Below are 144,179 nucleotides of genomic sequence, written 5' to 3'. Positions count from 1 at the left end.
GACTTCAGTTTAGACATAAAAGGAAGAACAGTTTCTGACATTTTAGTGTGTCTTTGTGAGGTAATCGGAGGTGCTAACACACACACACACACACACACACACACACACACACACACACAAAAGCTCTTGAAGCTCCACCCTCTTTGCTGGGAGCAGCAGCTCATTTGCATTTAAAGGGACACACACAAAACAACGCGTTTTTACTGACCCTCAAAAAGGGACAATTTTAACATGCTGTAAAAAATTATCTGTGGGGTATTTGAGCTAAAACTTCACATACACACTCTGGGGATAATAGAGACTTATTTAACATATTGTAAAAAGGGGCATTATACCACCCCTTTAAGTTGCCAGCCACCGCCAGCGTTTTTGATCATTTTCACCAAATTTTCATGGCCCCCAGAATATTTTGCTGTATGAATATATGAACATGCAATATATCAAAAGAAAGAACAGACGCTCTGCTTTTAAACGAACCAAAAAAAAACAAAAAACATTTTATTCTAGCTTCATGCATTCTGTTTTTATCAACACTTGAATGTGGGTAAGTTTGCATGAATTTGAACAAATTAAAACACATTTTATGGAAAACACTCATATCAGAATAATTTATCTTAAGCTTGTGTATATTTTTAGTTAAAGCTGTCAAGTTAAGAAATGTCTCATGTAGGTGCCTTTGTGTTTTATATAATGACCACTAGGAGGTTCTCTAGGCCAGTGGTTCCCAACCTTTTTTCCAGGAGACCCCTATTTTAACATTCAAAATCCTTAACGACCTGCAGCAACTGCAGAAGGATTTTGATTTACAACATATCTAATAACATGTATTACATGTTCAGATAAAGTATTGACCAAAATGTTTTATTAAATGATAAACCTAACAATTTCCAGCCTTGAAACCATTTTTAAGAAACAGGATGAGCCAAAATGATTATTTTATCCGCTCAATTAAAAATTCTAGATGCCTTATCCGAATTGCGTACATTTTTAAAATGCACATTAGCTTATTTTCCATTAACTAAATTTACAATAGTACATTAAAATGTGGTCTGAGTTTTACAAACAAAAACCGCAGACAGACTGAGTGAAAGTGTAAATCCCCTCTCTGTTAGTAGGTGGCGCTTATAGAGACAGAGCGCATTTAGGCCACGCCCACACCGGGAAACAATCCAACCATCTCCATTGACTCGTGCTCTGCACTGCTGAGGATCTACAGCGATTTATCATATATAAGAGCGTTAAAACGATAATGTCATGTTTTCATAGTCCATTGATCTCTTTATTTAAAAGATCACTGAATATTTGTTGATAAAAATCTATTATATGAGCCTTTAATCCATTTCTTTATTTATGGTTCAGGTTCATTTTGTTTTTAAATACTAAACTCATGAAATCTTTTTTTTCTTTATAGATGATAACATGGGCTCCTCTATGCGCAAGAAGAAGCGTGTTCGTTTTGGGGCACCGCTCTCTCCAGAGTTCTTTGACAAAACCCTCCCTCCCAGTACCCCACTGCAAAAAGGAGGCACCCCAATGTGTCCTCCATCATCTACGGGACTTAAACGCTCTCTGCTGAAGACCCCTCAACGATCTGATGCCCCTCTTCCCCAACCTGACTTCAACAGTCCCCAGTTCAATGGAGCCTCTCCTGTCCTTGTCATTGACAGACGCAGTGCTGGACTGTTGTACAGTGATGAAGTTTTTGAAGAGATCGAAAAGGTTTGACACTTGCCAGCTTCTCCAAACTAACTTATCTGATTGTAGATTAATCATGTCAGTGGCTTGTGAGTTTATTCCGTCATTGCACACAGGCTCCTTCCTCTATAAAGTTATGTATTGATGGTGAGTTTTTGTGCCTTTCTCCAATTAATCTCCTCAGATAAGTTTTCCCAGTATGGAGGAAGAGTCTCCCTCACACAAGCCTTCAGAGAACTGCAAACGTGAGTTATGAAACGATTTTGAACAGAAGAAAAGTTTCTCTTCGGTCTGTATTCTAATTGTGTATGTAAAACTGTAGATGTACTCTCTGCTGAGGATCCACGGCAGCCTCAGGCTGAAGACTCTGAAGTTATGAATGCTGCTTTCCAAGAGGAAGATGATAAACCATTAAATTCACAGACAGAGGAAATACTGCCATGTCCCACTAGTGATCAGCCACTGGCTCTCTCCGTCTCCAGTGAGTTAAACTTTCTTCCACTTTTTTTTTTAGAATGCTCTCTTTCTCGCCCATAATAAATTCATACCAGTTTTTATTTCTCTTTGCTAAAAAAAAAAGAAGCAAAATAGGATAAAGATTATGAGAGCTCAGTGCAGAAATATAAGTCTACTGTTCTTCTAATACATTTACAACACATCTGTTTTTATGTTTGTCTATTTTTCTCCCATTTTTGTGTTAGCTTTAATATTTAATCATTATAAATTTCTTACAGATTCTGCAAGGAGAATGTAAACTTATTAGCAGAAATGCATTGTTTAAATACTTCTTAACTTTAGTTGTTAAGACTCTTATGTACTAATTAAATGTTTTTCAGAGAAGTGCATCAATATGTATTTAGTTAGTTTATAACATTTGACACTCATGTTTCTTGTCAGCAGTAGAGGTTGACCAGGAGTCTTCTGCCATCTCTGAAAAGACATGTTCATCTAACTCCAGCACTAAACCAACTCGCTCTCGCAGTAGAAAAAGGAAGGTGAGGACTCGTATCTACAAATCACTTATTTCAAACTGTCATTTTTGATGGATCAGTTCAAAGAAGAGATTAAGCTCTTTATCACTCAGAAGAGTTTGTAATGGACACTTTGTGACCAAATGTACTTTGTAATATCTATATATTTGTATATTGGTATAATTTTTCTTCCTTGTCTGTACTTTATTTTGATTTAGAGTTTTTTTACTGTGAGAGAGTTCTTTGAACCAGGCTTTTATTTATTCAGTTAGAGAAAGCATAATTTGAAACAGCCACTGTTGCCATTTTAATGTTGCATTTTTCTAAAAATAAAAATTCTTCCCAAATGGTATTATCAGCACAAAATTTGATCTTTTTGACTTTTATATTCTTTTTCATTTTAAACTCATTATAAAACTTTATTTCTAAGTTAGAAAATCCCAGATTTTCAATGTGCTTTTAGGCTTTATATTGAAGAACATCAGAAGGCTGAAAAATATATAATTTCACTCATCCAGCTCTGTTCTGTTCCTTTATTTCAGCAACCAGGGGAGATTGAGACTGAGAAAAGGAGAAGCTCGCGTACTGCAGCAGCTTCTGCTTCAGGAAAGATGAAGGTATGAAGCTTAAAAAGTGGATTTATAAGCTGACATGTGATGAGTCTTGGTGAACAGGGGCTTTTTAAGCTCTGATTATTAACACTGGCATCAAACTGACATTGAGCTTGAAATAATAACACTAATGTGACTTGGACTTAGCATTTGGTATATAAATAGCATGATGTGTGATTTCATACGTCTAGAGCCTTTGAGCACATTTGTGTGAACTCTGTCCATGTTCCTCACTACAGCTTTTTTTTTTCTTTCTTTTTTTTTCTTTTTTTTTTCTCAGAAGACGTCAGGAGTAAATAAACAATTTGGCAATAAGGTGGATCGTTCTCTGTACGGGAAAAGAGACTATGCTTCAAAAAACCCTCTGCTCAGCCCCATATTTGAGACAATGTCTACCAGTCTCAGCAACACACCAACACAAACCCAGTCAGGAAAACTAACAGGTACTCTTGTCCAAGTGTTTCATTTATGATTCAGCCCATTTTTTTTCATCCATGCTTAGTCTGAATGGACTGATTCATCTAAATTAGATTCATCTGCTGCAGATTAAGACTGATGAGTACATTGCACAAAAATATGTTCTGCTATCTATTCACCTTCATGTGTAAGTTTGGGGCCAGTAAGATTTTTTTATTATTATAGAATTATACTTTTATTCAGCAAGGATGCGTTAAATTGCGATTCTTTCTTTTGGGAGACAATAACTTTATTTATTGTGCACTTTCAACTTTACAACTTTGTAGAATGTTTACATTCACAAACAGCTATATTATACACTGCATGAAAGGGAATATTCAAAAAAACTAGGATTAAAAAAATTAATCTAATTAATTAGAGGCTTTGTAATTAATTGATCGAAATTAATCACATTTTAATTGCATATAAATTAGGGCTGTCAATCAATTACAAATTTTAATCTAATTAATTATACTCTGTGATTAATTAATCGAAATTAATCGCATACATAATTTTTGCTGTGAAAGTATTAAATATTTCAATTCAAATGAATCAATGAATAATCAGCATTAGTGACATTAAAGTTCAAAAACTCTTTTATTATTATTTTCACTGTTCAAATAATTGAACATTATTATTAATAATTGTGTTGAACATGTTATTGAAATAATGTTCAAATGTTCAAAGGGTGAGCATTGAAATAATTGTGCCTAGCAAATAATCAATACAATACAATACAATTGAACATTATTAAATTATTGAACATTATTAAATTATACATTTAATATTAAACATTAAATTATAAACATTATTTACACTTGCTTCTACAGGTTTTTAACATTACTTAGAAAATGCTGCAATTTAAAGTTTGAGATGTTTTTCATCTGTTTTAGAAAGTATTTTTAGACTTTTGTTTTTTCAGAATAAAACTTGTTTTACAATCTTGAGCATGTGTTGCAAAACCGAAGCATAATTCAACATTGGTTCAACGTCGACATACAGTGAGGAAAATAAGTATTTGAACACCCTGCTATTTTGCAAGTTCTCCCACTTGGAAATCATGGAGGGGTCTGAAATTGTCATTGTAGGTGCATGTCCACTGTGAGAGACATAATCTAAAAAAAAAAATCTAGAAATCACAATATATGATTTTTTAACTATTTATTTGTATGATACAGCTGCAAATAAGTATTTGAACACCTGTCTATCAGCTAGAATTCTGACCCTCAAAGACCTGTTAGTCTGCCTTTAAAATGTCCACCTCCACTCCATTTATTATCCTAAATTAGATGCACCTGTTTAAGCCGTTAGCTGCATAAAGACACCTGTCCACCCCATACAATCAGTAAGAATCCAACTACTAACATGGCCAAGATCAAAGAGCTGTCCAAAGACACTAGAGACGAAATTGTACACCTCCACAAGGCTGGAAAGCACTACTGGGAAATTGCCAAGCAGCTTGGTGAAAAAAGGTCCACTGTTGGAGCAATCATTAGAAAATGGAAGAAGCTAAACATGACTGTCAATCTCCCTCGGACTGGGGCTCCATGCAAGATCTCACCTCGTGGGGTCTCAATGATCCTAAGAAAGGTGAGAAATCAGCCCAGAACTACACGGGAGGAGCTGGTCAATGACCTGAAAAGAGCTGGGACCACCGTTTCCAAGGTTACTGTTGGTAATACACTAAGACGTCATGGTTTGAAATCATGCATGGCACGGAAGGTTCCCCTGCTTAAACCAGCACATGTCAAGGCCCGTCTTAAGTTTGCCAATGACCATTTGGATGATCCAGAGGAGTCATGGGAGAAAGTCATGTGGTCAGATGAGACCAAAATAGAACTTTTTGGTCATAATTCCACTAAACGTGTTTGGAGGAAGAAGAATGATGAGTACCATCCCAAGAACACAATCCCTACTGTGAAGCATGGGGGTGGTAGCATCATGCTTTGGGGGTGTTTTTCTGCACATGGGACAGGGCGACTGCACTGTATTAAGGAGAGGACCGGGGCCATGTATTGCGAGATTTTGGGGAACAACCTCCTTCCCTCAGTTAGAGCATTGAAGATGGGTCGAGGCTGGGTCTTCCAACATGACAATGACCCGAAGCACACAGCCAGGATAACCAAGGAGTGGCTCTGTAAGAAGCATATCAAGGTTCTGGCGTGGCCTAGCCAGTCTCCAGACCTAAACCCAATAGAGAATCTTTGGAGGGAGCTCAAACTCCGTGTTTCTCAGCAACAGCCCAGAAACCTGACTGATCTAGAGAAGATCTGTGTGGAGGAGTGGGCCAAAATCCCTCCTGCAGTGTGTGCAAACCTGGTGAAAAACTACAGGAAACGTTTGACCTCTGTAATTGCAAACAAAGGCTACTGTACCAAATATTAACATTGATTTTCTCAGGTGTTCAAATACTTATTTGCAGCTGTATCATAAAAATAAATAGTTAAAAAATCATACATTGTGATTTCTGGATTTTTTTTATACATTATGTCTCTCACAGTGGACATGCACCTACGATGACAATTTCAAACCCCTCCATGATTTCTAAGTGGGAGAACTTGCAAAATAGCAGGGTGTTCAAATACTTATTTTCCTCACTGTACAATCTTTATTCACCCATATTGAAAGAAGAGACGGTGAAACAACATCATGAAATCAACAATGAAACAACATCACAACATCAACAGTGAAACAACGTCACGATTTCAACGTTGATTCGTTTTGCACAATCGAAACATAATCCAACATTGATTCGACCTTGGTCCCTTACATTCACCGGTGAATCAACGTTGAAATGCTGGCTGTTTTTTTATAAGTAAATGTTCCAATCAATGATCCAGGCAGCGCCAGCGCGTTCTCGTCTCCCTCCTTCATTTTACAGTCGAATGGTGGCTAGAACGGCTCCAGGTTCAAAGGTCAATACGGAATGGATTAATCTGCGTTATTTTTTTTAACGCGTTATTTTTTCTCAGATTAATTAATCGAAATTAACGCATTATTTTCACAGCCCTAAAAAAAACATAATAGGCTAGTTGCACGTGGCCGCCATGTTGGATTTCCGATCAGCGAGTGTGGGGGTAGACACTTCCAGTTTTGCACGACGCCCGGTGCAGGGATCCGGAGAAAGCTGAAAATTATCTCTTATAGTTGTTTATAGAATCAATTAAAATACTACTAAGATCCACATTACTATCACACGAGCCAATGGCAATTAAATGCACGGATGCATAGTCAGATTAATGAATGAAATACAACTGTTCACGAACAGAAGATTGTATTGACTCATGCTGCATAAACATACGCAACGACAATTATGCCTACTGTAAATATAGAGTTACAACTACGATTAGAGTTGTTTGCATAAAATGCACCGTGAACATTCACACGTTTGCCCTGTGATAGGCTACAATTTATCTCCATAAATACTATTTTCTCAATTCTGCGCATATATTTTCACTTACTTGCATCAATTGCTCGATCAATATTATCATCACATATTTTACATTTACATTTTTAACTGTAGGTACCACAAACAATTTAATATAGATAAGTTTGTGTATATTTTACACGTAGCAAAATACTGTATGTGCTGCTTATAAACACCAGACAGATAATGATTTATGAAACAGATGGTCTTTACTCATCTCACTTGCACATAAATGCAGTAATAGAAAGCATAGAAACACACGGGTGAAATGCACTGAAAATTATATGCATTTAAAAATTTGGTCGGGTTGAAGTCATCCCTCCGGATCTTCTGCATCCACTCAGCCCGTACCGCAGCGTCAATGGGGAATGCATGAAACCTGACTTCTTTGTTGTAACGTGACGAAACGGTATATAACGGCACACAACAATGAAGTGCTGAGGCTGTCACCCTCTGAAAGGCAAGTCCTAAAATCCTAAAAACACTCATTGTGAAAAATTATCTCTCTGGTAATGGAATTCGGTCGCTGTTGTCTCTTGCTCTCACTGTCTCCCGCTCTCGCTGTCAGATCACCGGAAGTTTTCACCGGAAATACTGGCCCACACACTCAAGTTCGAATGTCAACGGTCGCCATATTGTGCATGGAGCGAATAGGGGCATTTTAAAATTTGTTGGATGAACTATCCATTTTAGCTCTCTCAACATATATTCTGAATTAACTTTACAATCCAGAGTAAGAGAACACAGCTTTGTTAACACAGAACTATATTATGTTGGCATTTTGAACACCTAATGTAAAGGTATTACTCTCTTCCCACACAGATGGAGAGCAAGACTGCATTCAGACACCCAACCTTGCCCATAGCAAGACAGTTTGCCCCATGGTAATTCTGGGTACTCCCTGTACACAGACCAATGACAACGAGCAAACGTTGAGCTCCTCTGTGACAGACACCACTGACAACCAACCGGATTTGAACGCGGCTTATTTGGAGCCCTCAGTCGGCACTCAGAGTCCCACAAGAAGAGTAAACACAGGGTCAAAGTCTTCCAAGGCCAAACGCGACTCGGGGAGGCCTGAGCGCCAACGTCGTAGCTCAGGTGCAGCCAAGAGAAAGGAGCTCTGCAATACAGCTATTAACTCCAATACTGAATCAGATTATGAAACTGGGAAACAAGATGCTGAGAGCCAAAACCCAAATGAATCTGCAGGTTTGAGCCCAATGTACCAAGACAGTTCTGATAGGCCAGTGCGTCATGAAGCTGAGGGCTCTGAGAACGAGGAAATTGAGGCTTTGAACATCTATGTGGTACCAAATGAAGACTCCAAAATTACTGAGAGGTTAGAGCAAAAAACACCACGTAATAAAAGACGTGGACGTGTCCAAACAGTGCTGAAAAGTCCTTGTGTAAAGGTCGATGTCGATGAGAGTGGTCAATCAGAGCGAATTACTGTTGGCATGTCAGAGAGCAACGCTGGACCTAAAGAGCCTAGTTTGGCCCCCTGGCAGCAGGATGACTTCAACATCGACGACATCTTGAAACCTGTGGCGAAGAGTCGAGGTTCAGTGCGACGCAGCCTGAGGAACCGGAGGAGCATGGACCTGCAGGCTGTGGGCCTGGCCTGGGTGGACCACACGTCCCCGGAGCTGAGTAAAGCAGGTCGGAGAAGGACGCGTGGAAGACTCAGCGGAGTGATGGAACCACTCTTCTTTCAGGCCTCTGAGGAACCAACACCAAACTTGGGAGAATAACTGATATCAATCGTTTGTGTCAGTAGCGGTTTACTGTCGAATAAACTTTTAATGAAAATTTTACTCTTTTCTCTTATATGTATTGTTTTAAATGAATTTTTTTTAGAGTTTATGGATGAAAATTGCCTCTTATTAAGAAGATTGTATAATTGTTAGATTACTTCTGCTCATTAAATCTTCATTTAGATGAAGGATCCTGTTTGAATGGGATTTTCCCGTGGCGATCATTTTGTTTTACATAAATGGCTATCCCAGGACAACGTTTTTTGTTTTCTTTTTCTGTATATTTGTCTGCTTCACAATTCAGTAGTTCAAAACAATATTTGCATCTGAACCTTCTTTTCCATTTGGCACTATTTGTCATTAGCATCACATTTGAAACAAGTCATGGGGCCTGCTTTAAATTTTACATGGATGAATGTTATGAAAACATTTCTGGATCATATTTCAACCCAAAATCAAGATTTTTTTTTGTGTGTGTGTTTTGTGACATTAATTTTCATAACAGGTAAGCACATTTCTCAATACCGTAATGCATTTCGTTATTCTAATTACTAATATACAGTAGTTAGTTATACAGTAATTAATACAAGAACTGTTTTAAAAAACACAACTTTGTGTGTGTATATTGTATTTTATATTTAATTTACAGAGCTATATATATATATATTTTTTACAGGCTTTGTGTTTATTTTGCATTAACAAAATGTTCAGAAATTGTAATGGTTCTAAAATATTTCTCGTTTCAGGTTTTTTTGGGGTGTGCAATATGGTCTAGAGTCCAGACATGTTCTTGACATTTGATTTAATGTATGAAGCAAATTGCAGTCAGTAATTTCTAAAAATTTGGAAAAAGAGTAACACAATCTTTTGAAGCGTAACATGTCTGATTCCCTCAGTGGGGTTTAAACTGACACTCTTCACAGTTGTGTACCAAACCTGTAATTGAGTCAACTTTGCTTAAAGCTAATGGACAATTTAGAGGGGAACTTATGAAAGAATAGAGCACAATAGGGCTTCCAATAGAATTATTTATTTACAACAGTTATATTTACGTTTTCAGTTTACCACAAAACTAAATACAACGTGGAAATAATTACGTTAGCCATTGATTCATAGCCTTGATTCAGCTGTGTTTGTTTACTAAGACTCACATTATGTTTTATGTGAAGCAATCCTCAGCAGTGCTGCTGTAGTCGAAATAGCACTGCAACAGCCTTTAAATATTTATGTTGTCAGTCTCCAGTTTCAGAGATCCAGAGGCATTATTTGAACATGGACTTACACCTTTGCTGTACGTGATCAATAGCTTATCACACATCGTTCTTCCAATGCAGCTTAAGATTTTTTTTTTACTTTTAGTTTAAGGTCTTAAAATGGCTATTCATGTTGGGTCTGGCCAGGCAGTTTTCTTGTAGTAATAGAACACTGCCATCTAGTGGAGGCGATAAGTAAGGCTATCACATGCTCGCACAGGCCATTCACACAAATTGTATTCGACGACACAGGATAAAAACGTTCTCTCTTTTTTTGAGAATGCATTTTTTAATCACAGAGTATTACTTTTCCCGAATTTTAGAATAACTACAATCACTTTACATGAGTTTACAATGTCCAAACCATGAGTTTTTTTTTTTATTATTATTTATTATTTCCTCGTAACCTGCCTTGCGACTAGACTACAACAAATAAGTTAATTGATAGTGATTAGACATTTCGGCCTGGTTTCACAGACTGGGCTTAGATTAAGCCAGGATTAGGCCTTAGTTTAATTAGGACATTAGGGTTATTGTATTTATTATGTGCTCTTTTTGACCTTCGGAGTTAACATGTTCCCTTGAACGTCTGACGTTAAGCACTCGTGGTAGTGGTAGTGGTGTTTGCGTGTGTGTGCTAGTGTTGGGGTTAAGATGATTGTGCTAAGTGTTTTTTTTTTACTCTGTGGCGTGTGAAGGAGGGAAACCCCTCTCCCCCATCCTGCAGGCCCAGTGCAGGCAGCTTAGCACCAGAACAATGGGGTCCTTTGACCAAATTGAGGCCCTTTAAGACATGTGGCCTCTTGTCACCGTGGCAACCCCCCGAGACAACGTACTAGCCGACAGCTGGAGAGAGAGACTAGAGAGAGTTCATCTCATTGAGCTTCAGAGCTCTCCACTTTGTTCTGCCCCATTATTTTCTCGCCTCCGCCCGCGCTAAGCGTTGAGCGCCTGTCTTCCTTTATTTGTTAATAATGCATACATTTCAGATCCCTTATCGCCTATCATCTATTCCATCCAGAGTGATGCTTTAACTAGATCCTTAACAGAAAGACTCATGCAAAATTGATTATGAGTGTCTCATACCACCACGATTAGATTAAAGTGGTCTGAGGTTAAACGTTTGAGCTGGTGGGCTGAGTGTTTACGTTTTCCAAGTGTCATCTGCTGCGTCGCTGAATTATTCACAACGTGTAAAGTCGGTTTCTAGTCTGTTCCTTCCATTGCACATAACCGTCACTTTCGATCTATGCTTTCTATTCAGCGTTCATGTTACTCAGTGTTGTCACAAGGGGCGCTATAGAGGGATTAGCGTATGTTTTACAATGTTCTCTTTCAGTTCTACTCACAGTCTATGGTTCTGCTGCTGTCGTGGTTGAGCAGCTTTAACACTTTAAAAACACAGTATCAAATGAGTAGCACACTATAACATTATAGTAACTACTATTAACTAACAAGAAACTCTGATTAACAAATTAGTTGGCCGAAGTTGAATGCGGTGTTCACTAAAGTATTTCACACATCCTAGAGAACTACTAAGAACTACTTTACACAAGTTCATAATTAACATGGATAATGTATAATAAATTATAGAGTGGTCATGGTAACCCACTAATGACGCAAGTGTAATCAAATCCTTCAGAAGGAATTACTACAAAAACCTCAAAAGCTTACAATGACTTCAGTCATATTAAGGAGTTTTAATGCTTTTAACTTTAGAATACTGTTCCAAATAATTAGTTCCTTCTGAAGGATGTAGTAGCCTAACACTTGAGTCATTACTATCAATACTTTACAAAAACCTAAAAAGTTTACAATGACATGGGTCATTACTCCACTCTCAGAAAATAAAGTACATAATTAGGGGTACAATGGCTTGTCACTGGGGTTGTACCCTCAAGGGTACAACATTGTACCTTAACCTTTAAAAGAAACGGTACATATATGTACCTTTTAATGCTTTTTGACCCTCAAAAAGGTACATATATGTACCTTGAGGTCCAATAATAAGCCCTATGGGCAACGTTAGTGTAGATTGTTCCTTGGGGGACAGAAATGGACTCCTACTGTACCCCTATTTCTGACAGTGTAGGAAGTTATCGTGTTTTTTACTTTAGAATACTGATTCAAATAATTAGTAATTCCTTCTGAAGGATTTTGTAATACTTGAGTCATCACAAGTAGGTTACCGTGATGACCTTCACTCTATAACTAACTATACATTATGCATTATTCATGTTAATTAAGAACCTGTATATTGTAGTTCTTAATATTTCAGGAGGTATGAAATAGATAGTATTGACTAGCAGTGAATACCACATTTGTTAGTTAATAGTAGTTACTACTATTGAGTGTTAATATCGCGTTACTTATTTGTTCCTGTGTAGTTATTCATTAATGACGGAACAGTGTTCTAAAGTGTTACCAGCAACAGTTGTTAAGCAAGTTAAAGTTAGTTAAACTGTCAGAATGTTTATAGCTTCTTAAATTATAACTAGGCATCCATATCAGTTTAATTTTTTCAGTATTTTATTTTTGGCAGCATCAGTCGACATTGGATATTAAATTATGCATGCCCAACCTGTTTTTACATTTAGATTAACTTTGCCATCTTCCAGTGCTCACAAGTTAAATAATATACTAACTCTGTTAAATGTGATATTTAAAATATCCCACATTAATATTATATCTCACTTTCATTTATTTGATGCCTAGTATTAAAAACTATTGATTTGATATAATTTATGCCTGTTAATTTTATTTTGAGTGCATTCTATTTAAATATCTTTTTCACAAATTTTGTGTAAAAAATATATAAATAGATTATCGCCACAGTAAAGCAAGAATACATGCTTATTAAATATGTACCACTTGGGATGCATTAGCAAAATATTACTGTTTGCGTACTTGTATGGAGTATTTCTTTCCTTATTTCACATTTACCTGATGCGTTTTTTAACCTTTGCACTGTTTTCAGGTCCACTCCTCTCTGTGCGTCAAAGGTTATTTTTTACAGCATGTTTTTACAAGCGGTGATAATTGAAGCCAATCACAATTATATCTGTTGAGCGCGTGAACGCAATAGCCTTTAAGAGGTGCTAGTCAGTTGCCATGTTTACACCTGGTATGCGCTTTGCTCGATCAGGTCACAAGTAGACGAGGGAAACACATTCACGTTTACAAGTTTAGTTTTTCATGCTGCTAAGTACACTGCAAAGTTTCTGTATGGCAACCGTATTTAAATGCACGATTTAATTGGAAATTGCGATGATTGACAGTGATAACCAACGGACGATACAAAACAGGACACATTTTTTAAAGTAGCTACTTAATTCAAGTTTTTGCTCTGGTACCGAAACTCCTCAGCGGGGTCAAATGTCTTCCTTGAAGCCACAGTGGTGCTGCATTACAAGAAGAGACAAACACCTGAGCAACTCTCTAGGTGATCGCGCACCTCTACTTTGGAAAGGAACCTATACAAAGTTAGTGTTTGCAGCCCAGATCACGGATCATTAGTTTCCCAGCAGCCCAAAGGATCCAAACAGCAGGGCTGCCAGTCGTTGCTGTTTATCTCTTTGAAATGTGCTCTCTTTACGTCAAGTCATATTCCTTGGCCTGTGAGCGAGTAGGCCTACGTGAGACGTGAGGAGGATGTGCTCGCCGCATCTCCATTGGGACGGACTTCAGTAGAGCGATGTGGAACCCATGCCTGCTTGCTCCATTATTAATGAACTGTTGAGTCCTCAGCACACTCTGTCTGCTGCTGAAAGATGACAATGTAAGAACTGTGCGGGCTCTGCTCTACAGCTGCTGCAAACGATGTCTCCGTATGAGTAGCTTTGTTTGCTGGTACAGTACCAGTGCCTGTTGCCTATACTTCATGGTTTTTGGGAGGGAATTTGGCATGGTAGAAAGCGGACAAGAAATTGTTGGGGCGAGACCTGGAAATGTTGTAGATGATTTTGCATTGCGGGTTTGCATTGCAAGCATTCCATGAGCAGATTCCATTCTTTTTTAAAGTAATGAGTAAACAAGTAAATTTTTAATTAGATTTGTTTTCAAATAAATAACATAATGACAGAATTATTCTGAGTTCCTCACAATTTAAAGGGTTAATTCTCCCAAAAATGAAAATTTTGTCATTCATTATTCACCATCATGTCCTTCCAAACCTATAAGACTTTTGTTTATCTTCGGAACACAAATGAAGATCTTTTTGATTAAATCTTCTGTCCCTCCATTGACAGCTACGCAACTACTACTTTCACGCTTCAAAAAGTTCAGAGACATTGTAAAACTAATCCATATGAATTGAGCAGTTTAGTCCAAATTTTCTGAAGAGACACAATCACTTTATATGATGAACAGATTACATTTAGGCTTTTATTCACATATAAACATTCATCAACTCACACATCAGTTATGATAAACGGAAGCTCAAGCATGTTCACTTGATGTGCGAGAACCAATCAGGTTCATTCTCGTGTTAAAGCGTAACTCTCGCCAAATTGCAACCTAGGGTCTTTTTGTTAATCTACTCGAGGCAAACTTTTGTTTAAAAGCATAATTAGAATGGAAACGCCACTTTTAAGTTTGACCGTATTTTCGTTTTTGGTCAAATTGCCTTTTGAATGGGAGTGCTTGGGGCACTTCTATGATAGCATCAAAAATCGCTATTTTTAAAACACTAAGAAGGCTTGGCACAACATGAAACTGTGCTCGAAGTATCACCAGGGGCTCTACACATGAGCTCGAGCATTGACAACATTGTTTGTGTACACAGAGTTTACTAAAAATAAAGATTTTGAACAACTCACTGTAGCTGTTGTTGTTTCCGTCCGCCGGCATTTTGTCAGTCAAAAATAGTCGATCTCCGAATGAATGCGAATGAACTGACTCTGAATTTTTGTATTGTTTCTTATATGAGGATCCTTTTTCAAATCCAAGGTCAATATTGATTTTCACTAACGACAAAACAACAAATTATCCGTGAATTTTTATGGAACTAAGCTTTAGGAGCTTTCCATCTTTACTTTCCTCCCTGTTACGTTGCATTGAGCTTCTGTTTATGTTCACTGATCAATGTTTAAATGTGAATAAAAGCATAAATTTAATCTGTTCATCAAATAAAGCAAATGAATCTCTTCAGAAAATGTGGACTAAACCGCTCAATTCATATGGATATTTTTACGATCTCTTTATTAACTGTTTGAAGTGGCAAATTGGTAGTTGCATAGCTGTCAATGGAGAGGCAGAAAGGGATGAAATAGTCCATGAGCCAGGGCCCCAAATTTGGTCCATCGGTATCATCTGGGGGGACAAAGTCTCATAGTGATTTTTGGCAAGGTATACACCCCTAGTACTAGAAGAATCACGATAGCAGTGCAGGGGTGGTAGCGAAATCACTTTTTTCAGCTCATGATGATGATTAGATAATAAAATAATGGACATCAACATACAAACCAGTCTTTGATTAAATATATTCACTTTACAACCTGTTTCTTTATTGACTTTTACAACTAATAGGTCTCCATCCTATTTGTCCATTCTATTGGCTCTATTCTATTTTGAAGACTTGTACTGGCTGCACAAGTCTAATTTAAGGCTCTCACAAATAAATAGTATGGGTATATTATACATTTTCTGAGTCATCAGAGTGCCTTGAGTATTGAAGTTGTTGAGTTTTGTGTCCGTGGTGTTCTTTCATGCCACAGGTATAAAAGAAAGCATACAGTTTAGGTGGAAATTGTGAAAAAATGTGTGTTATTTCTGGTTTAAAGAAGTCATGTGACCTCTGTGTTTGTCAGACAGATTCAGTACTGGGCTTAAATGAAAGCCTAAAAGGTCCCCTTTCCAACGATACCAAGCACCATATTATAGAATATGGACAATATCCCTAGCATGAGCCTAAACCAGATATACACCAGATTTCAAAAACGGAATTTATTTTAGGGGGTTAGTAACTTCATAAGCTGAAAAAAGTGATTTCGCTACCACCCCTGCACTGCTATCGTGATTTTTCTAATACTAGGGGTGTATACCTTGCAAAAAAACAATGATAGCATTTGTCCCCCCGATGATACCGATCAACCCCCCTGGCTCATGGACTAAAAGTCTTACGTGTTTGGAACGACATGAGGTTGAGTAATTAATGACAGAATTTTCATTTTTGGGTGAACTAACCCTTTAAGTTCAACTGACAGCATGGCATAATGTTGATTACCCAAAAAATAGAGTTCCACTTGTCCATCCTTTAAAAATAAAAATAAAAACCCTGGGTTACATTGAGTACTTCTGCCAATTAGTAAATATGTATTTAAAAAAAAAACTTTATAGAGCCACTATAGGGTTGTCAAACATACCGATACTACTGATATCAGTTGGTATACAAAAACAAGTTGACGGTACTAGCATTTCCGCAGTACCGGTAGCAGCTGATAGATGCTGCTTTCTGTGCGTTAAAGGTTTCTATTTACAGAATGTTTTTACAAGCGTTGATAATTGTAGCCAATCACAATCATATTTGTTGAGCACTTGGAACACAACAGCCTATCAGAGGTGCTTGTCAGTGACCATTTACACCTGATATGCATTTTGTTCGATCAGATCACAAGTAGACAAGGGAAACACATTCCCGTTTACAAGTTTAGTTTTCTAAACTTTTTGGTACACTGCAAAGTTTCTGTATTGACAACTGTATTTAAATGTGAGATTGAATCGGAAATTGCGATGATTGACTGTGATAACCAACGGACGAGACAAAATGGGACAAAATATACATTACACACACATAGAATAATTGATGCAAGTGCTTTTATAATGATAAGCTTCACATTCCTGTTTTTAAATCTTCCAAAAATATCCCCATTTATTTCCGTTGTAAGTTCCTCCCTGTAACCTTGATTTTTGCTACTTTCTTTTACTGTTTTTTTTTGGGGGGGACGAGTCAGAATTATTTTTGTGGAAATCAACACAAATGCTGTTCATTTAGATTAACTTAGATTAGATTCCTTTTAAGAAACCTTATGTATCTGGTTTATTGATTTAGGATAGATTATATTCCAGAAGCCTGGTTGTAATGAGGTCATTTAAAAGTATTTGTGTGTTTTTTTGTTGGTTTTGACAGAACTTTAAAAGTGTATCGGATTACAGTAGAATTAGTTGAGCACACACTGAGTAAATTAACAGGGTTAAGCAGTGATGTCATGAGTTGTTGACCAGCTTGCGATGGGCAGAGGCAGACTGATGTATTAGATTAGTGATCGTCAGAGGTCAGGGGTCACGCTGTCCCGGGCCAGAGGGTCTGTGCTGTGAGGAGATCTGAAGATTATCAAAACAAAAGCCAGAGCAGCCGCCCACAGACTGCATGTCAATTATGACAATGAAAATATTCCACTGTGACAAGAATGACGGCATTATTAGAGGGAGATATAGTTGTGTAAATTAAATATCTGTGTACAAATGAAAAAATGCAATGTTAAATGACAATTTATCAAGACAGTTCAGAGAGCAGGAAAGCTGTCTCTGTGTGTCCTGGAAACCGGACATAATCCAATAACAGTAATTCATTTTCCATGTACTGTCGAAGCTGATTTTATTTCATTTGAGACATTGCCCTTGTATTTTACAGCTTTTTTGTTTACTCACAGAGCATGAATGATAAATAACTACAATCAGCCAGCCGTAGTAATGCATTTCAGCTATTTCTGTCAGGATCTAATCATATTTGGATTTGTACTATTGAATTAAAGACACTTTTCACTGACTCTTAACTTCAATTTCATAGCGATTAGTCTCATTAGACTGACAGGCTCTTATATCAGAGTGCCAGAGCTGATATAATGAGCAGTATAAAGCAGTATTGGGGGTAACATGAATCTGACTGCTACACTTAAACTACATAAAATGCAGAATGATCTAAACAAATCAAGTTAAGTTTGTCCTAAAGGACAAACCCTTTCAAAATAGATCCAAAACACAAATCATAAAATCAGAATTTTAAATAAATAAATGTGAGTCATGCGTACCCTTGTAAGAGTCACAGACATGATTTTAGTTTGTGGATGGTTTCCAGTGTGTTGCTATGCCGTTGGATGTTCTTGATGGTGGCTAGTTGAATGCTTGCTGGCCCAAGTCATAAAATCGCACCGCAAAGACTCTGGCCTATGCTCCTTCGATGCAAATATATAGGACTTTTCCCCCTCCATTTTATTGTCCACCAGACAGAAAAAAAGTCTGAAATAGTATATTTATTAATTAATGTTGACTAACAATTGGAACTTATAATATATAAGCCTATTTATATTTTCAATTCAGGTGGCATTTGATTAAAAAAATTATAGGGGGTTAAAAAATAAAGTGTGAAATTTTCTTTTTTTTTTGGAACTTGTAATGTCTGTGCTGATGAATCATTCACAAACATCTGTTAACAAAATAAATATTCTGTTTTTAATTTTGACTTTCAACAAAATATTATGAAAGGTTAATTGAATAATCTTGACATGCATGACTAAATCAATAATGACATGAACTCATTTCATATTCAAGGTGAAGTGCATAAAGTTTTGACTTGTGTTTTGAGAATTAGTCTGGCATTACGTCACCTCAGAAGTCAGAATCACCATCAATTTTCACTGTAAAACTAAAGACAGATGAACGCTGATGAGCTCTTAAGGGAAACGTATAGTAAGAGCTCCAATTCTGGAGGCCTAAGGGGTGTGCGCTGCTGAGGTGAGAGTAGGAGAGGGAGTCCTCCACTCACTGCCAAAACAGGAGAGAGGGAGGAGGAAGAGTGAGAATGAGAGAGGCATACATTGTCTGCTAGGCTCAAAAGAAGAAATACCCGACAGCCCCTGCAGGAATTCAGGAAGGTCTTAGGTTGCATTGTTGTCTGCATTGTATCCTGCCCTGTAAATATACACGACACTCCAGCTATGGACTGTGTGTCACATGACCACGTGAAGAGCATGTAGTTTATGTCTCGGTCTCCATCCACCTCTTGAAATTATAATGCAAACTAACAAACTTTGAGTTTTTCTTTTTCAGACGGTGGGCTGCCAGGGGACCAAATGCTTCATGACTTTGTTTCCTTGCTCTGACTGCTCTTTGCAATTTGAGATATTGGCCCTTTGCGAATATAGGCTACTCCACAAATACTGGAGAAAAAAAGACTTGCTTTTATGATAAACTCATTTTATGATTTCGCCTATGATTTCTTTTGAAATTCCAGTTCCTAAATTTGAATTCCAATAGGAAACAGGATGAAGAATAACTGCAATGTGAAACTGAATGTATAAGTAGAAGACAGAATTTTCACATACAACCATCTCTAGAGTTTAAAGAAAATGGTCAGAAAAAGAGAGAATATCCAGTGGGCGGCAGTTCTGTGGGCAAAAATGCCTTGTTAATGCCAGAGGTCAGAGGAGAGTGGCCAGACTGGTTTGAGCAGATACAGTAGAAAGGGAACTGTAACTTAAAAACCAGTTGTTACAACTGAGGTTTGCAGAAGAGCATCTCTGAATGCACAATGGGACCTTGAAGCAGAAGAGCAGCAGAAGATACACCAGTGACACTCCTGTCAGCTAAGAACAGCAAACTGAGGCTATAATTCGCATAGGTTCACCAAAGAAGATTGGGAAAAAGAGTCTCGATTTCTGCTGCGACACTCAGATGGTCAGAATTTTGCAATTAACAACATTAAAGTATGGATCCAACCTGCCTTGTATCAACGGTTCAGGCTGCTGGTGGTGTGATGGTGTGATGGGAAATTGTCTTGGCCCCTTAGTACCAATAGAGAATTGTTTTAAAGCCACAGCCTACCTGAGTATTGTTGCTGATCATGTCCATCCCTTTATGACCACAGTGAACCCATCTTCTGATGGCTACTTCAAGCAGGATGCGATGTCACAAAGCTCAAATTATCTTAAACTGAACATGACAATGAGTTAATTTTGAGTTTCAAATGGCCTCCACGGTCAACAGATCTCAATCCAATAAAGCACCTTTGGGATGTGATGGAACGGGAGATTCACATCATGGATGTGCAGCCAAGAAATCTGCAGAAACTTGAGAAATGAACAAATAAACCTCAATAATCATCAAAAGCCTGATGTATCATATTTGTTACTCATATTTAAACATGACTTTTCACTTTATTTTAAGGTGTCCTTGTTAGAATGTAATTACTGAGTAATATTAATTAGCTTAATTTAGGCCTAAAATGCCTTTTTCTTAAAAAAGCATAAACTATCAAACAGATGACAGAAGGTCTGTAGAAGATTGTGTACGCAGGTTTTTCAGACATTTTTGACATATGTGACATATACTGTATAAAAAATATATAAGCTGTGAACACAATTTCATGTTGAATTTAAAACACAACACTGTAGCATACTTGCTTTTAAAAGGATAGTTCCCCTTAAAATGACAATTTTGTCATCATTTACTCACACTCAAGTTGTTCCTAGCTTGTATGAGTTTCTTTCTTCTGTTGAACACAAAATAAGATATTTTAAAGAATGTTGCCAGATAGTTGATGGTAGCCATTGACTTCCATAGTATTTTTTTTCCTACTATGGAAGCCAATGGTTACCCTCAGCTGTTTGATTACATACATTCTTTAAAATATCTTCTTTTATGTTCAAAATATGAAAGAAAGTTTGGAACAACTTGAGGATGAGTAAATGATTTTTGGGTGAACTATCTATTTAAAATCACTGTATATTTCACATTCAGATTTTCAATAGTTTCTTCACAAGCAGACACAAACGCCGGTCCTACAGACTGGCAGAACTCCTACTTGAATGAGGAGTGCACTTCTGTGCACTTGAGGGATCGAGAAGGAAAAACAGAACTAAAGTATAGTGTCAGAGAGATCTTGCTGAAGTTGCTCTCTGCTTAGAGGCTTTGGGATGAAAAACATCTATAGTGGATTGGAAGAGGTAGAGGTGTTTCAATTGAGTTGAAAGTGAGGTGGAGGAGGATTGGGCCTCTCAAACAGGCCAGACTTCAGTTTCAAGAGCACTATAGTTTTAAATGGACAGATTGGAGGTAAATGTCCACATTTAACCTTCATAATGTAACATATTTTTTACTGAAATGGAAAATTGAATAAAAAAACTTTTTCAAAATTTTTTCAAATTCTGACATTCTTTTTTTTGTCTTCAATTTTTTGTCCCAGTCATCAGGCCATATTTATGTTAGCTTCTGCCTTTTGGGAGCCAAGATGGTGTCTGAGACATGGATGCAAGTTCAACTTCAGCATCTCAACATTTCCAAATGGTAAATAATATTATTTATTATTATTGCTGTCATTCTGTTATTTAATTCATGATACAATCATGTTTAACTAATTGGAAGATTTGGAAGCTATTTAGCTGTTAGTTAAAATAATTTTGTCAGTGATGTCAGCCAAAATATAAAGGCATAGAAGATTACAAAAACAAACAAAGAATCAAACACACTGATGAATCATGCACAATGTGACCCCCATAAAGGAAGAAAAATATGGTCAGTTTTGAATTCCTTTTGACTTTAAAGTGAGAACCAACAGATAGATTAGTTAAAGTGGGTTGGGAGCCTGGTCTCTCAGTTATGCCTGGAAATTTCCGTTGTAGGCCTCAATCTGCTCCAGGATGGGAGGGGTTTGCGTGTGTTATGGAGAAATAAAGAGCAGTGGTTTGGGACTGGAGTTGGATTTTGAGAGTTGGCCATGAGCCAGCCTCAGCAGGAAGCCTGCTGGTTCACACGGACAAAAGCAGTAATGACTAGTTCCAAGGATGTCTGTGGTGGACATGACTGTCATCATCCACCCCAACCCCCTTCAAAAGTGTCTCTTTTTCTTTAAAGCCAATATCTGGCCCACTGTAAACGTGACTTAAGTTGTGACTTGAGGAAAAACACTTGAAATACCCAGAATTGTTAGTTACGATGGCTTCAAGAAGTACATGGACACTAAATGTCATTGGATTAAATCATCAAAGCAAGTGATTTTTATTTTGAAAAAGGCAAAAGGATATTTCTTAAGCAAAAAAAGAGGTCTGCAGAGTTTTATACAACAATAGCTACTGTCTATCAAATGTTGGTGGAACATGTTCATATAGTTAATGTGATGAACTACACCTGTTACACTGTGTGAGCTTGAGGTAAAATGACTTCATACACCCATTAGACCAAATGGTTAAAAGTAATTGCAAAAAAGGCTCAGATCGGTGAAGTTGATTCTGAGGTTCTAGTTCAAGTTCACAGGTGCCACTTATTGTGGTGTTTTGTTACTTACTGCGTTGCATTAAATTTAAATGTTGTTTAAGTGTCTAAATACTTTTTGCACTCTTAATAATAAATGTTCTTTATTGGTATTGATGGTTCCATTCATGGAACCTTTCCATTGCACAAAAGGTTCTATATAGTGGAAAAAAAAATCTTTATATCATTAACATGTTCTTCACACCAAGAAAACAATTAGTTATTTTAATAACTTTTCACTGAAGTGTTCTTTGGGGATGCAAAAAAATGGTTCATGGTGCATTTTTAGGATCACTGTGTTATTTATACTTAAAAAGTCTCAGTGTTGTTGTCCACTCCACATAATGAAAGTCAATGGAATTTAAATGTTATTTGGACCCCAACATTCTTCAAAGTATGTTATTTTGTGTTTCGTATACGAAAGAAAGTCATTCAGGTTTGGAATAACATGTGGGTGAGTAAATATGGCAGAATGCTCATTTTTTGGGTGAACTGTCCTTTTAAGCAATTTGCACAGTTAGCAAAAATGCTTTAGAATAGAATAGAATAGAATAGAATAGAATAGAATAGAATAGAATAGAATAGAATAGAATAGAATAGAATAGAATAGAATAGAATAGAATAGAATAGAATGTTTCTCGTGGAATTTATTTCCACAACTTACAGTACAATGGCACATATGCTCTGCATCTCATCTTAAATTACAGGGATATTCCCCCCAGGTTAAGAGTCTTGCTCAAGGGCACAATGATGATAGTACAAAGATTGCCCTTACAACCTACATTCACCAGTCCTGATCTTTGTCCACAACGCCACATCAGAGAAACCAATGTTTGATAGAAGAGTATGGGCCTTTTAAAAGCTCAAGTAAACACTGGCATAGGTCAGAGGAAGCTTTTCTAACCTGAATTATGCTTGCAGTTGGTCTGTGAATGGTTTGGAGCCTAACAATCAGATGACCCCAAAATGAAGATCTTCTTCTCTAAAAGTATATAGGAATTGCATTCGCTCACATGTAAGGTCAGCTCTTTTATTTCACTACAAATTTTGTGCTTGTTCTTCTTTACCAATTAAACATGCTTTGATCCTTGTTAACACTTTGTGTTTACCAAAGAGGGAATGACCCAACAGTTAAACTGAATGTTTTAATTAAACTGTGATGATTTTTATTTGATGAAGTCTGTGCTTCAGGGCAACTATAGCTCGCCCACATAGTGTAATGAAAGTCTATCAGATGCCATTGCTACCTCCTCATACTACGGCTTTTTTATTTTTATAAGTGTGTGTTTCTATAGTGACAGTGCTGGTAGCACTCAAAAACAGGAGAATCCCCTCATGCATTGAGAAGGTTGACATGATGCTGTTTTCACACTTTCACAAGCATAAATTCAAATATTAGGAGGACTTCACAAAAGAGAAGATTCGTTTCATTTGACATTCATCATGCAAAACGAATATCAGAATTTTTACTTTAAAGGTGCAAGGCATCTCTTTAATATGAACAACTGGAGAAATATTAGTTTGGTATTTTAATACTTCATATTATTAAGACAAATTTAAACATATAGCCCAGAAAGAAACCAACGTGTAAAAGTTAACAAATACTGAGGTAAAGTGTCAGCAATCAGCAATAATAGTGCTTTGGGTGAGTTATACTCTTGAGTCATGCTGGCACAAATGAATCATAAATTAAACAATTTAGATGTACTTTATTTCTTACCGCAAGTGTTTTGGATGAAAAAGCAGACATTGTGTGTACAGCATCATAGTGGTTTTAGTATGTGTGATTAGTTTATAACATCAGTGGCATCATATTATTCAAAACATTGAATACATTTATGAAGTCTCTTCATAACTGCAGTTCATTGAAATAACTGGTTCTATTTGAGAAGTATGTTGAAGACTTATCACACTCTCAACTTCCTTCACCTTCTTCCTCATGTATAGCAGATAATAAAATGAAAGTATCTATTTACTCCCATATGAGAACTGTTGAGGGGAAAAGCAGGAAAAGCTGACTTTACTTTGTGTCAATTAAATGCCAGACAATACTGAATTTAATTCTTTCGAAAGACTGCAGCTTTAAAAAATGGCCAGAAATGGTTTAAATGTGACCGCTTTTTTAATCAAGCTTAGTCCAACAGGTGAGCCATTACTTAACAAAAAAAGATTGATTTGTACACACAAAAAAAGACCAAATCCATGTTTGAAAATTCTGAATTTATTTCCCTTACAGTAGTTCCTGTTTTTAAAACAACACCTGCAGCTAGCTCGGCTATCTGACAGCCGTCGAAAAGAAAAGAACGACTACAACATTCTGCTGTATAAGGATATATAAAGTAGCCTATAGGCCTATACATTTAAAATGGGCTGTCTGGAGTCCTTGACACCAGTGAGTCACTATTGGGTGCTGTTCAGGAAATAATCCATGCAAAAATACATATTGTGTGAATATGTGGATTGATTTATAATGTATTTGATCCATATATTAGCTCATAGGCTTACTTTTTGGCTTTCAAGTATACTTTGATTTACCATAGCATATATTGGTTTCTGCAGTTAGCCACATAAAAGGCCATATTCACACAATGTAGTAACAGGTGATCTACTATGATGTATCAAAGTATGTCAACAATTATCTAATTTGACTTACACATTAAGAAAATTGAAAAAATTGAAAATTGATATCAGTTTTATATTTTAAAGAAGTGGCTTTGATGATCCATATTGTGTGATATTAAATACAGAGATATGGCGTATAAGAAAGACCCTACATAATTGCAATTATTCTGAAACAATTATGATAGTCTTAACTGTTACTAATGTTTCCTAACTTTCCTCTTTTGAATTTTAAAAATTATCTAGAGCATGCATATAGCCTAGTATCTAATTATAGGCTATTCATAATATTAATATATTCACGCAGCTCAAACATTACTGCAATTACAACGCAACTACATCATATCATACATATTCTATTAATGACTAGGGATGGCACTAAAGCAACAGATTCACATTTCCCGAGTGGGTGTTAAATTGAAACATCTCTCGCGTGGAGCACCGAAGGGAAAGGTGTGTGTAGGTCACCTGTCATCACTGGCTCATACAGCACTGCGGGAAATTTACATAATCATATCTAGTAGTGACTCTCACAGGCATTGTTTATATAGTGCATCCCCGTTCCCAAAATCAAAACATATGCTTTGTCAAAAGCGCTGTCGTTTGCGTTTATTTATTTATTATTTTATAGCATTATGATTTCTCTTGGAAACAGGGGACGAAAACAGCAGAATGGCTACGCAGAACCCCGATGGGAGGTGTCGAGGGGCCGTCTTTGATCTTTAAATACCCTCTAACATTAAAACCACACTCCATCGCTTTGATTTCTTTTGTCGCTACCAAGGCGCGACTGCAACATTCAGACGTTCCCTAAGCGTGCCACATCGCCTTTTCTTTTTTCCGCTCTACCATCTGTCCCTTTCTTCCATTTCACGCAGAATCAACGGACATTCGCCCTTCAGATGTGTGCAGCCGTATCCCCCCTCTCTCCTCCCGCTGCAGTCCCTTTCTTATCCCATGCCTCTCCCTCTCTCACTCGGATTCGCACGATGCAGACGCTCCCTAGCGCCGACTGTTTCCCCCCTCCCCCACCCGCAAAGCTCCTGTTTCACTCAAAGATGGCGTCAGCTCTGGAGCCACTGCTCTCTGGCTGCATTTTTCGGGCTTGTTGTTGTCTGTGTTTCGAACGCTTTCTGGCACATTCTCCTCGGCCACTCGAGCCGAAATTCTGGTGAGTAGCTCACAATTACACGCAGCGTTCAAAATGCTCTCGGCTCGAGAGCCCGAACTGGACTCGTGGTTCTGCCTTTCAGGGAAGGAGCGGGAGAAGGTAGAGGGAACGGGGGGTACGCGGAGATGAAGGGGGAGGGTGGGGGGGAGCTAGCCGAGGCCTAACTACTTCCCTCACGGGCCTCGTCTCCTCCGCTACCACCACCGCAGGCTCTCCTGTTGGGTAGGGAGGGTAGGTTACAGTAAGCGGGGAAGGAAGTGGAGGAGAAAATGGTGGAGGAAGCGCGGAGGAGCAGTTGAACATCTCGCGTGAGGATTTTTTTTGTCATGCGCTTATCCGAGGCAGAGATTGAGGCCGCGCGCGGCCGTGTCAAACGTTGGCGCGAGGGAAGGAAGGAAGGAAGGAATCTTGGCGTCCCTTTTTTGTAACGGCTGAGGCGCGCTAACCGCGGTAGCCACTGGTTACGGGCATTGTGTTTTCATTTAGGCCGCGATGTTTCTTAACGGAATATGAGGTTGGAAAGTTCTAGAAAAATGTCCTTTTTCAGATTGTTATGGTGTGAAATCTCAGGCGCTGAGAGGAATGGAGGAAACATTGTCCTTATTCTCAGCTGCACGTTGCTTGTGTTTTGGAGCTAACAACATCCGCTCAGTGCACTGGCTTCGTTACTTCAAAGTTTACATCGTTTGGGATGGGAAAATATGCCTTAATAATCTTTAGTAAAGTATATTTACTGGTGTTTAGCCACTATCAAACTGCTGTTTGTAATATTGTTTACATTTTTCAACGTTCAAGAACCGTTTCTGTTTTGTTTACTACTAGCCATGTGTTGACATTTATTACGTGCTTTCCTTTCTGCTGCAGTTTGACATGTGATTAGCACCTCATTACAGATGATTTCTAACTGACCATCTGTCATAGGTGTTGTGAAGTTGCTCAACTTATGTTTGAAGTTATAATAATAGAACAGTGCGCATTATTTTTTTCTTTCAGTCATATAACTTTAAAAAAAAGGATGTTTCAGGAACTCTGGTTGTGAGACATATTTTTTAATATAACCCTTGTGTCACTGATCTGCTGTCATTGAAAATAGTGTATTTTTAACTGTTTATTAGGCAGTACTCCTTTGCCAGTTGTTTTGTTTTTGTTTAGATTTTTGGGTTACACTTTATATTAGGGTGTCATTGTTATAGTGTAATTACACAAATAAGTACTAAGTAATATTTGGATTTACTATAGTATTAAGGTTTCGATTTGTTAAGGGTTAGTTGCTTGTAATTATCCATGATTTACTGTTATTACTATAGTCAGTGCATGTGTAGCAGGGATACTGTAAAATAAAGTGTTCTATTATTGTTGATAATATTGGCTTAAACTTGTTTAAACCAAAGCCTAACTTGGTTTAAAAATGTAAAGTGCACCCTTCAGATCCACTTTATATGAAGTGTTTTTAACTACTATGTGCTAACATTTCAATGCACTTATTGTGTACATGGATGTTTTGATGTTGTACTTGTATTTAAAATTACCTGTATGAGTGCATGTAATTACATCTGTAATTAATTTATATAGTTACATCTATAATTGCACTGTTGATCCACCCTTAAAACTAAACTAACCATACAACCTTTCAGTAGCCTTAACAGTATCCCACCTCAATAGCAGCAAAAGTATTTTGCAATAACACACAAAGACAATAAGTACATTGTACCAATATATATTTATTTTAGTAACATAAGTACATGGTAATAACACACCTAATATAAAGTGTGACCCAAACATTTCTGAAGTGTGATGTGGAGTTAGTTTGCTGTCATTGTGCATTTAATTCATAGAGATATTTTACCTGTTTCTGTTTTCGGCCCTTTTTATGTGCTGGATGATTAATATTGATGAGTGTTCAATAGTTTTGTTGGTTGTTTTGTGTGCTTTTCAGATACTGATCCTTTTCATGTTTTTTTTGTGTGTGCAGGTTGCAGGAATTTCTGAAGAATACCCAATAGGAAGATGGTCAGTCTACGTCGCTTCCTGGAGTGAGAGTTCTGCTCAGGACCGCTTGTTCCAACAGCGCTAGGAGGATCAACAAGGAAGGAACGAACTGCTGGACAGTATTTTCACACTTACGTTTCCCCAACGGAAGAAACCGAAACTCTCCGAAAGTGCTGCCACAATTCTCAACGATGATGCTCCATCTAAACGGATAACACTAACCGTCAGAATCGAGGATTCTACTTTACTGACTGCTTTTGAGACGGGCAAATAAGACGACACCCAAGGCTCTTGCAACTTTTTCTCTTGGAATAGCTGTTGTGTCCGCCTGTTGCATACCTCACCTCTTTGCTTTGGTGTGGCAGCCCTTCAGGAGGAAGGGTCACTGGGTTAGGGGAATCTTTTCGAGGTTGGGGGGGGGGATTTAGGGAGCCTATGCTATGGTGATCGGCTCCCTCACTAACAGCTCCTGCTCAGGCACAGAGAGACTTACTACACCTCCCCGGGACAAAGGATAGCCTCCTGGAAGAAGAGAGAGGAGGACAACGACGTTGAGGCAGCGCCAGGGCTGAGGCCGCTGGGTGCTCCCTAACGGTTGTGAGAGTGTGTTGGGCTTTTGCCCAGCGGTATTACAGCAGCCATGGTGAAGCTGGCCAACCCGTTATACACCACCTGGATCTTGGAAGCCATCAAGAAGGTGAAAAAGCAAAAACAGCGGCCGTCCGAAGAGCGCATCTGCAATGCTGTGTCAATGTCCCATGGGCTTGACCGCAAGACGGTTCTGGAGCACCTCGAGCTCAGTGTTAAAGATGGCTCCATACTCAAGGTGTCCAACAAGGGGCTCAACTCATACAAGGACCCCGATAACCCTGGACGTTTATCGCTCCCAAAACCCAGGGCGGCAGGAGGTGGAGGCAGTTCCAGCACCTCCAGCTCCAGCAAAAAACCAGGCTTGGACTGGAACAAACTCATAAAGCGCTCTCTGGAGGGGCTTCACGAACCTGGTGGATCATCCCTAAAGAGCATCGAACGCTTTCTGAAATGCCAGGCAGACGTTGCAGGTTATCTGTCTGGCAGTGGCTCTATGGGGCCAGGCATTTTCCACCAGCAGCTCCGGCTTGCTCTGAAGCGGGCCGCAGCTCACGGGCGGGTGGTAAAACAAGGACCGCTCTTCCGGTTGGTAAGCAGGAGTTCTCATAATGACGGGACGGGCTGCGTGTCTCTGGATTCTCTGCCTCCGGTGCGTCTGCTGCCCCACGAACAAGATCGGGTGAGCTGAAGTTTTTTGGATGTTTTGATGTTTGCAGCGTGTATTGAAACTTTTGAAACTTTCAGTTTCCTTTTCTGATGACCTATATTTACATATTTCACTTCTGTTTCAAAAACCGGCTCTCAGCTGTGGCATGATTTGAGTTGGCAAATGGATTTCTTACAATTGCTAAAATGTCCAGAAATAATTGAGCATGTTAAAGGCATCCACATATAGTGCATGTTACATTTCTGACATTTTCTATAGAGTGCAACAGTTGGGTTTGAAAACTGATTTTTAACAATAACTTATAATTCTTAAAAGTCAGACAGTTGTGAGCAACAAGGTTGTTAATCAGTGTTATATGCAGCTGTCTGTTTAAGGTTTACAAGCATATTTTTTTATATAATCGTGATTAACAGCGGAATTCGTTGTGGAAACTAGGCTACATTAATCATGATGCTATAAGAAAATTCCACCAATCAGAGTCGCAGCAAGCAGATCGCAAAAAATGAGAACCCTGAAGGTCAGCCCTCTCTTATGAAGCACCACAAATGATGTTATCGAGTTTGTCTCCCTACGGTCTCAAATTTTATTTTATATAATTTGTATATTATACTTATTTTGCAATAAATTAAAAATATAGCCTATTGTTTGTATAGATGAAATCAAAAACTTTAAATGAATAGTTTTATTTTTCATTCGCAATGCTTCATGGGATTGTAGTTCTTTCCCTCACTAAAGTCGTTAAGTACACAGTGTTGTTTGTTGGCTTTTTGTCTGATTTTGAAATATGTTTTTGCTTCAAATCAAATTTGTAATGTTGCGATTCACTTCGTAGCTGGTTGGTTTGGTTCATGGTTTAAAACGTTTTACCAAAGACTTATTTAAGATAGTGGTCAAACTACATTTTATAAAAATCGTCATGTTTATAATATATATTACATCAGCATGTGAGTGTCAAATTGGACAACTACAAGGACTCATCTCTCAAGATCAATAATCAATAATTTAACAGTTCATCTATTGCCAAAATTATGAAAAAAAGATCAGTCAAGAATAGAAAATTATTGAAAATATTAAAATCAGGAATGTCAGAAATCAGAATGCGTAATTCTTGCATAAAAATATCCGTCAAAAAACCAACACGTTGAACGATGTTCACTAGAGATGCACTAGGGTATCGGCCAATAAATGATCCTTTTTAATGCTATCATTATCGACCCGATAAGAAAATGTGGCCAATATATTAAAGCCGATAAATAATGGATTATTTCCTTCAGCTGAGACATTTTTTGCACGGTTTGCCATGATGGTTTTGAATCACTTTGAAAAGGAAAATACTGTTAAGTGCAACATGTGCAAGGCAACTCTCTCATATAGCCTAGGCTGCATAAAATTCTTTGTTTGCCCATTGTTTAGAGTGTTGTTACGGGAAGAGCGCATCCAAAACGGAGTTTTGACTTCATGACTAAGTTTGCTTGTGCATTCGCAGCTATTTGTTTTGTGCAATTATAAGTTGTAGCATTGTTTATTTTGTGTATATATCTGATTTATCTCATATAGGATGTGTTTGGTTTAGAAATAACGTGGTAGTAAAGTGCACCGGTGATCATCTTTAGCTTCAGCGCATGCAGCTCAAACAGCAATGGATGACAAACTATGATTGGGACATAACATTATAATGAGAACACTATTGTAATAAAACGTTGTGAATTCTTTGGGTTTAATTGCCGTGTTTCAGTGCGTTGTTACGGAAAAGAGCGCATCCACAACAGGAGGAGTTACACATTCTGACTAGCACGTATTTTAGTTCAAGTTCACTTGTGCATTTGTCATTTTTTGCAGATATAAGTTGTAATATTATGTTTATGTTGTAATTTTGTTTATGTCATGTATTTTGATTCTTTATACATAAGTAATGGTGTCCAGTGACTTGTTTGCATTATTTAGGCGTGTTTTTTTAATTGAAAGAAAGTGGCCATAGAGTGTAAAATTAATTTTAGAACTTACACTGGTTCAGACTTGGCTTCTGTACTGTATATGTTTGATTTATTTGGAAGTGTTTGGGACATAGCTTTTAATGTTGAGACTTTTGTTTTTGTAATCAGGCTCTCAAAAATTATATAAAAATGTGTATTTAGATTTATTGTCCAATATATCGATTATCGACTTTAAATAATTATCGGTTATTGGATAATAAAATGCAAAATTTTCATATTGGTGCATCCCTAATGTTCACTAACCAGGCAAAGTTTTTCAATTGGTTTGTCGTTTATTCTCTTTAGCTTTTTGTCAGTGTGAAGCATTTCACTCAGTTCCCTGATCATTCTTATTCAATTTTAGTGAGTGAAATGGCGAAAAATATATATCACGTATATCATGACAGGCTTTCAGTGTGTGTGTGCGCGTTTTGACAGACATCGATGTCTTGATATTCTAATGATGTGATTTGAAAACAGATGGATCGAAAGGTAATAATTTAATTCTTAGCCAGCAAGTATTCAGTGAAGTGAATGATTGCCCATGAGTGCTGTTGATGTTTTTCGGTCTAACATTACAACCGATAGCTAGTCTAAGTTTTTGACGGACGTGAGAACATGCGTGAGTGGTGAAATATGTTTGATTTTTGGGTAATTATGAAATGTGCTGGAGACATTCAAGAGACTACATGCGTAGTTCATTATGCGTATTTTACAGAAAGAAGTTTATTTCATGACTTAAATTACGTTACTCAGAGTGAGACTGACATAGGGCTCCAGACTGCGACCATTTTTCTTCCCAGTGCGACCAAAATTTTGTTAGAGGTCGCACTGGCACAACGTTGCCCAACATCAAATGGCAAACCAAATAAAAGCGGAACGAAACTGCGCTACTCATAATAAGCATTTCAATTTGTCGCAGAATTCTGTTATAATACATTTCAGATCAAACAGCTTTGATGTGGAAGCCAGGAGAAACATTGTGTCATGAATGAACAAGTTATAGAAGGCTTTAAGTCCACAAATCAGCAACATTCACCATGGATTTAATGTAGTAACACTAACTGGTATTGTGGCAGAAATAGTAAAACGCTTACGAGTACTAGGCCTACACATCTTTTTCCAGCACTTGTAATATTATTTTTAATGTGATGACCAAAACATTATTTGTTCATACTTCAAATATCGTCCCCATTTATAAAACTAAGTTTCAAGATGTAGGAAAACTAGGGCCCTATGATTTCCGTGATGCGGAAAACGCGGACGGAATCACGGAATTTACACATGAAAACGGAATTCCCTTATACGCACGGAATTTGCATATATTTTGTTGACATATTAAATAAACGATTTTTTTTACTTCCTTCTCATTTTTTCAGTTTAAAACAACAAACGTAGAAAGGTCTCTACCTAAACCCAGACCCATATAGAGAGACATCTGTCAATACGGTTAATATACAGGGATGCAAACAGCGCGCTTTTCAGTATGAGTGCAAGCGTGAACCACTAGTGTTTCTTGCTGCGTATATTTACTGTCTATGGCAAGGGTCTCCGTGGCCTGATTGGAGGTAACTAGCTCGTCAAGGGGCCGTTCACATGTCGTGTCTTTTACGTGCTCAAGTTCGTTATTTCAAATGTAGGCGCGTGGCAAGCGCGCTCATAATTGAAGCGACGCGCTCATTTTTTCCTGATGAAAAACACCTCAACGTTTCAGAATGCCGCAAGCGCACCGCAGTTCATGAAGCAAGAACCAACATATCAACTTCACCCTTTCCGTAACAACATTGAAAGCTCAGTCAACATAAAGGATGGGGGTACACCACAAACACTACGGGTGTTTTTCTCTTCTCCGTAAATAAATATTGTGGCAGAGCTACAGCAAGCGTTTTTCGGTGGTGGAAATCTATTAGCTACTAAAACTTCTTTGTCGTTGTGGAGAGCGCAGTGCATGGTTGCATAGCAACGACAGACGCCACGGGAAAATCGGACCGAATTTTACTATTAATTATAAAAGATAAGCTAATATGCATTGTATTTGTAAATGTCAGTATCATTGTAAATGTTTATCTTTTTTGACTCATTCTTTTTATAAAAATGATTTAAAGGCTTAAATATGCGAGGTTTATCTTTTTTAAAACATTCTTTGTGAAAAATGATTTAAAACCTAATTTAATCTTTAATTTAATACTCATCAATCCTACCTTGTAACTATTATTTTTGGCCAGAGATTTGTTGAAGGTTTGGCTGAATTTTGAAGAATTTTGAATGTGCTTTGCTGAATATATTAACAGTTTAAATAAAAAAGCTGAATTGTGAGTTTGTGTAAGTAAATTTTTAAAGGTCAATATTGCTTAGAAGTGAAAAGAAAACAAGAAAAATCCGAAAGGGCTAAAAATAATCCAAAAAAACGGAATTTGAAAAAAAATAAAACGGAATTTGGGAAAAAATAAAACGGATTTCATAGGGCCCTAGAAAACACACACTTATTTAAAGAACAGAAACAAAACAAAAAACATTAAATTACCATTGTAACCATTGAGCACTTATTGGCTTATTAGCTATTTCCACTCCCTAATATTTTTTTCCACTCGTCTTGATTTTTAATTAATATTAAGACATTATGAATGATAATAATTAAAGCTAATTTTATCCACACCTCAACTTAAGCGCAGTGCTTGTCACCTCCAGTGCTACCAGATACTCTCTGTAGAACTTATGGCTCGTTTCCACTGAGCGGTACGGTACGGTACGCATATATTTGCGTTTCCACTATCAAAAGTTGTGAATGGTACCAAAATGCCGAACCGTACCGTACCACTTTTTAGGTACCCTTCCATTGGGGTACCTAGCACAGTGGTACGGTACTAAAAGGTGGAGCTAGACTCACTGCAGGACGTTGATTGGTTGACAGAGAATCGTCACTTGCGCGTGCTACAAGGGGAATGACAACATAAGAAGCGCCATTTTTTAATATACAGTTTAATATAATACTACTGTTACTGTGTCACGAAATGTAATTTTAAGAGTTTTTCAGGCGAGAATGTAGTTGTTAAAAGCTCAAATCTGTGGTTTATTTATAAAGATGATATTTTTTTTTTCCCGGTTGTGATCCATGGGATCAGCGGGCGCTCGGCGCTCATGTTTCCCGGCTGGATGAGCCTTTCCTCGGCTAGTTCTTCTGACGTTCGCCGCTGACTCCGACGGTAGTGGTTAAACATGAGATATAATTCGTCTTGTGTAGACCTAACGGGCGATCTTTGGTCTCGTGAATATATAATTCGTTCCCTGTCAATCGTTTTGGCTGAGGGCTAAGTTTAGTTTCATATTATAGGCTATTTGTATTTAACTTTACTGTTGTAATGTTAGACTAGAGCGCTGCATTTGGATATTTGACTGAATTGTTTGCTTTATTTCTTATTGTATAGCTTCTTGTACCTTTTACTTAAACTTTTATATTGGCTATTATTGATAAAACTGAAATTTTACAAAAAGAAATATGGTTTCTTGTCATTTTTTTATTACAAAATTATCACTGATGTTTATTGCAACATGTTTTTTTTTTTTTTTTTAAACGAAAAGAGGTAACGGTTGTGTTTTAAATTTCGTTTTGTTATAAATAGAATAACGTATAACGTGCAGTGAATAATCAATATGCGTTGCGCATGAACCACATTTGTGTCCCTATAATGTTTAATTTATTTAAATGAAAACGAAAAGAGGCAGAGTGGTGTTTTATAACATATTTCGTTTTATTGTTGCTTAAAATGTACATACAGAGTAACAGAGATAACCGGAGTAGCAGAGCGAGCTGAGTGACGCTTTTAAGAACGCGCTGTACCATTTGCATGTAGAGTCGCACATGGCAAGTACAAACTTTGCGTACTTGATATTGAGAAAAGCCTAATGTCGGCGCTTGTCTTCTTGTGACAAACATGTCGAGGAGCAAGAACAAGATCTGCTGTATGTCATCCATTGTAGTTTACTATGTTCTTCTTCGTGCGAAAATGACGTCGATCGAAACACCACGCCTATCAAGTAAGGGTACTGTTGGCAGTGGAAACGCTAGCCAGATCATGGTTAACAGATCCGAACCGTACCGTACTGTCCCGTACCGTACCGTACTGCTCAGTGGAAACGAGCCATTAGTGACTCTTGTACTGCTCCCCTCAAATGTTGGTCTGAAGCCCTGTGAACTTAAAATAAAACTGAACATTATATTTTCTGTACGTTAAATCTATTTATTACCAAGGCGTTTGTTAGTAATAGTCAAAATGCGGGGACATGTGAATAACTGCATTGCAGGTTGATTTAAGGTGTCTAAATCTCAAAATTTTCTGCTTCACTCCTAAAAATTTGCAGTAAGGGGCTACAGCGCTTCTAGTAAAAAAAGTTAGTCTGGAGCCCTGTGACAATTTTACATTCAGCTGTCGCAGATTCATTGACTTTTGAAAATGTAGTTAATTTTTTACCAGGAAAAGAGTGGTTTTAATGAGCAAAGTTGTTTTGTTGTCTCTTATAACAAAATATTTTATTTAAACCCATGAAAATGCACATACTGTTGTAAAAGATAGTAAAAAAAAGTCAATTTTTAAAACTGTTGTTCCATTATTACCCCTTTTGCAGATTTTAACTTTAGATGACATCTAAATGGATTTCGGGAGTTTGTTTCTAAGGTTGCATGTTCGGTACATCCAGAGTAGGGGCAGTTTCTCAAAATACTGCAGTTGTCAGTCTGAAATACCTTGTTTAAGCCAGATAGTCTGAAAGAAAACATTACAGAGATGGTCAAGAATGAGAGGTCACGTGAGTTTTGCTTCCTGCCTAGGCTACCAGCTGCAAGATGGGCTTGTGTTGGTGGGGAGAGAAAGAGAAAGACAACATGTGAGTGAATGAGAGAGTGCGTGTGTTCGTTTTTGTTTAGAAATGTATGAGAAAACAAGGGTTTATGTGTTAGATGGGACAGGTGAAATGGAAGGTTTTGTCCAACATGTAGCGTTGGCAGAAGAGATCCACACATGCTCTGACTGATAAACTCCATACCATTCTGCACGAGAGAGCGAGTGAGGGATGAAGAGAGAGAGATAGAGGCTGAACTGCAGACATACAGGCGACAAGAGCAGCACAATACACACCCACTTTTTTGTAACCTGATAAATAGCAGCTCTGCCTTATGTTCCCCAGAGGCTAAACACACACGCATTCACACCCACCCACCCCTCCTATCACATCTGATATGGGTCACATCCATGATGTTCACTGCAGGGTGTTGGCTGTCAGAATGATGCCATGCTAAATTTGAGCTCAGTTTGTTGCTGTTCAGGTCTGTGTTTTGATTTGTGAGCATGATGTTGAAGTTGTTACACGCTTCGAAGTTTCTCCATGTGTGTTGTGTCTGGCTCAGGAAAGGCTTCTACAAGTGGCCTGATGTCACATGACCACACGTCTGCAGTTGAAGAAAAGGTTTAGAATATAATCTTGGCTTGTTTTAGATTGGTTCACCATGGGGTCATTCCGTGTCAACTCAACCAGAGGTCCCTGGCTAAATTTTTTGTAGAAAGACAAACATAAATAGTGTTGAAAGCCAAAATATTAAATGTCACAGATGTATATTATCTACTGAGTAATTCACTATTTTGTAGAGGGGGGTCAAAATTACAATTTTCACCTGATATTTGGAGACAAATTATAGGGGTGTAAAAATGACTTTAGAAAGATGGCAGCATCATTATTTTATTATTTTACACAGAGATTGGCAGGTCTATTAGAAAAATCTGTTGACTTTAGCAATCTTTGTTGCATTATATGTAGACATGTGCCGGTATAAGGTAATGCGATAAATCGCGGTAATGAATATGCACGATATTGTTATCGTGGGCACTTCAAAATACCGTGAAAAATAATAGATCAGAATTTATATTTATAGAACGCGCATTAGCTTATTTTCCATCAACCGCTTAAACAAACACTGCGTATATGCTGCGCGAAACACGTGCGCACTCTGATGTAAACAATCCCCACATGTAGAAGCGCTGTGTGCATGCGGCCCAGTCCGCACTCTAGTCTAATGTAAACAATCCTCACATGGAGAAGAAGCATGGCGGAAGGTGGAACGCTGCCGACGTTTAATAAATGCCGGAGGATTTATCCCCCTTCTAAAAGCAGGGCTGCCAACTCTACGCATTCACCGTGAGACTCACGCAATTTACACTTTTCACAGGCTCTCGCGCCACACATCCATTTTCTCACGCAGAGAAAAATCACGGAGCAAAGAGGACACTGACATCCGACAGACTAGACAGAGCAGGTTACTTGATTACTTTAATTCTCAGCTATCAGGTTCTGTCCATTTTATTACGAAATTCAGACAATAAATACCGTTTTGGCGCTTGTAAATGTGACGTGACCGATCGCTATAGCGCCTCAGTTCAAGTAAACCGATCATCTGTTACTTTTTGTTTAAAGATACAGTACAACTTACCGAAAGGTATTTATGCCTCATACATAATATCGACCAATCAGTGTTTTTCAACCATGAAAAGAGGTCAATAAAACTGCAGGTGAACAATTGTCACAGAACATTTCATTTACCTCAGGAAAGCCATTTAATGACCAACACTTTAGTTGACTAGAAAAAATAGCTATAGAGAGGAGTATTTTGCTAAATATGTGCACTATATTACCTTTGTATTATATTTTTACTTGTGTCATAATTGTTATCATAATGAAAACCAAATTATATTTAATTTAATTTGTTAATTTTTAACCTTTAATAATACCAGCTGACAGGGCTCTCTGTATGTTTGCAGCATTATGTGAGATATATTTTTTCTTGAGAAAAATTAACATGTAGGCTATCTACTGTAGCTTACCTAATATTTATCCAAAGAGTCAATATTGAATCAAGATTGAAATCAAATCCCAAGAATTGAATTGAAATCGTGAAAATTGTGTAAAATTCTGTTTAGTTACCAAATGTTTTGACAATCACAATTACACCTATTGTGATGCAAGTTGTTTTTTTTCTACATCCCCTCCCAATCCATCCGTTTCTCTTGAGCAATTAAAATATCGTGATAATACCATATTCCGTGATAAAAGCTCAATCAATTAATCGCAGCATGAAAATTTGATACCGGCACATGCCTAATTATATGCCAATGGTGACAGTTCAAAAATGGCAAAAAGTGCTTGTGTTTTTTTGCCTCAAGTTTGCATGCCTATAACTCAAGAAGATTCTGGTTCTTAAACTTTTCTTTTGGCATTTCCATTTTAAAAGCCAAAAGATCAATGTTTTTGTCATCTTTTTGAGTATTATCTCTGCAATTGCTTTATGTCCTTTGCCATGCATGGAGGTTGACTTTTAAAATTGGCCTTTTCAGGCTATGCACTTAACTTAATCTTAACTCTAAGGTGAAGATACACTGGACAATTTTTTGAGCAATGTTGCTGGGCAATGTTGCCTTCAACGGGCAACCAGATGAGAGACAGGGCCCACAACCAATCTAAATTATTCAGATAGAAATGTATTTCCCTAGCCTGGATACCAGCTGAACTTAGCCCCGGCCACAAAAATTTTAGGTCGGGAAGTTCGGTCTGGACTTGATCCGTTGAGGAGCTATTATGCCCGAACAAAAGTTGTTTGGACCAATCAAATTGTCAGGGCGGGCTTTATACGATGATGGACAGATGATCAACAGTAACGTAATCATCCACATCACCAAAGAGCGCTTGGGTTGAATTAGTTTACAACAACGACTGCCACTGGAGAATTGAGATTTCACGAGTTCACACTTACAAATAAGTCAGATAGAATAAATGCATATTTGGCGTGCTGTCCGAGGAGAGGCTCTGAGCTCGTTATTCAGCCCGAACCCAAAGTACTCCCCCCGTATTCCTGGCTGTGTAAGAACAAGCTGAGAGTGAGTGGAGGGATGCTGAAAACTGTCAAGGAATTTTAGGTGAGTTGACAGTGAATAAATGTATGCTTCCTCTCATGCTGATAGGGTAGACATGGTAATTGTTTGATGACAAGTTGATTGGATTGATTATTTGAACGTGCTCCTCCCGAACTTTGTTTATAAAACATCATGTGTAGATTCCGCCATCGCGTCTGTTATAGAAGATATCGACCGCGATCAAGGAATTTGTCGATGGGAAACATGAATGAAAAACATACGTCACTTACTCCGTTTTCAATGGGAAGGTGCCCAAGCAACTATCGCTCGGCAAGATTTCCCAGCAACATTGCTCAAAAAGTTGCCCTGTGTATCATCACCTTAACATGTCATTGGCTAAATATTGCTCTTCATAAGGGCAATCTCTATATATAAAATGAGAATGCATTTAAGAATTGGCTTTGGACAATAAATAGCCTAAGTGACGGTCCCACAAAATGTATGTAATCGCAATTTGAATTGATTCATGTTCAGATGACCAACAAACCCCAACGTATTCTTGACTGGTGTTTTTAGGTTCATCTGCTTACAGGTTTACACAAAAAGCTGTCATCAACTTATTTAGTGCAAACGAAACACTTTGGCCCTGTTTTGCTCAAAGGTAAGCTTTTATTGCAGCATTTATCATTTGAGGTCATTGAATTATTTGTAACGCAGCTGTTTTTAACTTAGATTTAATGCTTGAATTTAGAAGAATGCACTTGATTTTTCACTAACAGGTTTATGTTTGTCTGATATGGTGTTTGACCGTTTATACCCGCATATTGCTGACTATTCCCATGCAGCCTGTATACGATCATTGAGGGTTCTGCTTCAGTGCAGTGAGGAAGGGAGCAAAACAAATGGGTGAGCACTGGCTTTGACCCCAATATGAAGGAGCGATTTGTGTAGTCAACACATGAATGACACACTCCTCCATTTAAACATGATAGCAGACTCGCTCACACGTTCTTCCTCTAATAGGGGGTCATTGCCAGGGCATATGTGGGGAGTGAGGGGGGGCTGAAGTCAAACAAGGGGCATGGAGGTATAGATGGGAAATCTTTTGGGGGGGGGTTATTATGAGAGTGTGTGTATTTAGGACATTAAGTGGGCTGGTCCTGATGAGAGGGTTTTGTATAAGAGTCAGCAGTAAGAGGGATGGGAGTCTCGTGTTGCCCTTTCACAGCTGAAAGCTCCAGGGTTGAAGGAAAGTTCCTCAGGCGGTCATTCTGGGGACGTGTGAAAATTCTGATGATGCTCAAACGTATGTCATGTGAATTTGTAGCCTGATGATGTTCAGTAGGTTCATAGTCGGTCAGCATAATGTGAGTATGGACCACTGAAATGGTGATCAGGAGCAGCTAATTGGTAAAACCTGGACATTTTTCTTACTAGTAATCTCTAGTAAGTAGGATTGTAACAGTATATTCGTGTCACGATTTGGTTCGACACACGATACTGATATCATGGTGAGACTGTAAACAAAGCCATCTGAAGTGGACTTGAATAGGCTTGGACTTGGTCATTCTCCCCCATGCACATAATGGAACTAAATTTTGTATCTTATTTGATGTTTTATTTTCAGTTTATTAATAAACATGGAAGCTCAAATGTGTGACCACCTGGGTTTACCATATTCGATGCTAAATTAAATGTCTAAACTTTTATTTTGTGTGATCTGTTCACAATACATATTATTGCAATACACTATGCATGTTGTTTGCATTTATTGATATTTTGACACAAGATTTTGTTACACCCTCAGTTTCCCTACTAAATCTCACCAAAAATAAAATAACCTAGAGTGCAGACTCCTTTTTTCATTGTGTAAGTTTGTCATTTTCATGTCCAGATGCAATTTGCAGATCTTATTCAGTGATTTTGGTGGAAAATCTGCAGAATTGATTTAAGCATGGTTAAATGTGTTAAATAGGAGCTGATAGCTCTGCATTTGTATTGGAAGCTGAAAGCATAATCAGATTATCCCAAAATATTTAATAAACGCAGACAGCCACAAAGGTGGGCCGATATGTAGGCTATAACTTTGAATTTTGAATGCATATTTCTGTTTTATACTCTCTCCTTCATTCCTCTGAACAGCATTGTTGTAATGACCTGCACCCCTCAAACCCATCAGCACATATAAATGTGTACCTTTTCACATTTTTCTTGTTTCAAAGTGAAGCTGTAGAGAATACAAGGGACATGCATACAAAATTGCCCCGTACATTGATTATGTGTCTGCAAGGTAATCGGTGTTGGCCCTTTTGTCCTGACTGCTCTGGCATGGCATGAGTTGACCATAAACGTTACTGGAATGTAAAGAGGTTTACAGGACTTGTGTGATAACCATTAGAAAATACCATCATCCCTCTATATAGGTCTAAGTTCATTGAGGCATTAGAGCATCAGAGTGGCTATGGACCCTGTTTCCTTACCAGGCTTTGATTGAATAGTTTCTCTGTATGTAGTGAAATTTCATTGGTCTAATTTATTTATTTATTTTTTTATAGTTAATGCTGATGCAGTGGCAAATTATATATCTGGTAAATATAAGATGTAAGGATAGCAAATGAGATTTATGCAGAATTAAGTAAATTCAATGAATGCGTTTGATACACAATATTTGCTCTATTTCAAAATAAATCAAATTTGTTGTTGACAAGGCTGTTGGTAGATTTTGGATCTTCTCTGTTTATCAGCCAAAAATGCACAGTTATCAGCTGACTTATGCTCTCTCAATAGTTTAACATCCAGCTTCCTGTTGTGTATTAAACGATTATTCTGATTGGTGGTTGTTGTTTTTTTTTCTCTCTGTGTTGCTTTTAGTGAGGACAGAAACAACAATGCTGGAAAATTTTCTTGTGATGGTGTAAGAAAATAGAAAGTGTGGATTGTGCTGGATGGTTTTGTATTTGCAATATGGATAGCTAAATATTTCACAACTATGCACTTGCACAAGTTTCATAAAGGGAAGCTCTTTTACATCTATAAATGTATCCTACTAACCTTAATTGCACCTTGCTTTATGTGTGACTGCATCTCTTCACGTTGACTCTTTCATGACCTCAGGCATCGTATGGTCATCATGTCCCATGATGGACTTGAGCTTTACAAGGTTGACCATTATTTAGTTCTCTGCTTCATTGCTCCCTGCTGTTAGATATATTTGCAACTACAGTACATGTCATTGGTATCACTAGCGTGACCTCCAAATCTGAATCCCTTATTTTAGATAGTCTATCAGGGATGGTCTACACATAGTATGATGACTTGTTTGGCTCTTCTATTTGTGAAGCCACCCTGACTTGATATATCAACCAATGGGCTTCATTTCTCATTGCATCTCAAGTCAGCGGGAGGCATTTTGGCAGTTGCACCCAATCTGAAAGGTGTTTTATTGTTTGTGTTACTGTGAAAGGTCTTTTAGAAATGGAGGAAATCTGTGTAAAGAATGTCTATCTATTAGAGCTGAATGATTAATCGTTAAAAGATTGTAGTCTCGCTTCAAACACCCACGCAATCTTATTACTAAGCGACAACGATTCTGCCATTTGGATTAAACCTTTGACAAGTAGCCTATGATCATAGCGAGCATTTAGATCTCTGTTGGCACTGCTGCTGACCAAGAGAGAGCACTTTGTCATGTAGCCTATAGGTATGAAACGGCTTCACAAATAACTTTTCAACCACACAGTGTCATTATTGCTGTGTTAAAATAATTCAAATCATCACAGAAATACTGGGATAGTCATGATAGTTTATAGTTCGGATATAAACACTGATGTCTATGGTAGAGCTCAAAATAGAGTAAATCACCTTTTGAAAAGAACTTGATGCTTCAAATAAAGACTGTATTAATTGCATTGTTACGCCACTATTTAGCAACAAGTGACCGTTAACAAAAGGCACCAGCTGCTTCCATGATCAATAATAACTCGCGTATGTAAACATACAAATGCATGTGAAATATCAACGAATCCTCAAGCAGCTTTATTTTTACAGTCCCTGTAGTTGTCATTGTTTACAGTTTTTTGAAGTTTTGAAGTGAATCATTTTAATAATGTTACTAATAATACAAATTAAGTTAACATTTCAGATTTGATGTTGATGAAGAAGGGGTACTTCTGTTTTACTGGTGCGGCTATGGGAGTATCTAAGATGAAAAATATTGTCTAGTACCATGCATGGCAATTAAAAACTTAAGGTCAAGGGCAGGCCCACCCCATATTCCCATCCAAAAGACGTGTTGTTATTTTGATTGTATGCAGAACCAGTGAGACAGTGAGAGCCTGCTTTGTCGTTTGACAGTATTGTTGCATCGGCACGTCTCTGCCCTCTTGTTGTTTTCTTTCAGTTTCCTTTCTCTCACTTGTTTGTGTTTGGTTGTGTTTTTTTAATGTGTGCGAGTGTTTCCAGCTGTCTCCCCCTGTACGTTGATCAGTGAGGTTCTTGCACAGGGGCTTGTGGGTGATGGGTAGGGGGCTGCATTAATGCAGAAATGAGTTTCACATGTTAATGAGAACCTTGACAGAGCCAGAGACAAGGACAGTAGGTTTTGTTCTCCCACCCCCTGCCATTCCTGTTGTATCCTCATCTACTCATTTGGGTTTCCAGTGTCTGATTGCCCACGTACAACATGCACTCAGCTTTGTGTACATTAAGAGGAAATTGAAGGCTTCATTAGAATGGGGAAAAACTGGCAGATTGATGCGTGTGTGTGTGTGTGTGTGTGTGTGTGTGTGTGTGTGTGTGTGTGTGTGTGTGTGTGTGTGTGTGTGTGTGTGTGTGTGTGTGTGTGTGTGTGTGTGTGTGTGTGTGTGTGTGTGTGTGTGTGTGTGTGTGTGTGTGTGTGTGTGTGTGTGAGGGGGTGGCTTTTGTCCTGTCAGATGCGCTTCTGTAAGAATAATTTTTCTCTCCTACATGAAATATTTTTAGATTTCCTGTGGTGGTCTGCTGCCTGGCAGCTGTGCTTTAATTTTGCTCTGTGAATAGTTTGCTCTTCTCATCTAAGTTGTTTTGCTGGTCTTTTTGAAGAATGAAAGAGTTGTTGTATGAACTCAAGGTGTGTCCCCAAACTGCCCAGGTTTGCTACTTGTCCTGACTTGTTCTGAACAAAAACAATTATCAAGCACTATCCTAAGTTGTGTGTGTAGTAGTAATAATAGTATTAGTAGTGTACAAAAAAAACAAAAAACACTACTGTTCAAAAGTTTGGGGTCAGTAGAAATTAACTCATTTAGTAAGGATGCATTAAATTGATCAAAAGTGACAGTAAACACTTTTATAATGTTGCAAAAGATTTCTATTTCAAATAAAGGCTGTTTCTTTCCATCAAAGAATCCTGAAAATAATTATCGTTTGTACAAAAATATTTAGCAAGACAACTGTTTTCAACACCTTGTGACCCTTCAAACTAGATTAATCATCTATTTAATCTTAATCTGCTAAAAAAAAATCATGTTTGCCATCACAGGAATAAATTACTTTGTAAAATATATTAAAATAGAAAATTCATTTTAAATATGCTTTTACTGTATTTATTAAATAAGAGACTTCTTTCAAAAATCTTACCAACCCCAGGGTTTTTAAACGTTTTATTTATTTCTTATGTGTTTTTATACCAGCCAATCAGATTGTTGCACTCTGTCTGGTGAACTTAGATTTTTGGTCCCTTTTAGTTCATCTACCTTAAACTCTTTAATTTTTTACTCTAATTTTTTAAACTCTAGAAAACTGCATTTAGACATGAAGAGATTGTGAAAACTCCACGTCTTTCTACGATAGCTTTTGCGCTCATGCATGAGCGGCTGAGCGGCGAACAAACGCCCAGTTATGACATGCACGTTAATTGCTTTTGTTTATCAAGATCTAGTCAAATGTGCTTCTTTAAGTGCATTTTTACAACAAGAGAGCTGTATTTAAGGGTTTGGTTTTCTTTCTTAGAGTCCCACCCTTGAGTATGGATGTGTGTGGACCTGAGTCAGAGGAAAATGAACCCAATAAATCACACTGTCCTCTCTCCTCCCTGCTTGGACCTGCTCACACAAACACACACACACATACACACACAACACACACACAGACAGTGTCACACACACACAAACACACATTCAAACCATAGAAACACCCTCCTATGTGCACTGACCTTTTTTCTCCCAGCCTAAATCTGCCATTTCTTACTAGCCAGTCAAGAACGCTTTATGAACACACTTCCAGTCTAACACCCATAGTGTCTGTCTTTACAGCTACTGCCATAATAGCCTTTTAGATTGAGTCGCATTCAAAACCGTAGTAGCAGTCTTCATTTTTGTACTGTTCCATTGGCTGTAATGTTGTACAATATCTGTAAAGAACTATATGTTCAGCTCTTCTCTCTCCTTGAACTTTTCCTTGCACTCACATGTATTTGTGTGCGTGGTGTATGATGCATACTGCATCGTGGGTGGGTCTCTCTTGGACACACTGAAAGATTAATGTTGCTCCAGAAGCAAATGTCAGATGGTGTGGCTTAGAATAAGCATCAACACATGCGTTTGTGCCCACACCCTGACAATAATCCCACCTCTAGGCCCACACAATCTCTGTGATCATGCCCATTGCAGCCTCTTTGATTATCAAAACTCTGGGTAACACTTTATTTCGATGGTCCACTTCAGATATTCTACTAACTTGAAGAAACTTTGCACCATATGCCACCTTTCTCTCAATAGAGTTAGAGATCAACCTATATTGATTATTTTTTATTTATTACAGATACCAATTATTTTCATGTTTGTTTTATTCAATTCATGTAAAGTTGCATCTTTGTTGGGACAGGACTTGACAGATTACATGACTGTCAGTTTGCCTCTATTCTGTAGCGCTAAGTTTAAACTACATTTCAAGCATTTATGTAACATCTCGTTTGTGCATTAATGGCTGTTATGCTAAAGTTTATTAAAAAAGGGAGGTCAGTTATTTTACCTTTGAACACCGTTGTTGACTGATCTCGCCTCAGACACAGTGCTTCAGTGGCGGTCTTGTGTGCAATTTATCTTTGAATCCGATATTACAAAACTGATACCCGATTATGGGAAAATGCTTAAATATCGGTAAAACTGATTATCGGTCGATCTCTAATTGGACTATTAGTAGACTCTTAGTAGACTGCTAGGTTAGGGTTAGGGTTTAGGTGAGTAGAATAAGTTGACATGAAGTTGCAAAGTTACTTATAGTCAGTAGAATGACTGTTGGAGGAGGAGCATCCAAATAAAGTGTTAGCAGATATTAAGCAGACAGTCTACTTATACCCTAATGAGAGTTAGTTGACATGTAGGTGCAAAGTTACTTATAGTTAGCTGAACGTCTAAAGTGGACCATCAAAATAAAGTGTTAAACTCTGAACCACTAGGTTTGTGTCCGATTTGTTTTGGGGCTTTCTGATGCCACTCACTGACTGACTCTAGAGAGCTTAGCAACTGCCTGGTAATGAGTTTTGCATGGGCAAATGCCACTCAGAAAATGTAAAAAATGTTTGGACACTATTTGTATAATTTATATATGGTTTCTTTCTCCCTTTTTTCTTTTTTCCTTTCCTAAACAATGTAAAAGCCGATCTATTTGCTTCAGGTTTTTCTCTGAAGAAATCTGTCTCTGTGGAGAGGTATAAGCTGTGCTCAGAGCTGAATGAAGCAGACCTTAATATGGTTCATAAAGGGCAATTAATTCATCCATGCTGTCCTCAGCTGAGCTCATTTACACAATATTCAGTCCTATCATTTGGATCTGCTTAGCCATTTTTGAAAAGTTTATGTATTCATATTAAATATTAATATTATTTATTAAATTATTTGGTGTTTTTCTCTCTCAGCCTGTGGCAGAGCCCATACCTATCTGTAGTTTCTGTTTGGGGACCAAGGAACAGAACCGCGACAAGAAGCCTGAAGAGCTGATCTCCTGTGCAGACTGTGGGAACAGCGGTAAGGAAGGGGTGAAAGTTCATTTGAACAATTTTATTATTTTATTTTGAAATATTAAAAACACCAAGTATACTGGAAGTAGTTTTGGACAAAGGCATCTGCTAAAAAAATTATTACATTTTAAAAATAGGATACAGATTATTGTTCTTCAGTTTTATTAAATTTAAAAAGGTCTTAAATTTGGGGATGGCAAAACGTATGTTTCCATATCACATTAATTTGTTTCGGCACAATGATCTGTTTTTTGCCTTTCTTTAAACACAGTATTGTCGTATAAACAAAACCCTATGTCGGTTGACCTCTAATCCGTATGTATTAATATGTTGGTATGTTAACCAAATTCAGTACATATGTATGTATTGGATAAAACATGTTTAATTAGGTGAAATAATCTTATATATGTGAATTATTTTGAGATTGAATTTGCTTGTTCATTGGATATACAATATTAATTTTAATTGCGCATGTCTTAAAAAAGGTTTTAAAAGGTCTTAAATTAGATTTTCAAAACTCAACAAATACCCTGAAAAATAATTATGGTTCAAGATAAGAGTAGAAAGTATGAATGGCACTGTCTGTCTTCTCATCGGGATGAGGCTTTATTCAGGTTATTTAAGGTTGTTTCATTCTGTCTTCTCAGGGCACCCATCCTGTCTGAAGTTCTCTCCGGAGCTCACAGCACGGGTCAAAGCTCTGTGGTGGCAATGTATTGAGTGCAAGACCTGCAGCAGCTGCCAGGACCAAGGAAAAAATGCAGTAGGTTCTTCCAGGGTCTTTCTCATTGTTGCTGCCAGATCATGTTAATTTAGGGGTCCTCTAATTTAGTTAATTTTTGCGTCCTCATTTACGCTACTGTTCAAAAGGTTTAAAAAATTGAAGTTATGATCACCAAAGCTGCATTTATTTGATCTAATAATGATTTGGTGCACAATAATTTTTTTTTTATTATCAATTTTGAAGTTGCTTAATATTTTTATAGGAACTGGATTTTTCAGTATTCTTTTGCTGAATAGAAAGTTCAAAAGGAACAGCATTTGAAATCTTAAGTCTTCACTTCACTTTTCATCAATATAATGCATTCATGCTGAATAAAAGTATACATTTATTTTAAAAAAATCTTTCTGACCCCAACTTTTGAATAGTAGTGTATAGACTTACATTATGCACTTCGGTATGTACTTCACTGGTGATGGGGAAAGAACATACTTTTCAGTGTGTAGTATAGGGGTGGGTGATATGACCAAAATCCTTTTGTTTCAAAATATGATAATCTTTTTCATGATAACAATGTATATCACAATATTTATTTTATTTTTTATTATTAAAAATAAGCAAATAACAAACAATAGGACAAATACAGTATAGCAAAAATATTAATTAAACATATTAAGTTTTTCAGGTACATTAAGTTTATTTAACATGTAGTTAAATACACAGAAACAAAAGGAATAATCAAATGCACAAAAAAGTACTGCATAGTCTTAACAATATGAATTACATGCATGCATAAATAATTTAATCTTATTAAAGCTTCAAAAGTTATTCAGTCAGGAGGCATTTTGACAATTGTGTGTATTCGACCATTCAAGCGCAATAAGATGTGTAAGAGAAATGAATTTGCCATCCAACTCTTATATATGTGGCTTTTTGTGCTCGTGCTTCAGCTGTGTGTCAGTCAGCACAGGCACCACATTGAGCTGTATTGCGCTAAATAACTGTTTTTAACATCAAGAAAGTCCTGCTCTTTGTCTCATTTATGTGTTTCACCTCTCTAAAGTGTCAATAGTGCTGTGCTACACGTATATGTTTATGTACCGTGATGTACACAATATAGCAAAATCTCCAATGATAGACCTTTTATACACTAATATACATATCGTCCAGCCCTAGTGTAGTACAACAGTGGGTCACTCAGTATTGGGATGTATTACCCTGTCAAAATTGTGTCCTGATACCACAGATTTCTGGTTGTGTAATGTTTACATGAAGCATTTCTTGGTTTACATTAAAATTACTTTTTTATTACTTAACCATAGCCTTGCGTTCCTTATCACTTTAACTGAAGATCTCAAAAGAAAGCAGTCACAAACTCCTAGCATTCAAAATGGCAAAAAAATCATAATTAGGGTCCTTGACTCTTGTGTTGTCTGTGTGCATTTGTATTCTACAGGACAACATGTTGTTCTGTGACTCCTGTGACCGAGGTTTCCACATGGAGTGTTGTGACCCCCCACTGATGCGAATGCCAAAAGGTGAGTGCCCACACACTCAAATGCAGGCCATTTCTACTACAGTGTAATCAGTGGATTTGTGTCTAAGGCTCATAATTATACTTTAGTAATGATTCTTGATTGCTGCTCCGCAGGCATGTGGATCTGTCAGATCTGTCGGCCAAGAAAAAAGGGAAGAAAGCTCTTACATGAAAAAGCAGCACAAATCAAACGGCGATACAATGCACCACTGGGGCGACCAAAGGGCAGGTATATTAAACTGTTTGATTCTCTTTATGACCATGATTGCAGAACTATATTGAAATTATTTGCATAAGTGTTCATAAGACTACTACAAGTTCTCTTGTTCTCAGACCGGGCCGACCTTTTAAGAAGCTTCGAGGTGGTGGGCGTGGCAGGAGAAGGCGGGGCACCGGAGGGGTGGATCGGTGTTCGCAAGGCTCCTCCTCACCACACTCTTCCTCAAGCTCCTCATGCGAAGGTTACCCTGGTGACGATCGCATGCTGTTCTCTCTCCGAGAAGAAGATTCTGGGCATGGTGGCCTGCGTTTTAACAAGAAAACAAAGGGTCTGATTGACGCTCTCAGCAAGTTCTTCACACCGTCCCCGGACGGGAGGAAAGCCCGTGCTGAAGTGGTGGACTATTCCCAGCAATATCGTATACGCAAGAAGAGCAACCGCAAGGGCGAGCATGATGACAGGACAGGAGGTGAGATGGGTCAGTTTAGCTTTTTTTTTCTTTTTCTTTTTTTCTTTCTTTCAATATCCATATTAGGTAATGTGATGGCAAAGCTGAATTTTCAGTAGCCATCACGCCAGTCTTCACATGATTCTTCAGAAATCATTCTGATATGCTGATTTGGTGCTCATGCTGATTTTGCCAGCAGCCATATCACCCTGTAGCCCAAGACTGGTTGCCCACTGAAGCTAAGCAGGGCTGAGCCTGGTTAGTACCTGGATGGGAGACCTTCTGGGAAAACCAGGTTGCTGCTGGAAGAGGTGTTAGTGAGGCCAGCAGGGGGTGCTCACCCTGTGGTCTGTGTGGGTCCTAATGCCCCAGTATAGTGACGGGGACACTATACTGCCAAAAGAGCACCGTCCTTCGGGTGAGACATTAAACCGAGGTCCTGACTCTCTGTGGTCATTAAAAATCCCAGGATGTCCTTCGAAAAAGAGTAGGGGTGTAACCCCGGCATCCTGGCCAAATTTGCCCCTTGCCCTCTGTCCATCATGGCCTCCTAATCATCCTCATATACTGATTGGCTTCATCGCTCTGTCTCCTCTCCACCAGTAAGCTGGTGTGTGGTGGGCGTTCTGGCGCAATATGGCTGCCGTCGCATCATCCAAGTGGATGCTGCACATTGGTGGTGGTTGAGGAGATTCCCCCCTTATATGTAAAGCGCTTTGAGGTCTCAGAAAAAGCGCTATATAAATGTAACAAATTATTATTATTATTCAAGAAACTATTATTATTATCAATGTTGAAATCAGTTGCACAATGCAGGGCTCCAGACTGCAACCAAATGGTCACATTTTGCAACCTTTTTTCCTGCCGGTGTGACTAAATTTTGTTAGAGGTTTCACTGGTGTCACCACCACAATGTCCAACTGATAAGAGCTGCCATTTCTGTTGCATATGAGAAACATCAAACGGCAAATGAAAAACGAAAGCAGGACGCTTTTATATGGAACGCTACTATATAAATGTAACAAATTATTATTATTGCTAATATTTTTTTCCACACATTGTGCTTTTGAATTTATATTTACACATTATACAATAATGTATAAAATATCAAATCATCAAGAAATAACTTTTGTGTCAAAGTTTTGCATTTTTTTTATACTTAAGTATGAAGATTGTGTAGAAGTCACAATTTCATGAAAAAAATAAAATTAAATGTGAATTACACATAAAGCATTTAAAGAACGCTCCTTTTATAAACACTGAGGCTGTCGTTCAGTTCAGTATGATACTATAGAAGCTCTACCAAATCCGGTGCTGGTCCCATCATCTGTAGAACTGCTCTCAAATGTTATGCCAGGTTAGCATATACTCCATTTGCAGTGTGTAGTAATTTCACCATAAATGCATATAATTAAACTCTACTGTGTTTCACAGTCAGCACATGGCTTTTTAACCTGCAGGATTTCTTGTTTAAAGTTTTATATGCAAAAGAAAAAGCATGAGAGTTAGCTGTTTTGTCAATTATAAATATTAATAATAAAAAAATTTAACATAAGAAAAGAATAGGCTATGTTTAAAGGTTTTGCCACTTGCTTGAGCAACTTAATATATATAGAAGTAATGAATTGAATAATATGTTTAAATAGTGCGTTTATGTCTATGAATGATTGTATAACTCTACTGTGTACAAAGATAATCACGATGCTGAAAAAAAAATACTTTTTCAGTAACAACTTGTGGATTTTAAATAAAAAGTAATAAATAAATGTTGTATTTGTGGTAAACAGCTCTGGATCAGTTGCGCCCTATAAACGCATACATATGTGAAAGCACATGTGCTGCCTGTGCCGCTTCTGCACCTCATACAATACGTACTGCAAACGGAGTATGTGTGAACCTGGCATTATTAGTCTGGAGCCCTGCAATATTTTTGTGGAAAGGGTTCTTCGATTGAATAGAAAGTTCAAATGATCAGCATTTTTTTGAAATACAAATCTTTGTAACATTATAATTGTCTTTACTGTTATTTGACAATTGAAGACAGAATAATTGTAAAACTTGTCACATTGTGCCCAATTAAATCAGTGTAAAATGAAAAGTACGAATAAATGTGAATCTGCTGTCTCTTTTATTAGTGTGTTTGCTTTGTACCTTCAGTTTTGTGCTCGCACTCACTCTCTGGCTGTTTTAACTGTCTTGGTGTCTGTTTGCATCACAGACAATCAGGAGTGTGGAGACAACTGGCGGGAGGATGAAGACAAGCTGCCAGGACATGAAAACCTAACTGAGAAAGACGTGGAGCTCTTCAGGCACATTCAGGAACTGGCACTACAGGTACAGAAAGGGAGGGAGAAACATCATCAAATTTTGTCTTACAAATGCAAAATACTGTCCCATCTGAATTTAATAAATAATCTGTAAAGAATGTCTTTCTCCATTTACTGAGAAATGTGCTCCTCTAGGGAGAGAGAGAGTGTGTGTGTGTGACACTTGCTCTGCAGCTCAGTTTTTTGACATCACTCAGAACAGAATGAAACTTACAAATAAAATAATAATAAAAAAGTGAATTTTTGGACATTTAAAAAAACAACATTTAATTAAATCCATATATTAATGTGTAAACTTTGACAGCCCTCAAATAAAATCAAACCGAATCCTGTCTACAAATCGTATACTTGATGGTAGGGGTGCCCATTGCTTGTTTGCAGTCACTGAATTTTCTTTTGCTATATTAGTGAAGACTTGGAAGCTGTCAAGGTCTTTATCTCTGCAGAATGTAATGTGGGGGATTTGAGAGTTTCCATTATCTTGACAGCTGGTGCCTCTCTCAGTGATACACACACAAACACAAATGCACATGTGTAGACTGATTGGCTGATTTGTGTGTGTGTGTGATTTGAAGCTCCCAGCAGAAACAGCCACTCTGACTGCCTGAGGCCATCAGTCGAAGAAAAACAAAAACTAACCCAGAGAGAGACAATCATATTTGCACACACTGCATCAGATAGAACCAGCACGCTTGTGTTGAGCAGACAGAAAGAAAAAATACCATGCTGTAATTTGACAATAAAACTGAATTTGTTTGCTCTATAACATTTAGGCCATGTGCACTGCTAAGTCCAAAGGAGGGACAGCTGCATTTGAATATGAATCCCCCTAAATGATTATGTGTACAGGAATATAAGAGTCACTCCTGAAGTTGTGATAGTTGGCAGTTTAGAGATACAATTTCATTTAGCAAGCACAACCAGGTTCAAATCCTGATGTATTATCTAATAAAAACTAGGGCTGGGCACAAAAAAAAATGTGATTTTTCAATTAATACATTTTTTTGAAAAAAATTATGTAGTCGATTCACAATTTTATTTTTATTTTTCAATTAATCGTTTTTTTTAAATGTGGTCAATTTAATATAGATTTTTATACATATATAATAATATATGTTTTAATAATAAAATATTCTTTATATATTATACATATTTTTTTCCCGTATTTATTTCCACAAACATTGAACATAATATCTGATTGACCTTAATCTTATTACTAGTCTTCTCCACTAAATGTCATCCTCTTATTTACCTTGCGCAATGTTACAGCGGGGACCCTGTCATTCATTCAGTGCTGAACATGGCGGATGCATGTGAGCCTTTCAGCGTAAAAGACGTTTCGGACAGTATAAGGAACTGTCAGTGTCCCTATCGGGCCAGTGCTGCATGGTCACGAAAGTTTACCATTTGCATGCGTTTTCAAGCCTTGCCAATTTAAGCATTCCAATGATGGAGAACTTGTGCACGCTGTGTGAGAAGTTTTGGTGTATTAAGAGTCTGTGGGTCTAACAATCTGAGAGTAGATATATGCATATGCTTTATTTATAGTGATTTGTGTTTGTTATATTTTAATGTTTTATTGTTTGTGTAGCACTATGGTGAACTTTGTTGTATTATTATGTGCTTTATAAATGAATTGGAATTGTGTGCACACACACCCGAAGCACACAGTAGCGCGTCTTAAGACAGCGTGCAAATAATACAATTATTATTTAATTGCACCTAAACGGACAAATTCACGCAAATTTATCTCAAAATGCCCGCCTTTGCGAGTATCCAAGTAAACATAGTTGGTTTTGGCTTAAGCAAGCAGTAGAGAAAGAACGCACGTGTATCATTATTGGATCTGTGCATTAGTCTTAAAGTGACAGCAGCCTAATAATCCTGTTGCTTTCTGTGTTTTTAATGTTAATCAAACTACAAAAGACTAAATCACTCCCTGCTCTTCACTGAATAACTTTTTTGTAACTTCAATAAGGATTAACCTTTATTTAATTTGTACTGTGAAGATTATATGCAGTGTTATTTTACATTTGATTACTTTATTAAATTTCTTTACCTGAAAACTACTGATGACCTACCTGAAAAACCTTTAAAGCACTGATTATGTCATCTTTGTTCTTTTGTATTTATTTATTTGTGCATTTGCTTGTAGTTTAATTATTTGTTCTTTTTTTATTAATGACTGTTTACCTGTCTTTAATCATCTTTGAAATTTTTATTAGTTTGGTGTTTTAGCTGTAGTATCGAAAATGGAATCGAGAATTGTTAAATTTCACTGGAATATAATATATTGGGTGTCATAACCTTATTTATTACAAAACAAGGACACAGAGGTCAAAAACAATAACTATTTTATTCAGTGTATCTGAATGTGACCATGAACATTTGCATTGATTCATGTGCAGCTTGATTGCTAGTAGAACTTATGCATTAAGTATAGACCTGCTCATATTTGTATTTGCTTTTGATTGTTTGCATTTGTGTTTTGTTAGTTTCCTTAAAGTACTTACTCTTGAACATGGAAATGTTACAATTCATACACCTTTTTTTCAAAACCAACATGACATGATCTGAACGGTGGTTCAACACAAGCTGTTTCACCCCTAGTTTGTATATGGAATAAATGGATTGCATATGTTATTGATATGCAGAGCAGAAAAGTGTGTGATCACTACTGAGTGGCAGATGCTCTCAATTTTCAGTTGGTATGCGGATAAGAGCTAATAATAATCTTGTAAGCCTTAGTGGGAGCTGTATGCTTGTGAAAAACTGTTCTTGATTATTAGAACAAAAGTCAGAGCCTTGACACATTTCTTGTGTAAAAGAGTGACTTTGTTCTCTTCTGTGTGTGGCAGGACGCTCTGGGTGCCATAGTGGCTTAGTAGTCTCTAAATTGTATGTGCCCACTGGTCTCTTTTTTTCTTAACTTTCTTGTGCTTGAACTCTTATAGAAAGTCGGAGTGACTGGTCCACCGGACCCCCAGATGCGATGCCCATCAGTTATAGAGTTTGGGAAGTATGAAATACAGACGTGGTACTCTTCTCCATACCCACAGGAGTACAGCAGGTAACAAACAACATGTGCCATAATCATCATCATGAAAAAAAAAATTCCCATTATGATGTTTAATGCAGCTTCAACATGTTAATCTTTTTGATTTCCAATATTTTTTTAATATTCAAGTATTTGGTAAATTTAACATGATAATTTAGCAGTGTTATTAACTAAAAAGTAAATTTATATGAATAAATAGCATAATAGTGTGTTTTTTTATATATATATATATATATATATATATATATATATATATATATATATATATATATATATATATATATATATATATAAACAAGAGATGTTTCTGCACCTTGATTTTTTTTATTATTATTTATTTTAGGCTTTAAATACTGAATGTGTGATTGTTTCGATTTGACAGGCTCCCTAAACTTTACCTCTGTGAGTTCTGTCTACGCTACATGAAGAGCCGCAGCATTCTCTACCAGCACATGCGAAAGTGCAGCTGGTTCCACCCGCCTGCCAACGAGATCTACAGGAAGGACGACGTGTCCGTGTTCGAGGTGAGGAAAAGAAATCTCCACTCCGGATAAAAACCACAAATGCACACAGACACTTGCACATACACCTATTTCTTTATACACATCTGGCAGCACAGACATATGCTAGTCATGCACCTGCATGTGTGTTTTCGTACGTGATGAGCCAACAAAGGAAATCTCATTCACACTGATAGAGACACACGCACACTCCCACACTGGCTCAGGCAATAACATCCACCCACTTCCTGCCCTTACGAGGTGTTGCAATGGTGCTGCACAGCAGGGTAATAAATGAAGAGTGGTGAGCGCTCATTGTTTCAGAATCACTATGGTGATTTACTGCAGCAATTGTGTTTCTATAAAAGAACATTTAGGTGTAAACATGACATACAGATCTGTATCAGTGTGGTCTAAATCAGCGCTGTCTGACCAGAATTAACTGCGCTTACATGGTTACGTTCACACTCTCAGAGTTTGGGGATTGAAAACCATATAATTCTCCACTACAGAAAGCAGCTTACAGACTGCTATCTATATGAACAGATAATCCTTTTCTGGCCCTTTTTTCCAGGGGTCCCTGCTGGTCATTTAAAAGTTTTAAATGAAACCGTGCATCTACGCCATTCATTCGCACAGATACGCAGAACATGCAGGATTCGTATTTAAATACTTTTTGCAGTTTAATATTCACAGACACTGGTTTATATCATGATTTGTTTTAAGTGTACTAACCTGCTTTTTATTTATTAAAAAATTTGTCTTTTTTTTTTTTTTTTTTGTGACTGGATTCCGTGATTTCCGTCCATGTTTTCTGCATCGTGGAAATCATAGGCCCCTAAACTTCGGCAAATACAGAACTCTTGAGGTTTTAAATATATCTTGTTTGATTAGGTGCTTCCTAAGTTTAGATGTGTTACCATTGCCAGCCTTGCATTTAGTATTACAAATATTTCAAATAGCATTGTCTGCATCTAGTTTTGTGAAATGTAACCACACTTAAGTACATTTTTCAGTTAGCCATTGCCCTGTGTGTTGTGTTTGAATAAGTTGCTGGGTCGACATCACATGTTCTCTCTCTCATTCTTTCTATAACGTACCTTACACTCGCGCCCAGATGCGTTCTCAGGTACCGAAATATGGAGCCAATTGATTTAATGTGAGTCGGTACTCGGTAGTACAGACGTAATTTGGTCAGTGCCCTTAAAAATACAGTTCGGTACCCAACCCTATCTATAATGCAATGCTTATCGACATAGCCTGTGTAATAAAATTTTATAAAATAATATATTTTCTCTCTCACTCTAAGAAGCAACATGGGACCAAGTCAAGTCACCTTCATTTATATAGTTTTACAATACATATTGTTTCAAAGCAGCTTTACAGTGATAACAGGAAAATAATGCAACAAAGATTGTTTTGACTGTACAGCAGCTCTAGAAGAAAGTCACTGTCCAGCTAAAGTAAGTTTTTGATTGATTTATTTCCATTGTAAAAATCATTAGTTATTAACTATGGGGCCGCTTACACCACACCGTTTTCAAATGAAAGCAGAAAACTTTTAATGCGTTCTGGATTTTCATTTACACGACAACAGTGTTTTGGTGGCCTGAGAACGCAAATTATCAAATAGTTTTCTGAAAACGAGTTTTGAAAATGATATCGCTATCATCTCCGTGTAAACTTAAAAAACGTGAATCTGTAAAAACGGTGATGGCGTGCACATGCGTATTACATGTTTAGTAGGCGTGCGCATTTGAATGCGTATGTGCGCGGGCGTGTAGTCTTTCTTTACAAAGTGACATCACCAAATTACTTGTCTGACATGCATAATACAGCATTTTATGTAAAAAAAATTTGACCACAGAAGTTATTTCAAACACGACTGATGTGTGTATATATAAATAGTGAATTGGAGCGAAACATGATATTAATCTCATAAATTGTCGTTTGACGCTATGCTAGCAAACATACTAGCTATCCCTTTTGCCAAGAGCGATTCTATTATTACTGATTTTGAAAAGTCCACATAAGTGCTTTTTCCCTTCTTAAAAAAACACATTCAAATGATAAGAAGTGTAAGTAAAAGGTAATTGCTTGTTGGTCAGACAAGTTCTCAAGACACAGTTTTAACTGGGCAGATATGCTTATGCAACTGGCCCCTGAAATAAAGGGTCTTAAGTCTTACAATTTAATTTTGTATCATTCTAATGATAGTGGTCAATAACCCCTGTAACCAAAGTGAGTGGCTATTATACTGTGTGACGTTTCATAACTAGTCCTTCATTGTTGTTCCATTCACAGCAAAAGTTAACCAAAAGTTAACTCCTGAAAATTTCAGGAGTCTGTTATCTGGTTATACAATGCAGTTGTGTTTGTTAATAACTAAAGTATGTGTGAATGTAATAATGTTTAGTGCACTTAAACTGGACTGACAACTTTATTCTGCTGCTGTGTGACCTGCCTGTATGTTCCACATTAATCAACACCACTTGGTGTTGGGTGTGTTACTGCTTGCCTTCCTGTTTGGTCAGTTGGTTTTAGAGGCTCAGGTTTCAGAGCTGCTCCTGGTCTGGTCCTGACTCAGCAGCATACCTGTGGTGGCAGCACTGCAAAAAGCTAAAATGGTTGGCATTCAGCCGACAGAAAGAAAGCAGGAGCTGTGCAATTTGTCATAGCCTCTGTTCATGTGGAGCAAGTTTTGTGCCAGTCTCTGCTGCATGACTTGTTTCAAAATGTTCATTTAGTATTTAGAAATTGAGAATCTTACTGGCATTGCATTTTGCTATTATGAATGGGAGCTAATTGTTAGTGTAAGTAATTGTTAGTGTCTGAATCCTAGCAAATGCACTTCACAATGTTGCTTTATAGCATCATATTTGGTTAGGACACAGTAAGTTGACCAAAGTCTGAAAAACTTCTCTCCACTCCAGGTGGATGGAAATGTCAGCACAATATACTGTCAGAATCTGTGCCTGCTGGCCAAACTCTTCCTGGACCATAAGACTCTGTACTATGACGTGGAGCCCTTCCTCTTCTATGTACTCACACAGAATGACAGTAAAGGCTGCCATCTCGTAGGATACTTTTCAAAGGTGAGTAAATAATTTCACTCAGTTCAATTGTTACTTTTAAGCCCCTTTCGCACAGCACGTTGATCCCGGGAAATTGCCGTAAAATTGCTAGAGTGCCTTCTGTGTGAACGCAAACACGTCACGGGATTGATGCCGGGATTGATGCCAGGATGGGGACCTGGTAATATTACCGGGATCAGTCCCGGAACACACCCTGTGTAAACAAAAGCCAGGACAGACGCCGTAAGGGGTGTGTCGTAGTGATGACGCATGTGCCATTGCACGGCCTTTTCTACAACCTATGTTACAGCATATGGGGAACGAGCCACTCGGCAAACCCAGTGGTGCTACCGGGGAGTATGAACTCGTCTTCGTGTAGAAATGACGAAGAGGAGTTATCACATCCTGACGTCACGTGTCTTTACGGGATGTGTGTGAACGCACTCACAGATTCCGGAAAATCACTGGCAGTGTGAATGAACCAAAATCAAACGATCCCAGGACAAATCCCAGGACGCGTTATCCGTGTATTTTCCGGAATCTCTGTGTGAAAAGGGGCTTTACATTCTCTAAAGTCAAATGATGATGTTGAGCAATTTGGGTTCATTATTATAAAAGGTAGCATGCCTTTTGCACATTCTTGCTGCTTTTTGGCTTAATTATAGAAAATGGTCTGTTTACTTGTGGGTTGATTATGCTCCTGGAAAAGTTGTTTACAGTGAGTTTATTTAATAAACAGGTTTTAAACACAACACTATATGGCTCAAAATGCAATAAATATTTGTAAACGTTAGTGTATGCAAGTAAGATCTTATATAAAATCTGTAAGTAAAATCTTATTTTATACTTATTTTAAATTTCTTTTTTTTTATCCCTAGGAGAAGCATTGTCAACAAAAATATAATGTATCCTGCATCATGATTCTTCCACAATATCAGCGCAGGGGCTATGGGCGATTCCTCATTGACTTCAGTAAGTACTCTGCATTATCTTTCCTAATCTTTTCTTTCTTTCCTTTTTGTTATTTAGTAAATTGACTTTAATTATTTGACAATTATACTCCTTTAGATGGTGTTGTTAGACACAAAGGATAAACTGTTACGGCTCTCTCTGCAGGTTACCTTCTGTCCAAGAGGGAAGGACAGCCAGGCTCACCAGAGAAGCCATTGTCAGACCTTGGCCGGCTATCCTACATGGCATATTGGCGTAGTGTGGTGCTGGAGTGCCTACATGAGATCAGAGATCGACAGCTCACCATCCGCAAACTCAGCAAAGTCACCGGCATTTGTCCTCAAGATATCACGGCCACCCTGCTTAGTCTAAATATGCTGGAACAGAGAGGGGACCGGTGAGAGAGACGCTCGCACACTATAATGTCTGATTTAATGTCTTACCTTTTCTGTACAAGCTGAAGTAGAGAACAATAATGCAAGTTCTGTTTCATAGTTGTCACAGATTAATTCTCATATGTTACAACCTAAAACATTTGCATTTCAAAATGTACACAGTGCTTTGTCTTCAGCATACTTGAATAAGTACATGATTTTGTGCTAACAAGAAAAAAAAAAACTAATTAATAGTTTAATTCAGCAAAAATGCACTAAATTGATCATAAGTGACAGTACAGACATTTGTTACAAAGATTTTTATTTCAAGTAAATGAGTTTCAAAGAATCCTGAAAAAATACATCATGTTTTCCACCAAAATATTAAGCTACACAGCTGTTTTTAGTATTGATTGATTTTTTTTCCAAAATCAGCATTTCAGAATGATTACTGAGGGGTCATGTGACACTAAAGACTGGAGTAATGGTTGCTTAACATTTGCAGGAATAAATTACATTTTGAAATTGTTAGTAAAAAAGTTTAAGTTGTAATATTTCACCATTTTACTGTTTTTATTAATTTTTTTAATCAAATAAATGCATCCTTGGTGACAAGAGTTCTTATTGAACTCTTATTGCCCCCAGAATTGAGCAGTAGTGTATATTTGTTACATTTTTAGCTCTCTTTATAGTCTCCTGATTTTGATTTCCTTTCCTATTATAGGGTGATTATTCTGCGCAGAGAGAAGCTGGTGGCCACTCACATGGTCCGACTGAAGGCCAAACCTCGACTCCTTGAAGTTGATCCAGACTGCCTCCGCTGGACACCTGTTATCGTCACCAACACAGTAGCATCTGAAGGAGAAGGAGATGAGGAGGAGGATGAGGAGGAGGAGGAAGGAGAGGAGGGACTTAAAGAGGTAACTTAACTTTTATTCAAGATTCATTAGATGAAGTATGCAATATTTGTGATGTGTACCAGTACATTCTGAAGCTGAACTTCTGTTATGTGCACCTTATCTCTTGTATAGATCAAACCCAGCCACAAGAGTTCCCCACTCTCCTGGCATATGAAAGGAGAACAGGACAAGGAGGACGAGAAAAAGTGCTTCACAGCATTGCCCAAAAACCAAAGCCCTCCTCAGTCCTCTTCTGTTTGCAACAATGTTCTCAGTCCTGAACGTCCTTCCCTTTTTCTTACGGCTAATGGGGAACGCAGGGGACCTGGGCGCCCTCCCAAAAACTGGTTATGGGGCAAGGTGAAGGATGCACCACGTCCAGGGCCAGGTCGACCCCGTAAACTAAGGCCCCCAGAGGATGATGATGAGGATGATGAGGAGGATGATGATGATGATGAAGAGGAGGAGGATGAAAGAACTGGCATTAACAAAGTGACAACAACATCGTCAATGCTCCTGGCCTTAGAAAATGAGCCTGACTCTACATCAGCCTGTCCCTCGGAAGCTTCTAGGCATCCTGCAGTTCCACCCCCACGCAGCAGAGGGCGTCCTCCACGCAAAAAGCGTGGCCCAAAACGCAGGCTCAGTGAGGGGCCTGAAGATGACCTGCCATTGTTGCCCCATACCACAAGGCTGAGTGAACCCACACCAGTCTGTCCGGCCTTTATCAGTGAGAGCAGTGAAGATGAGGATGAGGATGAGGATGAGGATGAAGATGATGAGGAGGATGAGGATGAGGATGAGTTAAGGGCTCGTTCACCACCTCTCCTCACTAAGCCCACATTAGGGCTTAAATGCAAGGTATGTGCAATATAGGTCCATGTATGCATTTTCTTTTGCATGGCATGTTTATTTAATATAGATCTTAAAAATTAGTATGTCAGTCTATGAAACCTTTTTTATTCTTTTGAACATAATGTGCTGTGGATAATAAAAAAATGATCCACATAATATTTATAAAAATATTTTTTTACTCCTGTAGTCTCAGAAGTCCTTTCGAAAGCGACGTGCACGTCAGCGCAGCCATCCCCACAGCAGTGTAGTTACAGAAACCATCTCAGAGACTACTGAAGTTCTGGATGAGCCATTTGTGGATTCAGATTCTGAAAGGCCCATGCCCAGACTAGAAGAGGAAACTCCATTCGGCAACCCTCTCCGACGCTACACAGCAGCCCGCAAACACATGGGACCAGCCCTTAAAAGTATCAACAGAGGGAATCTGACTGAATCGGAGGAAGACGGTTAGTACACTAAAGGACTCCTGCTGGGGTTATTATATATGCATTCTTGAAAGTTTTGTGTGATATTTGTGTTTGCCCGAGTGTGATTTAAAAAAAATTAAAGAATGGTTACCTCTTTTTTGTTCAGATCCCACTCCTGTGCTGAAGCCAATTGATGTCCTGAGAAGACCTGAAACTTCAGAGGCCACACAGAGAACAGGGGCAACAACTGAGATGCCTGAGGTCCCAGTAAAAAAGAAGAAAGGCTGGCCTAAGGGCAAGAGTCGCAAGCCACTCCACTGGAAGAAACGCCCAGGCAGGAAGCCTGGTAGTGGAGCTGGTCAGACAGCTGACACTAGTCTGGCAGTTCCATCCTCAGAGGACCCACCACCCCCAAAGATCAAAATGAAGCCTGGCAGAAAACCTCGCAGCTATTACCTTCAGCGGGCCCAAGAGGAAGCAGCGAGACAGGAATTTGAGCAGAGCCGATTAGCTCAGCAGAAGCAGCTAGATAATTCAACATTGGAGGACAAGACCTGTAAGAGGACAGCCAGAGCCATAACATCTGACCTCAACCCTGATAAGCAGAAAGACTCTGAAGAGGAGGATGATTTTCTTCAGAGCTTTAGAGAGCCATCTAAACCCAAAAGGCGAGGTCGGCCACCAAAAAATTCCAACCTCCCTCCCCCTGCACCCAAACCTTCTCCTCTGTCTGAGCCAGAAGATGATGATGAAGAGGATGACAGACCATGGGCAGTGGAGAAGATCAGCTGTCCAACATCTCGTTCCATGCCACAGTCTTCCAGCACCAGGGTCTCTCAACCCAGAGCTAACACAGATGTGGCAGATGCAGAGGAGGATGAAGAGCAGGATGATGAAGATTGCGATAATGGGGTTAAGCGGCGAACAGCAACTACACCAGGTTCAGGAAGCCGACGTAGTGATGATCATGATGCAGATGATGAAGGGGACGGTCGTCTTGAAGAGAAAAGTGACTGCAGCAGTAGCAGTAAAAGGAAGAAGAGCCAAGACTCTGAGGATGATGTGGAGGAGCAAGAGGATGATGAAGAGGAAGAACCATCGTCGCCTGCTCGCTCTCCCCCTGTGAAAGAAGAACCCCAGAGTGGTGAGGGTTTTTTAGACATGCAGGTCAACGTGACGCGGGACTATGTCAGCAAACAGGAGGAGGGCGAGGATGAGGAGGAGGATGCAGAGGAGGTACAAGAGGTGAAGACGAGCTCTGCTGATACAGATGAACGTCGACGACGAGAGCAGGAGGAATCTGCAGCAGCTGCGGCAGCTGTAGAGACAGTAACCACCATTGCAGTCCCCTCTGAACCTCTGGACATGCAGCCTTTACACGTCGAGGATAAATCTGTGCTCATGATGGGGACTGAGCACTCACACCAGCATCCTGACTTCAAAGATGACCTGAGCCACCAGCAACACACGCATCACCACAGCAGTGAGCTGGATCTAGAAACAGTGCAAGCTGTCCAGTCACTTACGCAAGGTGAGGCTCAAGAGGAGGATGCAGAGTCCCATGGAGCCTACCAGGACTGTGAGGAGACGCTAGCTGCCTGTCGAACCCTCCAGAGCTACAGTCACGGTGAGGGAGAGGAGGAAACTCTAGCACTGGTGGAAGAGTGTGGAGCCTCCCAGCACAGTCCCATGCCCAACCCACCAATGCCCACGTTACCAAACCAGTCTGTCCGTTCAGTCAACAGCCCTGGAATGACCCCTGGTCCTTTGGACCCTGGACCAGGGGTGCCTGGTCCCACAGGAACTGGAGGTGGAACAGGCGGAGGGTATACCCAAATAACCCCAGAACATCCCAGCTCTCTATCTGCTCCCTCACTGCAAAACATGGAAACCTCCCCCATGATGGATGTGCCGTCAGTTTCTGATCATTCACAGCAAGTGGTGGACAGTGGCTTTAGTGACCTTGGCAGCATTGAAAGCACCACCGAAAACTATGACAATCCGAGCAGCTATGACTCAACCATGGGTGGTGGTGGTAATGGAGGAGGAAATGGAAGTAATGGAGGTGGCATGTCTGCAGCTGCTGCAGCAGCAGTGGCTGCTTCCTCTTCTTCATCATCTTCATCCTCTAGTTCAACCACACCATCGTCATCATCTTCGCAAGGCAACAGTTGCTCCTTCGTCTCAACTCCTGGGCTAACATCCTCTAGCACAGGTGTTGGCTCTCAGATCACCATGGGGAGCTGTAGCCTTATCCAGCAAGCAGGTCCTGGACCAACTAATGGACCTGGAGCTAACAGTGGTAGTGGCGTCCCACAACCTCCACCCCCACCTCCTCCCCCTTCTGCCAGCACTCCAACATGTGGTATAAAGTCTCCACAAGGTTGCGTCATCGAAAGGCCTCCAAGTGCCAGCCAGCAGCAACAGAAGAAAGTCTCGCAACCACCTCAACAGCAGCAAAACTCTCAGCCTCCACCCTCTGCTCCACCACCCCCTCCACCTCAACAGCAAGCACTCTCGCAGTGCAGCATGGGAAATGGGTTTGCTTCCACACCCATGATCATGGAGATTCCTGAAAGTGCAGGAAGCGGTGGTGGAGGCAGGAGTTTGTATGACCGCATGGGCCAGGACTTTGGAGCGGGTGGTTACGGTCAACCCTCAGCTACTTTCAGTTTAGCCAAACTCCAGCAGCTAACCAACACCATCATGGACCCCCATGCCATGTCGTACTCACATTCAGCTGCTGTCACCTCATACGCCACAAGTGTTTCGCTATCCAACCCAGGCTTAGCACAGCTTGCTTCTTCCCCACACCCACCCTTGCCCCAGGCTCAGCCCACTATGACCCCACCTCCCAATTTGAGTTCTGGCTCCATGAACCTGGGCTCTCCCTTGATTCAGTGCAACATGACAGGCGCTAACATCGGACTACCTCCCCCTCCCCATACGCAGCGGTTGCAAGGCCAAATGGCTACTGTCAAAGGCCACATTTCAATTCGTTCCAAAGCCTCTCAAATTCCTGCAGGCTCCCCTCACCAGCAGCAATTGTACAGTCGCAGCTCTGGCACTGTGACCATGCAAGGCTCCCCACGCACTCTAGCGGTGCAGCGTGGCATGATGACCAACCTTATGCCCACACCTGCTGCCTACAACTCTATGAACATGAATCAGCTAAATGCTGCCATGTCAGCTGGCTACCGCATGCCGCAGCCCATGATGAACAGCGGGTACCACAGTAACCCGCCCTATATGAACCAGCCGGCCCAGTACCCCATGCAGATGCAAATGGGAATGATGGGAGGGCAGGGTTACCCACAGCAGCCTATGCAGCCCAATCATCATGGAAACATGATGTACACGGGCCCCTCACACCACAGCTACGCTGGCGTCCCCAAACAGTCGCCTTACATGAGCAGATGAGCACCAGAGAACTAGCAGAGAGAACTGAGAGACATTCCCCACCAGACTCTGCATCTCTGTACTTGATTCATTTGTTTCCACCCTCCAAAGTCTGGGCGAAAAGGCAACACGATAAGTGAGCTTGGTGGAGAAAGAGGACATAGAGACTGCGACGATTTCTTTTCCTTTATAAATATTTTGTCGTCAAGCTCTGTTCCTTTTAGGTTCATTTCCCAATTGCCTGAGCTGATGGAGCTGGGGAAATGATGATGGGCTGATCATGCGAGATGATCTAATGGACCTTTATTGTGGCAAGTGTCATGCTCCTTCAGTCCTTCAGACCAGTCTGCCATGGTTGTACCAACATGGGTTGGTCCGCCGAAGTGTCCGCCACTCCATCCATGCGACATAAGGGGCAAAGCATATAAGCAGCTAAAGGGGAAGTGGACCTAACTTTTCAAACTGAGAAACAAATACATTTACGTTGCTAATGAACATACATTGAATCATGCACACAATCGTTCAATTGACATAGGAAGCCTTACCTTAAAAGAGACAAAATAATTGTAGATGGACTTTTTTCTTTTTTTATATTATATTATTATTATTTACTTTATTTTTTAAAATGTTCTCATTTTTTTCAATGACTGTTGAAATGCGTGTTTCAGTCTGACCTTCTCATGCTTTATGTGTGTGTGGCTGTTCTGGACAAAGTGATTCATGCTCGCTCACTCATACACTCACTCATAAATACATTCGCTCACACACACAGCTCTATAGCCACTTGAAAAGCTTACGTGGAGGCACTTCTAGTCGGGACACACAAGGTGTCCGAGTTGTCTGTAAATCTGTGTCTTCCCAGTATGGAACCGTGTATATCACAACTTGATAGTGGTAAGAGCCCTAATGGACATAAATAGTAATGACCATGCGTCCATAGACTGGACTGAACAGAAGTTCATGGAAATGAATAATGTAAATATTCTGGTACTACCTGGTTCACAGCACATACTCGTGAAATCTATTACACACACTTTTCACGAACACTCCACAGATGTCAGTAGTGGGAAGGTCTTTATTTCATACTACACAGTGCAGCGTCCACGTAATGTGGTGGGTCAAAAGGGTTTAACCACACAGGAGTACATCAGCTGAGCAGTTACCTTTGCAACTGTGCTCATCCAATGATGTTAACGATGTCTCCTAAAGTAGGCCTTACTGTGGCACCAGTAAGTAGCGCTCCTCGTACTCCAGCTGATCATGCAGAAGAAATGTTGTCTGTTAGCCACGAGAGGGAGTTGTACAAATAATTAGATCCGTGTCTGCAATGCACACATGGACAAACGAACACTCATACCCGGAATAAAGGTTAAAGTGCATGATGTCCTGAGATGTTACTGTTTTAGGACAATGGGCAGAGAATTTCTTAATGTTCCAGTATTCATTGTCAATATGAGGAATCTTTCTCAAAGACCTGACGTTTCATATATTATTTGTGCGCTTTTGTTTTTCTGAATTTTATCAGACTGGGCAGCTTTCTTTTATGACACAAGCTGACTCTTTTTGACTTTAGAAGACTTATTGTAGAGAAAATGTTTTTTCTAAAATATAAAAAAAGAAATTCTGACATGGATATTGGTACTGTCATTTTTTTCACTTCTGTTTCAGGAAAAAACTGCATATTTTTTAGCTCGACTCTTGGGGTAAAATTATTAAGAAATTCAAAACTAAAAAAAATTACAACTCACTTTTAGTGCATTTAAGATGCCTTTAACCTTTCCATTCCATCTCATCTCTAGAGTTTTCTATCTTTGTGTAGTATATTAATGCTATTTTAAAACAAAAGGAAAAAACAGATATCTAAAGGTCACTTAGCGTTATTTTCTTTTTTTTTTCTTGGTTATTGTGTGTGTATAGGACAACTTCCTTACATCTATGAGGCATGTAAAAATGAGCTCAGTATATTTCTGTCTGTTTATATTGCTTACCTTTTCGTATACTTTGTAATTGTACATGGTGAGTTGTAAGCTAAGAGAGAGCCTGGTAGCCGGAGAAAGAGAGAGAGCCAAGCTGGGGCGCTCTGTGATGGTGGGAAGCGTCCACCTTCCACTCCTCTCTGTTTTGTCCTTGTATGTATTTCCATTTATTTGTTTCTTTCTTTTCTTTTTTTCTTAGCAAGTACTTTCAAAGAACTCTGTACATTTTAACATGAAACAAAAATAAATTATGTTGAGCCATTTCACTTGTTACTGTATTTCTTGAAAAATTTCAGGAGCAAATTATTCACTCTATAATTTCAAAAGCAGTGTGTGCTTCGGTCAGATGGAGTTTGTTCAGGTTTTGAAAACTGACTAATCTTTACAGTGTTCCTAATGTAGTCAGTGGAGTCTTGTAAATTAGTAAAAACTGATCTCTTATTTAGAAACTGAGCTTTTCCATTTTATTTTTTTTACACTAAACTTTAAACATTCTATCAGACAAGTCTTTTTATTAAATTGCATTGTGCCGTCTGCCGCTAAATAAAAAAAAGATACTTCGAAGATCAAATTTGCAAAATTTATGTGTGTGTATATATATATAAATATTTAATATTCAATATCTATATTAAATGTATATAATATTATATATTTAAGATTAAATCTATTTTTACAGTTAGATTACCTTTGTAATCATGTACCACACACTTAAAGTCTTTAATAACATTGTTTAACAATGTTTGTTTTTTTAAGTTAGTCTTTAGTAGATCTCAAAATGTATGTCGATCTTTTATACTGGACTATAGGTTGCTGTCATACCTAAATAAATCATTTGTGGCATTTCAGTCTCATTTTATTTCTAGTGGGGGTTATTTATTTATGTTTATGTTTGTTTTTGGACAGTGTAGTTTAGAATTTTTACAGAGTTGGCCCATATCATGGGGACACAACTTAAAGGATTAAATAAAACATATTAATACTACAATTAGTTTTATTATTGTATATGAAAATGATCTGTCTATATAGACAGAAATCTAATATAACATGCTATCCTTCGTATCCATATTTGAAAGAGACTAGTATTTCAAAAGTGCATATTTACTAATACAGAGAAGTTAGAAACACAAAGATGGTGACAGGATTAACAGGCATCTATGTGGAGACAAAATATTTGTAATGATTTTTGTTTATGTGCAAAGAAAGCAATATGTCTTATATAAATGCATTATGTAGAGAGTGTATTATTATGTGACCGTGAGAGTGTGTTGGCAGCCCTTTTTTCAACCTTTATGCCCATTGTCAGAGGGCACGATACCTTGAGCCAATAAAAAAAACGCTGTGCGGTGACGTTTATTTGCCCCTGTCCAATGAACTTTGAGTATTACTGTCAACTAACTTCCGCAATATATACCAATTAAAACTAGAGTGGGCGGGCACAGGTGCTATACGTAGCCCACCATTGGTCAGAGCGAATGACAGTCAATAACATATTTTCTAGTCTCAAAATAACAGAGAAGGAAGCGACATTTCTGGTTGTGCTTTATTTAAAAAAATCACGGGAAGGGGCAGAAATAAAATCCAGAAATCGTGAGTATTATTTAATGTATATGATATGAGAATTTACACCCAAAGAAAAAGAAACGGCTGGTGAAAATGTGGAATGAATGAACCTTTTTAATCCGTTGCTTGTCACAAGACAGTCCTGTGATGCGAGAGAGGGGAGGAGAAAATATTAACGCATAGATACGGGGATGGTGATGTGATCATGTTAACAACTAAACCAGCTCGTTCTTGTCTCTTCATCCGAGCTTTTAAAAACAATCTATTCTTCTATCCGGTAACCAGATAGGGATGTAGAATAACAAATGAGCCCAGAGGCCTATCAGTTACCCATGAAGATGCTGGCAGGTTTACTCTTCTGTTATTGCCTGAACGACTAAAGACCATGTAGGCTTCATATCTGCTTTAATCATCATGTCTGTCATAAAAATATTTTGTAATTTGCGTTTCACATTTTTTGCTTTGTCTTTCCAGCTGTCACGATGATCCACAGTCTTTTCTTGGTTAACGCATCGGGGGATATCTTTCTGGAGAAGCACTGGAAGAGTGTGGTCAGCCGATCCGTTTGCGATTACTTTTTCGAGGCGCTGGAACGGGCCACGGAACCGGAGAACGTGCCTCCGGTGATCCCGACCCCCCACCACTACCTCATTAACGTGCTCCGACATCGCATCTACTTCGTGGCCGTCATACAGAGCGAGGTGCCTCCTCTGTTTGTCATTGAGTTCCTCCATCGTGTGGTGGACACATTTCAGGTTTGTGTGATTTTTATTCTTCTAATTTACCATGGTGTTAGATTGTAATACCATTTTGCTTTGATATATGGGTCAATGTCATAACGTGCATATTTTTTGTGTCCTGCTGTTGCATTATTATCTTAAACCCCTAAAATGTCAGGTGGTGCAACTGTTCGAACAAATGAATAGACTAAGAAAACTATTTAAAATGGTGTCTTCGTTATAAAATAAAATAAAAACCGTCCAGCAATTTGTATTTTCTCAAATGTCAGGGTGGCACAAATGCAAACATGGCTCTTTTGTAATGAATTGACAAGGTAATGGTTAACATGATAGTGCATCATCCATAGGAGCCCAACTGATCCTTGTGGCAGAGTGAAAAGGTTTGTACATCCCTCTTAAATACTGGTAAAAACTGCTCATTTCAAGTATGAGTCAGTTGGTACACTTTCCTTGTCAGGTGGTAAAACTACAGTATACATACAACTATTTGGTTGTACCGCCTGACATAAAAAAGTGAAAAAATGAATTTAAACACTTTGAAATGTTATTTAACAGCTGAAACTTGTTTAAACTCATTGTTCATGGCTCAAAAATATAGTAATCACTATAAATTAAACTCTAAATCAAACCAAACTAAACTCTAATCTTAACCCTATAGTAAGCCTATATGTACTTGATATTACTCAGTACTAAAATGTACAGTGTAACAAAAACACCTTCAAATAAAGTGTAACCCTGATTTGCTGCACAGGAAACATTTCTTATTATTATCAATGTTAAAAACAGTTGAGCTGCTTAATATTTTTGTTGAAACCGTAATGCTTTTTTCAGGATATTTTGATGAATAGAAAGCGTTTATTTTTAAATAGATTTTTGTATCATTATAAAGGTCTGTACTGTCACTTTTAAAGTATCCTTGCTGAATAAAATGATTCCTTTCTTTAAAAAAAAATAAATAATTATTGACCCCAAACTTTAGAAATTTGAACGGTAGTGTACATATCCAAAATTGTATCATATTACCATGATATCATGCCCAAAAACACCTCAAACCAAAAAAGTACTGTGGCGTTACCATGGTACAGTGATGGTATCAGATGGTGATAACATGGTAGATCAGTATAAAATATACTGAATGAGTACGATATTCATAGAACATGGTATTTACACAGTACATTTACCGTGATAGATTACATGTGGTAGATTAGATTACCGTGGTACATTACATGAACTACTGATCCGTTTTATAAAATATATGAACATATTGCTGAATTTAATATAAAGCATTACTTTTAAGTCCTACCATTTATTCTGAAAAAATTCAATTAACGTGTTATATTTTCCCCTTTAGGACTATTTCGGGGTGTGCACAGAGGCAGCTATTAAAGACAATGTTGTTGTGGTCTATGAGCTGCTGGAGGAGATGTTGGATAATGGCTTCCCTCTGGCCACCGAATCAAACATCCTAAAAGAGCTTATTAAACCTCCAACCATCCTGCGCACAGTAGTGAACACCATCACAGGTATTCTGTGTGATTTTGTGGTGTGTTAAATGTCTCTCAGCTCGTGAATCCATAATAATAATTTCTTGTGTTTGTTATCTGTGCACAGGAAGTACTAATGTTGGCGAGCAGCTTCCTACAGGTCAGCTGTCAGTGGTACCATGGCGGCGCACAGGAGTCAAATATACCAACAACGAAGCTTACTTTGACGTGGTGGAAGAAATCGACGCTATCATTGACAAATCAGGTAGATCTTATTATTTGGCCGAATCTCGAATTTCGCAGATGACATTGCTGTCTGATCACTAACCTATGTATCAGTAAATCATTTATGAATGAATATATTTTCCCTCAAAGGTTCCACTATCACAGCAGAGATCCAGGGAGTGGTAGACGCCTGTGTGAAACTTACAGGAATGCCTGATCTCACCTTGTCATTTATGGTAAATCTGGACATCTTTTCAAAAATAAGTTTGCTGAACTTTTTGAAGTTCTGAACAACCAATACACCAGTGTCTTGGAGTTTTTTTTAAAGGAATAGTTTACCCAAAAATGAAAATTATCCCATAATTTACTCACCCTCAAGTCATATTAAGTGTATATGACTTTCTTCTTTCAGCTGAACACAATCCGAGTTATATTAAATAATATCCTGGCTCTTCCTTGCTTTGTAATGACATTGAAATGTGCTAGAGTTTTTGAAGCTCCAAGAAGCGTATCCATCCATTATGAAAAAGTAATCCATATGACTCCAGTGGTTTAATAAATGCCTTCTGAAGCAAAGTGATGGGTTTTTGTAAGAAAAATATCCATATTTAAAACTTTATAAACTACAATCGCTGGCTTTCGGCAACGGGCGTACACACGTTTATGAGAGAGTCGAGTTTTGGCAGAAGCGTGACCTCTGACACGATGTAGGGCGTAGATCCTCTTCTCTTATATCGAAACCCTCTGATGTTTTTCGTGAGCTGTGTTTTGTTTTGCTCTATCCTCTGGGCTTCCTCGTTCGTCAGTTCTTACCTAAGCTTACGCTAGACGTCCTGGATGCGCTTTTTGAGCTTCAAAAACTCTGGCACTATTCAGTGCAGCTGAGAAGAGCAAGGATATTATTTAATATTGCTCCGATTGTGTTCCACTGAAAGAAGAAAGTCATATACACCTAGGATGGATTGAGGGTGAGTAAATTATGGGATAATCTTTATTTTTGGGTGAACAATTCTTTTAATAGCTTAAGTAATGAATTAATAATTATCAAATTATAAAACGGATAGTTCCAGTCCTTGATTCTGATTGTTTGAGCCATGTTCAAAGCCATTGTAAATTACGCTACAAACATACACCTGTGACCTCACTACTTCACCATTGCTCCGCCACTGCAATATATATATATACTATATCTCCGCTCCACATTGTGCTTAAAAAAGCTGTTCTAAATTCAGTGTAAAGCGATGTACACTATATAGCAAATTTCAACTGCTTGAATTACATTTCATTGCAAAATATAACTATATTATCGCCCAGCTCTTTATATAAAGTTGCATATACAAGTGTCCAAATAGGTCTCAACTAACTGAAATAAAATAAGTTTCAGTTTGAAGTACTACAATTAATTTAACTAAACTGTAATAAAAAATAAAGTAAAGCCAAACAGAAATATTTACAAAAACAAAACTAATAAAAATGAGAAAAGCATTTAAATGAAAAATGACTTACTTGAAGACTTCAATACCTTTAAATCTGCACTCCATAATGCTTTTCTTGTGTTATCCTGGGCTGACATCTTCACTTTTCAAAATTGCTTATCAATTTAGAACATTTTTCACTTTTACAAAATGACCAAATGCACTTCTGCAATAAGTTCAAGTCTGCAATATATTTTATATTACTATATACTTACTAACTCTAACCCATATACCTCATTCCTTTTCTTTCTTTTTTTTTTCTTTTGCATTCGGCATCTGTCATTCTGTAGAACCCTCGACTCCTGGATGATGTTAGCTTCCACCCCTGTGTGCGGTTCAAGCGTTGGGAAGCCGAGCGAATTCTTTCCTTCATCCCACCAGACGGAAACTTCCGCCTCCTCTCCTACCACGTTAGCTCTCAGAAGTGAGAACATCCCAGCATATGATTAGCTTTAAAGGCAGGATTAGTAAATCATAGTGGGGAAATGACCAAAAAGAAATCCCTTTTAGATATTCATTTTAGGGGCTTTCACACCAGAGGAACGGTTTCATAGTTCTTATAACTATTGGTGGAAGTACCTGCTTTTTGTGGTGTTCGCTCTGCAGGAACTGTGAACAATTTTAGTTATAGGAACTAAATGATCTCCTACATCAGAGTAGGGTCTAACTCAGCACAACAGGAACTATCAGTGACATAAGTGTACGTTGATTGGCCGAATGCATGCCATACAAAGCACCGGCACCAACCATTTTTAAAAAGCCATGTAAACGCAAAGGTTACATATACAGGAATGAACTCCATGGATATGGAAAACAGTGATGGCTAGCATTTACCTGTCGCCTTTGTCTGCCTCGATGAAATGTAGCACAGCAACTTGTAGGAAATGTAGTCTCTCTAAGCCCTCTTTTTTTGCTTTTTCAATCACATGAATTATACGACTACATTCCATCTCCACTATCACGAAACCCACAACACACAACAAAAACACAGTGCCGATCACGCCATCCTCCAGTTGTTGAATACCATGACGTCACTGTCAGCCAGCTTACGTTGCGAATGCAACCAGGAAAATGGCCCGGCCTAGGGGAAAATTTTGTTCTCAGGGGACCACCCTGGTGGTTAGTGCCTATGACTGAGTTCCTATAACTACCTGGTGCGAAAGCCCCTTTTTATGTAGAGCAGTGGGACAATCTCAAGAATCCCTTACTAATATCAGTCATTTAATTCTGTTGTTGGTAACTTTTTTTTTCATGTTTTTGGAAAAAGTTTCTTATGCTCTCCAAGGCTGCATTCATTTGATCAAAAACACTGTAAAATATTGTGAAATATTATTACAGTTTAAAACAACTGTTTTCTATTATAATACATTTTATATATCACATTATATAACATTTCTGAGCAAAGCTATAAGCTGTTATTTTGCAGTTTAATATACAGTTATATCTGTGATTTGAATACTTCATTGCTTTATTCTTCAGCCTGGTGGCCATCCCAGTGTATGTAAAGCATAACATCAGCTTCAGAGAGGGCAGTTCTCAAGGTCGCTTTGAGCTCACCCTCGGCCCAAAGCAGACCATGGGTAAGGCGGTGGAATCTGTCCTGGTGAGCAGTCAGCTGCCCCGTGGCGTCCTCAACGCCAACCTCAACGCCTCACAGGGCACTTACACTTTTGACCCTGTCACCAAGGTAAACAAGCATTTGTTTTCTGTGTTCGAAGTTCTTTAGGTGCTACTGATGTTCATTTTGAGTTAACTGAGAGCAAAACTTTTTATTTTACACTGTTTTTCCTTGTAAAAATCAGTCAGTCATGTCAAGTGTGCATTGTATTTTTCACGTGCAAAGGCTAAGAAGTGCTCCCTGATCAACCGATATTAATTAGTTTAATGGTGACAATAAATTAATACGTACATTTTAATAGCAGGTCATGATTTACCAGATATGGGCTCATAATATAATAAATATAATATAATATAATGCTGTCATTATGTGCATCAGTCTTTTTATTTAGTTTCATGTGAATTTTTAACTGGCAGAAGCTGCATATTCATTTTGCGATGAATATTGTTGTTATTTGCAGCTTTTGTCATGGGATGTGGGTAAGATAAACCCCCAGAAACTGCCCAGTCTAAAAGGATCTGTGAGTCTCCAGACTGGAGCCTCCAAACCTGATGAAAACCCAACAATCAACATCCAGTTCAAGATTCAGCAGCTGGCCATTTCAGGTACCATAGATCATTGATTTCTTAACTGATTTTGCTTCAGAATTTATATAGGACATCAAGTGTTGACCCAACACAACACCAAGATTGTTTATAGAAAAGTAACAAAAAGTTGTATGTGTTTTATACATTTTTAAAACCATTTTAGCCCACTAATTGAATTTAAACAGTTATGGATTATACAAGGCTTTTAGTTCACATTTAATTGTGGATGTTTATTGTATTATTTTTTTACTTATTTGCACAGTAAAATTTGCCACTGGGGATATAAAATGTATTGCATTAAAATAATATATAATTAGTCCATTCAAATATAATGTTTGTTTGTTGTACCTCAGAGATTTTGCTCTGATAAAATAAATGTGAACAGAGAAATTTTCACAGTTGACCTTCAATAAGAATTATTTTATTTTATTAAAATCTTCCACAGGGGATGTAATAAAGTGCAATTCTGCATATGAATGTGCAAGTGAGACTGTTATGACATTTGCATTATCTGGCCAGGAGGTGGCGCTGTTTGATTCTGAAACAGATGGTTGGAACAGCTGCACCTGTAACATGGCACTGTAAGACAGAGGGTTTCAAGCGCATTGACTGATCATTGATTCAGTTCTGTTAGCATTCGCAACCTTTCCCCAAAGACTCTATTGTGCCACATACATACGTGCTTTGAATCGCAACTGACATGTTTCCTTTCCGCTTTCTCACCCGACAGGTCTGAAAGTAAATAGGTTGGACATGTACGGCGAGAAGTACAAACCTTTCAAAGGCATCAAATACATGACCAAGGCTGGCAAATTCCAGGTCCGAACCTAGAGGACCTCTTTCTGCTTCCATTCCATAATTAAAACAATGGGTTTATGGCAAAATGGGGACGAAGAAAAGAGAGAGGGAACAGGTTTGAGTAAATGCATTTCAGGATTTTTTCAGGAAAATGTATGATAAGACTGTCAGCCATTAATGGAAGCGTGTGACTCCCAAAGAGGCAATGTTGTTATTAACACTATCAAATGTGCTATTACAGGTCCACCCAGGTTAAAGGGACAGTAACTACATTTCTGAACCTCATTTTCTTATTTAAAAATGTTTCATCCATTTTATTTACAGCTTGTTTGGATAACATTTGCTCTCAAACCTCCATCAATCTCCTGTGTTCATTCATACTGTTTCTTGGTTTATTTCTGATTGTCAGTTTTATAACTCTGTCCTTCACACTGTATTTCCATCCTGACATTTCTGAGTCTCATTTCTTCATGAGATTGAACTGCACTGTTACGTATTGATCTGTGCCTCTGAGAAGTGAGGCAATAGGTGACTAATTTCTGCATTGCAGAACAGTAGTCTTATATTACCATTACAGACTGATTTTGGCTTCCGTCCCCAATGATTGTGTGCAAAGTAAACCATATTTCAGATGGTTTAACACTGAAGCTTTTCTTTATTTGTTTACTGTACTATTTTGACAGTATAAATCTCTTTAGTTTGAATGTTTTTGAAAACTGTTTCTTATATTATTTATTGCATATCTGACCATAACCAATCTATACGAAGCATAACTGACCATAACAATCCATAATAATGCTATATGTGATGCTTGATTGTATCATTTGTCTTACCCAGAATGCGACATGCATTGAAGAAATGGACTCTTAGCACAGTATTTGCATCTGTCCAGTCATTTAAAGTGCAGTTCTAGAGATTTTATGATGATGATTCATGGTTTGTTTGCTTATGGAAACTGAATGAAATTGAATAGGAAAGATGTGGATTTTGTTTTTAGTATACTATTGATGTTGTTTTCTTTCCTCCTTATTGTTTTTGAGATAAATACAACTGTTTACAGTGCTATGTAATAAAACATACACAAAAACGCCCTATGTTTGGCAGTGTGCATCTCTTAAACCAAGCAAATTTTAAAATGTGTATTATTTTAATATCTAGAGATTAAATGTCACCATGTGGTAAGGATGTTGGCAACGTGATATACCATCGAGTCTTATAGAAAGCGTTTAACATTTTTCTTCCCTTAAAGTTCTGTTCAAATCTTCAAACCGCGATGACGTAATTTTAACCCCATCGTTCCACGGCTCTCTCTGAACTCCATTCCGCAACTTACTTTAGTCTCTCGCCGCCTCCTTCCTCCTCCTCATCGTCGTCTTTTAACTCTAAAACTTCCCTAGAGTACATGGACGAGACTTAGAGGAAAGTTTAAAGGGTCTGTCCCATAATGAAATAGCAACTTTTTTTCTTATCGTGAAATTCGCCATGTCATGTCCTGACTGTTTAGTATTTTTTTTTAACCCGTGCAGCAAATGAACTTTTCCCTCATTTGCACTGCATTTTAAGATAAAAACTACTTGCGTTTTAGTCATTCTAGTCATGTGGAGTTGAATATGCATGTCATTTTTTTTAAAGTAAATCATCTTTTTAATCTAAATGGGTTTTGACAAGACGCACGAGCACGTTTCCATCGCTTGGTAAGTCCTTCCTGCATATTATTTCTTTACATTTTGGAAACTTTTTCTCTTTGGGGAAAAAGTTAGAAAACGTCAATTTTACACAAGTGAAAGATGTGTATTCTCCTGTGTACGTTTTTGAATCCCTAATGAGGTGATTAGCGCAATACACATCGATTACTGATAACTTTTTTTGATTGTATCAGGCTATGCGGTGAAAATGAGAGCTATCAATGTAACGACAACACCAGAAAACCTTAGAACTGCCTTTGTTACAGTGTATTGAATGCGTTATAAATGTAACATTCTGTTCACTCAGAAATGTTCTTTTTTGTGTGTTTGTAACAAATCGCACCCGGCAACGCTGCATCACGCACCCCGGGGTGTTGTTTTCTTTATGCAGAGGGGGGGCCTTGCTGATGTGTCGTTTCTCTCACCCTTCCAAGGAAAACTGTCACTTGTTTGTCAACATAAATCGGAAAAGCTAATACGGGCGTGTATTTGTTAACAGTTTAATGAATCAATCGCCGGTTTTTACACCTCAGTTTCTTGAACTCTTCATTTTTGCCGCCAGTTAAAGCGCCCGGCTGAGCGAGGAGCCACGTGCTCAAGTCTCAGAGAGCGCGTGCGACACACTTGACTGGCTGTTTTTTATATTTGGGCCATTTAACGATTAGGCAGGATTGCCTTAGTTGTCGATTAGGCTATACTTTTCATTTCGCCATACTAATAGGGTTCATACGGGTTTATTTTGCTCTAGCGCTGTGCTTATGTAGGCTACTCAGTTTGAATGACATTACTTTAGTTTCATTTAAAAGATCGCTCACTACTAGCAGATTAACCCTTAAATATTTTGGAACACGGTGTGAGTTGTAACACCGTTATTTAGTCATTTATAAATTGCCTACATGGGTGAAATTACTGTTACCACCAACGTGAGGTGACAGTATAGCCTAAGTGTAAAAATATGAAGGGTTTGCAAGACAAAACAATTTTCACATGTAAGTATTATTTCAAGTAGGCTACAATAATTAGTAATTAATGGACGTTAAAATAAATAACTGGTTTCATCCGAATCAGCAGGTTCTCTTCTTTAATTCAATAGATATAGTGTCTAATCAAGTTTTACAAATCTACAAATTAAAAATACTTGACTAACCAGACAGTGAGGCTTGTAACGCTTTCCAGTGCTGGATTCACAAAAAGATTGCACAAGATAGGATATTAGTCATGAATACGGGCGCACATATTTTCTGTTATGCTTTTAGAATACTGTTTTCAATATGTTTACAACGTTTTACACGGTTTATGGGTGCGTTGTAGACTATATGTCTAAATTAGCTTTTTTAATTTGTATCAGATAAAAATGGGAATATTGTTAGAAAGTTTAAGAGCGCTTAAAAACTCTGAAAAATGCTGCTGATTTAAGCATTTACGTTCTGCTTACTCAAGCATTGCCATATCTAACTATATTTTGCTCATACTACCAATAATGTTTATGTAGACTAGACTGTACAACTTGTATATCTTATAGGCTATATTGAAACTAGGCTTAGTTGAAGAATATTGGATGACTTGCAGTTTATATATATATATATATATATATATATATATATATATATATATATATATATATATAGCTACCGTAGTAATTTCTTTGCAGTGTTTTATATCTATCTAAACATTAAGCCAGGCACAGAGGGAATTCCTCATTAAAACCCAATTACCTTCCACACATACTTTATCAAATAAATAACGCGTCATTGCGAATCATATCGTTGTGTTAACGATTCCTCACTGACTATATACTGACCTAACTATACAATACCTTAACAACAATGCTCAATAATACGTGCGTGACCCGTAGTTACTGTTAAAATATTTGAGTTTATTGACGGTCCCCAAGCGCTGAACAAAGAGCGTCGAGCGAAAGACCTGCATTGAGACTCATAGAGGACAAACAAAGAGCTGTGGAGAGCAGTGCTGTCTCATAGGGATTCGCCATTCTAACCGAGCATTTTCTCACATTTCACACGTAGTACCTATCGTGATTCAGTACCTTTGTCTTGTTTGGGGTTTTCCCCTTTGGAGATAATTGAACGAGACTGAACAACGATCATGAAATTTCAGGCTGATACTGTCAATGTCTTTTGACTTACGACCTTTATTATGAATCTTATTAAAAACTTTATATTACATAGATAATATATGCAACTCATCTTAGCCTAATTTACAGATAGATAGATTCTAATATTTACTTATAATATTTACTCTAATATTTTGATCTTTATTTTTTTTGTATAATCCAAACTTTGGCAATATTGTATTATTTACAGCCATGCCAATAATACAATATTTTTTTTTATTTGAATTTAAGATGAAAAATGTTTTTATTTATATTGACCATAGTTAATTTAACCAAAACTGAAATATATCCTTATCCATATTTTTTCTCTCTCTCCATACAGTCCCCAGACTGCCTTAAGTGGCAATGAGCTGAACTGCTTTTTGTCTACATCCAAATGACATCAAGTTTGTGTAATAGAGAGATGCTCCCCATCACCTGCGGCCTTATTCCTAACATTCCTGCTGCACCTGCAGGTGAATGACGTCATGCCCAGAACTACCTCTTGTGCCCATCGCCACCCTTTAAACCCATTTGCAAACATTCTTCCTTGTGGTCCTAACACAGCACACACACTTTATGGACTGGTCTGTGCTGTGTTGTAAAGAACCTTATATTTTACCTTGTATTTTGAAACCGTTAGCGGCCACTTTTACCACTCTCTTGTCCTTAAGGAGAGTGGGACCCTCAGTATGCACAAGCTGACGGGTGGCTCTGGCCCTCCCGTCCAGGACATATATGAATTCTCTGTGGACGAGGAGGACCCTAAAGTGTTCCTCGGGGCCAGGAGCACAAAGGTGGTTTCTCCTGCATCTGACTACATCAGGTCTGAGCATGAGCAAGCAGGAATGTTCACCTTGCCGCATATGGAGGACCAGGAACTGAATGAGCCTCTGGTACCCCAAAAAAAGAAAAGGAAGAGATGTGGCGTATGTGGGCCTTGTATGCAGAAGGAGAACTGCGGTAACTGCAGCAACTGCCTGAACAGAAAGATCGGACACCAGATCTGCAAACTGAGAAAGTGTGATGAGCTGAAGAGGAGGAAGAGCCCATGGGAGGTAAAAGATTTCATCATATTACACTTCTGTTTTTGTACATAACCAATAAGTGAGGCAAGCAGCCACTTAGGGCCCCAACAAATACCCAGAAGCATATAGAAATAATATAGAATGTGTTCATTTTCTTAATCATTAAAACTTGGTGATATCTTGAATATACAAAAAATTATTCATGTTAATATTGGATCTTGCGAATGCGGGGACCCCCTATCGTGAATTTCTCGTGGATCATTTCATTAGTTATGCCTGTGAGTAGCAACTCGACACTTAGAGAAAGTTAAAGCAGAGTCAGTAGGGCTGGAGCGAGTGCGAGTAAAACGGTTGCAGCAGAGCTAAGTCAACGGGAAAGTTGTCAGGAATAACTTAATAATAAAACGCAGTTACCCCAGTGAAGCAGGAAAAAAAAGAGACAAAAAGAATGTTGCCAAACTCCCCAAAGTCTCTTTTTTTCCCCGTTTTTTGTGTGCCGGTGCGGTGAGTGTAGCATATGAACAACAGACGTATTACAGCACACAGGCAGTGTTTATGAATGGTGAACCTTGCTTTCTTGCCAAAACGCCTGTCAGAAAAAGAGTGCTGTGAGCCTGTTAGGAGAGGCCCAGTTCAAATCACAGATAATTTCCCAGTTAACAGTGCTGGACGTAGACACACACACACGGCAATTACTTCATTGCTTCATCAGACCCGATTCTACGAGATTCTAGAGAAACCTTAATAATAGCATATGCCCGAAACGGATATGGCCAACGCTATTTGTGTTTTGCGTTCTGGAGAACGTCAAAGGTTTCTATTTACAATGTGTTTTTGCAGCATTGAACAATGTAGCCAATCGCAGACATTCCAGTTAATTTAGTATTTATTTGTGAATTCATTATTAATTATCTTATTTCACAATGAGAAAATACAACATGTACAGATTACATTACATTAAGATTTGACATATACTTTACAAATGTAAAACAAATATATATATATTTTGAGAAAGAGACAGCAAAATAAGGGTTACAAAGGTGAATGGGTGCATAGATGGTGTGTTGGGGTATCATACCTGAAATTGCTTAGGGTTAGGGTCCCCAAATCACAAAGTCCACCCCTGTACATAAAAGCATGTTACATATCTATCTATGTAATTTGCAAATGTTGTTTGGAGAATTCACTCAAAGGCAGGGCTACAGGCACCACTTCCTGTCTGTTAACTGTTATTGGTCCACCTACACTCATTCCTTACCCGTCCTGTCTTGACATGTCTGCTTTCATCCCTTCATTCTCGCCTAGATTGTAATTAGGCTACCAATATGGCAAGTTTCTTAAAGTCTCTTTATATATATAAAACTCTTATATAAATAACATTTATGTAGATTTTGAGCATTAATGTAGTCCTTTCAGTACAATACATTGCATTAATTTCCACTTGATATATTTGATATTTTAATTATATTTATTATGATATTTAAATGTATAATTATGATATTTACATTTATTTTAATGTATACTTAACATACGTATTATATGATTATGATTATATGATTAATGGGAGTTAGTACTTTGCTACACTATGCATCAGTGACATTAAGATGGTTTGACTCCAGTATTGTAACTGCTGGCTGTTTGTGAGTTAAGGAGCATGTTTGTGTTTGCACATCGCTTTGGGAGGTTAGCTAAGGTATGGAAATAAGCCCACAGAGACTGAAAAGCATTGAAGAATTGCTCAGCTGCTCATTGCAAAGCTCCCTCTCAACAGCTTAACAAAATGAGCCTCTCTTTGTTTGTTTTTTTGTTTGTTTTTTTTAAAAAAAGAGGCAGCTGCTGTAGTGTGTCCTTTTTCTCGAAGTATCACATATGAGTGGCTAATCATACCTTTTATTTTTCCAAAGAGCAGCTGCCTAAAAGTCTGTTACTCTGACAAACAAGAATTCACTTTTCCTCAGTGTATTTGGCATTATAGAATCTTTACCAAATTCAAATTAACAAGATTTGCACTTTGATTTTTCTGAGTGTTTATCCACGCAAATGTCATTGCCATCATGTTAGGGTGTTGTGTATGGTTGCCAGGGTGTTGCTTTGCAGTTGAATCTGTGTTCTGAATGGGTTTTTTTTTAGCACATTGCTATTTTTGGTACTTGCTAGGGTATTTTGAGTGGATGCTCGGTAGATGCTTACTGGCATACTCAAAAGATTCCAAAGTTTTTAGCATAGGGGTTGGTCAATGAAACTGAAACACCTGGTTTTAGACCACAATAATTTATTAGTATGGTGGACCTCCTTTTGTGGCCAATTCAGCATCAAATTCGTCTTGGGATGACAGATACAAGTCCTTCACAGTGGCCAGAGGGATTTTGAGCCATTCCTCTTCCAGAATAGTGGCCAGGTCACTATGGCCCTCTTTTAACCTGGTATTAAGATGCGATTTGGTCGATCGGATCACAAGTGATCATTTTGAGCTTGTCCACTTTCAGTTAACATTAACTAAGTATGATCAATACTTCTACAGCATTTATTAACTCTAGTTAATGTTAATTTTAACTAATACATTATGGAAATCAGATGTTGTATTAATAATTTTTATGCACTCTGAACTAACATTAAAAAACAATGAACAGCTGGATTTGTATTAACTAACATTAACAAAGATTAATAAATACTGTAACAAATATATTGCTCATTATTAGTTCATGTTAGTTAATACATTAACTAATGTTTACAAATGAAACCTTATTGTAAAGTGTTACCGTTATACTTAATAAAGTTAGTCTTAAGTATGTTTTTAATGCCCATTTTAATTGTTTACAAGGACAAAATTTTTGTAATTCAGTTAATATTACTTGAATAGTAATAGCACAGCTCTCCTCGCCAAGCCACACGATTTGATGTATCATTCATGTCCGAAGCACAAACTGTGCGAGTTATGCACAGAAGTTTAATACTTATATGGCATTCTGCAAACTGAGTAGCAATAGTAATTGAGATGTTTCCTATTAATCATTACCATTAATGATATGTCTGTTTTTTAATGGATATTTTTTTATTTCTTAATTTACTTTTTTGGTTATCAAACCTTCATTTTTTCCTTTTTCTACTGCAGCTTAAAGAATTAAGGATCTTTTTTCTTTATTTTGAGGCTAAGCTCACTCACATGGGTTCCAGTTGTGTGTGTGTATATGCGTTTGAGCAGGTTTAGAGTCTCAGTGCAGAGAATTCCTTTCGCTTACTTTATATACTCTGCTCTTTGACCTTTGACCATTGGAGTCGTGGGGGCTGACCTGTGGCCAAATAGAAGAGGAAGGAGAACGGGGGAGGGATAGAGCGAGAGTCAAAAAAAAGAGAACCAGAAAGAGGAGATGAGAAGTTCAGGAAGCAAAAGAAATAGAGAAACCGTGGAAAGGTAAAGGAGAAATGCAGATAAACAGAAAGGGCAGAAAGTGCAAAGGACAGTGTGGACAATTGAAGGAAAGGTATCCATGTCTTTGTGTGCTTGTGTTGGAAATGGACAGAATTAGATCTTTGATTCTATAACAGGAAACCACAATACTCCATCTCTCTTACACTCCTTCCCACTCTCCGTCCATTTCCCTAATTATTGACCATACAATTCAAGGCATGGAATGCTTCTGGTTACATTTTAGCAAGAAAAAGTGGTGGTAGATATGTAGAGATGGAGGTCTGACTACTCCAGAGACTGACTAGCTTCAGTTCACAACAAAGCACTACGTTTTTCTACAAGCTTTTAAATTGAATGTGCTTTCCTCAATTTCATTGTGTTGGTTTTGTATGTACACATACACCACCGTTCAAAAGATTGGAGCCGGTAAGATTTTTTAATATGTTTTTGAAAGAAGTCTCTTATGCTCACCATGGCTGCATTTATTTGATTAAAAATACAGTAAAAGTAATATTGAAAACATTATTACAATTTAAAACACCTTTTTTCTATTTTAATATATATTAAAGTGTAATTTATTCCTGTGATGGCAAAGCTGAATTTCCAGCATCATTACTTCAGTCTTCAGTGTCACATGATCCTTCAGAAATCATTCTAGTATGCTGATTTGATGCTCAAGACACATTTCTTATTATTATCAATGTCGAAAACCTTTGTGTGTCTTAATATTTTAGTGAGAACTATTTTTTAATAGAAAGTTAAAAGGAACAGCATTTATTTGAAGTGGAAATCTTTTGTGACATTGTAATGTCTTTACTTTCACATTTAATCCTGCTGAAGAAAAAGCATTCATTTCTTTCTTTTTTTTTTTTTTTTTTAAATCTTACTGATCCCAAACTTTTGAACAATATACTCAGTTTAATTCAAAGTGACTGAGTGCATTCAGACAGTCTAACAAATGAATAATTGTATATGTAAAATGTTAGACACAAAGCTGTTGATTTCCAAGTAAGGACTGTATGAAGTCATGCTGGAAGCAGGAAAGTGAAGTAGTTTCTTACAAAATGGGAATGTTTAACTTGTATACACTTATATATACTTATTGCTATTACTGTTGCACTCACAAAGCATTTTATCAATGAACCGTATAGCCTATTGTTATCTCAGACTCTAAGTAGCAGTATATAGATAACTATAGTAATAGATATGTTTCCGATAACAGGATATATATTTTTTTTACCAGTCAAAAACATTTCTGAAAGACCAGTTTGCTGTTTTTGTTTACTAGCTAAGATCAGACAAAGGATGAGGTGGATTAGATTTAAATGTCTGTCTGTGTGTTTGTCAGGGTCACCCATCCCCCCCTCGCCTCTCCCACCCTCTTTCCCTCCTCATCACTTCACTGAGCACATGAAAGAGACCGGCTCCAAAATCTGCCCATTGAAATCTCACATGTGCAGCAAAACATTCATTAATAAATCACTGAATTCTGAGAAACCCAGTAGCATAAATGTGAACTAATCCAAATCCAGATTCACAAAGCATTTTCACTTGGCATGTGTGCACATAACCTATTCTGAGCACATGCCTTGTTGAATTTGAGATTGAAAGTGGAAAGATATTATATTTTGAGAGCTGGAACAGCAAACCTTGCTGTGCTACAGTGTCCAAATTGGCCATATTTCATTGAGCTGACCTCTGCACTATACCACCAGCTGACTTAACTATTGCCTGGCAACCAAATCACATTATAGCCTGTTCCACCAATCAGAGCTTTGCTCTGAGTCAGAATGAATGCAGACCCAGCATGCATGACAGGTAGCAGCACTCAATAATGCTAATAAACCCCAACCAGTCACTGAACGAGAATAATTACTGTAGCTGTTAGCTTTCTGTGTGTTTGGAAGATGAGCAACATTAAGCAGTTTATAACTAAATCTACATTATATTCGATATAGATGTGAAAATGTACATTTGAAAATGAATGGCAAAGTTAAATAATGCAAACTAAAGAGGGCTCTTCACAAATGACTATCACTGCCCATTTATTGATCCATTCACTGCAGTATGGATCAGTCAGTGCTACAGCATATAGAGATTGTCAACAGGGCTGCTGCATCAGTCATGTAAGACTACTAGAAACTGAGATATTTTGTGGAGAATTAATCTTAAAAAGAATGCATTATTACATCACATGCATTAAAAGTAGTGCACTTTTTGCATTATTATTTTTCTCTCTGTCATTTGGTCATGTCTCTTCCAGAACAGCAATGCTACGCTTGGCTTGCAGGAGATTTTTTTAATTTTTATTTTTTTAATAACGTGGACAAATGATAGCCCCCTCGACATTAGCTTGCATGCAATGACTATACCACTGTATAGATGTTGTACCACTTGATGGTTTCTAATTTTTTATTTTTTTGTCAGTAAATTAAAAACAAACTTAACACATTTTTATTTGGGTAGCTCGTGAAATATTGATGAATAATTTATTTGCATATTCTCTTGTTGTGTCTCCCAAAATGCCTGATAAACATGATTTAAGTCCTGATGTCCTCTACAGTGGACATGTATGAAATCAACGTCCTGTTCTGCAACAGAAAGTCATTTTTTGATTTGAAACCCCATAACGTTTTCCTGAGATGTTGGTTTATGAAATACAATTTGAAAAGTGGTCCAATTTAAATTATAATTACAATATATTAGCATATTTACATAAGAGTGCTACATTTGATCACTAAATTAATGTCAGACATTTTTAAAGACCAAGGAGAACTTGTTTTCATGGTGAAACCTCCAAACATTTGGTATCTCTGAAAAGCCCTGAATTTGCTTGTTTATTTATTTATATTTTATTTATTTATTTATTTATTTATTTATTTATTTATTTATTTATTTATATATATATATATATATATATATATATATATATATATTTATGAAGTATTTATTTATTTATATATTTATTTATTATATGCCATATTTTTATTTTATTTTTTTCTATATTTTTTTTGTAGTTTGGGGTGAAATATGACCTAGACAAGTTCTTGGCAGATTTTATGAGATGTGATTTTGATTTGAAAACGTAACGCAGTTTAAATTTTCAATTTATGTGCAGTACTAGGCCCGAAGTGTGTGTGTGTGTGTGTGTGTGTGTGTGTGTGTGTGTGTGTGTGTGTGTGTTAAGCTGTGTATTGGAGCAGGGTCTTAGAAACTCAATGTGGATTAGTTGAATTTGGGGTGCCATTGTTTGACAAAAGTGGGAGGAGGGAGTTAATTAGGATTGTTAATCCTTCTGTTATTACAACGATGTCTCAACCCTCATTTAAACTCACGCAGGCTCGCACACCTTTGCAATTCATTGACAATGAAGCCCTAATGATGTTTCTGCAGCCTAACCACGAGAACTTTACGTAAGCGTGTGCGTAAAAGTGGGTTGGGGGGGGTCACAGGTAGGATTATGACAATTTTTAGACAGCCTAAAGGGGATTTGCTTTGATACAGCCTGAATCACCTGGCCTGTTATGAGAGTGCTAGGAAGGAGATTAATGACCACTTAGGCACTTTGGCAACTCATGACGAACCAGGTGATTCAGCCAGTATCAAAGCAAACAGATGAGATAACATCAGGAAGACGGCAGTCATTCTGAATGCATTTGCACCACAACTCTCTCCGTCAGTAGAACATGCTTTTGCCGATTCCATTGGGCAAAACCTCAAAATTGCATTCACATTGTTTCTTATGATGCTTGAAGCGTAAAGAAAAAGTTAAACAGAAATTTGGTGCCACAGCGCAACCTTCCCTAGTCTCGTGGTTACTGCAAGCCTTCACGCAGATGCACACATGCACGAACACGGTGTTACTGGAACTCCCACGCTGCGTAATCCACTCTCATCACAACTGCTGCGTCACCAATCGTCCGCTGGTTCTTCGAAAGCCTGAGCGCATGCTTCCCTCCACTCTCGTCCTCCACATGTCTCTGCTTAAGGAAAATACAGGCAAATCCTGAGGATTATGAAGTCAAATTAAAGCAAATTAAATTTTGATCTCTTTAATTTTCACATTTCTGATTTTGTTATTCGCAGTTGCTGTTTTCTGGTTAATGAATGGAAGCACGTACGCTACTAACCTTTCGTCGTCAGTTTTGTTGCACTCGAAATAACCTAACTCGCGCATTTCCATCTAGCAGGCTTTTGTAGGTCTGGCCAGCAGAGGTTGTAGTCTACTGTGTATGGTTTATAGACTTTGATAGATTGAAATTGGAGCATTTATAATGCTATTTTAAGCATGCACACATGCTTTGCACAGTCTGTCATTCCTGAGCGTTTAAAACAGCTGCGATTTGACTAGCATTTGCGATGCAATGTAAGATCAGATGAATGTAAAGTGGTGTTACGTTCTCATATGGTATTCACAATGTGCTAATTTTTTGGTTGGCGGAATGGAAGAAAACAAGAATTTGTATGTTTCCTTTGTGTTTTTTCAAACAACTGTTGGCAGCTGATCGTGTGTCACTGGCTGGATCAAGAGGATCGGATATGTGTGTTTTTCTGTCAGTGACATTGTTCGCCTGCGTCATGGTACCAAAGACACGGCGTGCACATGCACGTGTGCAGTCCAGTCCAGTTGTTGCAGGCAGCCGAGACACAGATGGTCTTCAGTGATACCACATTCCAGAGCCATTGTTTAAGGAAGGCAAGCCGGGTTAGATAATTGACAGCCACAGCGCAAAAGAGAGAAACCCTTCCCCCCAGTCTGAAACGCACAGACGCACATGCACACGCATTGTTCACAGCACGCGCCCTCTTCTCTTCTTTATCCAGCACATCCCGCCCTCGTTCTCTCTCTCTCTATGTCTCTCGCTCATTCTCTCTCTCCTCTTGTCTGTTTCACCCTAGCAGCAGTGCTCTTGCTCGCCTCCGATTGGCCGATGGCCGCTCTTTGTGAGCTATCGGTGGCGTGACGCCGCCTTGCGTGCGTTTGTTGAGTGTGTGTAGGTCGGAAAGGAGGCGGGGGGAGTATTCACATCACGTATTCTGTTAGCTTTTTCGTTTGGAGATGGGGGAAGGGGGGTAGAGGAAAAAGAAAGAGAGGGAGGAGGCTATAGTGCAGCAGTGATAGCGATCACACTGCCTTTAAAAAAAAAATGCTCTTCTGTGTATATGAGGTCGAGCCATGAATTGGAGGAAGTGAGAGAGAGAGAGAGGCAGGGAGGGCGAGAACGAAAGAGCGTACGAGAGCTAATGTAAAACAGGATTAAGAACACAAGATGGCTTCCTGAATGGACAGAGACCAGAAGAGAGAGGGAGAAGAAAAGAAAGATAAAGAAAGACAGACAGAAAGAGAGCGAGAGAGAGGTGGGGGGACGCAGAGAGAATGCTTCGGGTCTTCTGATGGGGGATACCTCTCGCCACCGAAGAGCAACACGCAAAGGCAGCGAGGCTGAGTAGGTAAATATTTATTAGCACAGGGAAAAAATGACGGACAGTAATGGCAGATGGGGGGGGGGGCTTCTGAACAGCACTGGTTTATAGAAAAGCTGGGGTCAGAAACAACTCACAGTTAAATGTCTTTTTATGTCATACAGGTTTGTTTTATATCATAATTGGCAGGGTTGTATAAATACAAAGGACAGAATTTGATCATTTATTTAACATGTTCTGTTTTATGCATGTAAATAAGCCCTGTCAAAAGTAAAACCTTTCTGACTGTTTCTGATAAAAATGGTTTGTTTTTTTCTCAATAATTATCATGGGTTATGAAGGTTTAGATAATTATGATATGGTATTTTCATTGTCATTGATGGTTATTGATTGATCTCAATCTATTTTTTTTCTCTTTCTTTTTACATGATTGTCCGGAAGGTGGAATATTTTGAAGACGTAAAAACCCAGTCCATAATCCCAAACCTGGCTAAAGAGGTGAGCTAAATAACCTTTGGCCAGCTGTCTCTCTGTATGTATCTTGTTACAGCACATGTCAACTATATTTGATAGTCCTCTAGTTCCCTGAGGTTTTTTTCAGCGCATGGGTATGAATGAGAAACGGTACAGTGTTTTGAGCTGCAGTTGATGATTTGTGCTTTTTGCGTGACTCAACAGGCTCAATGCGTGCCCAGATGCAGTGTGACTGCTTGGGGTTGAAGTGACAGCTGCGTTCAGGCATCCACCTGTGTGCTGCAGGTGTGACTCAGTTTTTGTGGCCTCCGTTTCAGATCCTAGTACTATGCCAGGTCCATTTCGCAGCGGTGTACTGTAGTGTGTCTTCTCCAGCCAGAATGGAGTGAGCGGACAATCACATGGACTAGGCCCCGGTTTAAAGAGACCCGGGCTCTGCGCTTATTGGAAGAGACGTAGGCGTGAGCTTCGCCTGGCAAAGAGAAGAGGAGGAGGAGGTGGCCTCTCTCTCTCTCTCTCTCTCTCTCTCTCTCTCTCTCTCTCTCTCTCTCTCTCTCTCTCTCTCTCTCTCTCTCTCTCTCTCTCTCACTTTCTCTTTCTCGCTCAGTCTGTCAGTCTGTCTGTCTTCCTTTTTCTCTGTGCTCTGTGTCAAGCCTGGGAACAGAGAAAAGAGTGGCAGGCGGGACTGCCAAAGTTTCTGAGTTTCCAAAGCTGTGAGTCATCTGAGGTAAAGGGAGTAGAAGTTAGTGGGTCACATACGTGCACGCATGCGCGGTGACGGTGCTGGTATTTGTGTGTCCATGTGAGCGAGCACGTGGCGGAGTGTTTATGGACTTGAGTAACATGTCGCGTCAGAGGTAGAGAGACTCGACGAGCCTTGAGAGCTTTAGTGGCGAATTACTCACAACAAATATGCTGAATTACACGTAGGAGTAATCGTGATTGGGGCAACTGCTGCAAAATCAAGCAGATAGTCTCGACAGCAGCGGCGCTCTGACTACACCATGACAGGTTTAGCTAAAGTTTCGGCCAGGATTCACTGTTCTTGAATCCAGAACTTGTAATCCATGCCAGTTCATTTCCAAGTGACTATTTTTGTGCATCGCCGCTAAATCCTGTACACCTTCACACACTCACAAAGAATTACATAACATAACACAGAAACGTTCGGTTAAAGTACAGCTAAATCTTGCTTGCCTAAAAGTAGTCTCAAATTTTGCCGCTTACCAGTTGGCCAACATGCCCTTCATCTGTTATGTATTGTTGTCGCTCGGCCACAAATTACCAGTTTGCCGTGAGAAGATGGCTTGCATCACATGCTTATTTGCTCTCAAAATAATTTGAATTTGGATGACTGTGGATTGGAATTGTCAAGCTTTGTTAGAAATTTTGCTACGATGCGACACTTAGCATGTGGTGACGTTCAGTTGTATTGTTATGTAATTACTCAAATATACCCAGAAATCCGAGGCTGCTTGAAGTGGTGTCATTTCTGTGTAGTGTTTCTTTCCTTTGGCTTGGCTTCCGATTGACGTAATGTACTGTAGTTGTGGGGATAACCATAACATGAAAGTGCTCTAAAATTGACTCTAAAAGCTGACGCCATTCTACTGTAAGCGTTTGATCTGTGGGGTAAATGTACACCATCACCCCAGTTTATATTAGTTTAATAGGCTCCGAAAGTTGCATGGGAGGCAGTACCACATAAAAGAGCTCATGGAAAATCTGTAGTAATGGTTCATTTCGAGGTGTGTGGAATCCCCTGGCGTGACGGGAAAGGGTTAACAGTGACCTAGATTTTGCGGCAACAGTGAGTGGCAGATGACATCACAGCTGTAATTATAGTTCAGACCCGCCCATTAGGCTGCTCACGTGATGTGGTATTTGTGTGTATGTATATGTGAATGTGTGCTTGTGAGGGGAAATGGTTTGTGAGTGTGAGCGTTTAAAGGTAATGCGAAAGGCAGGAAGCCGCCTGTTTTCATTTCATCGCACTCCTGAAATTACGAGCACATTGTAATTCACTCTGGTATAGACTGGTTGTGTTCTACAGATGCCACTATGAGTTAATGGTGACGGAAGTTCACTTTTGAGAAAACAGGATGTTAAAAATGATGACTGTAAACAATTTTAATTAGCTGATTGGCCATTGTCTCTCACCACATGACCATTTCCTGGAGAGAAAAAAATACATGCACAAGCTATAGTTTAAGCTTAGTTTACGTAACATTATTAGGTCTGTTTTTTTCCCCGTCTATTCACCCAACCAAACATTCCAAAGTCCAGTGAGTGACCTAAAAAGGATTTTCTAGCTAAATATACCACCATGTTAGTAGCACACACTAGGACTTACTAGGTACTAGGCATGATTCATTTTACTAAATTGATTCTTAACAACGATTTGTTCATCTTTACTTTTAATTGTTTTGTTGTATATCTATACTTAGCTGTGCAAAACTTTTTTGTTGCATTAAACAATTTCCAAAAACAGTTAAATTCTTACCTTTTTCATTGTTTTGATGTTTTTGATTGATAACATCAATTGATTGATTCCTGCTATGCAATATTTTTTGAATTCTGTAACTTAAAAATATATAGTATATGTATGTATGCTTGCTTTAAATCATATAAAAAAATTAAAACCTATTTTGTTAACAATGATCAAGAGTAACCACGGCATGTTTCTTATAGTTCAAACATGACAACTCTCAAAATAATTTGAGCATGTTATTGAATATGGCAATGTTAGTGTATTTGTTGTTGGTGACCAAATACATCAAGATCTGCACCTAGATCTGCCACGCTTCTGCTGCTGCTGCAGAGCAAGTATGTACTTACTACTGCTAACAGATTCACAGACACGCTACTGTGAGCTTGTAAGATATGTTGCTGCTGCATAAATAGGCATACATAAATCCCATAGCAGATCTAGGCAGGTGGAGCTGGAGGGTTTCAGAGGAACTCGATATTTAAATGTGACCTATGCTAGCAAAATGAGTCGGAATGTGCACAGACTATTTACGAGCTACAGGCAAAGCAAGTGAAATGTGTACATTTTTGTTGAATTTTAGGTTTTCACAATAAATTAGTTCATTAAGCCTTCATCTATCTATACTAATGCTCCAAATAGCAATTAAACATCTAAAATTATCTTTATTTGTACGTTTTCTGAGAGGTGTACCTTCCTAAATCTTTCCTTTTTTTAATTAATAGCTGAAAACCCCCCAGCAATTTTTCTGGTCGCTTCTTGACGACTGGTGATTCAGACAGGTGTAGCTCAATCATTTTTTGTCCGATTCCAACAAATCATATTCGTTTTGAAGTTGTTGTTTTTTTTAATGAGAATGAATATAACAAGAAATTTTTTGAAAATGTGCTCATTGTGACTAATTTTGCCAGCACGGGTCACAAATTACATTTAAACATTGAGCAAGCAATCTCATTGGCTGCAGGATCTATAGAAGCCAGTCAGCTTTTGCTATGCAGTCATGTGATTGCTTACAGATTGCATGTAAAATCAGCCTGCACCCTATAAACTTTCATGACTGAACTACTGTAGATAATTGTCTCTACAAATTAATCTGGTGTACAAACACATTTTTAACTTCCAAAAAATGACACCTCAGCAGACCATGCATCCTGTTTTGCATTTTTAAATGTCAAGTAGGGGTGTGTATGTGTGTGTGTGTGTGTGTGTGTGTGTGTGTGTGTGTGTGTGTGTGTGTACACTGGTTTGACCTACATAATGAGGAGCCAAAGTCCTTATATTGTGGTGTGTATTCAGGATCCTGGCCAAGCCCCTATATTATGAGGACATGCTGATGTCCTTGTAATTCAAAATGCTAAATAAACATACTAAACTTGTATTGTTATTAAAAGTGTATGTGTATGCATAAGACAGAAAGAGAAAGGTGTTTACATTAAACATATGCAGGATTCTTCACAAAGCAGGCTAAACATACTCAAATGATCCTTAAGAGCGTCAGCTTCAACTATCCAGGCTTGATCAACATCAGGAGGCTGGAAACTGATACAGCTAAAATAAATGCTTGCAGATCCTTGTCTGTTTTTGTAAATAAAACTACTCTGTGCTGAACCATCATGCATACCCTGAAAAATTGCATGTGTGTGCAGATGCATTTAAGATAATACAATAACCAAAATAACTTGTATAGTTAAAGGTTAAAATTGTGAATTTTGATGTTTGATGTTAAAATAATCTCTTAGCTTAATATGCAGAGACATTACTCAGTTTGTTAGTGCATCACAACCAATGGCTTGAATTTGGGGAGAGGCTATCTGTTTTTATGGCCAGTGACAGAGACAGTAGATGGAGGATGGACTCTATAGTGGCAGAGAAAGTACATACTTCTCTAGCATGTTGTTTGTTATGCTAGGAGGGAGGACATGGTGTGAGACCATTGCTTGGTGTCCTAATACATTTTTTTAACCAAAATTCTGTCTCTATCCAGGATATTTGTACCTAGTTGTTCTCAAACTGATGTTGGGTAAAGTCAACCACACATGTATTAATATGTTTGCCCTTCACATTGGCTTGTGGCTGTGACTCTCCTGTGGAATGGATGACTGCACTACTGCAGTTAATGAAAAATGAATGGACAGGATGTACTGTGACACATCAGCTGAGAACTAGTTCAGTATCGGTGTGTTTATCTCTCTTTTCATCTTACGCCTGACCCCTGGTGATTTGTAATTTCTACATACACATACACAGACACACAAATACAGACAATACCGTTGGGGTCGGTAAGATGATCTTATTGTTTTTTAAATATAATTTTAAAATGTAATTTAGACGTGATGGTAAAGCTGAATTTTAAGCAGCCATTACTCCAGTCTTAGTGTCATATGATCTTTCAGTTATTATTTTAATACTCTGATTTGGTGCTAAAAAAAAACATGTACAAAAACATGTATGTATATATATATTGATTGATTGATTGAATGTACATGCATGAAAGGCAGATTGGCTGATAGCTGGAAGGCATTTGTGCTCAACTGTATGTGAAAGAGAGGCTGAGACAAAACAGCCCATGCATTGCTGCAGTGTACTTTGTACCATTTTCAAAGAGACCCTGGCCCTTTAAGAGCAGCTACGCCTGACTTGAACATATGGGGAGCTAATCTTAGCCTTACTCCTGAGAGAAACAAGGCTGGCAACAAGCCACTGCAGAACTGGAGAGATAGTATTCTCTCTCTCTTATTGCTGCTTTTGCCATAGAAGTTGAACAGAATAAGGTTTTTGGGTTAATAGTGGCAGATTTTTGCCCAACATACATCGAGTTTTGAGGCTTTTTTTATTATTTGATGTATTATTTCTCAGCCATTTGAGAATATATAGCCAACCTAGACTGGGTTATGGATCTGGTTTCTTTCTATTTTGAAAGAGATCTGCATGATGTCATTTATCTATCTCTTTCAACATGATTGTCTTTCAATTCTCTATGTCCTTCTTCTCTTTCAAGCCTTCGTCTCTTTACCAGTCTGCTATTTTCTGCTTTCCTCTCTCTTGTATTCCCCTCATCGAATTTCACCAGTTTTTTTTTTTTCCTTCTCCTCCAAAACTTCTTGCACAAAGACCACTCTTTAGGCTGTGTTATTCCTCCTTCTCATACCTCCTCCTTTCCCAACATCTTACTGAGTGATGAGGGTCGCTCCTCCCTTCCCTTCCCCCCTTTCCCTGTCTTTTCTGCTTTGCTTCCCCCTCACTTTCTCCCCCTCTCTCTCTTTCTCTTGGTCTGTCTCTCTCTTTCCCTTTGTGAGTATTTGTGGGGTAAAATGAGGAGGGGGCTCTCAGCTGAGTTTTGCATGCTGACTTGCATGTGCCATGTGTCAGGCAGGACAAATTATGACACGCACACACAGACATTCAACACACAGACACACACAGACATTCATGTTGATTTACATTCAACATCCTACACCTCACAGACCTACCAGCCTTGCCCCAAAAAAGAGGTATCACGTCAGGGGATGCCAAAAATAAGGTGCATGCAAAAAGAAAGAGGACGAGGTTGGGAGGGAGGGAGGTAGTTAAATGTTGGGGGGATGAAAACAATGAGTAGAACTAAAGAAATACAAAAATAAAGAAATGGGAATTACAAAGAAGATAGGAAAAAATGGAAAGGTAAGTCAAGAGAAACAGAACTAGACGCCTTGATAGTCTCAATGACTGTCTGTACCATTCATGATCTGCCCCAGACCTAATGCACTCAGTGACCCTAAGCTTATTTGCATCAGCATGTACGCGTGCAAGTGTTCTGCATTCGTTTTAGTGTGTGCGTGTGCCCTCACACGCAGTCATATACATTTCTTAGAAAGCATGTTTGAAACTCTTCCATGGTTTAGCCTCTCGTTGGGCCCCTAGTTTAGCGTGGCATGTTTTATCTGTTCATGTGAAAGAGTTTTGGCTCTGGACTGGAGGGAGAGGTTTAGTAAACAAATATAGATAATGAAAGGGAGGGAGGGTTTGTGAGAGAGAGATGGAAAGGGAGTGTGGATAAACTTCTTGTGATAGATAAAAAGACTGCTGTGTTTTAAAGTAAAGTTGGCTTTGTTAGCTTTTTTTTAAATTCTTGTCTACACTCTTCCTGAAATGTTGGAATTTTCTTTGGGGATACTAGGCTTTTGGAAAACTGTGCTTAAGCAGACCAAACAAGATGAAACCGTTATCTTTCTTTATTCTACTCCAATTAATGTAACTGTTTGTTTCCTGTAGATATATACGGAATACTTAAAATGCAGTATTTAGAATCTATACATTCCATCCTAAAACACTGTGCACTGTAATAATATATTCAACCTCACATGCTTCATGAGTTATGAGTTAGTTTCTGTAGGTGGTTTTGTGTGGGTGGGGGTTTGATTTTTTTTTCCTCCCTTTTTGGTGAATGTGGGTGATTGTGAGCAACGGATGAGTCACTCTACATTGATGAACCAAAAGACAAAAAGACCGTAAATCAAATGCCGTAACAACTAAGGTGTCAGTCATCGTTTTTCAGAGAACTTGCAAATCTGAGAATGAGCATTCTTAAACTGAGTTCCTAATCAAACATGAGTATTCTTTAGATGTTGCTGGTAAAGAATTGGAAATCATTGTTTAATTATTTGTGCTGTTTTCCTAAGACTTGGTGGTTGAAACCCAGACCTGCTAAAATGAACTTTTACATTGAATGTAAATGTATAACTGTTACTGGTCAGTATTCTCAAAATCAGCCTGGCCAATCTATCAGTATAATTTATCACAAAATCCCAGGCATACTCTATCAATGTTGTGCCCTCAAACACGATGTCTGTTCATAGTTTTTACAGGCTAACTGCCACAGCAAGCTGCATCTGCCTTGTAGCGAATTTCAGTTCCTGTCTAGTGGTAGTAGGTCAACGACTCTCATTTCTTAAGTTTGACCTTGCACATCTTGAATTCTAATGATGGTTAAAGATTCAGGTGAGACTCGTCTGATGAGTAGTAACTTGCTAGAAAGAGCATTTAGTGGTGACCTTTTGGATCTTGTTGAAATGCCAAATCTTTCCGTGTATTACCGTGGTCTTTCTGAGACCTGTTTAGTTTCACATCCCCCGTGTCTCTTGTGTTTGGATCAATGATCAGCTGTCTTGTGACACTGTGGATGTTTGTGGCTTGCTTGGTTTAGATTTCTCATATTTTAAAAGACACAAGGCATCTCAGGCATTTACTATGTAGAAGCAAAGGTCCCCTGGGTATACTTGTGAAGAATCAAGATTTTCCTGTTTGGCTGTAGTAGAGCTGATTCTATAGAACAGGTATGTATCATTTTTGTCTTTCAGTATTAGCAACCAGCTTGTCACGTCTCACATCGAGGTGAGAAGAAAGTTTGTTAAAGTGACAGTTCACCCAAAAATGATAATTCTGTCATTATTTACTCACCCCAAGTTGTTCCAAACTTTTATGTTTTTGTTCATACAATGAAAGTCAGTGGGGTCCAATGCTGTTTTACAGAAGGTCAGTCATAGAGGTTTGTTACGACATGAGGGTGAGTGAATGATGATAGAATTTTCATTTTTGGGCGAACTATCCCTTTAAATGTGTGTATGTTTGTTTGCATGTGTACATGCTTAAATTGTGTCGGTTCAACTGATTTATGTCTATTTATGGCGTGTTAAAGGTTCATTGTTCGTCAGCATTAACAAATATCGGCACAAATCATTCACCCGATAAATAAAGTCCAAAGACACCTTGTGGCTTAACAAAATAATGCTTGTAGGAATGTTGCCATGTAATCAGTGTTATGTCAGCTCCGCATTGCTGAATATTTTGTTAGTGCTCCGGTTTCGCTCCTCTCAGCGTAGATGCGCCGTAACTTGCAATAGGAAGGGTGAGGTTACTACAGGGCACAAGAACTGCTGTGTCACGCTGAAAGGAGTGAGGGATTACGCTTAGACAGGCCAATGTGTGTAAGGGGAGGCACATCTACATTTTGTGTTATGACACATCTGCCCAGCCCTCTATCGCCGACTGGGAGCATTGAATGATTGTGGTGACGCAACTGCAACGTCATAACGGTTCCCACTCTCCGTTTTCCCTCTCTCTCATTCACGCACTTCTCCTCCGCTGGTGACTGCACTTTACCTCTCCACTCGGGCTTTGGGTCTGTGTATGTTTGTCCATGGGGTTGCCTTGCCTTCACTGTGTTGATGGTGGCGATCCAACTGGCAGGACTCAACAGCAAGAGAGCGAGCGGGAGAGAAAGACACTGATCAGAAGGAAAGACGACAAAACGAGAGAGTTGCGGACATGGCAAGAGGTTATGCGGGTTAATACAAATTGCGTGTTACGCAGTGTGTGATCGCACCCTCATAATACAAAAGCGATTCTACCGAGGGGCTTTCTGGCGACTGTCAAAGACGATTGCCATATTTTTCTCTGAACAGAACGAGTACAAAAATAAGCTCATGGAGAAAAGGGAGAGGTAAAGATAGAAAAGATGCCAGCAAAAGAGCGAGCGTGAGAGACCCAGCTGAGAAGCTTCGGAGTTCAAAGAGATGGGTTGGCATAAAACAAAGTGTTTAGGAAGGAAAGAAAGCGCAAGAGTGGCTCAAAAAAGGGAACGCAGAACACGATTAAGACTGCGAGACTGAAAGCAAATTCGTCTTTTACAGTGAACACTCACTTACCATCGTGGTATCTATCTTCTGCTCTTCCCTAGCCTTGAGTCCCGCACACGAACATTGCCCCTTCTGTATCGCTGCAATAGCACCTCGTCATCCTGCCTCGCTTCCGAGCAGAATAAACACCATCGACAAATCAAAATAGTTAAATAGCAGCAAAATTCTGCATAAACGCATGTGTGTTATGTGTCGTTCGTTGTCTTTTCCCTCAAAACTTTGAGCTTCCTATTTCTCTGTGGTTCCCGTTAACCTCCCTGTACCTTGTGGTTGCTTCTGACAGTCGCTGTGCTTTCCCCCTCACATCCTGTGTTCCTCGGCTTCAAGACTTGTTTGCTGCTGCTTGACTCTTATATCTGTGGTCTATATAAGCGCACCCATGTATATGCTTCGTATATGATGTAGATGACTGCCATTCCTTTCACGGTTTGACAGTCTCACATGATTTGGTTTAAGCAGCAGCACTTGTATATGTTTTGTCTGTAAGCATCTTCTGCCAGCTATCATCTGTTCGAAATGAACGTCTTATGATGTTTTGCAATATAAAGCTCATGTCAATAAAGAGTTCAAATAGACTGTGAATTATTGAGGACGGCTCTATAATGACAGGAATAAATATATCAGAGCCAGTTATTTCCCTTCCTTTGTTTTTTTGTTGGTATTATTCTAAAACACTGAATGGCAGCTGCTGTGTGGTGACTGAGTAGACGTCTGCATTTAACCGCTGCAGCCTCCATCTTATGGAGACCAAAACACCTCTACAATAATATAGCTGCTCATTTTTGTTTTGCATGCATCTCTGCTTTCATATTTCATCCCTGCGATCTGTGTTCATATAGTCCTTTATTTAGCACAGTAGCCAGCCAGTCTGCCACTCGTGCTTTCTCTTGCTCTCTACGCTCTGCAGCAGCTGTATTTCCTGCACTATCCACCATTCCATCGTACGTGCCCAGTGTGGCTCAGATAATGGCCTCTCTCACTCTGCACACACAGAAAAGAGGAGGGGGAGGAGGAAAACGAAGGGAGGGAGAAAACGAGGGAGGGGGGAGGGAGTGAACGAGCAAATGAAAGAAAGAGAGAGAGAGAGAGAGAGAGAGAGGTGGGGGCTGTAAGGCAAAGCAGACGGTGAATGCAAAAAGCAGAAAGAAGAAGGAGAATATAGAAAAAGGGAAGGGAGGAGCAGAGACACATAATGAGAGAGGGAGAAAGAGAGAAACGACAGTGGCGATAGGAAGAGAAACAGAGCGAGTGTGTGTGCGTGGGGGAGGTGTGTATGACAGAGTGCGTGCGTGCGTGCGTGCGTGCGTGTGCGTCCGTGTGCCGCACTGCCTGGCTGACTGAGAAGAGAGGGAGAGAAAGAAATAAAGAAAGAAAGACTGAAAGAGAAAGTACCCATAGTGGATTTCCACCAGCTGGCTGCTGCTTCTTCTTTTTTTTTTATTTGGCACTGTCTTGAAAGCTGTATTCCATGCACTTTCTTGTCCACATTTCCCACCTTTGTCTCTCCAGCAACGTTATTGGTACAGCTAGACCACTGTGAGTAGACGCCAATCTGTTAAATTCTCTCTCTCTGTATGCTTGAGCTTTGTATTTTGATTGTGAAAGACACCGGAGTACGGGGGAACGGGAAAGGGAGGGGGTGTTGTGTGTCTTACCGTGTTCAGCTGTCTACTACTAGGCTTTAAACCCAATCCGCACTCTGGGTTTTTTTTGTTTTTTTTGTTTGTTTGTTTTTTTTGCTTTGTGCTGTCAACCTCTGAGACAGCTGTTAATTGTGTGTAATTTCTGAGACATAGTAGATGCAACATAGAGTTTAAAGGGCACCTCATACTTCTGAGTAAAACCGGTTTTACAGTCTCTTCTGGTTGGGCGTGTTAATGTTTTGGTAGTAGTAGTAGCTCTGTCTGTAAGAAGAGGGAGAGAGTTTTGGCAGCGATCAAAGCCCTGGCACGCCTCAGATAATTGCCTAAGCACGTGCTTTCTGCTGTCAGACAGGTGTGTATTTGCAGGTGTACGGCATATATATGTTTCACTGATCCAAAGAATCTGATACACATCTTGCATGGCGCATGTAATAAATCAACTCTCTGTTTAGAATACAAACTATTTCGTGCTTTTTTGCATGTTAGTGTGTTCTAGTGAACTCTGCGGTGGCACTAAGACTATACAGTGAAAGTTTTCTGCATGATGGTATGCACGTGGGTGCTTACTGCATCACTGAAAAGAGGAAAAATAGCCTGTTGTAACAATTGTGTGGTTCAGCTTTTTTGAAGAGTTGAAGTGTGACCATTGTTGGTAAATGGGGTACTAGTCTGACACATGCTTTTGAAACGCACGCACGTACGTACACACACACACACACACACACACACACACACACACACACACACACACACACACACACACACAAACAGTCTGCTCAGTGGCTGGCACACTGCCCATGGGGGTCCAAACAGGCACCATCAGTTAAGGTGAATTCAAAGTGTATAACAGCTTGCCAATCAGTAAAACCCATTTAAAGGCCTGTCACAATGAAGACACAATCAGAGAGATTTAGACATTTAGTTACAGAGCTATTAAACATTTAGACAGGTTTAGACATTTAGTTGCAGAGCTATTAGGTTAGAATGGTGCTTATGAACATGCATGTCTTGTCTCCGCAGTCTAAACAACTTCATTTAATGGAATTTTTTTTATTATAGTCAAATATTGTAGATGCTACTACAGAATGACTGCTTATGACGAAAAGTTATGTATGTTAGTGGGGTTTTTTCATGGGTGTTTTTTTATTTATTTAGTTAACGTGATAAAACCACAAGGTCCTCTTTTCTAAGATATGCCTTCACCATGGATAAAGTTCTCTGTTTGTCTTCTGTGCAGCAAACAGGTTTTAATTTCATCCACTCTTTCACATAGAAAGAGGCACTGAACACTGAAGGCATTATACAAATCATTCACATACATTTATAATAATATGGTGTGTTTTAGAGATACATTATCACTTACAAGTGCCACAAAATGGTTGCATGGTGATATTGCTCTTTAACTTATCTGGAGCCAGTTCAGAGTTTCCACAACATTCATTTAACCCTTTCAAGATAAAAAGCACAATAGAGACCAGCAAAGAGGATATTTGCAAACCAGGAACCAGGAAGAGTTTCTCAGTATGTTTACTTTGGCATTACCAGTTGTATTGTAATTGTAAATATGGGGTTGTATTTGCATGAGACAGTTGATCTGGTTGAAGCAGTCTTCATTGTGACCTTGAAAAATGTACAGGTAGGCTCAGGTTATTTTAGTAGCATCTGCCCAATGACAAATTAAATTAGACAATACAGCGATAACCAATTTTATGTTCTCTTTGCGGAATGTGTTTTCTTGCGAGCAGAGAAAAAAAGACAAAGAGAGAGCAAAAGAAGAACATAAGACAACTCTGTGATCTCCATGGGACAAAGTATTATGTAGTCTTCTCTCAAATCAGGCAGCAACTTTACTGAGAATACCAAGATGAATCAGTCCAACAGGTCAGAGTATGTTGTTTAGTTAATAGAGGTCAATGATTATGTCACTATTCCAGGACAAAATGCTATGATGTTTGTTTGAATTAGTCTGCAATTAATAAATTAAAATAGTATTTGCCATATATTTTTTTATTTAATCAGTGCATAACACATAGTTGATACAAAAGGTTTGAGAATAGTTTAAAAGGTTTGAAAAGGATACACACACTCAATACATATAAGTAAACTGTCAGTTTGCTAAATTGTCAAGTAACTTGTGTTTTTTGCTCTTCCACAGACTGTTTCTGTGGTGGGTTCAGTGGATGGCCCCAGAGGAAGAGGACAGATGGAAATTGGGTCCCATGATCGCCTGGAAGAAGGCATGTTAAACCATGAACTGCCTAATGGGCTTAGCAAACATGCAGCAAATGAAGAAAATATTTGTGATGAAGAAGTCAGGGGCGTGGCCAGGGAGCAACACCAGCACAACTACCATGAGGGGGCTGGATGTATTTCCCAGACACCAGGCTGGGTCCCTGAGCAAGCTGGGAAGTCTTCAAGTCCTGAATCTCAACAGGGTGCTTGGAGTGGCCAAAATGCCAGCACTCCAGTGAATGATGTGGATATGGAGGATGCACGAACTCTGGTGGCCTTTTCTGCTACTGTTGGCTCACTGCCACCATATACCAACCATCAAACTTCTCAGACTCCTACAGCTCAGCTGTATGAAAGGTTCCATCAGGAAATGTCTAATGGAGGTGAGGAGGCCAGAAAGAAAGGTGTGGATGGTGAGTTGTGCCCCCCTGAAGATCTAAACACTCTTCAGGCAGAACTGAGCAAGGCCCGTCATGGCCACAAGCCACCTAACTGTGATTGTGATGGCCCAGACTGCCCTGACTACCTGGAGTGGCTGGAGAAGCAAATCAAAATGGTGGCTAACTCCCAGGATAAAGGTTCCTGTAAGATCACGGGTGCTCCTCCACAGCCACATGCACAGCATCGCTATTCTCAATCCCAACCACAACAATGTGGAGGTAACCTCTTGTGTATGCAAGACACAAATCCACAGCCCCTTGTTAACCAGCCTTCTGCTCCTAGACCCTTTGGCCCACCAGCACCTATTCCATGCTCCCCTAGTGTTCTGTCCATAGCCAAGGAAAGAAATGTTAGTTTGCAAACAGCTATTGCAATTGAGGCTCTGACCCAGTTGTCTGCCACTGTCCCACAAACTGTTGTTCCTCCAGGCGAATCTTCACCTGCAAATCACCATCAGCATCTGCCAACCTCCTACCCCCAGAGTATGCCACAAGTGGTCTCTTCATCATCTGGTCCTTTTTTTTCCTCCTCTGCTATGCCACAATCCATCCCTTCAGGACGTTACCCCCAGGAGGTATCATCTTGGGAGCAGCAGAGACCTCAGTCTCAGGGTGAGGCCCCTGCACCTAACTCATCTCACTATGCTTCCCCATACCCATCCTCCAAGTCCCCATTTTCAAGCATACACCCATCCTCCCCCAATCCCCGACCCCAGCAGTGGAACCAGGGCACAGCTGGAAGCTGCGAGAGAAGCTCCCCCCGGAACCCATGGATGATGGAGAACACAGAGTCCCAGCTTCGTTTTGTAAACCCATCCCAAGGCAGCAGTGACCCAGTGTCCGAGCTAAAGCAACTCCTTGGAGACACCGGTGGAAAGTACACCAACTCAGCCTTCAAGTTCCCACTCCTTCACCCCAGCTTACAGGATGGTCGCAAGGGCAGCCTTGCTGGGATGCCTCACATCAAGCAGGAGGCAGACACAAAGGAGTACCTGGGCTCAGGATGTGCAGTCATGGGCCAGGAGGGGATGGTAAATGGCCAGCAGCCATTCCAGGGTCAGCAGTTTTCACCCACCATTAGGCACTCAACTCAGGCAGCACTACAGCAGCACCTTCATCATAAACGTAACCTCTTCTCTAATTCTCCTGCCTTTAGTCCGTTAGCCCCCATGGCTTGTCAGAACCTTCGTAAATGGTGGCCACAGTCTTTTCCAGAGAGTCCTGTAACCATCAAACAGGAGCACAAAGAACCCAAAAAGAAAAAGGGTGCTCAAAGTTCTCCTCTTCTCAAGCAGTCAGTGGGTGGGCTATTTGGTCCACTAGGCACACCTCTTCCAAAACCCAAACAGATTGTTATCAAGAAGCATAAACAGAAAGCTTCCCAGCCAACTTTTCTCCCACAGAAACAGATTACAATATCGAAACCTCCCTTCATCTCCCCAGGATATGCACCATCCCTCTCTCAGCTTGTTCCATCTCTACCAGGCATGGAAGCTGGGCTTCCCCCCTCTCAGGTGGCTGAGAGCCACCCAGCTCCAGCTCAATCTCAGGAATCAATTTTGAATAGCAGTAGTGCACCTATCTCTGAAAATACTTCTTTTTTTTCTTCTACCCCTGTGTCAGTTCTAGCACCATCCACCCAGAAGGTGATAGCTTGCTCAGGCCCAGCTGGGCCAAATGACAGCATCCCAACAACCAGTATCACGCCTCAAACCTCTACAACACAGCCAATTCCTTCTCTGGCTGGCCTCAGTAACCTAGATCCAAAATTTGAAGAGCTTATTCGCCAGTTTGAGGAGGAGTTTGGGGACACCATTTCCTCAGCTTCCGCAGCAGAGACCCCAGAGAATGGCCCTGCTCAGCCAGTGGTGACCGAGTCACAACCAAACTCAGGACAAACCAGACCCGAGTCACCATCCCCAAAGCAGCCAGTTAACTGCCCTCCTGTTCCCACAAATGAGTCTGAGCCCATGGATGAAGGTCAAAAGGACATGACTGAAAGACTGAAAGAAAAAACATCATTGCCATCTGAGGAGCTCTGTACTGTCAAACAGGAAAGTGAGGAATGTGAGGTGGATGTGAAACCTTCTGGGCAGCTCCTGTCTGTAGCTAAGGATGCATTTCTGGAGCGACAGCACCCCTTCATCACCCCTTTCTCCCCTCCAACTAAACGTATAAAGATTGAGTCATCTGGTGGCGTTACTGTGCTTTCCACAACTGCATGTTTCTCTACAGACGGAGAGGGGGATGATTTGAATACTCCCACCAAGGATAGCTTTCCCTCCTCCCCTTCACTTAAAGGTTTTCTTGAGTCACCATTGCGCTACCTGGACACTCCCACCAAGAGCCTACTGCATACACCTGGGAAAAATTCCCAACCTGATTTTCCCATCTGTGACTGCGTAGGTAAGTGTGAGAGAATTCAGCAAAAAAAATAATAATCTGGTCCAGTAAAAAATATTGGACCAAACTGGGGAAAAAACTCATATTCTCAAACAGAATTTAAAAAAGCAGATAAACAGACATTGAGATTTTGTGACATTATAGCACATCACCACAGATCCCCTAACCCACCTAACCCCCTATCTTTTTGCTTTATTTTTACCACTGACATTTTTCAGCTCAGTTTATATTTTAATATAGTTTAGCTTCATTGCAGTTAGCTTTATTACCAGTATATGTTAGGATTAAGGTTATTCCAATAGACTACAACATAGACTAAATTGATCATCAAAATTCCCTTCAGGAAGACCAAAATGTTTCTTTTTCATCACATAATTTCTGCATCAGCACATTTCTCAGGGTAGTGTTGGGCCATGTCTGAGAATGTGCGCTCTATCAGGGGCCGTGCATTGCTCTGCAGTCTGTTCTCTGTGCCTCTTGCAGATGAACAATAGTTTTGAAGAAAGGAGCCCATTGTAATTCTTTGGGCCAGTGCAGTGCAGTGCCTTCTGTCTATGTTCAGGCTATTGGTACAGTGAGTACAGCTAGTTTTCCAAAGGAGGCAGTAACAATGAAGAGAGTCTGCTCATATATCATATGATATACTGTGGCTAGACATCAAAGAAGGGAGGGACTAGGGAGGACAGGGTGAGAAGAGATGGTCTGCAACCTTTCAGCTCAGCCCTTGTATCTCTTATTTTGTCATTTCAGAGGCTTTGGTGAACTGTGTGAAATTTTTCCTATTGCATTGTTTGATTGCATTGCAACAGTAGCTAAGAATTATTTGCAAATTTCAACTGAAGATATTCCAATAAGCTGTCCTCATTATTTAAACCGTATTATATGTGTGATATGTAATTGTCAAAATAATGTGCCAAATATGAAAGAAATCAGTTCATTCAAGGGTAGTAAGCTGTGCCTGAACACTTGTTGGAGCTTGACTGTTACTAAAAGCAAAGGACAATAGAAGGGAGGTTTCCATAGTGAATCCTTATAGCACTCTGTCAACACCACAGGGAACACCCAGTGCCATTTGATACTTACAAACACACCAAACACGTTCCATATGTAGTACATTCAGCAGTTCTGATTTTAACATGGGAGAATATATCTAGTATATATTTTGACGATTGTATCTTTTTTCTGTCTCATAGTCTGTGCTTCTCAAAATCACTCAGTTTTTCCTATTTTGTTAACTATTCTTACATGTATTGTTGGTACAGTATTTTACACTGCTGAGTAATCAGGAAGTATGCATCCACTAGATGTTTCTCTTTCTCACAAACACTTTATTCATAAGACTTTCTCTCTTTTTGCTCACCCACACACATGACTGACTCATACTATCGTTCTAATGGAATTACACATTAGCCATCTGAATTAACAGTCATTGTATAAGAGTGTGTCCATGCTTTACCTGCATTCTCTTTCACTATCTGTCTCCCTTAGACCAAATCCTAGAAAAGGACGAGGGCCCATACTACAACCATTTGGGATCTGGGCCAGACATACCTTCAGTCAGAAAACTGATGGAAGAGAGGTGAGATGCACAAGTCAGATTTCTGAATAATTATTGCATACCATAATGTCTCCTCCACAGATTATTTTTTTTTTTGGGCATGTTTGTTTGCTAACACAACCTGCAGGACATGTAAGGGCCATGTGGGATCCTACTTTAAAATCAAGTTTTTTTTACTTTCTTGATCTACTATTAAAACAATGGAATTAGCTGAAGAAACTAGATTGAATGTTGAATTTAATGGTTAGTCTGCTTGCTTTTACTCTTGCAATTGCCTTTTTTGTCTTGTTCTTTTTTAGTAAAATGTTAACCAAAAAAAAAAAGTCATAAATATAAGTAGTAATCATTCAGACAAACTCAAATGAAAATCCATTTATAGATTACAATATATTTTTCTACTGTTCAAACCTGAAGTTATTACATTAACTCAGAAGAATTAAACTTCTGAAACCACAGAGGAATACTGCTGATCCTACGTCATTTGCTTTAAGAGTTCCCTAGTGACCCTTTCATTGTTCTGTGAGAGTTGTTTGGAAGCTCTGGCAGTTGGATCCTGGCAACAGATTCTTAACCAGCCGAGGATAAGCATCTCCCTTTTCTGCCGTTTGCTCTCCCCTTCCCCTCCTCCCACCTTCCTTCTCTATGATCTTGTCCCCAGGGAATTCCTGACCCAGAATCCAACAGGAGTAACAGGAAATATTGGCATCAGCAGATTGACACAAGGGAGAGACAGGGAGATAGAAAGACAATGAATAGCAGGGGAAGAGAGAAAGAATTTAGAGGAAATCAAAGAAGTAGGTGGTGAAGTGATAAAAATGGTGGGGTATATATAAAGGGTATATATTAAAACTTGAAGCAATGACTATCCTGTAGTTGTTGTTTTTTCCAGATACACATGGCAAAAGGAAATAACATTTCCTTTTCAGCAGTGCTGTCATATGGTGTCCATATGTTCAAAATGTTCACTCTATTTATGCTGTAAATCAAGTTAATTTGCTATATATGATATTACTTTATAGATTCCCTGAGGTCTGAAAACTTTTACTAATACTTAAAGATCCTGTGATCATTCAGAAGTGAAGAGGAATATGAAAAGCTCCACAGGGTGTAGCCCCCTTTCTCCTGTAAGCATACAGAAGCTAAGACTTCCTTGACCCATTTGGATAGAGTATCTCCACCTTTGCTGACCTCTGGTACACTTGTCCACTCTCATTGCTTTATTTGAGTGCTGATTGAGGGCATAGTGGCTGTAATTTCTATAGCTTGAGCCATCTCCTCTGAGACAGAGGGGGAGGTGGTGGGTAGAAGAAGAACCTCCCCTTTGTTGGTCTGTCAGACAGTGGCTAAAGCCTTCTTAAGCCTAAGCCTGACCCTTTTGTGGCCTTTGACCTTATAGCCCACCCCTGTGGATCTTGGAAGCTTCTCCATCAGACTGTGTAGTTATAACTGAACAGTATTTATACTTCCCACATGCTGCTGTCATGCTCATGCACTGAGAGTTTCATTTGAGGAGACAAGCAATTGTTGACTGTGAACATGGGCCATCATATACAAATGTGACCCTGGATCACAAAACCAGTCACAAGTAGAACAGGTATATTTGTGGCAATAGCCAACAATACATTGTATGGGTCAAAATGATGCCAAAAATCATTAGGATATTTAGTAAAGATCATGTTCCATGAAGATATTTTGTAAATTTCCTACCGTAAATAAATAAAACATTTATTTTTGTAAGTGAATGCAGCACAATCGCGAACATAAATGGACAACTTTAAAGGCGATTTTCTCAATGTTTCGATTTTTTTGCACTCTCAGATTCCAGATTTTCAAATTGTTGTATCCCGGCCAAATATTTGGACTGGTTTTGTGTTCCAGGGTCACAAATGTGTGTAAACATTAGGACTGAGTATCATCAACTACTTCACTATATGACATGCATCGCGTCATATATGTAACCGTTCAATACATTCCAACGTATCACAATATCATAATTGCATTACTGAAGCTATTCCTGCTTTGTAGGAGAACAGAACTCTCCACACTGGCTCTGACTGCCAAAAATCTGATTTAAGTATACAACGTGGTTTAATCTTCATTAAGATTGAGGAGGGCGGTTGTTTTCATGTTGCATTATCAGTCTGTGTAATTTGAGTTACATATGTCCCCTTCTCTCTCTTTATTATTCCAGGTATGGGGAGAAGGGTGAAGCCGTTCGTATTGAGAGGGTGGTTTACACAGGACGAGAAGGAAAGAGCTCTCAGGGATGTCCTATCGCTAAGTGGGTAAGTGTGGAAAACTACATATTTCTATTATCAATTAGTCATTTGGTTACCTGAATGATCGGACAACTGATCGGGCTTAAGAAAGTCCTGTATAATTCGGATGGTTTGGAGTTCACATAAGCCAAATAAGCATGTTTCTTAGAACCTTCTGGCATTCAAAAACAGCTTGTCAGCATGCACTGCGGGACTATTTTAAACTTCAAAAGTCACAAGACATGACATAACAGTCAAAGACATCCCTCCGAATAATTTCTTTACATTGTGACCCTCCCCAAGTGGGAAAATAATTTACAAGTTGCATACATAGGATTTCTGTCTTCCTGCTGTAAACACACCTACAGATTAGCATCTGCCATATGCCTTCATCGTTACTGACTGTCTTTCTCTCTGTAGGTGATTCGTCGTGGCAGCGAGAAGGAGAAATTGTTATGCGTTGTGAAGCAACGGCCTGGGCACCACTGTGCCAATTCTGTTATTGTTGTTATTATCTTGGCCTGGGAAGGTGTGCCCCGTGCTCTGGGAGATAAACTGTATAGAGAACTCACAGAAACCATCATTAAATACGGCAACCCCACCAGCCGCCGTTGTGGACTCAATGACGAGTGAGTTTTGAACACAACTGATGTTTTTATTTTTATTTTTTCTTCAAGAGATGTAGCAAAGAGGTCACAAGAAAATTAAATTTCGGATTGACTAATTTGTGTTTAATGACTGTAAAGTTGGACCTAATTTGTTGTATCACATGTGCATCAGTCAAACATCAGGTGGAGTTATATTGGATGATTTACTATAAAAATGTGTTGACCTTAAGACAATTTCTGAATCATTCCTTTGATTATATTAGGTAAATTTTTCTAGACTATTTTACAATGACTACTACTTAGGTCACCTTGTAAGAGTTTATAGTTACAACTGATTAAATTCATGGTGGGTGCCTTTTGCAGTCGAACATGTGCGTGCCAAGGGAAGGACTCAGAGACCTGTGGAGCTTCCTTCTCTTTTGGCTGCTCCTGGAGCATGTACTTCAATGGATGCAAGTATGCTCGAAGCAAAAACCCTCGCAAGTTCAGACTGCAGGGAGACCACCCCAAAGAGGTTAGTTGCTCATAAAGAAGGGGAGAATAATTATTTAATGTAATTAGTAGTTATTTTTATAAGCCCAATAAAAATAGCCATAAGTAATTGATTTTTGATTTTTTTTAATAGGAGGATGATCTCAGGGATAACTTCCAAAACTTGGCCACACATGTGGCCCCTCTTTATCAGAAGCTGGCTCCCCAGGCCTACAGTAACCAGGTTTGTTGAATTTGTTTGACAATTAAAAATAGTCAGTGTAGTCACACTACACTGAAGGGTTCACAGTTCACACCATTCAGGCACATTAAACCAAACATCTTTTCTTGTAATTGGTTTGGTGCGGTTTATGTGATCAAAAAGTGTATTATTTTAATGTTTCAGAACTTTATATTTATCAGGAAGTGTTAAAGAAATAAACAGAAAACTAATTTATTTATTTACATTTTTTTTCTGTGTTTCTCAGTGTGTAAATGAGAACATTGCTTCAGACTGTCGGTTGGGTTTGAAGGAAGGACGGCCATTTTCAGGAGTCACTGCATGCATGGATTTCTGTGCCCATGCTCACAAAGACCAGCATAACCTTCACAATGGCTGCACTGTGGTACGTTATTCATTTTCATTTATATGTACATGTATTTGTGTAAATAATGTGCGATTATATACAGCGTTTTTTTTTTGTCTGTAGAGGCCATTTTAGATGGTGAATGCTCTCCATGGCTGTACTGTGATCACTGCCTGGAGTACTACTGTTACAATACATGCATTGTGAATTATTCATGTACAAATAAATAAGCATGAATAAAAAGGATTCACTTGTTGAGTTTAGAGTTGTTTTGTGTGAACATTTTTGTGTACAACAGGTAGTAGGATTTAGATGCACCCTATGGTGGAAGTAGTTGCTATTTACTTTAGCCTTACACTTCCTAATTTTGTTACTTTCAGGTGTGCACTCTTACGAAAGAGGACAATCGCTCAGTGGGCACAATTCCAGAAGATGAGCAGCTGCATGTGCTTCCACTCTACAAGATCTCTACAACCGATGAATTTGGTAGTGAGGAGAACCAGCGTCTCAAAATGCAAACAGGAGCCATCCAGGTGCTCTCTAACTTCCGTCGAGAGGTTAGAAAACTTCCGGAACCTGCTAAATCCTGCCGGCAGCGTCGGTTGGAGGCCAAAAAGGCAGCATCAGAGAAGAAGAACAGAAAATTGCAGCTCGCAGAAACCCCAGAGAAGACTGTCAAGATGGAGATGCACCACATGGAGTCACCCCACCCTGAGCAAGGCAATAAAGGTCAGTGGTTAAATATTAGTTTAACACTATATTAGGGGTGTGACGGTACACAGAAGCTACGGTACGGTACGTACCTCGGTTTTGGGGTCACGGTTCGATACAAGTTCGTTACAACAGGAAAAAGCAACAAATCACCAAAGCTAGGTTTCTTTTCATTTATTTTGAACAGACATCAGTGCAAATTACAGTTTGTTCCACCTAGCGGCATTTAGTCCCCTAGTTGGTACAGTACAGCCCCCTTATTGTATTAAGCACAGAGCAGTAAACAGAATGCACTCTTGCATAGGTCATTTTTTTGTAGGGCTGATAAAAAACAAAAGGTATTTGGTCACAGTCAGTTACAAAACTGAAAAGCATATCTTGTGTTACAAAAGTGCAAAATAAATAGAATAATGAAAAATAAAACGTAAAACATTTAGATTAAGACATTTAGAACACAGAGATTAGTTTTTGCACTCCTGTAGTGCTTTTCTGCCTAGCTCCGGTTATTGGCATATCTGGATGATGTTGTCTGATATGTGTTAGAATGTTGGTCGGCAAAATCTTAGGGTTTTTAATTTAGCTGAAGTGGGAGTATTTTAGAGACGTGGACTTTGGACACAGTGGTGTTATTATTTGAGTAGAATTTGCCATTCCAATTGAAGGTTTAGAACTCAATAACTATAAAGTATACATTTAATCATACCTGTCAACATTTGGGTACCAAAATACGGGAAACTTGTCACGTGTTGGGGGGTGCTGGATGGCAGTGGCAGGCTAAATGCACATTAATTGCGCAGATATTAACATAAATAAATACATAATATTCAATAAAAATAAACATGAATAAGACTTACTCATGTTTCTTTTTATTTATTTTTATTTATTGCAAAAATTAACTAGATTAATCACACATTTTTTTCTGATTAATCTCAATGAATCGCCATTACAAAATGTACGTTTTAATATATTTTATAATGTAATAATTTCACAGTTAATCTCCAAATTAATGTAGAAACAACATAAAGACAGTATATTTTAAATATTTGTCTAACAGGTAGGAAATATACAGAAATTGACTAAAGTTATCAAACAGTTTGCACTGCATAAATTTTTAATTATATATAGATTAATCCTTATAAAAGTTACAAAAGTTCTTTAGTCAAGAGTGTTTTTCTCTGTTACCTTTGTTCTTTGATTAACTTTACTGACATAAAGCTTTATTTGCTGCTGTCCCTTTAAGACCAGCCGCTGCTGCATGACACATCTCACACGTGCCTCATTCTCTCACAACTCTTTGTTGTGATCATTTAATACTTTATTTAACTAATTTAAGACTGTTCAGTCTGCTCTTACTCGACAAAATGGACATTTCGGCATAATTGCGTGTTAGTGTTCCCCCTTAAAGGTCCCATGACATGCTACTTTTTGTAGGCTTTAATATAGGCCTTAGTGGTCCCTAGTACTGTATCTGAAATCTCTTTCCAAAAATTCAGCCTCAGTGCAGAATTATAGCCACTACAAGCCAGTCCCAGAATGAGCTTCCTTCAGACGGGCCGTTTCGGTGTCTGTAGCTTTAAATGTTAATGAGGAGGAGAAAGGCAGCACAAGGTGGAGGGTGGGTGTGGCCTTGACCATCTTGCGCAATGGTACCATGCATGTTTACATTGGATATATTGCAATGGCACGAAGACACGCAGTCGTCCAAGCATTTCAGTTTGACCCAGAATCTGATCCAGATGGTGAAGCAACGAATTAAGAAGTTGCAACTCAGCGGCTCCAGCAGGACGTTTCCGAATGGTTAGTTTAAAATATTATGTCTGGATACGGTACTTTATTCGGATGGTTTACAGTTATTATCATGTAGCTAAAGCTAACCTACTGTTGCCTTTTCATGAGAGATCTGTAACGTCTGTAATTTATCTTATTACAATTACATCAAGCTCTGCGATCTTGAAATGCGGATATCGCGCGCGCCATATAACCAACAGGAAAACGGTTATCCAAATAACAAAGAAGTGTACAACACTCGCGTTACAGTGTGTGTATTCACACACATACTTGATGCTGTCTACCTTTACATTAGCGCAAGTAACTGCATAGCTGCATAGTTAAAGGGACACTTCACCCATTTGCATTAAGCTTTGCATTGTTAGAAACCCAGTCATACTATTGAATGGTCGTGCAACACTCTCTCATTTTCCCCTGATACGGGAGAAATCCGTTATTTACCTCTTACACTTCCTCCTACAATGACGCAAAAATCGTCATTTTGCGTCATTGTAGGAGGAAGTGTAAGAGGGGGGGATTTCTGTTGAGACTACAGACACGTTCCTCATCTTTCCCAGGGGGCGGGACCCGCTCACGCTACAGACCTATTACAGATCAGTGGGTGGGACTTTACTCTCTGAAACTGAAAGCAATATCCTCCATCTTGTTTGAAGCTAAGCTAACAGGCGCTGTGGAGACAGATGTAAAGTTATGACAATAGCGGAGGAGAGTGCTCAATATGATATAGAGGAAGAGGATTTCGGAAGTCTGATGCTTGAATCAGGTGTTTGTGGCTACCTTTACAAGCCGCATTATAGCGAAGAGCAGCCGAGGCAGAAGACCTGCCTGCCGCGGACGAGGAGCCCGGACTGGCTCGAGTTAGGGCGGACTGGTGGCGCCGGTGATCTCACTATGCAACTCTCGCTACGAACACAGAGATAGAGTCCGTCTGCGGCAAAGAATTTCAACGATGACAATTTCTCCTGGACGAAATCTCTGAATCAGACGAGGACACGGACGTTTGTGTTGTGAACTATCCTAGTTTCGCACCGCATATGTTCTGACTGAACATCCAGGTACCATGCAATAATTCACCTTTTCGAAAGAAATACAAACGAGGAGTAATGCACTAATGAGTTCGCCAACTAACTAGACATTTTGTGTGAATGTGAAATGAATTTCAAGCTCTGGTGGTAGCTAGCCTTGTAGACGGAAGAGTGATTTCTCTTATAGGCAGATATGCGCTTTCTGGATTAGTGGGAGTGGCTTGCGGAGCTGTGCAATGTGGTGCATTGTGGGAGTTGTTGTCTTTAATACAAATGCGTCCTGAAGTTATTTTTGTCTTTTCTCGGTCACAAAGGCACCAAATTCAAAATTTATTTTACATTTCGACTACATATATGACCCACTTTAAATAAAAAACAATGTTCAAATGGGTGAAATGCCCCTTTAATGTTACAGCCACATTCTATGTGTAACAAGCTAGGTAACCATAAACAGTAAAGCAACACATTATATATCATTATATCATTAGTTGACTTACTTGTCCGAGGTGTGTAACGTTAGCTGAGCCAAAGAGAGTTGGTACTGATCCAGACTTTAGTTTCAGACGTTCAGCAAGCCCAGCTCTGTATTGACCCTTCGGTGTACATCCAATTATTGAGCAATTAATATGCTTCGCTCACTCAAAAGCCATGATATCTCTCGTGGACAAACTAAAATCGCGCGCGTGCGTTCTACTTCCTAGCTCATTTTCTCATGGGCGGAAAATATTCTCTGGGCGGGCAAAGCAGAGAAAGGGGAGGTAACATTTCCTCCTTATAACGTCATAAGGAGGAGATTCAAGATCAGCGCAGTTGAGCTTCCATTTTCTCAAAGGCAGAGAAAGATAGCAAAAGCTTGATTTACACCGATTAAAATTTCTAGAAACTTGGGGACCATATACAGGCTAGGGGAACTCATATTAATGTTAAAAAACCTCAGAAAGTGAAAATTTCATGTCATGGGACCTTTGATGTTTCCATGGTGACGCGTCATATTTGTCACGTGACACACCGCAGCCACAATAACACTTTATGACAGATGTATCGCTTTTATTTCGTTTTTCCTTTTTTATTCAAAATATTCACAAACTTGCTTACCATGTCATACAAATTAGGGGAGTTTCACGGGAGAAATAACAAAACGGGAGGGGGGGCGGGAGATGGGTGTGAAATGATACGAGACACTCTCGGGGAAAACGGGAGTGTTGACGGGTATGCATTTAATATATACTGTTTTTTTCTTGTTTATCTGTTATCTAGCTATTCCAAAACAAGAGGTGAAACCAACCATCAAAAAAGAGCCTGTCGACCGCTTCCAGCCCTTCAATGGAGCCATACATGGCTACCCAGCACTAAGGAACGGCAAGACAACCCCTGATCCCCACAGCATAAGCAGTTCGTTCTCCTACCCTGGTAACTATGCAAGAGGTCGCATCCCTACCAACAGCCAACCTCCTGCACAGAGCCCCATCAATGGCTTTCACCCTAACCTCCAAGAAATACGCTACCGATATTACAACTACCCTCCTAGTGCACTTTTTCCTCCTGAGCTCTTGGGATATGATAACGGAGCCTGGCCCAAAGCTGGAGAACCCTCTGCCACACCATTTGACCAAAAGCCAGATGTTCGGTGTCTCCAAGCCACACTGGCACAGGCCTATCACAGCCGTCCTGGGCAGTCACAGCAACAAATGGCTAATGCATCCATTCAAGGCTACCCACACCCTTCTGAGATTTCGCTGTCTCCTGTTCCACCTAGTCGTACTCCATCAGTGTCACTTGAGCAGACCCACCGCTCAACACCAATCATCAAGCAGGAGCCCATGGATGTGCCACTATATGATGGCAGATCGGATGGGCAAGCTCAGAGCTGCCCTAGCACTCCCAGTACCACGCCAAAACCTGAAGGCTGGCCTGAGCACAAACCAAATGGCAGCATAGTCTCTAAAGGCTGGGATGGAAACATCAGAACTGCAACTAATTTGCCTTTCACTCCAGATAAGCAGAGGCTCCACCAGCAACACCCACACCAACATGAACAACTTCAGTATCCACAGCAGCAACAGTGGAATCCCTGCCCTAACACTCTAATGTCATCCCCTGCCCCATCTCCGTCCCCATCCCTAAAAGGCAGTCCATCACCTGCACCCTCTCCACACCCATCCACCCCAAGACAGTGGGGTAGCCCTGCCCCTAGTCCACAGCCTAAAGCATGGGGTCCTTACGGTCCCATGGGTTATGGCACTGGTGTTATCAGGCAAGGCAACCCTGCTGGTGCTTTCCCAGATAAAATGCTTTCCCAAGCAGGTGAGAATTGTGGCTCTGCACCTCTGGGACTCCAGGAGAAAGCCTGGAAATCTGGTGGTGGATCAGCAGCAGGCAGCACACCATCTCCAGCTCCTGAGGGACGCTTGTTTCCTGATGCACTGCAAAGGTCGAATGGTCAGGCATGTTGGGACAGTGAGGCAGAGACCCAGAGTGAACGTGACCCTGATGAGGATGAGGTGTGGTCGGACAGTGAACACAACTTCATGGATCCCAACATTGGAGGAGTTGCAGTTGCCCCTGCTCATGGCTCTATCTTGATTGAGTGTGCCCGTCGGGAGCTCCATGCCACCACACCACTTAAAAAGCCTGACCGTTCTCACCCAAGCCGCATATCCCTGGTATTCTACCAGCACAAGAACCTGAACCAGCCCTGCCACGGTATGGCTTTGTGGGAATCCAAGATGAAACTCCTGGCCGAGCGAGCACGACAGCGGCAACAAGAAGCAGCTCTTTTGGGTCTCTCACAGGAAGAAATTAAGGCCTATGGGAAAAAGCGCAAGTGGGCGGCTGGATCAGCAAGCCCATCCCCTGGACAAACCAAGGACAAACGAGAGGGTGTGATGACACGAATGGCGCCCACACAGCATACCACCACCGTAGTCACTGTTTCACCTTACCCGTCCACACACCTCACTGGTCCTTACAGCCGATTCGTGTGAACTCTTGTAAACTGTTGCCCCCTAGAGCCAGAGATGGGAATAGAAATGATAAGGATCATGAATCTTACACCTTTACCATTTGCTTACCCTCTTCTAGCTCTAACACCTCTCAAGCCACCACAAGGGAGGAATATTAGAAGAAGGGGCACTTTTTCACTTTTTTTTTTCTTTTACCTCAAATTTTGGCAGCAGTTTGGGAACTCCCCAAACGGACACGCTGTCTATGGTGCTCTTGCTCTCTCCAGCGTGGGAGGGATTTCCATAGCTACCCCTCCTTCAGTGAATTTGATTATTATTGCTATTATCAATATTATTACAATTGCTATTGTTACTGTCAACGTTGATATTACAGGTATTGTTATTATATTATGAAGATGACTATTTTTTATTTTAATGTTTTTTCATAATTTTTATTAATATGACCCCCCCCCCCCCCCCTCTAGACTAAGAGGAACTTCCTTTCTTCATTCTCACTTGTTCATTATGAACATGAGAACAAGCTATTCAGCATTGTTTGTTGCGCTTTTCACCTCTCCCAACCCCACCAATCTCTATATTAATGAAGCGCCTTCACATCATTGCAAGTCATGTTTATGTGACTGCATTAAGGCAACTATAGAGTATTTGCTCTATATTGCGCTAGTCACCGAACACTTGCACAAGAAAGAGAGGGCCAGACTCCAGCTCGGGCCTTTCTGTTTGGTGCCACTCTAATGAAATCTGTGAAGTCTCTCATCCCTTCAAATGGTGCTTCTTTTCTGTCTCAAGTGTCTCTAATTTTGCCCTCACAATATCGAGGCAGGTGCTGGACCTGGGTGCTCTTTAGCAGCAGATGTCAGTCATGTTCAGTGACGGGGACCTCCCAGTCCCGGTAATTGGTTCAACCTTAAATCATGTCATCTGATTGGTGCTGACTCATTTGCCTGCAGTTTCATTGGCCATCCTTCACTACCCATGTGACATTTTTAGACTAAGTTCTCTAAGGTGCTGATAGTGCTAGCAAAAATTCACCTCCATAAAACCGCCCTAAAGAGCTGCAGATAACCCACCATTGGTCTTAAGCTTGTGATTTCCACATAGACTGAACAATACAAACATGGCTCAAACAGGGAATTCTAAAATCATCAGCCAATTTGTATTGGTTTGAAATTCTGCAATCCCTGCTTGATTTACCCTAGATATGCTCAAATTGACTGTAGTGCAAAGACCTTGAGCTGCAATAGGCAAGAAATCAGTATTTTAAAAAACATTGCTGCAAAATTGTCATTACAGATGAGTAGATTTGAAACATTAGTGGATCTGCTTGGTTTCAGTCAGCAGTCTGTCCAAAAAAGATCTACACAGGGTTAAAGCTAAAGGGGGACTTGCCTAACTGGTTCCCTTAGTTGTATGTATGGGATTCCCAACACAACCAGCCCTGTGTAAACTGAACATGTCTTCCATGTCCAGATTTATCTGTAGTTACCCATTTGTGATAGACAGAGCACATTTCTTGGAGTTGGTGCTACTATGAGTCTTTAATGCTCCTGTAAAGTTGCCCCTCTCGTTGTAAGCAGCCCTCTTCTCTCTTTTTGCCCTGAGAGATCACCCACACCTGGAATTCATGGTGCTGAATGTCAATGCATACAGTTTCAGCTCAGTTGTTTGTGCGAGTGTATGTAAAAGTACACAATGCATGAGTGTGTGTGTGTGTGTGTGTGTGTGTGCGTGTGTGCATTTGTGTATGGATTCCTAAACATGCACGCTGGTTAGAATGTATGTGTGCCAGTGTGAATGCCTGTCTGTGAGCTTCATATAGGGAGCAATGCAGGGCTGCCACTGGTTTACACAGGGCTTTAAGATGCTTGACACTCACAGAGGAGAGATCCTGGTGCTCATTAAGTGGTCCTAATGCTCTTTACCTCATGTTGTACAGACACTGGTCCCAGTCACAACATGCTACAGACACACGGGCGCTACAGACTGCAGGCTTGCTGCCTACATCCACATTCGTACCTACTTTTTTATTATTATTTATTATATGATAATGATGATGATTATTGTTATTGTGATTGCTGTCATTTTATTTTTTGGGTTTGTTCATTTTAGAGAAATTGTAAATATTGAAGAGAGGATTTTATAAAAGCACTTTTAATCTTGATTTTAATGAGAGAAAAAAAATAAGAACGGATTATTGACAACTTGAAACCTAGTTTTTGTTTTAAAGGAATTTTATTGGGAGAGATAGAAATGTAAATAGTTAAATATTTAGGTAAGATTATTTAACTGGTGAGGGATGATGGCCTAATCATGAATGATTCCTGAATTTTTAGTCTTCAGTTGTCTGTATGTCAAGCCGTCAACAACAGACCACAAAGCAGGATGCTTTGTCAGTGTACTCAAGATACTGCTGTCCTTCCTTTCGTGAGTACTGTACTTACACCAATACCTCTGTACTACCATTGTCACCGGCTTCCTTCCCCTGCATCTGATCCACATCTATAAACCATAAAGTAATGGAGAACAAAAAACAAATGTGAGCATGTTGACTAATACAGTTCGCAAGGATTCAGGACTCACTTTTTTTTTATATATATATAAAGGGATTGGAAGTACATCTCATTTACACGAAAATTGCCCATAGAACCGAAAATAATATCAGGTTTAAACTTGCAGCTTTCAGTTCAAATCTCCAGGTAGATCATGTAATGCTGATTTTTTTTTTTTTTTATTAAATATTGTGTGGGGTAAGTTTTACAGAACTCGGAGTCTGCACTGACATTATATTATCTAGATTGTCATTGTTTTATGAGATGTGAGACTTACCCCTGAAGTTGAGAAAAAGCTGAGTTTCAAGACGGCTCTTGAAGCCCGGTGCAATTTCATTCACCCTAAATGTCTTTTGAACCATGGTGCTACCCTCTAGAGTTCATTGTGGAAATGACTCTTGGCAAACACTGTTGCTAAAGTTCTTGGGCTCTTAAATTGATGTGAACTCGTTTTGAGAGTATTTGAGATGAAAATCTTGGTGCTTGGTGATCATTTTAAAATATTTTTACATGGTTATTTCTGAAACACTTCTGATGGTCACAGTTTTTAAATAAATAAATAAATAAATAAAAAAGCACTCCAACTGATCATTTCTCTTTTTAGCCATCACCCTAAATAATTGAAATGGTACTTGAAGAGCATGATGGCAGGTAGAGGAATAGGTACTCATGCTTTTGATGTGAATAGACTGTTAATTTAATATTCTGGTGCTACCTAAACTGCCCAGAAATGTTTTCACCCATTCTGAAATTTTTATACATTTTGTCATTTAATTGAATATACTCACTTTTTCTTTACTCACATTTGGCCACATTGTCACACAAACTCATACAAATACACACAAACTCATACAAATACACACAAACACAACATTCTCACATACACACACTACCCTGCCCCCTCAATCAGCACTCACTGTTATGAGTATAAATCATGCCCAGTTTAAAACATCAAAAGGACAAAATGTCTAAAAAGGAAAAAAGAAAGAAAGAAAAAAACTGGCAGCTACATTCCTTTATGAGTTAAAGATTGTTCTTAGTTCTATTTTTCATGTTGAGTATGCAGTATGTAAAAAGTGTTATCTTTTGTTTGGTCTCTCTCCTTGTAGCTGTATGGTGTATTATGTGAATACATAGTGTATGTGGTAAGATCCACAATACTGTTTTATGTTCTAAACTAAGAAAAAAAATAAAAATTTAAAATTAATAAATTGTGTGGCAATGTGTATTCATTTATTGACTGCCAATCTTGACAGTTCTGTTGTGCATGGGAAACTATACATTATTGCTGTACATCAGATTTTATTTTAACTAACAGTTACTCCATTTGCACCTAATTTCAGTTGTTGTAATTTCAAAAGTTCTTGTAGCTCTGCAAAAAAAAATATCATTCGGCGTAATAGCGCCCCCCTGCTGGACACTTGTGCAGTAAAAAGTAATGCACGCTTATGGTCACGCAATTCAAAATGTAACCTTTTTAGGTATAGTCTTTTAAAGGTCCTTTTTAGGTATAGTCTTTTTTAAAAGAATAGTCTTTTTCTAACCATTCCAGGCAAATATTTCTGTTAGAACTGAATTGTGGCAACGTGCCAATTGGAAAATATGTCCTTGCATGTGAATGAGGATTTTGTGTAATGTGTCCAATGTCAAAAAGCACATCTAAAAAGTTTTCAGTTAAAATATATTCTCACTAACATAATACTCTAGCCAAAGGTTGATGGGAAGGAATTGTTTTATTTTCCACTAGTAGATTCTTTAAATCGGACCATTCACATAAAACCTCAAAAACATCTGCTGGATACATTTTCCCACAGCTGTCAGAATTTACATAATAAAAATATAACATTATCACTTGTTCAACAGCTTCTGCATTTTGGAAGGAATTGTCCATGCATCATATAAAGAGGTTATGTTGTTTTTACATAAAATGCCTACTTTCACAAAGATAAGCTACCTTTTGACAAATGAAAAATGAGGGCCTTGAAGTTTCTGGATTATGTAAACTCTTTGCAACAATTGATGACATGAATTGATGAAGAGGCTAATAAAATGTCACATACTGTAGATAGCACCATATGAATTGTGTACCCCTAGATTTTAACTTGCACAAACATTCAGATTTGATTGTCATTTTGATGAATCGATATATCGATTATTAAAGGCACAATATGTAATTAACTATGTTAGCCACTTGACAAAATAGTTGTCTGATTTACTTTTTGGGTAAAAACATGTTAGTCGTGGTAAATCAAGAAAACAAGAGATTCAAGCAATACTAACCGTGTTGAGCTATATAACAAAGCTTTCTGTCAATAAATATATCGAAAAAGTTGCTCACCTGTCTAATAATATATTTAAGCGACTTTGATGTTTCCATGGTTTCTACGGAAGTAAAACCAGAAATCGAGGGTAACGCGGATATGAAGTCATTTACAGGTGACGCAATGACACGGGCCATTACACTGGTTAAAATAACTGATTTCTCTGGATTTTCACATTATTGACAACATCTCAGTTACGTATGTAACCTTGGTCTCCTGAATAGAGAACGAGACGCTGCAAAGCCATTGCTATGGGGAACACCTTCGGTTTGACGAATGTCTGAAGCTCTTAAACCATCCCGCCATTTCATTGCAGTAGCACTAGCACCGCCCGAGAAATATGTCACGTAAGCTTCATATCAGTGTGCTGCGTGCTATTTTATTAGTTTTCTAAGACAAAGGATGCTACTTATAGAAAGGTATGGGAAAGGCCGACATCGCAGCGTCTCGTTCCCTATTCAGGGAACCAAGGTTACATACGTAACTGAGACGTTCCCTTTCAGGTTCACTCAATACTGAAAAGTTCTCGCTATGGAAACGATATACCATAACGCCTTCATGTCTCTGAGAATAGTTGGAAGACAGTGGAAAGAGTCCGCTTAAGCAGATAAAACCTGGGAGCCAGGAGCCATCCTCACGTCCAGACCGTAGAACTTGATAAAGGTGTTTGGAGAAGACCATCCCACCATAACACAAATATCCTCCAAAGAAAAGCCTTTAAAAAGATCTTGAGAAAAAGCCATTCCTCTGGTAAAATGAGCAGGCTCACCTAGAGGCGAAGCCAAGCCACGCGCCTCATAGGCTGGAGAGGCCTCTATCATCCAATGCATCCAGCACCTGCTTTGTTTTTACCAACAAAACACACCCGTCTGGACTGAGGAATGACTACAAATGCGGAACAGTTAGTTCATGCGTTCATGACCTCAAGGCTAGATTATTGTAATGCTATTATGGGTGGTTGCCCTGCTCGCACAATAAACAAACTACAGCTGGTCCAAAATGCAGCAGCTCGAGTTCTTACCAGAACCAGGACGTATGACCATATTAGCCCAGTTCTGTCAACACTGCACTGGCTCCCTATTAAACATCGTATACATTTTAAAATATTGCTGATTACTTACAAAGCACTAAATGGTTTAGCTCCGCAGTACTTGAGCGAGCTCTTAACGCATTATAGTTCTTCACGTCTATCTAATTCCGGCCAGTTGATAATACCAAGAATATCAAAATCGACTGCTGGCAGTAGATCCTTTTCCTATTTAGCACCTAAACTTTGGAACAGTCTTCCTAACATTGTCCGGGAAGCAGACACACTCTGTCAGTTTAAATCCAGACTAAAAGCATACACACACATGATCAACTTCTATAATTCATTGTTAGGCTGCATAGATTAGGTCAGCCGGAACCGGGAACACTTCCCATAAATCCTGATGTACTTGTTACATCATAAGAAGAATGGCGTCTACGCTAATATTAGTCTCTCTATTTATCCCGAGGTTTACCGCAGCCTGCCGGATCCGAGCCGTATCCAGATCTGAAGAGGGACATGCGTCTGGACACGACGGCAACGCAGTCCTGAAGTGTCAACTAGTCTCTCCCCTTTGAAGGCCTCCTTCCCTTTACCTCTGTACAGATAAAACGTTGTCAAAATTATTCCAGTTCACATGGATGTGGACGCGACAAAAAAAAAACTGTATTTTGAATTTTTAAGGCCAGACAAGTAGTTTGGTGAGGTCAATTTGTAAAGAAAGACTACACGGCTGCGCACATATTCAAATGCGCATACCTAGACTAAACACGTAATATGCATGCGCACGCCGTCAGTGTTTTCACAGATTCACGTTTTTGAAGTTTACACGGAGATGATAACATTTTTCAACAGTTTTCAATGCTTGCACCTTGGAACCTATTTCAAGGTTTACGTTCTCGAGCCACCAGGCACTGTTGTTGTGCAAATGAGCAGGCCAGAGTGCATTTAGGGTTTTCAGAATGGTGGCGTGTAAGTGGCCCCTAAGTTAATAACTAATGATCTTTGCAACGGAAGTGAATCAATCAAAACTAACTTTAGCTGGACAATAACTTTATTCTAGAGCTGCTGTAAAGCCAAAACAATCTACTTTAATTTCCGATTATCACTGTGAAGCTGCTTTGAAACAATCTATATTGTTAAAAGCGATATATAAATGAAGTTGACTTGACTTGGCTTTACTTGACTCAGCATTATGTATTTTTTCTAATGTCAGGTATGCATCTTTTACTCTTTATTCCAGAGCATTTGATGTTTTGTATTGATTATCTTTGAACTGATTATGTAATTGGCATGATACATTTTCCTGACTATTAATAAATTGTTAAATTTGGTTTTATTGTGAGTCATGACTTACTTTGAAATTATTAACTTTAGTAGGCTAGATTATGTTAAACCCCTTAACTGTCACCATCCCAAAGGTGGGACGTTTGCCATTATATATTTAAAACAATAATATCTTAGTAAAGACTTAAAGTAATATTGACAAACTATATATCATTTGAAATCTTACAATCTGTAGTTTTCATATTTGGTTTTTAAAATAATTACAGAGGAGCAGTAATTTATCAATTTGCAACAAGAATAGGCCTATTTCATACTCATTAGGTGTGTTCAGGCTTTTATTTTGAAATAGCGATGAATATGAGGTAAAACCTCAGTTTGAGTTCAAAAGATAACACAAATTCAATTGTATGAGAATAAAGGCCTGAAAATATGGAAGCCCGTTACTATGGAAGCCCGTTTCCACCACGTTGAGTAAAAAAATAAAAATAAATCTTTAAGTCATAATAATGAGAAACTTTCTCATAATAATGACTTAACATCTCATAATAATGAGAAACTTTCTCGTAATAATGACTTAACATCAACTTTCTCGAAATAATGACTTAACATCTCGTAATAATGAGAAACTTTCTCGTAATAATGACTTAACATCTCGTAATAATGAGAAACTTTCTCGAAATAATGACTTATTTTCTCGCACTTCTACGCATGCGCAAAGCAGCGGAGCAGAAGGTGACACTAGCGACATCCGCTGGTCAAAGCCGTGTAAATGCATCACAGCAAACATGGCACGCTCTGCAAAACAGTTGTTTTCATTAAAGTCAGTTTGATCTACTAAGTGCAATCTGTAGTATCATTAAATAACATCATCAGTAGGCCTATATCTTCCATACTTTTCCATGCGCACGATAAGGTGTGAAAGTGGAATGCAGAAGCAGGATGGTTACCATGGTAACGAAGGACGCCTGCTTGTGCACACCGATGGAAATTGTTACATGAACTTGCAAAACTATCAGATTAAAGTTGGAATATTACATTTATTCGTCAAGTTTAAGTGTAAAACATATGTGTGTTAATATAACACGTATTTTGCAGATGCTTCTAGGATATTTGATGTGCAGGTTCATCTGGAAGATATCAATAGGCCTACAGAAATCACCTTTAAGATGTTTATGACTTTGGGGACATTTAAACATAAGTGGGCAGTGGAATGGGGGAAAACGCAAGGTCGAGACGTGTTTTTAAAAGCTGAACTTCTTTTCAATTGAGCGCCTCGATTTTAGTACGCCGTGTCATGCGCGAGACGCTGCAGAAGAGCGAGCGCAACATCCGTCTAGTGCGCGTTTGCCTAGAAAAGCAATGAAAAAGCGTGTTCTGTATGAATGGACCCTTACACAGATTTCCAGATGAAGTGTTCTTAAACAGATTTGGAAAGGTGTGCTATCATTCCTCCATCTATTTGAAATCCACGGATCACCCTTGTGTTTCTGCTTGTTCATCATACACAAAAATACAAATGAATATTACAAATGAATAAAAGACTATCTAGTATGGAAGCCTGTCTCAAATACTGATCATTTATCATTAATGTTATTCATTGCAGAGCGTGCCATTTGCTGTGATGCATTTACACGGCTTTGACCAGGGGATGTCGCTAGTGTGGCACGCCCTTCTGCTCCGCTGCTTTGCGCATGCGTAGAAGTGCGAAAAAATAAGTCATTATTACGAGAAAGTTTCTCATTATTATGAGATGTTAAGTCATTATTATGAGAAAGTTTCTCATTATTACGAGATGTTAAGTCATTATTATGAGAAAGTTTCTCATTATTACGAGATGTTAAGTCATTATTATGAGAAAGTTTCTCATTATTACGAGAAAGTTTCTCATTATTACGAGATGTTAAGTCATAATTATGAGAAAGTTTCTCATTATTACGAGATGTTAAGTCATAATTATGAGAAAGTTTCTCATTATTACGAGATGTTAAGTCATTATTATGAGAAAGTTTCTCATTATTACGAGAAAGTTTCTCATTATTACGAGATGTTAAGTCATAATTATGAGAAAGTTTCTCATTATTACGAGATGTTAAGTCATAATTATGAGAAAGTTTCTCATTATTACGAGATGTTAAGTCATAATTATGAGAAAGTTTCTCATTATTACGAGATGTTAAGTCATTATTATGAGAAAGTTTCTCATTATTACAAGATGTTAAGTCATAATTATGAGAAAGTTTCTCATTATTACGAGATGTTAAGTCATTATTACGAGAAAGTTTCTCATTATTACGAGATGTTAAGTCATAATTATGAGAAAGTTTCTCATTATTACGAGATGTTAAGTCATTATTACGAGAAAGTTTCTCATTATTACGAGATGTTAAGTCATAATTATGAGAAAGTTTCTCATTATTATGACTTAAAGAATCTTTATTTTTTTACTCAATGTGGCAGAAACGGGCTTCCATAGAAAATGACGAGCTATAACGCACGAACACATTTTTTTAAGCGTTTATTAGAGGTTGAAAACTCAAAAATTGCAAAAAAAATCGAAGCCAAAAATTTGAACAAGTTGTGTTCCAAAGTTTAGGTTGATACCTAAAAAAAAAATGCTTTCAGTTAGATTTTGTTTGGGTGCAGTACCAAACTTTTTCACTAGATGACATCCAAGCTCTATTACTGACCATTATAAATCACAAAAAAGTTACATTTTGACTGTGCTCTCTGCAGACGTTCATTTACTTTTTTTTGTATAAGCTGTTTTTTATTGTGGTATACAGCAACAATTTCATCTCATAAGTCTTAGACTATTTATTATTTATTTGTGTACAAGAGCAGCTTTGCATGTTACTAATTATTCAGAATATGCGTAAGTCCACAAGCATGATTTTTGTATGAGAGCTGCTGGTACATCATTCTATATATTTTTTTTGTATGAAAGCTGTTTGTGATTTTGCAAAAGCAAAATGTTTTTTGTTGTTGTTGATGTTGTTTTGTTTTTGTTTGTTTTTTTGGTCTGAAGGATTATATTTCTCATTGCACATAACAGGAGGATGTTGGATAGAAGTCTATTATTTTATGTTAGCAGAATATGCTGAAGTTTGTATTCATTTACTACAAATATGCTGCTAGTACAGGCACACATTTCTTTGCAATGTTGGGACATATGCTGGCAAATGTAACCTTACATTTGACTTGCCAAATCACTTCCATTTGTTTTATTGATAAAATATAATGGAAGTAAATTCTTTATGGGTCATTATAAATACTTTGCTTTAAAAGTAGGCTACCAAGTAGTCACACACACACACACACACACACACACACACACGCACACACATTTTTATTAACTCAAAAATGCAACCAAAATATAGAACATGAACGTTTAATTAAACTCTTTGAAAATTGCACACCCTCTCCTAATAAAGACATTTACAACAGAAGAGTTCATTTGCAAAAGCAGATAACTCCATTCGTGTTAATTTTCATAAATCATGTTTTTTTTTTGCATTCCAAGTATCCATCAAACTGCAGCTGGGTTGTTTTGATTAAGTAATAATAACTCAATAATAATAATAATAATAATAATAATAATAATAATAAAGGTAACTTACAAAATTAAAGTTCATTGAAAGTATATTTTTAAGTATGTTTTAAAAGTTAGGGGTTTTTTTTAGCAAAAGTTGTCATTTTTTGGCAAAAGCAGATAACTCCACATTTCATGTTTCAGAGTTAAACAAAACTTTTTGTATAAAAGGCTCCATTACCTTGTATCTTACGTTATGGCCCCGTAGAAGCAGTTTTTGCAAAAACAGGCTAACGATTGCGTCATAACCACGCGACTCTCTGGAAATTACCGTATAGACAGGAGGAGAAGCTCGCAGTCAATTGGGGGGACGTGGAGGCATAAAGTCCGATAAAGTCAAGGGAGAAGCCCATAGAGAATCATAAAGTTGCTCCTCCTCCTAGCTCATGGCCAGCTCCTACTCACACTCTCCGTCTCTGCGGGATTCGGAAGGGAATGATTCAGATTTCTCTTGGCACAGCTACTAGAAGACTTACAACTGTCAGACAGGTTGCTCACGTCACATCTACGTCGCCAAGCTCAGTTTGAGTCTGTGCAGTACGCTCAGCCATCAGGAAGTGAGTGCTTCTAATTTGCTTCACTTTTCTCTGTTGAAATCTATGGGGTCGCTGTGTCTATTTCTTATTCACCTTATTCCGCCCCGCCCACTTTTACTTCTGTCCAGTACTTCCGTTGTAAACCACCTTCCGGTTTAGCGGACCCTCATTCAATTTCGAGGAGAACTGCAGGGAAGTCTCACTGATAAAATGTCAAAAAAGATGAGCTAATTTGTGCCAAATGTGCTATGTACGTGTGTACCAACAGCACAGCAATGCACTGTTTCTCGGGGTAATTTTTAAACGACTTTTAGGTGTTTATATGACCCGTCTGCCTGTCTGATCGCAGCCCGGCCGATGTGTAGTGTTTAGCCTACATTAGCCACAAACATCTAATGTTGTCTCACTACAGGACACATACGCATGCTATACCTTGTTTGAAAGCTATGGTCCTCTAGAATTCAGTCGCTGGATTTATTTTACAGCCATTACTTGTGTTAGAGATCAAACCATAAGAAATTGCAGCTAGCAGTTAGCTAAGCTAACGTTACCCTCTTGTTCATCTAGTTGAGGCTCTACTTTCTTTCTACACCAGTTCGTGGCTATTTTCTTTCTCATCTGTTGGCTATACACTGCAAATGTATCTGGTGATTAAGCAAACAAACTGTGGTGTAATAATGTTTCAAACTTTACATGTAGTAGTGTTTGTGCACATCTTCATAACTAAGTAATAGCTATTAGAAAGACACATCTATTAAATAATTTGATTGTGGCATTGTTTCAAAAGCTTCAAGTGAAATGTACTTTAGTACGTTGCAGCAGTTGTTAATAACCATAGGCCAACGCATTTGGCTATAATATTATAGTCTATCTACTTATATCAAGACAGATAACAGATTGGACCAGGGCAAACAAAGCGCTAAGTAGCTAAACCAGGAAGTGAGATTACGCGGATGGCGCCACCCAGTGCTACTTCCGGAATAAGGTGAATACTGTCTATGCTAACAGCCTTGTCACCTGACCTGAATACTGCACGCTGATTCGCTATAACGGACTTATCTCGCTATAACGGTTTACTCACATTACGGTGAGTAAACGAAAATGCGCGCTTTGTCGGAAAAGTGTACATGGACGTTACGTGAGGATGTGGAGAGTGTCAAAATAAAGGTACCTTATATCTATATTTTATGTGTGGCATCGATGCATCGTATCGTTTGACGTTTGATCGATGCATATCGATGTATTGTTACACCCCTAATAGGAATCCGGATGAACGAGTGTAATTTCAATAAAGAGTTAAATAGAATAATCAAATGCGTAGCTAAACTATCATACAAATGACCAATAATCAATTAGCACTCTAACCTAAATCCGTTATAAAATGGAGTCAGATAAAAGTAAATTGGAATTAAACTACTTTGCCACGCTGAAAAGACAGAACGCGCAGTAAACCTTCACCCCCTCTATTGGAAACCGTTGTTGGGCCGATTGGGCAGGCCTTACAGATCCCTTGGCTTCTGATCCACCATTGGAATGGTCTCATGTGGAGCAGGCCCAACTAAACCACAGGGGACGCTGCTGCCATAAGACCCATCAGTCTGCGGCATAAACCCACATGGACTAGACGTCCTGCCCTAAACTGACTCAGACATCTCTGTAATGTCTGAACACGTGCTGGAGACAGCCCTCAGAACTCAGGTCTATCCGTCTGCATTGCTGTGAGTGAACCAGTGGATGAGTCCTAGGACCCCATCAGTCTCTGCGAGGTGGCTCCATAGGTCTCCATAGGGGCTCCATAGGTCGCAAATCGTCTCTAACAAAAATAACAGGGTCCGCGACATGATCTGGTCAATGAACTCCTGCTCCTGGAGGGCCACTGTCCTGCAGAGCTTAGATTTAACCTCAATTAAACACCTGAACCAGCTAATCAAGCTCTTACTAGGCATACTAGAAACTTTCGGGCAGATGTGTTGTTCCCATAGCGATGGCTTTGCAGCGTTGAGTGAACCTACCTATGAAAGGGAACATTTGAGATAAAGTACACGAGTCATCTAAATATAGTATAACATTGTTTAAGTGGTTTTTAGATAATTTAATCCAAAAATCTTACATCTTTTTTTTCTTCTTTTTTTTAAAATGTACATTTATAACACTACACTTTGTATTATACTACTTTTGCATCAAATTACAAAAAAACTAGTTAACACTGCTGTGAGAGTTTTTGTAAAACAGCGGCTGTGGAAGTGACTGTAAAATTGACATCTTTATCTCTTCTGACTGCCAATATCAATCTCTATCTTAAATAATTTGCTTAAATAGCAAAAGAAAAACTCCACAATAGTGTTTTCACAACTTTCAAAAAAGAGAAAAAATACCCTTTTTTGAAAGTTGTGAAAACACTATTGTGGAGTTTTTCTTTTGCTATTTAAGCAAATGGGAACACACAAAAAAATATTTAATGTATTAATGTATTCTTTCACCACTATAAAAGTTTACCCAACTATGACGACTTCCACTTCTGAGAAACCCGGAAATGTGAAAATGGCATAGGCTTATGTCACTTAACGTAATATTTAGCTTCCTCAGTAAAGCCGTTCAATGTCCATTAACTCAGTTTTCACTATGTTGCATATTCATTGTATTTATACTTATCTTGTTCTTTAATATTTAACGTAGCAAATAATTCTGTCATGTTTTTATGACAGCCACCATACGCCTGTATTTTAACAAACGAGCATAAATATATCTCACAAAGAAAGTGAGAAAAAATAGGTCAGCCGAGTTTATATCCAAGCTATGAACCTTGCTGAGTCACTGAATAGCTTTCATCTATAAAATGCTCAATATCTCTCAGACCAAATTGAAAATGCTGTTGACATCTGGAGAACATTTGGTCCGATATTCATGGCATCTGTTGAAACCATCAATAGCTGGTTGCCTTCATTCACTATGTAAATACATTAACTCATGTTTTACATGGTTTTAATTTGCTAGCTATAATTGGGTCTTGACATACTTTCATATCATCTGCATCTGAGTTCCATGTTTCATCCAACAGTGAAAGTTCAACCAATAGAACAGGAAGGCAGATGTTCATGTAAATGATGGTAGGCTAACAGGTGCAAATATGCATACTAATATCCTAATTTGTGAAAATCACCATTCCCATCCATTTTAAATTATTTATTTATCTGTTTTTATGGCTCTGTAGTGACATGTGAAGGGGAAAAAACATGCAGCATGAACAACTTCTATGTATAGTTACTCAGATGTGTGATGAATGGCTTTAACCCTTCCTTTCTTTTCAAATCTACTTTTCTTTTTTTGTGAACCGCTAATAAATAGCTGGAAGCCTGGATTTGACCTATTCTGGAGCCAAGCACCTTTACAGAGCACGTTCCTTAAAGGACTGAATGCAGAATATAAATGAGGACCATTGCTAATGCCAAAGAAGGTTAAGAAGAGTAAAGAAGAAACTGCAATTAAAGCTGGCTTATTTGGATCAGATTCCTCTCGTCTTCATATGTATGTGGTCGCAAATAATTCAGTTCAGCATTCTTGCTCAAAAAATCTCTCTCTTTTTGACTGCAATTATTGGTTGTTTACATTAAAAGGAACACTCCACCCATTTGCATTAAGCTTTGCAATGTTAGAAACCCAGTCATACTATTGAATGGTCGTGCAACATTTTATCATTTTCCCCTGAGACAAGAGAAATCTGTATTTACCTCTTTACACTTCCTCCTACAATGACGCAAAAATCGTCATTTTGCGTCATTGTCGGAGGAAGTGTAAGAGGGGGGGATTTCTGTTAAGACTACAAGCACTAGTTCCCACCCTTTCAAACCCGCCCATAGGGGGTTGGACCTAATGCGCTAACAGACCTATCACAGATCAGTGCCAGTGCGTTTGATTTCACCAGCAGAAACCTGCATGTCCGGCCGTCGAGATCGTCCAAAATGTCCGGGATTCGGCTTTGCTTTCTACGGTCGCCATTCATTGTTTACATGCACACCTTTTGTTTCAATCTAACTGAATTCATTCCGATTGGTGAATCTGAATGTAGTGTTTACATGAACGCTAAACAAGTGATCGGTTGATGTGTGTTTTACCATTGCTAAGAAAATACCCGCTCCTCCGTGAGAGATAGCCCACGAGACCGGTGCATCTCACAGGCGCCACTCATCAGTAATCACGCCACCGGCTTTTGCATTCTACAGTCGCCATTCATCATGTTTACTGTGGCGAGCAGGACGAGGCTAGGGCCGCGGGAGAAAGACGCGAGGCCGGTGGCGTGATCGGTTGATGTGCGTATTACCATTGCTAAGAAAATACCCGCTCCTCCGTGAGAGATACGAGACCAGTGCCTCACAGGTGTCGGTCATCAGTAATCACACCACCGGCCTCGCATCGTTCTCCTGTGGCCCTAGTCTCATCCTGCTCGCCACAGTAAACACAATGAATGTCGACTGTAGAACGCAAAAGCCGAATCCCGGACATTTGTGCGATGCGATCTCAAAAACCCGGGCAGACTCACGGAGACTAGTTAGCTTTATTGTTTATAACTGCTCTCTAACCGGTAGGCGTGGCTTGGGAGTGGCCTCGTAGAGCAGCGAAGCAAGTGCATTCTAGGAGTTGTTGTCTTTCATCCACATGAGCCAAAAATAAATTTTCTGGCTTTTCTCAGTCTAGAAAGTTCCAAATTCAAAAAATAATTTCACATTTCTTCTACATAAATGACTCAATTTAAATACACATTCATCTTTCCAGAGGTGGAGTATCCCTTTAAATCACTGACAGGAGATAATGAACAGCACCAGGAATAAAAGTCAAAAGAAAGGAGGCTATTTGTCATTTTTACCATGCTTTTTGAATACTAGACCAGAATTCAAGACCTTCAGATTGAGAATTTAGCATCAGACCACTCATCAAAAAAGTTGCACGCTAATGCAAAGTGCATTTAATTGGCGATTTAATAATGTTTCTACTATGAAAGGGTTCTCAGTACAGTCAGTATGTGATGCTGTTGTGTAATCCATTTAAAATAGATGGATAAAATTGCTTCTGTGCAAATTAGTCTCTGTATTGTTTTTCAATATATATATATATATATATTCAATATTGGTTGTGTTCAATACTGTTGGCCTTTTGAAGACACTACAATAAACAGGCTCATGGGTTTTTCCATGATCAGTAGCACTTACTAAAGTATTAAAGCCTCTCTCACATATTGCATATAATTTCCTCTCGCACTGTTTGCACTGCAGACATGAGTGATACCGCAAATTATGCAGCTTGAAGGGGGAAGGTGTGCTTGTTTTAATCTGATGTTTGCCTGGTGGATTTCAGAGGAACAAAATATAATAGAGACTCCCAGAGCGGACTCTCTTGAGGCTGTAAACAATCATCTCAGGAAACTCTGGTATCCAAACATCAACATGCTGTGGGGGGAAAAGAAACAATCTCGAAAATTTACATCTATTTTTAACATCTTCAGACTTTCTAGTTGCTTGTTCAAATTTCCAAATATACAATTTGTTAATGCAGATTTGTTTTATTAGGGTGCTGAATGTGATGCCTGACATGAATATCATGACAATACTGCACAAACAAAATATTTAGAACTTTTCTGAGCACATATTTTTACTGCTAACACAACCAATAAAGCAGAATTCCAGCTGGGCTCTGTTACCATGTGAACTAATGTGCATGATGTGTGCCCTTTTCACATCACCCACATGGCAAGAGTTCTCTCGCTGGCCGCTTTTGTACATGTATTCTGATTAATCTATGAACCCTTTTCTTCAGTGATTTTCAAACCTGGTACATGGGGGTTTCTGGCACTGCATTTTGGGAGCACTTATTTGACATCTTCAACTGAGGTCATGGAACTTTTACTAATGAGGTGATGAACTGAATCAGTCATTAGATAAGAGAGACATTCAAAATGTGAAGTGCTACGGTCCCTCAGGAGCAGGTTTGAGAAAAACATTTTATTTTGCTATCGGGTTGGGAAACCTTTAAAAAGAACAGCGGCAAATGATTTTAATGATGTTTTATTCTATTAACATCCTGTTTTCATTGATATTCAGTTTTGAATGTCTGAATTCTTTTGCTGATGAAGACAAAATAAGACCTCACCAGACTGCACAGCTATTCACCTTTATTTTTAACGTAACTTCCAATCTCATTTGTTTCTCGTTATTTTAGCAGTCTGATATGCTGCTTGATATTGCACACTGGTATTTATAATATTATTCAAATTTATTATGGTAATCATAAACACACAGGTTTGTAGAGATGCACAGATACTAAAATTTTCAGTGACATTCAACACTGGTCAACATTGCTGATTGATCTGGATTGTTGGAAACATTTGGGATAATGCAAGTACACAAGCCAACAATGTTCTAGTGGTTTTTGGATATTTTAATCCAAAAAAAAATCTTACATATTGTGCCTTTAATTGGCACTGCTTCACAGAAAGCTTGGAACAGATCAAGTTCCTAGTCAGGGGCACCATAAATATAAGGTTTTGAGTTAAAAAGACAATTGCACAAGCCTCTTAATTGTGAACTCTCTTAAATTGATACTGGAATTTTAGTTTGGAGGACTTAACTCAGACAATAACTGAAGACAATAAAGTTATAACCATAGATTTCAGACAAGGATCAACTATATAATACAGGTAGAATGAAACAACAGGATAGGGGAAGTTGTCATGTTTTTTTTTTTTTTTTTTTTTGTAAATAAACTTACATATTTATGTTACTGTTTACATTTTGCTAGATTAAAAAAAAAATCTATTTATAGATCTACTTAATGGGATGTTCTGTTTGAAAGTAAAATAACGACAAATGTTTTTGAAACAAAAAAGCTTGTTGAATTGCACTTGAAAAAATATGCATTGCATTAACCATGCTTGCATTTTAATGCATTGGATTTTTAGGGCTTGCATTTTTATGGGCTGAAATTCAACATGGTTGTATATTTAAGCTGTGAATATTTCAATTCAAAACATTTCACACCTTTTCATTATTAAATATTCAATAATCCATGTTCACCTTTCAGATTTCACTTCCAAAATATTCATTCTGTTTAAAAATACAACCTATAATATTCGACAGGCAATTTTCGTCCCATTTTATTTCGCTTTACAAATTCGCTTCCACATATTCAGTGGTTCAAATTCAACAAAAAATTAAACATTTGACATCCGGGAACGGCAGGAATATCAGTAGATTGCCGATTGATAATCTCCAGCTGTTAGTCGACCTCACAAGCGGCTGTTGACGAAGAAAACGTACTCGGTTACTAACGTAACCTCGGTTCTCTCTAGAAGAGGGAACGAGTACTGCGTTGAAAACGCTAGGGGAAAAACTCTTTTTCACGAAATACTGAAGCAAAAAATTATCCTTTAATTTTTGAAATAATGTAAAGCGCATTGCAGCAGCACACAGCCATGGGCGAGACGGCTCGCTCGCTCATTGGCTGCTCTGCGGCAACTGCATATGCCTATCGAGCGAGGCCTGCGGTGACTTTGCGCCTTCCTCGCCACTTCCTGCCCAAACGGGCTAACCGTTTGGATAGGCTCGAAAGGGGCACCTTTCATGGCCTCCAAAACCGTAGAGAGGTCCCACATAGGGACTAAAGGAGGTCTGGGAGGATTCAGCCTCCTAGCTCCCCTGAGGAAGCGGATGACTAAATCGTTCCTTCCTATTGACTGACCGAGCGTTGTTTCAGAGAACGCTGCGATAGCCGCCACATAGACTTTGAGCGTGGAGGGGGCTCTGCCCTTATCCAACAGCTCCTGTAGGAAGGAGAGAACCTCTGTCACCTCACAATCGAGGGGTGAACGACCCCGAGCTGTGCACCAGCTGGAGAATACCAACCACTTCGAGGCGTAAAGCCGTCTAGTTGACGGAGCTCTAGCCTGAGTGATAGTATTTAGCACTCCCACTGAGAGGTCAGCGGGTACCCGTTGAGTGCCCACACGTGGAGGGACCACAATTCCGGGTGAGGATGCCAAATCGAACCCCTGGCCTGAGAGAGGAGGTCCCTCCTCAATGGCACTGGCCATGGAGCAGTGTCTGCTAACTGCATCAGAACTGGGAACCATGGTTGGTTCTTCCAGAGCGGTGCTACAAGCAGCACTGAGCATTTTGTTTCCCTGATCCGTTCTATCACCTGAGGCAGGAGAGAGACGGGGGAAAAAGGCGTAGAGCGGACAGCGCGGCCACGTTCGGGACAGCGCGCTCTCGCTCTTGGAAAAGAACGCTCGGCAGTGAGCGTTTTCGTGAGACGCGAACAGGTCCACCTCCGCTCTGCCGAATCTCTCCCACAACAGCTGGACTGTTTGCGGGTGTAGAGACCATTCGCTCGTAGGAATGTTGTTCCTGGACGGTCTGTCTGGTCCCAAATTCTGGAGCCCAGGCACGTGCACTGCTCTCAGCGAGCGCAAGTTGCGCTGAGCCCATATCAGGAGGCGTTCCGCCAACCTGTATAGGTTTCGGGATCTGAGACCGCCCTGGCGATTTATATAGGACACCACAGACATGTTGTCCGAGCGGACTAAGACGTGTTGGTCCTTGATTTGGGGACGAAAACGCGTCAGCGCGTTGTCCACTGCCAACATTTCAGGCAGTTGATATGTTGGAGCTTCTCCCGTTCTGACCACAGGCCGAAGAACGAACTGCCCTCGAGCAGCGCTCCCCATCCCGAGGTAGAGGCATCTGTCGACACCACCATAACTCTCGAGGAAGTCCCCAGGCTTACACCTGATTGGTACCAGTCTCTCGCTTTCCAAGGTTTCAGAGCTGCAACACAGCTCTGATTGACCTTGAGACGCAGCTGACCGGATGCCCACGCTCTGCGCGGCACTCGCGCTTTCAACCAGAACTGCAGAGGGCGCATGCGGAGCAGGCCCAACTGAAGAACCGATGATGCTGAGGCCATGAGACCTAGCATCCTCTTTTTGAAAATTCCTGAGCTGGACGGTCGCGCCGCAGCGGAAAGAGCTCGCTGCGCGCTGAATGTCTAGCACACGCTGTGGTGATAGCCGCGCTATCATAGACTGCGAGTCCAGAACTGTGCCCAGAAACGAAATCGTTTGACTGGGGTTCAGAGAACTCTTTGTCCAATTGAATCTGAGACCAAGATTCTCGAGGTGATCGAGTAAGATGGTCCTGTGCTCCACGAGCTCTGATCGTGATTGAGCTAGAATCAGCCAGTCGTCCAAATAGTTCAGCACTCGCATGCCTCGGAGTTTGAGAGGTGCGAGCGCTGTGTCCATGCACTTCGTAAATGTACGAGGTGCTAGGGACAAGCCGAACGGCAGGACTGTATACTGGTATGTCTGGCCCTCGAAGGTGAATCTCAAGTATCGCCTGTGACGTGACGCTATTTGTATTTGAAAATACGCGTCCTTCAGATCTATCAACATAAACCAGTCTCCTCGGCGAATATGCGCAAGGATTTTTCTGGTCGTGAGCATTTTGAAACCGCGTTCCACTAATGCCTTGTTCAGCTGTCTTAGATCCAGTATGGGTCTGAGACCCCCGTCTTTTTTGGGAACCAGGAAGTATCTGCTGTACAGCCCCCCTTCGCTTTGAGCCTGAGATAAAGGCTCTATAGCCCCTTTTCTCAGCAGTTTTGATATTTCGGCTCGAAGTAGGTGTGCTACTTCTGAATTCACCGTAGTTTCGACACGCGCTGTGAAGCGGCAAGGACGTTGGCAAACCTGTAGCGAGTAGCCTCTCTTTATAATGTCTAGCACCCATTCCGAAACCCCTGGAAGCGCTGCCCATGCATCTGCATGGTTGGCTAAGGGTTGGATGCGAAGCGCGCTCTGTTCGCTGGGCGACAGAAGCGCTTCGCCGTGCTGTAACATAGGCGTCATGCCTGTGACATTCGAGGCGGGGAGCGCGCTGATCACAGCGGGCAGAATGCTCGCTCTCGACCCCACTACGGTGCTTAACCGAGTGAGGGAGGGCTGAGCGAGTCCCGTAGGACTCATAATGTCTGTGAGTAAGTGTGGGCGCAGAGGAGCGGGCACACTTACTGCTTTGGACGCGCTGTCTGCCTGAGCAAAGCGAGCGCGCACTGGTTTCGTTTTACAGAAACCGTGACATGTGCAGAACATGGTGTTTGTGGGCACTGGGCAGTGGGCACGTTTACTATGTTGAATGCGCGATCGACCTGAGTCGATTTTATGAGCGCGGGCCCTGTGTGAAGGGCTGTGCTTGTGCGTAGGGATGGCACTGGACAGTGGGCATCTGCTCTACACCTGAAGCACCATCGGCCGTGGCCGGGATTTTTTTTATTTTTTTTTTCGAAGCGCGCTCTGCTCGTTTGGCGGCAGAGGCGCTTTGGTGCGCTGTAATCATAGGCGTTATGCCTGTGACATTTGCGGGGGAAGCGCGCTGATCACAGCGGACAGAATGCCCGCGCTCGACCCCGCTGCGGTGTTTAACCGAGCGAGCGAGGGAGGGCTGGGCGAGTCCCGTGGGACATATAATGTCCGTGAGTGAATGTGGGCGCGGAAGGACAGCACATTTACTGCAGTGAGCGCACTGTCTGCCTGAGCAGAGTGAATGCACACAGGTTTCGTCTTTACAGAAACCATGAGACATGCAGAACATAGTGTTTGTGGGCACTAGGCAGTGGGCACGTTTACTATGTTGTGAGCGCGATCGACCTGAGTCGAATTTATGAGCGCGGGCCCTGTGTGAAGGGCTGTGCTTGTGTGTAGGGATGGGCACTAGGCAGTGGGCATCTACTCTACACATACAGCATCATCGGCCGTGGCCGGGACACCAGACGATACATCCCATGGGATTTTTCTGGGTAGCCGTAAAAGGCTTTTGTGTGCAGGCAAGCGAGCAGCTGTGCACTGCAGAATACACTGGAACAGTCACATTTCTTGGAACTGAACGAGCGGCTAGTCGAGCGCGGGTTGTACCACGTGCTCGTGGGCTGCAAAAGCACATCTGCAGCTGCCTCTCAGGGAACTGACAGAGTGATTTGCATTTGGCGGCATAAATATTTTCTGCCGGTAGACCCGGGATTCGAACACGGGTCTCCTGCGCGAAAGCCTAAGAATCTACCACTGGGCCACAGTTAGCGCGAGTATTATCCACACTGGCGTTTGTTTGCAGGCATGCGGGTAGCACAACATGCAATACTGACATTTTCAGACGCCTGAAAGTGCCAGAATGTGAGAAGAGTGGATATCGCCCGGTCTCAGCGGGGCTAAAAACACTCCATTCTCCTTTCGCCAGCGACGCACGGGTTGCAGGCAAGCGGGTATTACGCGCTTGCTGGCTGCAAAATGCACCTCTGCAGTCGCCCTCAGGGGACTGACAGAGCGAAGCTTTGGCGGCATAAATATATGCCGCTAGACCGGGATTTGAACCCCGGTCTCCCGTGTGAAAAACCTATAATTCCACCACTGAGCCACAGGGGGATACAGGCTTTTGGATGCGTTGAGCGTCAACATGTATTCTCCAGCGTTGCTGGCAGGCGTGCGTGTTTATAACAGACTCGCTTGCTGCAAATGATATTTCCAGTCGCCGAACAGGGAACTGAGAAATGTGAGAGAAAAGAGGCCGGTACGGCCAAAGGCGGGACTAAGAACACTCTTTTCTCCTTTCGCCGGTGAATGACGCGCGCAGAGGCAAGGTAGCTTTTATTGTAACGTAAAGAAAAACTAACCCAGACCGTCCCCTTCCAGGTGGAGCAGCCTCGGAGAAGGATGCCAGGTGAGTCCTCAGAGTCACCATAGGCAATTGGCTCGGAGTGAGGGCGGTCGCCGTCAGCGAGCGCGAGAGCTGCGAGATCCTCTAGGAAAGGGGGGCGTCTTGAAAAAGACGCCCGGCTCTTTTAGTGTAAAATGGTACATACATAAAACACAGTATAGAGAAGGATATAGGCGCCGGATAGCGCAGCAGGTACGGCGGTGAAGGCGGCGTTGGCCAGCAGCTTCTGGAGTGGCTCGTCCCGCTGAAGGTGCTTTCTCAGACGGCGCGCTGTGCTTCTCTCGTGATCCAACGATGCGTGAGCTTCGCTGAAGAGATGAAAAATCAGTGAATCAGCCTTTTCGAGCTTCCTTTATAGGGCTAAGCCACGCCCGTTTCGAAGCGCCCTCATTGGCCTGACATCACCGCAGGCCTCGCTCGATAGGCTTATGCAGTTGCCGCAGAGCAGCCAATGAGCGAGCGAGCCGTCTCGCCCATGGCTGTGTGCTGCTGCAATGCGCTTTACATCATTTCAAAAATTAAAGGATAATTTTTTGCTTCAGTATTTCGTGAAAAAGAGTTTTTCCCCTAGCGTTTTCAACGCAGTACGAGAGACCTCTCGTAAGAGAACTATAGAAATGGGTGAGAGATTCATTGATTCATAAAAAATGGATTTACAGAAATGGAGCAAGCGTATTTGTGATGTTTATCAGGGCCAGTATATATATGAAAACGACATTGGTACACACGTTTCTAACTTCAATAGCATTTGAAGAAAATGACCTACAGCCATAAAACCAACTGTAAAGTGTTCATGTAGGTGCCAGGCATGATGCACACCTCATCTAGAGTCACACAGAGTCATTTATCCTGCCGGTATAATAGCAGCAGCGCCCGAGATCCGCCCATAAAGTTACTTGCGTTTCAGATCGTTAAAATGGGGCCCTTTGTGTCTTTATCTGTTTTACCATAAATATACTGGCCCTGATAAACATCACGAATACTTACCGCTGGCTCCATTTCTGTAAATCCGTTTTTATGAATGAATGAATCTCTCACCCATTGCTCTATAGTTTTCTTCGTCAACAGCTGCTTGCACCTCCTGCTGGTGAGGTCGACTAACAGCTGGAGATTATCAATCGGCAATCTACTGATATTCCTGCTGTTCCCGGAAGTCAAATATTGAATTTTCACTGAATTTGTGGAAGCGAAATTGCAAAGCGAAATAAAATGGAAAATCATGGAATGTTTTGAATTGTAAGAAAGAAAGAAGAAAAGAAAGAAAGAAAGACTTACATTAAACTACATTTTTTAATAATTGTGGATAAAGAATTCACATCTTAAACTGCACAAGCTGCTGCATGGAAAATTAGATTTTTTTTTAATAATGAAATTGCCATAAACTTCTTTGAATGTATACAAGATACGCGATTTACATCTTATTAAAACTATTTTAAATGACACTGTGACTCGTCATATATTTGTTTCTGTATGAGGATGTTTAAAAAAAAAGAAAAAAAGAAGAAGAATAGTATTTCATGATCTGGCTTTAATTCAGCAGTTTCAAGGTAACATGCAGACAGCTTGTAGACAATACTCAAAGGATTCGTTTGTGAAGCTTTGACATACAGAATAAGAAAAAAGTTTTTGCTTCAGCTAATATCTTGTTAGTGTGAACCCATAAGATTTCGGTTTGTTTGCAATAAAGCAACACACACACGCACTCACTTTTTTTTTTTTTTTTTTTATCAAAACAAATTACAGTTTAAGACAGACTGACAAAGGGTCCTCTGAACTGTGAAATAGCCTGGCAGAAAATCACTGACTTCTGACCTGTACTGCTGCCTGAATCATAATTTGCACATTGCACTGTGTATGCACTGTTCGTTCATTGGCCAGAGGAGAACTGAGCTTGGTTTCTCCCAAGGTTTTTTTCTCTCCATTCTGTCACCTGATGGAGTTTTGGTTCCTTGCCACCGTCGCCTTTGGCTTTTCGCTTGCTTAGTTGGGGACACTTCATTTTCAACAATATTACTGATCTAAAGAAACGAAAAACAGGTCCCAGGCACTCAGTCAAATTTTCAATGAGGAGAAGGATAAAGTTAAAAAGCCTTGATTTAGTATGGCTTAAGTCATTAAAAAAAAAAAAAAAATACACGAGCCAACATGTTTCAACCAACAAGTTGTCTTCTTCAGGGAAAAGTAACACAGAGAAAAGAATAAAGGCTTTTTAACTTTATCCTTCTCCTCATTGAAAATTTGACTGAGTGCCTGGGACCTGTTTTTCGTTTCTTTGGATTTGTTCCCTACCCCAAGAGCACCTATCACAGACTTTATAACTTAACCTGAGCGCCTGGTTGAACCTCTTACAATATTACTGATCTGCTTGCATTGCCACCATCACATGAGAACTGAACTAAGCTGGACAATGACATAACTGTTTTCTCCTGAGTGGCTGTATAGATAAATGAACTAAATTAATAACTTTTTTACAACAAAAATGAACCATCACTGAACTTACTTAAGCTGGAATATGGCCCTATTTTCTTCTAGATCTGCTGTACAGCTTTTTTTGCATTAATTTCCTGTTATCGCTGTAAAGCTGC

The 144,179-nt window shown here is 39.3% G+C and overlaps 4 protein-coding genes across 20 annotated transcripts in view; all 4 read left to right on the top strand.

Annotated features, from left to right (window-relative positions):
• The window catches only part of cdca2 (cell division cycle associated 2), a 17,067-nt gene extending 7,893 nt beyond the window's left edge, over positions 1 to 9,174 (top strand). For 6 of the 12 annotated variants that reach the window (XM_084113605.1, XM_084113597.1, XM_084113598.1 and 3 more), the window contains exons 7-13: positions 1,412 to 1,719; positions 1,880 to 1,940; positions 2,018 to 2,176; positions 2,593 to 2,690; positions 3,209 to 3,283; positions 3,558 to 3,720; positions 7,983 to 9,174. In XM_084113605.1, coding sequence (XP_083969731.1) covers positions 1,412 to 1,719; positions 1,880 to 1,940; positions 2,018 to 2,176; positions 2,593 to 2,690; positions 3,209 to 3,283; positions 3,558 to 3,720; positions 7,983 to 8,914 — 1,796 coding nt within the window. In that variant the 3' untranslated portion in view covers positions 8,915 to 9,174. The remainder of the gene's footprint in view (positions 1 to 1,411; positions 1,720 to 1,879; positions 1,941 to 2,017; positions 2,177 to 2,592; positions 2,691 to 3,208; positions 3,284 to 3,557; positions 3,721 to 7,982) is intronic. The other 6 variants (XM_084113608.1, XM_084113602.1, XM_084113607.1 and 3 more) reach the window with 3 other exon arrangements.
• A 16,888-nt stretch (positions 9,175 to 26,062) lies between these two features.
• Positions 26,063 to 68,322, top strand: kat6a (K(lysine) acetyltransferase 6A). Of its 3 annotated transcripts, none has more exons than XM_084113434.1 (17): positions 26,063 to 26,203; positions 28,176 to 29,462; positions 47,213 to 47,321; positions 47,962 to 48,077; positions 49,492 to 49,573; positions 49,687 to 49,801; positions 49,906 to 50,261; positions 52,459 to 52,574; positions 55,522 to 55,637; positions 56,008 to 56,149; positions 59,059 to 59,220; positions 60,078 to 60,171; positions 60,316 to 60,547; positions 61,249 to 61,444; positions 61,556 to 62,284; positions 62,466 to 62,724; positions 62,852 to 68,322. In XM_084113434.1, exons 2-17 carry the CDS (start codon positions 28,833 to 28,835, stop codon positions 66,103 to 66,105), a joined length of 6,708 nt encoding a protein of 2,235 aa, XP_083969560.1. In that variant the 5' UTR covers positions 26,063 to 26,203; positions 28,176 to 28,832; the 3' UTR covers positions 66,106 to 68,322. The 3 variants fall into 3 exon arrangements, with proteins under 3 accessions (XP_083969560.1, XP_083969558.1, XP_083969559.1); XM_084113432.1 differs by having other exon boundaries at positions 49,906 to 50,270; XM_084113433.1 differs by lacking the exon at positions 26,063 to 26,203 and adding an exon at positions 26,277 to 26,511 and having other exon boundaries at positions 49,906 to 50,270.
• Positions 68,323 to 69,521: 1,199 nt separating this feature from the next.
• Positions 69,522 to 77,637, top strand: ap3m2 (adaptor related protein complex 3 subunit mu 2). The gene is made up of 9 exons (XM_084115669.1): positions 69,522 to 69,647; positions 70,095 to 70,375; positions 71,712 to 71,883; positions 71,972 to 72,109; positions 72,220 to 72,305; positions 73,835 to 73,968; positions 75,024 to 75,231; positions 75,623 to 75,767; positions 76,480 to 77,637. Exons 1-9 carry the CDS (start codon positions 69,533 to 69,535, stop codon positions 76,578 to 76,580), a joined length of 1,380 nt encoding a protein of 459 aa, XP_083971795.1. The 5' UTR covers positions 69,522 to 69,532; the 3' UTR covers positions 76,581 to 77,637.
• A 231-nt stretch (positions 77,638 to 77,868) lies between these two features.
• On the top strand, positions 77,869 to 122,289 carry tet3 (tet methylcytosine dioxygenase 3). Of its 4 annotated transcripts, XM_084114775.1 has the most exons (12): positions 77,869 to 78,241; positions 80,689 to 81,403; positions 90,648 to 90,704; positions 103,641 to 106,563; positions 108,049 to 108,139; positions 110,310 to 110,403; positions 110,797 to 111,005; positions 111,348 to 111,498; positions 111,610 to 111,699; positions 111,944 to 112,081; positions 112,423 to 112,771; positions 116,824 to 122,289. In XM_084114775.1, the coding sequence occupies exons 2-12, from the start codon at positions 81,038 to 81,040 to the stop codon at positions 118,548 to 118,550; spliced, it is 6,195 nt and encodes a 2,064-aa protein (XP_083970901.1). In that variant the 5' UTR covers positions 77,869 to 78,241; positions 80,689 to 81,037; the 3' UTR covers positions 118,551 to 122,289. The 4 variants fall into 4 exon arrangements, with proteins under 4 accessions (XP_083970901.1, XP_083970899.1, XP_083970898.1 ...); XM_084114773.1 differs by lacking the exons at positions 77,869 to 78,241; positions 80,689 to 81,403 and adding an exon at positions 88,805 to 90,229; XM_084114772.1 differs by lacking the exons at positions 77,869 to 78,241; positions 80,689 to 81,403 and adding an exon at positions 88,805 to 90,233.
• Positions 122,290 to 144,179: the final 21,890 nt, after the last annotated feature.

This window comes from Abramis brama, assembly GCF_963993115.1.
Source record: "Abramis brama genome assembly, chromosome: 5".
Lineage (NCBI taxonomy): Eukaryota > Metazoa > Chordata > Actinopteri > Cypriniformes > Leuciscidae > Abramis > Abramis brama.
The sequence above is the reverse complement of the archived record's forward strand: the minus strand, read 5'-3'. Positions and strand labels throughout refer to the sequence as shown.

Bases quoted from the DNA above. Each gene is read 5' to 3' on its own strand.
- tet3 (XM_084114775.1), top strand. From the start codon at position 81,038: ATGCACAAGCTGACGGGTGGCTCTGGCCCTCCCGTCCAGGACATATAT. The intron at 110,404-110,796 runs GTAAGTGTGGAA...TTCTCTCTGTAG, and splicing joins GATGTCCTATCGCTAAGTGG to GTGATTCGTCGTGGCAGCGA. The intron at 111,006-111,347 runs GTGAGTTTTGAA...TGCCTTTTGCAG, and splicing joins CGTTGTGGACTCAATGACGA to TCGAACATGTGCGTGCCAAG.
- ap3m2 (XM_084115669.1), top strand. From the start codon at position 69,533: ATGACAGTCAATAACATATTTTCTAGTCTCAAAATAACAGAGAAGGAA. The intron at 72,110-72,219 runs GTAGATCTTATT...TTTCCCTCAAAG, and splicing joins CGCTATCATTGACAAATCAG to GTTCCACTATCACAGCAGAG. The intron at 73,969-75,023 runs GTGAGAACATCC...TTTATTCTTCAG, and splicing joins TACCACGTTAGCTCTCAGAA to CCTGGTGGCCATCCCAGTGT.
- kat6a (XM_084113432.1), top strand. From the start codon at position 28,833: ATGGTGAAGCTGGCCAACCCGTTATACACCACCTGGATCTTGGAAGCC. The intron at 47,322-47,961 runs GTAAGGAAGGGG...CTGTCTTCTCAG, and splicing joins TGCAGACTGTGGGAACAGCG to GGCACCCATCCTGTCTGAAG. The intron at 49,574-49,686 runs GTGAGTGCCCAC...GCTGCTCCGCAG, and splicing joins ACTGATGCGAATGCCAAAAG to GCATGTGGATCTGTCAGATC.